Raw genomic sequence first — 120,774 nt, 5'->3', positions numbered from 1 at the left:
TCTCAAGTAACATGTTGTTAGTCAAGTCGCCCAAATATTTATTGTGCTTACACTTTGGCACATTGCAGGACAAAAAAAATAATTAGCTAAAATATTTAGGTCCAATTGTTGAAGGTGACCCTGGACTGCTATAATGACTTTCTAGAGGTCCAGATAAGACAGCAAACTAAACTAAGGATTTTTCCAGACTTGTGAGAAGATGTAGTGTGGTGCTGATCGCAGATACTTCCCAAAGTCGACAAGAATATTTGTAAAAGATTTAAAGACTAAGGTTTAAATTGTTTGAGGATAAATAATTAAAAGAAGTCCTTGTATTTTTTAATAATATCTAGAGACCCTGCCATCTGAATGAAGTCTTTAACTGTCACAATTGTAATATGTCTGTGCCTAAATTCACTAGTGCTGTGCTGCTCTTAGTAGCTTGCATGGGAAACTTAATGTGACTTTTAAATGGTAAATGTTAGTTATGTAGTCTTTGGACCAATCATAGCCAGTAAATCCATCATTGTGGTCAATTTGATAATCGAATCGACGATAATGAGGGATTGTTTCAGTAGCCTAATTATCAACATATGTGTTTGGATTTTCGTCTGTTTTGTTTTGTTTTGATTTAATTCATTTTTGTTATAACATTGGATTCAACATACTGGGCATGTGTATAAATAGTTACAACATGTTTCTGTGCTTATGTCAAACCTACATTTCGATGAACGCTGTCATATTGTTCCAAAATATTTGTACAAGTGAATACATGAGAAAAAGTTATGCAAATTATAATACCATTTGATATATAATGTCATCACACTGTCATTCTATTAATGCAACATACCCTTAGGCCTATAGGAAGCAGTTATATATCTCAAAGCAGTTAGTAGAATTCCATAATGTGAACTAGTTCCTAGTGTCTATAGTAACTTCTCATGTGTGTATATCAACAGATAGTGTGATGTATTGAAATGTGAGTTTATACTCATCTCATCATTTTAATTATGCAATATCTTAATACAATGCAGATTTAAAAGGTTTACCATTGTATTAAAACACTATTTCTGACCCAAGATAGAGGGCATTCCTAAAAATATAATACATTGCTCAAACATACTTTGAGCAAACTTTGTTATCGAGATATAAGGTGACTTGCACATGCATCTGAAATCTGGGGCTACAAACGAACACTGAAAAGTCATGATATATAACTGATAACAATTGGCTTATAGAGACAATAGAGATGATTATTAGTTGGCTTTTTCTAAATGGTAGTGTCAGAATGTTATAAATGTTGTGACTTATATTTTCAGTTGATTTGGTTATGAGTATTTTCTGATTTTAATGACATCCTTTTATTTATAAATTGTTTTCTATAAGTACAGTTTTATGTCTTCTTTTGGAATAAAGACTATACAAAGACGTAACAGCAATAACAGGGGAATTATGATGAGAAAGACATTATGCATTTTAATGTTTACCAATACAGAAAATTCTCTGCCTTTTTCACAGCTTTTCACCATATATTTATTGGTACCTGAAGAAATGTTATGGTGAATGACTATATGAATATATTTATGTGTAAAAGCAAATATAGATCACTGTGTAACCCTTTCAATGATGTTTTTGGTGTTGAAAAACAATTATAAAGGTAGTTGATGCATTCATCATGGTGTGTGTCCTGATTGGTTGAATTTGCTTGTCTTGAACCTACGAGCTATCGTGTCTCTCGGCATAATTACGGAGCATCCCCAGTGTTTGTAACACATCGCAAAAAGCAGACAGTAAACACCGAAGCATCTGCTACGTTGGGCCCGCAGAAATCTCTTGTTTACATCCGTTTATCACACACAGAGGCTGACAGTGCTGGCACTCTCGGCTGCACTTCTCACAGGGCTCGCTCTCTCCCTTTCTCTCTTTCTGAGCTGGAGGGTATGGCAGTGCTCCAAGCTGTCTGACGGATATCAGTGCAGACTGGAGAAATGTGGTGAAATGTGAAATGTAGGGCAGGCTCTTTCGAAGATCGCTGCATACTAATGAATTTCAAACTGAATTTGGGCAGCAGATTTGTCTAATGGTCTAGGAGTTGGCCCTACAGCCCAAACATGTATAAGGTCAAGGCCTTGGTGAAAATATAAAATTATATACGTAAAATTAACCTGTCAAAAGGGTTCGAGTGCCTACTGGGAAACAATAAAATGTCCCAAAAAGCTCTGGGGCTTTCAATGTAATCTTCCTGTGTGCAACCAACAGCATATAAAATATCCTAAATAAATTAAACTGATTAGATTCTGTACATCCTACCTCCTATAACTACATTTGAAACTCCATCCTGCTTCCCTCTTTGATGCCCTTTATGAATTTATGACTGCAACAATGTCATTTATTTATTATACCACAAAACAACACAGTGTGACATCACAGGTGGTTAATGACTAGGCTGATGGACCCGAGATGATGAAATTCAGAGAAATGTCTAAGAAATCTTTCCATGTCTCCAAAGGTGTGTTTTTTCCTGCGTGTGTGTGAAAGAGAGATTGAGAGAGAAAGCTGATGAGTCACAAAGGCTTGGTGAATGCAAGTGCAGTCTCATGGCTTGCCGTGAAGGACGGAATATTTATCAGCAGTGCGATTCAGCACCCATTAGCGATGCCTTCAGAAATTATTCACAGCCAACGGATAATTGTCAACACCAAGAAAAGGAGAATCCCTAAAAAGCTCATCACAAGTTCAGTAGGGAATATGCTGTTTTCCTCCAGGCCCTGAAACTTAATTTGGATGGTAAATGCTGCTTATTTAATTGCTATACCAGTCTGTGTTCATTTGAATTTTATCTTATTTTCTTTTGGACAGCAAGAGGGCCTTCGAGTGTGTAAAAAGCTATTCATTGCAGGGCGCTATTTCAACAGTGGTAATCACAAAGTCTTTTTTTTCCTGAAAACAGATTATATTTATCTGCCAGATCAATATACTGAACGCATAAGAGCCTCTCAGGGCTCCTCTTGGTGCCTCTGGCGTAGAGCCCTGCCACTCTCTCTCTCTCTCTCTCTGGGCTGTCAGGCTGCCTAGACTAGAGAGCTTTGGGACTTGGCTACTCTCTCCCCGAAGTGGATAGATTCACAATAAACCTGCATGTCATTCAGTGCAGGATTTAGGCCAAGTCTACAATTACCTCAACACTCCATCTTACACCACATCACAAATAAATTAAATAAATTAAATGAATAAATAAATACATACATTAAGAGTCGCTGTTCAAATGTGTGCAAGTATGTGAGCAAAACAGCCTTTTTCTCGGATCAGTAACATAGGGCAGAAACAAACTGTTGTTCCTTTCTCTGAGCAGTTCCTTTTAGTCTCAGTGGGAATTATGGTCCCGCTGGGAGGCCTTATATCTCTTTGAAACTTCGGAGCGGCATCGTTAAGGAAGCCTAAATATTCAGCATGCCATCCTGGATGGAGTAGAAAGGGGAAGACACACTCTTTTTGAAATGACTGAGGCTTGCTGCCGTGACTTTAGGCTAATTGGTTGTTGGTGCCCATAGAAGAAATAAAAAAGCACAGTGCGCTCCACATCGACTGAATAAATCACTTTAAATCAGACAGACGTGCTTTCGGAATAAACAGAGAAAGGGGATGGATCGCTGCAGCCTGTAGCTTTTCCTCCAACTAATAAAAGCAGTCTCTGCATCACTAAACAGGGGAACAGAGCAACCAGAAAAACGCAAGACGAATTTATACTCCCCTGTTCCCTGTTGGGTGAAGGAAGTGGGCTGTGAGGCCATATTTTCTCTCCAGCTGTGAAGAGGGGGGAAATAGTCTTCCTCTTTCTGTGGACATTTTCAATTGCTTAACTGAACTCAGAGAGTGGGCAATAAAGTCCATCTCCACTGCCGGCTGGCTGGCTGATATTATCATATGTCAGACGTGTGGGTGTGTGTGGGGGGGGGGGGGGGGGGGATGAGGGAAATCTGACGTGATGGTACAAGACAGATACGGAGGCAGCTGACCCTCGCCCCCTGGCAGAGCTGTCAATCATCGGAGGAGCATCCAGCTTTCCCCACGGGGGTGTATCAATCAACGCGGGAGCCTGGCAGACTGTCTCGAGTTCACACCTACTGCTTCAGCCCCGCCATCCCGAAGGAAACGGTGCCGTGCAGGTCGGGAGAGTGCGCATGCACGCATCAGAGGGCCCGGTGAGGTTTCTTTCTGAGAGCGTGTCGAAGCACAAACGCTGGCCCTTCCCTGGAGGAGCCAACAAGTCAGAGGCAGAATAAAGAGTCCGGCTGCCACAGGGTAGAACTGTCTATGCCCAGGTTATTTTGGGAGGCTCCTTTACAGCACCTACGCAACAGTATTTTGGGCTCCATCTAGACAAACCTAAATATGGATTGATTATGTCTGGATATATCGTTGCGAAACAATTCAACTACACTCCCAACTGCAGTATCTATTATGTAGTGGCACTAACTGATGGTCTAAGGCTGAAACACACCACGGCAAAGGCACACAAACTCATTTATTTCCTCCATAGTCATTTAATCACAATATACAGAGGAGACATAAGGTACAAAACTTATAAAACAGAATAATTAATCAAAAGTAGAACATATTTTCTGCCAAAATGTCTAACCTAGTCAATAAAATGTTATGTAATCAAAATGCTAATGTGACACAGATCCTCAAGACGTGAGAGTTATCTAGATAAGCATCTGTAAAAACTCACAGCCGGTCGTGTCTACGAGGCTGTTCCACAGAAAATTTTAGAAATCCATACGTCTCCACTACCACCAATATAGATGATGGCAGCTGGCAGAAGTCATTTAATGAACCACAGGGACCAAATCCTCGGTCAGCTCACATTTGCCTGGGTATCAGGCAGAGCAGACATGCTTCAGATGGTTCTCAAAGGTTTGCCGTGCCAAGACACCCCACTCTGAATGTCTAAATATAGGACAACTGACACAGCCAGAACGCAGACGTTTCCTCAAGAACCATGGAGACTGGTCAGCAATCATCCTTTTCTGCCCAGTGAGGAGATGAAATGGCATTATGAGTCATTCATGAGTGCACTTTGGGGAAAAGCCGGTGGTCCAGGCAATCCTAGCTCCACCGACCACACTCTGCATATGCCAGCACCTAAGGGCATGAATGTGTTGATTGAAGTGGAGTTGAGTGGAGCTCATCCCCATTGGGACTGCAGTGTGGTGGTCCATCCACTAGGGGGCGGAGGCATCAAAGAGGGAGGGAGGTCTGGGATGGAGAGGAAGTGATGTGGAAGGTCCAGACCCAGGGGCTTCTCATCTTCCTCGTCACTGAGGACACTAAGACAAGATTCCCAAGTTGACAGGTGAACATGACTAATAAACAAACAAATCTCTAAAATAAACCACAGTCCTGTTGATGACATCACTACATTCCCTCAAAGCCCTGTTTTTTCTAGGTGATGATTCATTCAGCTATTCAGTGGCCAGCTTTTGTCAAGCTGTCTTGTGTCTAATGTGTTTGGAAAAATTGGAATTCCACGCTCAACACCTTAATCTCAGTTAGACTGGGTGCTGAATCCTTCAGGTAATGAATATATAATTTTAAATCAAGAACAGCCCTGAACAGTACTTTTAAAACGTTTTTAAATCAACCCACTGATATTTCAGGCCAGATATTTCAGGCCATCCTTCTTCAGACTACACTGATGATTTCCACATCTGTCGCTGAAAAAGGGCGACTGGCCGAAATGTCCTTGGGGCCATTAAAAGGTCAACATTTGTGTGTGTGTGTGTGTGTTTGTAACAGTTAGTTCCTGGGCAAGACAGCCTGCAAGCATTAGTATGTGTTCTTTGTCTACATGAACTTTCTGACTGCCTGACAAACATTATTGTTTTGTGATGAACAGGTTTTGATACCATTGACATATTCAGAGCAATATTTGTTTTGTTTGCCTTTGGACATGTCATGACATGTCAGCATGTTGCCTTCATAGTTTTACTTTGAATCCTACCATATGCAAGCCAGCCACTGCCTTGCTGTTGATTTGATGAGTTTAGGCGACTGCATAATTATGTGCAACAATGCATGAAGGAGGAGGAGGACAACGGATATTAATGTTGCCCCACGTGCTGATTATAAGTGCCTGCAAAACTTTTCAGCAAAATACCCTAATCTGATCACATAACACAGGAACCAACGTGATTTCACACAAGACAGCTTGGAGAAGATGGTCAAATGCACCATTGTTGCAGTAACAACAGAGATGGTACGCAAAGATTTAAAGAAATTGCTCAACCACATTCAATACTACGGAGCTTTGAAAATGCAACAAGGTATGCTATGGAAACTGACATAAGACATATTGTCCTGTTCATGAACCTGCCGATTTCAATTTGGATGAAAACCTACAAACACCACTTTGGTAAAAAAAATTTTTTTTTAGAAACTCATGTCAAAGTGACCAGTGCTCTTTAAAGGAATAATCAGGAGTAAGAATACCCTAGAGCAGGTTTCCCCAACCTTTTATGTACCGTGGACCGGTTTGATTCCCATTTTTTTTTCACGGGGGTTCGTGGGGTTCCATGTTCCGTGTTGTGCATGCATTACTTGAAAAGAACTAGCTCCAGTTATGTATGAACAGTGAAGGTATTAACAAACTCTTAAAAATGTGTTAACAAAATATGGTAACAAAACATGGGAACTAAACGTGCATTACGAATATAATCAGTGGGAGCCCTGTGCTTGTTTCCCTGCAACAAGAAGGTTCCATCTGGGGGTGATGGAAGACAGGGACACCCTCAGTGTGTTTGAAATGTCCAGTCGATTGCGCAATTTGGTCTTGCAGTCATTGCTGAAAACCTGGCCTCGCATAGATACGTGGTGGGAAATGGTAGCAACGTTTTCAGCACTTTTCTCGGGATATTCTGCTTTGGTTTTCATCCAAAAACCCGCCAGAGAGGTTTCCTCATAGCCTACACACTCTTAAGACCACCGTCACCGTCGGGATATTGACAAATGGGTTGCGGACCCACTCATTGGTTTGCCGTGGATCTTTGGAGGATGGGAAGTAACGCTCACTCATTTGAAAGCGCAACAAGAGCCTCAGTCTCTCCCAAAACCCCCACTACTGTTTGGAACATATCAAATACACCCCGATCCACTCGTCATACCCACAAATCAAGCTTGGCTTTAAATGCAGAGACTTTATCTGCCAGTTTAAAGACAGTCGTCATTCTCCCCTGCAGTGACAGGTTGAGGTCATTAAGCAACCCGAATATGTCACACAGGTAAGCGAGTTTTGACACCCAGCCCTCATCACTAAAATATGCAGCTAACGGTGACTTTTTTACAACTGTGCCTCAATATCCTCTGACATATCATCAATTCGCCTATGGACAGTGCTTGCAGAAAGCAGTACCTGAGCTATTTTTTTAGCGGCAGCCTCCCCAAGGAGTTCATTGCACATGCCTTTACCAGCAGGCAGAATTAACTCTTCCCCAATAGTAAAGGGCTTCTTAGATTTAGCAATCCGACTAGCCACTATAAGACTTTTAGCGCAGCCACGTTCACCGATGTGGTTGCTTTACGCACTAGTTTTTTGTCCTTCTTGCTCGCGTTTCTTACGCTCAAAGAACTCAAGGGGTTTGTCTTTAAGTGTAGGATGCTTGGACTCTAGATTAGTTTTGATGGTTTCATTGCTTCGTTTGACAACTTATCGCCAAATACCACACATGAAGGACTTGGTGCATGCGAGTCACCAGTCTCTGCGAAACCATATTTTAAATATGACTCGTCATATTTCGTATTGAATGACCCCTTCTTTTTCTTTGAGGTATCTGGCTCACCATCGTCAGTGGGTATTATTGCGAATGTGACATTATTGCGAATTAAATTGAGTTTATTTAGTTTGCATGCATTTTTTTTTTAACTCTTGTCGTAGGCTACGGCCCGGTTAGGCCCGGTGGTTGGGGACCGCTGCCCTAGAGTATATTTGTGGATAGTGACAGTGTTCCCAAGTGAAAGTTCAAACTCATTATCATCCATAAATAGACCCTCGGCTGTTTTTACTCCGGATTTTTCCTTTAAATGGACCACCACTGTCCGCGTCTGACACCAACCTTCCGCTGCCCAGAGCAGCCCTCCTCTTCTCCCTCCGGGCCAGCCATTCGCCCACTGAAGGCTCAGACACGGCCCCTCTCCGTCCAGACGCAGCCTTGGGGTACCTGCCATCTGAACCTGGGCCAACGTGAAAAGATCTGCGATCATGACAGTGTTTTACTCTGAGGAGCTCTATTAAGGAACAGTGCACAGGTGACTCATCCACTAATGATAATGTTGAGCGAGCACTCAACTAAGCGCAATCGGAAGAACTGTATCTGTGCATCTGGCATGGCATCATTCTTGAACTCTTGAACTCAAACGTGATTAGTAAACTTAATCCATTTAACCAGTATTATATTCAATGGAATAGGCCCATGTTGTGAGTATAGAGGCAATCTAAGATGATTGGCTGGCTACCACTTGAGGGCAGTATTGAGCATCGTCAATCATGTACCTGCTGCCAATCTCTTCAAATGTTCAATTTCTCGCTCAGTCATGTGAGAAAAACGGCAGTTTGTGCCAAACACACACTGGCCTGAAACAAAGCAGAAGACCACAACGTGAGTACATTTAAAGCACCGAAAACATTCAAAAAACATCCAAAATAATTAATTTTATATATGTTGTGTAAAATACATTGGGTGAACAACAGTTGAAACCACAAAACAAATGTATGTGCCATTCAGCACTGATTTACTTCATAAATTCCTATTTTACTTAAAATTACTATGGGTTTTTTTTCATGACTTTGGTGACAATCTTCTCTTTGTGATGATAAAACATATTCCATCTAAATCAGCCAACCGTGAAAGCACATTCCTTACATCATACAACCGATACACATCAACGAGTTAATCATTTTGCTAATAGGATCAACCAACATAAAAATGCTTTGTGTGTCTCCACTGTTGCTAAGTAACTGATCCCTTCCTTATATTGGCAGGTGACAAATAGAATAAAATAGCATAATGTGTCTTAGTAAGAATTTGGGACAACACAAGCTGCCAGAACAACTTCAATGCACCTCAGCACAGTTTCTACAAATCTCTGGAACAGCAGACCCTCCAGATCACCTCACTGTCAGTGAGACAATATCATGTATAGGTTAGGAAGCTACTCCTGAAAAAATGTGTCAAGAGACTGCAAACGGTGTGGTGCTAACTTGTGGAGTAAGACCACTAAACAGGACTTCATCATTTTTAGTCATCCATTTCTTCCCAGTGTTGTACTCTTGGTCCTAAAGGCCTCAAGGAAGATTTTGATATCTAAATTTTCTGTGATGTGCATACAATGTCAGTGTATCAATGTTTTTACACATTATTTGTTCTACGTTAATGGACTATTTTTTTAAGGTGTTCACTGAGCCCAAGGTCAGGCCCTTAATCTGTTATCTTTACATAGATAGAAATATATTGCATGAATGTGAAAAATACTATCCACTTCTATGTATAGGCTAATCCTGTACACTGTGTTATCACTGTACATATTTGTCTGAGCTTAAAATGAGCTTTAATTATATAAATCGAGAATAGGCGCATTGTGCGTCATGTCATATGCATTTAAAATGGCATAGCAAAAGCAGTCTGAAACATTACACACATAAGTATAGATGGGAGCTTTGTTTTTTTTTTTTTTTTTTTACACTTGCTTTGACTCTGCACCCAACACATAGTGTTTGGGGATGTGTGTGTCCTCCCTTCATTTTTCATCTACTCATGATGTACACCACAGATGCACTTGCCCACTTCTTGAAGAGTTTTGTGAAGGATGCCTCATCCAACTTTATCGCTTTTCCACATCTCTTTGTAGAGCACTGAATATGTTTTTTGCGCCAGTGAGCTCTCAAATGTGCATTCATCTTTGTTGTAAGAGATAAATGCACTTAAACCCTACTCTGATATCCTTTTGTATGCATTAGGGGTAAATAAGTAGGCCTACTGATTGTCAGTCACCCAAGGGTTGCCTAAGACTCATGCAAAAACATTACCGTCATTGAACGAAAGTCGCGGACCACAATTTCTAACCCTATTTAGTGATATATTTCCCAAAGATCTAAATGCACCAAGTAATGTTTACACAGACGCTCAAAAATCTTGTGGAAAGCCTTCCCAGATTAGTGGAAGCTGTTATGGGACCAGTTCCACATTAATGCCTATGGATTTAGAATGGGATGTCACTGATGGGTGCACGGCCTCTCACCTGTCTGAAGGAATTTCCTACAAGGTTTCTTTGTCTGTTCATCTGTAAGAATGGCTGCAGCGTCTGTGGACAGGCAACAAAAAAAAAATCACCCAAACTTAACATCCACTTCTGTTCATGTGCAAGCTGTTACACACCGTCATAATAATATCTCGTGTTCGAGGCTGAAGTGGACACGTGTGTTTATGTTCTGTGAATAAGAAAGAATGGGTTACTATGAACACAGAAAATGAGTAATGGTACCTCGGAAATTGTCAAACCATGCCTTCTTTGCTCTGTGATGTTGAACACCGTTTAAATGTTTTTTCCTGTTATGCATGTTGTCCTGAAAACTTCGGTCACAGTAATCACAGTAGTAACGCTTCCCCATGGTCACTTCTCGTTAGCCAATGTTAATTAGGCTAACTTACTTACACTAACGAATAACGGACGTTAGGCTCAACCAACACGTGATCTACATCAAACGTTAAAAGTCCTTCTATGACATATGGCAAGTTGAATGAAAAGCATTTTACACAATTTCCTTAGAATCTAGCGCTTATTTTCTTTCTGTTGACCACGGCGTTAGACACAAACCATTTTCCGACATGAGCTCATATAACTTCCAGGTCACTACAGCTATGTCATCAAATTAAAAGTCGCGTCAATATTGCATTTTGAATAACATGAACTGAAGCTGTCACTTACCAATTTTGATTGTTAGTTATTTTGTTGTAAACATTTCACATGCCAAACTATGCAGAGAAGGAGAATTTCTCTGATTGCAGAAAGCAGAGCAGCTTGGGTATTTATTGATGAGTATTCAAATCTAACCACACCCAAAGGTCGACAATGTTAGGATATCAACAATGGTAATTATCAAAACTCCCATCGATGTCTACTAATTGAAAGCATTCTCTCCTTGCGTAAACCCCAGACTAATGGTAAAACCATGGCTAAAACCAGAGAATGTCTGGACGGGTTAAGAGAAGTATCAAACTTTTATTTTGAAAGACAATAATGGTCTCGACTTTTTTTCCCCTACTTATCCAGGCTGATTTCCTTAACGTCATTCTTTCTACCAACATGGCGCTAGCAAAGAGTGTCTACAACTTGATCTTCAGGAGGACGTCAACCTTCGCCATAACCATTATGGTTGGAGCTATCGTCTTTGAGCGAGTGTTTGACCAAGGTGGAGACGCGATATTTGAGCAGATAAATCGCGGGGTGAGTCTTGAATATATAAAAATTAGATGACCGGGGTTTCGGCCTGACCTTTCGTAAGAGAGGACGTCTGACGTTAGCTTATAAACCCAGCGTTAGCTGCTAGCTGACAGTCTCATCAGATATTGCAGCATTCTAGCGGTATGGTTAGCAAACGCGCTGTAGCTAGTTGATAGAGAGCTAGTTTAACATTGATATTCAATGTTGACAAATTTGAGTATATAGTATTGTTTGTCGATTTTGTTGACAGAAACTGTGGAAACACATCAAACACAACTACGAAGAGAAAGACGAAGAATAACTTCGAGAAACAGCGTTCAGTGGGTCTGAGGCCGGCTGCATTCCCAGTCCCAGAGTTGACCCTGACAACACCAGCACCATGGACTGTGTCCTCATCTGCCACAACCATCGTCATCTGGCACAAAGCCCAAGTGTGTGGGAATATAACGTTTATGTTAAAGACTTTGAAGGATTCAAAAGTCCTGGATTGTTGGTGTCGCCTCCTCTTCCTCCTTCGTCATACTTTAATGCAGCCTCCCATGTCGTCGTCATGTCTATTACTTTGTGTGGAAATGGCTAATTTTATGTTAACGTTAATAAATCTAACAGTTACCTACACTTAGACATGTGTTTTGTTGTGTTACTGACATTTTGCAGATAGAAATGGATAGGCTATGTGCCTCCTCCACAACTGACTGCTGCCTACAGTGGTTCAGTAAAGAGTTCAGATGGGCACTCATAAATAAATCATTGTACCATCCTTCTTGACTGGGGTAAATATGGCACTTCAGTCTTTGTGCTACTACTTAAACCAGACCTTTCACTTGTATGTGTAGATCAAGTATAGGGAAATGTAATTTCTATCCATTAGATTTGGCCTGTCCTGTAAGGCAAATGCGCTAAAGATTTGGCATATTTGGTGTCCTCATACCTGAAGTTTGCGTAATCCACAGGCTTTAAATCTTGCCCTGTGATTTTGAAGAGTCTTTAAAGGACACCAGCAGAGCATAATTCAAGTTTCTTGGTGTTGTATGCCCCCAACGTCTTCAAGGCAGCGCTGCCTGGAAGGCACTAGGGTTAGGGTTGAGGTTTGCTTTAGGATTAGGTGCCTTTAAGTCAGTGGTGAGAGCGCTGCCAGGAAGACGACATTGGGGGCATAAAACACCATCGAGCATAATTCAAATAAGACTTTTTAGATTTGGTTTTATGAAGCTAGGCTGAAAAGACTGGTTAGATTCAGTTTTATGAAGCTAGGTTGACAAAAGTATTTGCCACTTGGTGGACCAAGTGTTAAGTTTAGAAACAAGAAGTGTGGTATTGCATAATTTTAACTTGCCCTTTTACACCTTTAAGGCAAGACTGGACATATAAGATTAAGTTATGAAAGGCAAGCATGAGTATATAGTATATAAGTATATAGTAAGTATAAGTTTACTCCAGTGCGGGAAATTTGGTCTCTGCATTTATCCCAATCCATGAATGAGTGAAACACACACAGCACACAGTGAGGTAAAGCACACACTAACCCAGAGCAGTGAGCTGCCTGCTACAGCGGCACTCGGAGAGCAGTGAGGGGTTAGGTGCCTTGCTCAAGGGCACTTCAGCCATGGATGTGGCCATAGGAGAGCAGTGCTCAACCACTTCCCCGTTATATTGTTCAGATTTTACTGATAATCTCTTGCTGTTGTGGATATTATATTAGATTTAGCAGACACATACCCATCCTTAGGTGCTATATCAGTATTATATTGTAGGCCTACATTGATAATAGTCATCACTCAAAACTCAAATTCTGGCTTCATGTGGACCTACAGCAGTTGCAGCTTAATTGGTGTTCAGGCAACTACAAGGTAAGAACTACAAGGTCACTCGGAGTGCAGACCTCTGCCAAGGCCATGTAGGTTATCTCTGGTCTGTGCAAGTCAAACTTAAGAAATCATTGTTTAATTGGCTTTTATATATAAGTATATATACTCTTTTGATCCCGTGAGGGAAATTTGGTCTCTTTATCCCAATTATGAAACACACTCAGCACACAGTGAGGTGAAGCACACACAAATCCCAGCACAGTGAGCTGCCTGCAACAACAGCGGCGCTCGGGGAGCAGTGAGGGGTTAGGTGCCTTGCTCAAGGGCACTTCAGCCGTGCCTACTGGTCGGGGTTTGAACCGGCAACCCTCCGGTTACAAGTCTGAAGCACTAACCAGTAGGCCCCATATGTAGATTTTAACACTATAGCAGATGTGCATCAACTTTAAGGAAATTAATTTGATGAAAATGCTGCCTTGTCGCCGATTGTGCCATTAATTGATCAATTCTGTCATGAAAACACCTACACACAATTTCATGAACCCCAAAGTTACTGTTTTGGGTGAGATTGTCTGTAAAGAAATGCATTTCCTTGCTTTGAACGGTGGAGGGCAAACTAGTGAATGCCATATGGCACAACGGTAACAAGAGCGTTGTAGTTGGCCCATGAGTCAGATCTGCTCCAAAATATTATGGGTTTGTTCTTTTACCATCTCTGGACAAATCACTCAATCCAGCGCACCAAGCCCAACCCATGTCACTTCTTATCTGTAAACCCCTTTAAAGGGAAACTTGGAAGGATTTCCCCTGCTGGAGAAATTGTGCATTATGCTATTTCAAACTGTGGGAAAAGGTAACGATAAAGCACATGGATTTGTTTACAAGCTAGCGAACTGTTAGCATAAGTTTAGCAGAACTATGTGGATCTTACAAGATAAGAAACACGATTTAAAACGAGTTTCTTGTTTCTCACTTCTCTTTCCGGGACGATAAGTCTCAATGTTGCAAGGTTGGTTTTCCGCCTGGGGACGCTAGGCGCAGCGGGGAAAGTCACCATTTTCACCGGAACAGGTCATTTAACCATCCGAAGGATTTCTAAACGGGTTTATTACGTTGAAATAGTTGGCAAGTGTCCCTTTAAAAGGACATCTACATTTTAGTGGATAGCCTACACTCTGCAAACAAAAATTGGCCACAAGGTGTCACTATTCACTAGTACTTTAACTACCTGAGGTTTTGTCAGCCAAGGTCCTTAAAAACAAAGTTGTGTCACACATCCCATAATTAATTAAATAAGGGAACAGTATTACATTATAGTCTAGATGGGGGGGTTGCATGAGACTATGTGTGTGTTGCCTTGTTTTATGAAGCATTCAGGGCTAGCCTTAATCCATGTACATGGGGAACAGGCCCTGTCATGAGGAACAGGTCCTAGTCTTGTAGATGGTTTCATCTTAATAAGTATTCAGCCAACAAAAGCTATGTAAAACTATCTATGATCGGCCTATCTCAAACTACACTGTATTGATTTTCTTCTCCCTCTAGTAAAAGCCCATTATGAGCAGCATCTAAATTTGAGGCTGGTCCATATCCCTCTTTCAATAAAGTGCCCACAAGGTGTCACTATAGTACTTTAATCAAGTTAAAACAGATAACAGTTGGAACATCAAAGTCAAACCACCAGGTTTGCCAGCTAAGCATAAATATGCATATTTTTGCGTTCAGAAACAAGCATGTTACATATACAGTGATGAAAAATATGATTGACCCCCTTGGAGTCAACACATTTTCAATACATAATAGGTCTGGAGACAGACAATCAATGGTTCTCATAGAGTTGTGTGCAAAATTCTGGACTTTCTCAGTCTCATTAAAATACGTCACATAGGCCTTTATAACAGTCAGTGTATAATTTATACACTGTACGAATCAAAAGATTTACCCATTAGTAAGTTTAGAGATTTAATGCATGGATACATTTACCTTGTAGTCACTATTCAAACCATCATGAAACAGGCTTTGCTTTCTTCTGTTAAAATAATAAATGTATTCATGACTGCTTTGTGCATCATTATAACCAGCTTCATGAAATAGTCACCTAGAATGCTTGATTAAAGCAGCTAAGAAGTACTCATCATGTATCCAACCGTTCAGGTAGGAAAACCAATCCCAGTGTGTAACTTTAGGTGACTGAGATAGCCAAGAGTGTGAAATGCTGTCATCAAAAAATTGTCCACTTTGAAGGTCTAAAATATTTTGCTATTTTAACATTTACATTATTTTGTTTAGGCACCCCAGTTATTTCAGAGTTCTGAGTGTTCAGTTTTATTCTACAATGTAAAAAAAGACATATAAACTTTCAGGAGTCAAGAGTGCAAGAAGGTTTTAGGTTGTTGTTTACCATCAACTGCCAAATACATCATTTGTCACAGTATTGTTTTTGTTTCTAATTTTGTAGTCGAAACTCGTAAATTGTGTGTATATAACCTATTTTATGACTGCATTTTAATCTTCAGTGTTGTGTTCAATGTACTCATGTCAGGGTCTCTAACAATATTGATGAATATTTAGGGTATGCTCTCCAATAAAGCAACCAAACTGTGCCACTTAACACTGAACAGCTTTCAGATAGAATCAGTTATCATCTCATTTTTATTATAGGCCTACACACACACACACACAGAGAGAGAGAGAGAGAGAAAAAGAGAGAGAGACATGAAATGCATTCATAGAAGATTTTATATGCACACAATTTGTTGAATAATTAGAGACAAAAACAAGTCTGTGACAAATTATGTATCTGACAGTTGATGGTAAACAACAACCTAAACCTAACCTAACAAAAACTAAAAGAACTGACCACATTACTCCAATTCTTAAGTCCTTGCACTGGCTTCCAGTAAGTCACATAATTGACTTTAAAGCACTATTGCTTGTTTATAAATTAGTAAATGGAGCAGGACCTAAATACTTGTCAGACATGCTTCAGCAGTACACACCTTCTCGTCCTCTCAGGTCCCAGGTGAAAAACCTGCTAGTAAAACCTACAGTTAGAACTAAACATGGTGAAGCAGCTTTTAGCTGCTATGCGGCTCAGTTGTGGAACCAACTTTCGGATGAAATCAAAAAGGCCCCAACTGTAGCCAGTTTTAAATCTAGACTTAAGACCAAACTGTTCTCAGATGCTTTCTGCTAACTGTGCCGAGTTACAAATTCTGAATCTGCCTTGATAATTATTCTACCTTGTCTTTTAGGCAGCCGTGGCCCACTGGTTAGCACTCTGGACTTGTAACCGGAGGGTTGCTGGTTCGAGCCCCGACCAGTGGGCCGCGGCTGAAGTGCCCTTGAGCAAGGCACCTAACCCCTCACTGCTCCCCAAGCGCCGCCGTTGAAGCAGGCAGCTCACTGCGCCGGGATTAGTGTGTGCTTCACCTCACTGTGTGTTCACTGTGTGCTGTTTGTGTTTCACTAATTCACCAATTGGGTTAAATGCAGAGACCAAATTTCCCTCACGGGATCAAAAAAGTATATATACTTATACTTTATTACTTTTTTTTACTACTTTTGCCTTTGTTTTTGCTTACTAATTATTCTTTATTTTTAAATTATTTTACCTTGTGTTTTATGTTTTCTTTTTATTATGATCTTTACCTTTTAACTATTCTTTGACTATATTGCCCTTCTATGCTTTTATTTGTTATTATTGTTTGGTTTTGTTTATGTAAAGCACATTGAATGACCTCTGTGTATGAAATGCGCTATATAAATAAACTTGACTAAACAGGTTGGACGAAACACCATGACTGTTTTTCATGCTTCCTGTTTCTAACAGCAGCTCAGTGGCTGTTTATCTTGTATTTACTCTATCTTCAGGTGCTTTAGGAGACGTTAAGACCTGCAAAGGACAAACCTTTTCAGTGCACAAATTATGTAACCTGACTCTCGCCAGATGAATTTCGTTCCGCCTAGCTCCACTCATCCATCTGGGACCAATCCATTGGAGTGTTGCTTCAGAAGGCTGGGCCTAATCAAAAAAATGTTTGCATATGATTGAATAAGCCACTTGTCCGTCATCCATTGACGTGCTACTTCAACCACTCACATCGAAGCCAACCCGTGACGCTGATAACAGTCTCACAGTCGCTTCTACGCTATGTCACATCTATGAAACACCCGCCCTGTGTCCTCATTGGCTGTACCATACAATCTGGTGCAGAAATCACTCTCAATGGAAGAGGTCCCAGATGGATGTGAGTGAAGCTAGGCGGAGCTAAGCGGAGGTTTGTGATAATGTCAAAAGTGATTTTGTAGAATAGCCCATCCCTCCAGCATAAGCCTTTGGCTTCCAGTATCCTTGCCTCTTTTGAAAAGGCTTTGAAAGAGCCAAATTATAATCTTGTTTTTTATAGTTTGTTTTATAACAGTGGAAAGAGAACCTCTATGGATGTGTGTGTGTGTGTGTGTGTGTGTGTGTGTGTGTGTGTGTGTGTGTGTGTGTGTGCTTTCCTTTCAGAAACAGTTGTGAGCAACACAACACTCATCTCAATACTGGGAACAGAAATAACTGAAATGCTTTTGATACTTCATAAATTGTCAGATTCAGGCAAACTGATATGATCTCAGCATACATGAACAGACATGTTTGGCAAAAATATGACAGTGGCAGGACAAAGTGTGCAACATGAAATGCATCAAGCTACAGTACAACATTTATCCAGTTTTTGCAATTAACCCGGTATAGTTATGGTAATGTGATTTAGCATGCTTTTTGTCCAAAGTGACTTTCAAATAAAGCAAAACAATAGTTAAAAAGTAACAGTGAACAGTTTTAAAATGTTGGTAAAACTACTATATTAAGGAAATACCAATAAGATAGCAGGCCTTTGTCAATGGTCAGTTATTACATTATGTTGATTCATCTAGTGAGGGGAGTTATGCAACTACTCATTTCAGCATTTCCTTTTTTCTGGTCAATACAACTTGATGTTTATTATATTGATGAACAAAAGTGAAAATCCATCATTTTCACAAAGACCATCTTGACATCTGGTAGCTTTTTATCTTAGAAACAGTTATCACTTGTTTAACAAAGTAAGAAAGAGAAGCAGCTTTTGTTGACTGCTCATTGAGTTCAGTGTCAAGTTTCTCCATTTGCTTGCTTGCCATGCATGTATATCACACAAGAACATCCTGTACTATGAAACAGAGAGCACCTGCAGTTTGACTATTACTGACGTGGTATTTGCCTCCATTCTCAGCTAGCCTACCAGAGGCAGTACTGATAAAAAGGCTCTGGCTGTGGATATGGACGTCTCCTACATTTGGATCTACTGCACTAAATTAGTACGATCAAGTATGTGTGAATGTGTTGCACCTTTTTATGCCCAACTTCAATAAAGTGCTTTGGCTATTAAAAGACTTTGGTGTGGTTTAAGTACAAAATTAACAACAATATCAGACTGAGAGAACATAAATCACTGTAAAGGTGCAGTGACAGTGGTTTATAAAGGTGCTTTAGTTTCTCTGATATAGCTGAAATTGATCATTATTGTTATCAGTAGGCTGGTAGCAGGCTAGCAGTATAGTAGTAGTAGTAGTAGTAGTAGTCGTACTACAATTCTTTCAAAGCCTAGAAACACTGACTTTTTCCTCAAACATTATTACTTTTAATCAGCAAGCTAACTGAACAGATAGGGGACAGGGGTGTCAGATTCAATTAGTTGGCTAATCCCCAGGAGCAAACCCCTCACATAGTGATCATTGATTTAGACGAGCTCTGTTTCTGCTTGTTAGTATTTATTTTCGCAGTGCCTCCACATCATCTGGCTAAAGGTCATGTCCAGCAGACAAGACATGTATGCATGGATTCAATGGCTCGAGAGATGGAGGATGTGGAAGATGAGACTTGTTGTTGGGGGCCAACTGGAAGCTGATGGCGCACTTTGATGCTATATTGCTGCCTCTAGTGTAGGTCTAGTCTAAATTAACTCATTTAAGATCCAATTTTGATCTGATCAGACAGACAGACCAGTTTTCAAACAATCAGTCTTCATTCTTTTTACATTCTGTCTGACCGGTGGCTAGGCTATATGACTCAAGAAATACAGAAGATGACGAGATTTGAGAGAATATTTAAATATATCCAGTTGGTCAGTCGTGTACATGTGGTTATATTTACATAGTAGGCTACATGTGGATAACGCCAGCGCCATACATGGATTTCTATGCAACGTCGTGAAAACATGCGTGAGCAACCAAGAGGCAGAAAGCACCATAGAACAGCATAGAGCAAAAAAAGAGCAAAAGAATAAAATGAGTTTTTGTGCTGAAAACTGCACCAATTCGAAATCACGATGGTTAGAGAACGTAAATATGTTCAATATCCCGAACGGAATGCATGTCTTCGACAAAAATGACAAAATACGATGTTATATTAATAATGCAAATTAACGTCAAACTTTGAAATATAGTCTGAAATGAGATGTTATTATCATTGAGACAACAGGGGTATACAAAAAAATCCGATTGTAGCTTACAGCAGCTGACTATTTAAGTTTATAACGTTGTGGACGGCCACCAAGCGTCTTCTGCCTCACGGCTGCGCGCGCATCTAGTTTTGTTGATAAACGGGAAACCCGTGTATACAGAAACGAGAGGATAAGGTTGACGTCAGAATATTGCAGCCAATCCGTGCTCAGAATGCTGAATATATTTTGCCAACATGCATTTTTCCAACATGCGCGCTCTGTTATATAGCCCCCATCCATCCGTGATCTTTCAGGGGAAGGAAGCCGAGACTTGTGGTTGATTTTGTACTTTTAAAAAGAAGATTTACTTGGAGGGAAAACCATGTCTTACGCAAAGATTGCCCCGGCTTTTGCTAGAGCCAGTTCCGACAAGTTAGTGCGAATGAGGTTTGCTCAAGAAAGGCTCCGATCAACAGTAGCATCAACTCAGCGCCAAGAGCTGAAAGCGGATGATTCTGTCGACCAAACATGCACTATGGTCGAGAGACCAGTCGATGTGGACCTCATCAGTCAGACCAAAAATGTAGATAATCGCAAGGCAAAAATTTCAATTGACTTTGAAAATACTCAAGAAGCATACAAGAGCAAAAACACTCTAGAACTCATGAGAAGTTTACTAGTCTTTAAGCTGTGCGCAATTGACTTCCTGGTGGACAAAAATAAGGAGGTAAGTGAATTGTGAAATTATGGTGCGACTAAAGTAAAATGACGTAGGCCTATCTTAATGAAATTATGATGCAGCTCATTTTAAAATGCATATAGTGTATGGACAGAATATAATATATAATTTAGCATAAGTAGGCTACTACGTTTCTTCATGACCAAAATAATGACAAGCACACCTAAGATGGCAGCTAAGTTCTTGTATGCAAGTCCCATGTGGTTTCGAGTACTTAATGTCATTCATGTAACGAGGACATTGTTTGATGTGTTGTAGAGACAGGAAGGACTCATGATAGACTATCGATGCTCTGTTTAAAGGCACACCAGGCAACGTTTTCGTGTTAATTACGCATCTTCGTAAGTCGGTATATGGTTAAATGACTCATTACAGGGCGAATGAAAACTCTCAAGTTCAGTGTATCGTACCCGCCGAAGGGCTGGAAACGTCACTAAATAAAAAGAACTTTCCGGTGTGCGGATCCTCACTTTTCTTTGATCTGTCTAGCTCATGGACCTCAGCAAGAAAGTTCTGGGCCAACGACTGTTTGAGAAGATGATGAAGATGACTTTCTATGGCCAGTTTGTGGCGGGGGAAGACCACCATGCCATCAAGCCTCTGATCAGCAAGAACCAGGCTTTTGGCGTTGGCTCAGTACTTGACTACAGTGTGGAGGAAGACCTCACTCAGGAAGAGGCAGAGAAAAAGGAAATGGAGTAAGTTGGCGCCACAACATGGGTTCGTTTATGTACCGTAAAACTCCAAATAATAGCCCGGGCTTTTATTTTCCCAAATCGCCAAACTGCACGGGCTAGTATTAGAGACAGGCGTCTATATGAGACAGGCCTTTAATTCCCTTTACACGAAACTTTTCCTCTGCAAAGACGGAAAATATTATCGAATTAATTATTTTAAACACACTGAATGTCTACCTATATGACTAGGCTATCTGATGACAATTACAGATCATCATTCATTTAGTGTTGAGATACAGTAAGATCCAAATAGCATAGCCAGAACAGATGAAACACATTTTAATTAAAGTAATCTACAAAGAGATCGTATCACACTGAAAGCTCATATTTTGTCACTAGCAAATAGCCTATATCGGTCCTTTGTCAAATACAGTTGCATTTAATTCCATCTAATCATAACGTGCGCCATACTTAAGCCCAAATCACACCCAAGATTCGCAACGTGATGAGCAGCAACTTGATGCAACATTGTAAAACCTTGCAACTGTGACCAGACATGCTTTGCGACGGCTTGTAACGACATGCAACATCTAATTCACACTGCTGTAACCTCCTTTCTGTAACGGTTTTGTGTCATTGCGAATCTTTAAACAGACGATCTGACTGGTTTTAGAAGATTAAATACAACCCGAAACTAAAAAACAGACCAGGCCTCTACTGGAGACCGGCCTTTAACCCAAACCTGTAGCCAAGCCAGGCGTTTAAAAGAGACAGGCGTCTCTTAGGGACTCTGCGATTATTTGAAGTTTTACGGTATATCCTTCATGAGTCAAGAAGAGTAGGCTAACCACAGCAGGAACCCATTTCCGATCTATACACTTTCATTCTAATGCCTTTTTAATCTAATAAAATCACACTAGCACACAGAAAGTCAATGACCATCTGATAAAAAAAAATAAAAAAAATCCCAACATCAGATCATAGGGTAGTTTTGTCCTGACTAATTCAAAAAGATGGGTGCCTGGCTGGCTCTTATCAGTTCCAGTGAATGTTGTGCAAACACTTGAGTCATGCGCACCAAACCAGAGGATTTGCAGAACACAGACGGCACAGCCTTTACAACAGAATGGTCATTCAGGTTTTGCAAGTGCCCCACCCCCTTTGGAAGGACTCAAATGTCTTTAGCTAACTATGCAGTAGCACATGGATCTTATGTGATCCAGACTTATACTGTACACACTACTCAAACAGAAACACAGAAATATTGTCCTGAGTGTAGGAATTGACGACCACAGATTGCACAAGCCTATGCCCAGAAGTGTTGCTTAAATGTTATAGCTGTACATACAGTAGACCTAACCGTATTTAATCTACTTGTATTGTGTGTGTGTGAGAGAGTGAGTGATACTTGGTGTTTGGTTACTTGGCGTTCTTGCTCGTCAGATGTAAACATTTAAGCTTTCCAAACCTTCCAGTCAAAATAGATCATCGATTTGTGTTAAACTGCAGGCCTTAAAGGCCAAACACTTTATTATTATTATTATTACTATATCTATATAATTACTTACTATATACTTACTTATTATTACTTATAATCTTATTGTGATTAGATATTGTTTTTAACAGCTAGTATGTATCCCTCAGTATCACCAATAGCTCTGTTTACATTTTTCGTTGAGCAGTTTTCTGGGAAAGTTGCCAAATAATGATTTCATTGTTCAGCCATGGCTGTTCTGTTCTGTCCCATTCTGTTGGGTGTGTCCCTGTTCAATACCATCTCTTTAAACCATGTACTGCTCTAGAGATGCCATGCCATATGTGGTGGCTGCTGTTAATGTCACGTGTCCATAACAACCACCTTTTACTAACGTGAATGTTAAACAGGACATGAGGGAGCTGCAGTTTGAGCTTTAGTACCATTTAAATCAAACGTGTTGTTAAACTGCCTGTTATTTACGTCACGTTGTCATGGTAATTTGGTTGGAAAAACCTCCAGGGCACTATTATGTAAAATACTTAAACAATTATTATAGTTAATGAATGTGGTTTTAAACCAGATTTTTAAACCCCCAAATGGGAATTGTGGGGTGTCCCTCTTCTACACAAAACATGTGAATCTTGAATTTCCCCTCGGGGATCAATAAAGTATCTATCTCTATCTATCTATCTATCTATCTATCTATCTATCTGTCTACATGCTCCGGCTTCCACCCAGGAGTAATCTAGCAACGCACTCTCTCCGCTGCCTGCCTGTCCGTGGCATGCTGAGCACTTACCAAACCATGCTGTATTTTTAGTCTCAGCCTTTGCTCGCTCCTGATTGGTCAGTTTGGCCAAGGCCTCCTTTGTCTTGATAGGTGGATGGACAACTGTCCCCCTTCCTTGGCCGGCCCCCTGGTACTCACATGAGCTGGAGCGAAAGAGCCAGCCTGTTGGGTAACACCGCGCATGTGTGAGTGTTGCATAAGGTGTTTTGGGAAAAAGGAGAGTTGCTATGTTTGTTTAGGATCTCCTCCACGCTCTTTCAAGCTAAGTCCTGACCTTAGTGGCCCAAGTCAAAGCTGCACGCAGGGTGATCTTTGCAGAGAGTTCACTGTGAATAGCCTTATAATAGTTTTTTTCCAGTGTAGCGTGGTAGATTTCTCTTAAATTTTGGTTAACTGCAGGCTACTGTTTCTGTTAACAGCTCAGTCCCTCTCACATCGCTCCAGGAAGGATCCAGTTTAATTTAGAGACAGAAACATTAAAGGGACTTTCTGTGCAAAGTAGTCTATTACAGACTAAAATATTTTTGTTTGTTAAATGCCATGTAGGCATAATGTTTTTTTTTCTTAAGCATGTGTTAATTTGATGATCATATTAGCCGCCAGCCTCTGCTGATGTATCCAAGTATTTAACACTCCGGCTTTGGTCATTTAACTAAGCAACTGATAGTTTGTGCTTTAATTTCTCTGGTAGCACGGAGCTGCGATAATTACGCTTATCTGGTGTTAAAGACAATATAACTGACGGAGGTTATCTTTGTCTTGATGGTTTTCAGTGTGTATTCAGGACTTTAGCATTTTCCCAAATATTCTGTTGCTGTGTAATGTTTCATTCCAGTCTGTAATTTTGGGCATAAACAGAAAATTAGTTTATGACTTGTTTGATTGAATGGTAGAAGATTGTGGGCGGTGGTAGTGTAGTGGTTAAGGAGCTGGGCTAGCGTGCAGTAGCCTGAAAGTTGTCGGTTCAATTCCCGGCTTCCACCGTTGTGCCCTTGAGCAAGGCACTTAACCCCAAGTTGCTCCGGGGACAATGTAATCCCTTGTAATATAGCTGACATATGTAAGTCACTTTGGTCAAGAAGTGTCTGCTAAATGTAATGTAAAGATTGTGACATACTGGAATAACAGTGTGGATTTAGGTGGGTTTGATACAAGCTTATGACTTAGGCCTTGATGTTATGGCGGAACATATGGTATGAGTTATGGGGACCCTCTCACACGAACCCAAACCAATGGTTGCATAAGAAACTGACTCAAGAATGTTGAAAAGTGAAGCCTTTGAAAAGTGAAGAGGAGAAAATCATCCAAGGCATTCTGGACTATTACCATGTGGTAGGTCATGTAATGACTTATCACTGTACAGTGAGCAGTATGTTATTGAAGAAAAGGCGTAGGCTGCATGATTATTATTAGTATAGAAAGCAGCAGTCTGTGATGATACTGCTGAACTGTTAGTTTTGTTCGCCGAGGAGCTTCCCCATCCATGCTCAGGTTTCTGTGACTTCTAATTCCCTGAAGTGTTCCAGTAATTGAAGTCGAGTTCATCTAGCACCCTGTACATACTCACGCACCCCTACACCATGTGCTCATCAACTCCAAATAAGGGGCCCACGCTTTGTGCAAACGAAATGACTAATGCAAAAAATAAATAATGTCTACTCCAGGCTCAAGTTCTGTGGTCACACAAATAAATAAAAATATGTTTCCTTTTACTTAACTCATTGAATGCCAAGCTGTTTTTGGGAGCTTTGTCCTAGAATGCCAGCAATCTAGACCATTGTTGATTTTTGTACAGCCACAGCATATTCTGTGTTATAGCTATGAACACATACAATAGCTCGATTAAAAGGTGAGACTTTAAGCTCTCGGTGGGTGCAAACCGTGTATTTCTACACGCCTCTGTTCCTGAGAAATCCCAAGCTAAACAGTGGCTAGTTTTCATCAAAATCGCTGTTTTTTTTTTTTGTTTTTTTTAGAAATGGAGATATAACGTCTTTCATGAAATATGAAGTGTTGCCTGTTACTTACTTGTGTAAACTTTCCGGGAAGTGATCAGCGAGACCTGGCGAGACTGCCACCTAGTGATAGACCCACGGAAATGGCCTGGTTTTGACCTGACGTGCATGCGTCACTGATTCGACCCAAAGCGGCAACCGAGTTATGATAAAATGTCCAGATTGTGCGTTTTCATGAGTTTTCGATCGCCGTATATTTCATTTCCATTCATCAGAGTTCCCAAAATCAAATATAAGGTGTGTTAGAGTGTCTAGTTTCGTAATTAAAAAAAAAAAGCTAAAAACTTAATATTACGTTTTTGGCACTCAATGAGTTAAGCGGCAGATAAGAAATTGGGAATGGATATTTATTACCTTATTTAATTGTTTGAATGAGCTTCAATAATATTGAACAACAAAATGCAGACCATAGCTCCTGGGAACTAAGATAACCAATCACAGATCTCTAAACTATGAGCTCTAAATTCAGGAGCTTTGGCCTACTTTCACAATCAACGATTCCCATCACGCCCTAAACTTTAATTTAGCATGCAACACACAACCACAGGTCTTGGTCTTCATCACAGGTCTTGGTCTTCATCACCCTTACCATGAGACATGTGTCAACCCCACGTGAATCTGAAAAGGCCACTGTGACCAGACGCAACCAGAATGCCTGTGTGCACACATTGAGTTTGTGCAACGTGCATGCTTGCCAAGCATCTCGGGTGACTTGGGTGTTATTTACGTCACAGAGGGGTCATCGTGGCGGGACTTGCTCACCCTGACCACATACTGCAGCATTTCATCACATTGTGATTCACAGTGGTGATCATTACACATTTAAAACAAATGTTGGTGTTAAAGATAATAATTAGTAATGAGTTAATAATTCAACATAAACATTTTTATTTAATAACATGTAGGACTTTAATGCTTTCTGTTGTTTGTCTTAAAGTTTAAAAATGTTTCTTCTTCTATGAGACATTATTCTTTGATTTTCTAAAATAAGAATCATAATATGGCCATTTTTTTATCCTTTCAGTGCCTGTGTGTCTGCAGCAGAGAAAGAGAGTCCAGGTATGTCTTCTTTTAGAAGATAGATGGATGGATAGATAGATAGATAGATAGATAGATAGATACTTTATTGATCCCCAAGGGATCAGCCCTATTACCAGAAGCACAGCACCACAGTACAGATTTCAGCCTGAAAACTTCCCTGACCCACTTAGTTTTGACATATCATCCAATCATTTTCTTTGTAGCAGCATCATCTCCTCTGCACACAGTGACCCTCAACGATGACTGTAATGTAATTTTCATGAATCTTTTGCTATATCTTTGGTGAAGGGAAAAGTCTGTGTGTGACCTCATTGTGTCAGTCAATCCAGGATGGCTGCTACAGGTGTTGAATGTAGCAGGGGTCCATTGCTTATTCATGAGACGTATAGGCAGCCATCCAGGGATTGAAATAGATGCATTTAGGTTTCGGCACTTTGGCAGGGGTGTGGGGGATGGGGTTGGGGGTGAAGGGCTGTTGGATCTGGTTAGATCTGGATTGAGGTTTTGTACCATGGTGTGAGGGCTCCGCATTCCCTTCTTCTTTCCACTGGTGTCGTGTTGGCTGTTGGACACTTTTACCTTGATTAACCTTGTTTCCCATCTGAACTTTTAACTCGCCTGGTATTGAAGTTCTTATGCTCGTTAAGTAGCTATGTGCTTGTGGAAAGTTCAGTGTCACTAAAGGTTATTGTATACATGGCATTTGAAGGTCTGTGTTCTTTTAAATGCACTTTTCAAAAAATAAATAAAATGTATATAAAGTCATTTAGTCCCCCAGTTAAAGCAAACTCAAGGAAGGGCAAACTGCTACAAGTAATTTTACTTCTTATTATCTACCAGATTTGGTCCAATATATTTTAGGCTTATCATTTTTTTTACAGGTAAAACATGTGTCCAGGGTATTTTTCGGTATGAGGTATATGTTTTAAGGTCAACTATTGTTTTTCAGGTAGTTTATGTCAGATGATTTGTAACCAAGCGATGTACCATTTTTCAGGCAAAGATCACAGGGAGAAGAAGTACAAAGCTCACCGCCGGTTTGGGGACCGCCGTGGAGGGGTGATCAGCGCCCGCACATACTTCTACGCTGACGAGGCCAAGTGTGACCAGCACATGGAGACCTTCCTAAACTGCATCAGAGCCTCTGGTGGGTCTGTCTGCTGCTCTGCTGCTGAGAGAAAGCACAGACCAAGCCTTAATAGTTGATTGCTATTGTTGGATCATATTTACAGAGTTGTAAAGTATCCAACCAACAGAGGGTTCTGCCTCTTCTTAAGGCCAATTTACACCAAAGATTCACGACGACACGAGCTGCAACACTCTATAAACCAGCAACTTGCTGCAACATACATTTAAAAAAATGGGGATTCATATCAGTGCAACAACTCGCAACATCACCAACATTTTTAGAACACCTTTGTTACACCACTCGTTTTAGCCAGATATGAACTAGCCGTAAATTTGTGTTTGTTTTTGTAGCTTTATTAGCATAGCATGTTGTGCAGACAACAGTCTTTTTCAACACCGGGTTAATACGTTTTTCTCTGCCTCTCTGTTGACAAAAACGTTGAAACGTTTCTGCTGGACCGACTGAATGACAACACGTCATACTCGCTCTGAGGTAAACGCATTCTAAAACCTTAAAACTGCGATCTGACATGATGAATCTTTTGCAACGACTTGCAACAGCTGGCAGCAATGTCTGTTTAATTCAAACCGCTACAACAGTTTCGTCTTGTCGCGAATCTTTGGTGTGAATTGGCCTTTAGAGTTTAATGAGTGGTAAAACTGTTGAGGTAATAACGCCGAGGTGATCATTTGCAGTTTCCTCACAGTTTCCTGTTAATTTCTTGTCTATTGTGTGGGCTCTTCCTCTGTAGCAGACATCTCCATGTAACTGTTTCACTAAACTCCTGACTGTGCTCATAGGGGGTGCTGCAGTGGACGGATTCTCTGCGATCAAGATGACTGCCCTGGGCCGTCCACAGTTTCTGGTGTGTGTGTGCCACGCCTCCTTGTAGTCATTCAGAGATGATCGCTGTTCCATTAAGAACTGGCCCCAGACATTGTTAATGATTAAAATACTACCGTGCCACCAAATGTTTCACACCACTCCGTCCCTGACACAGGGGCACCAGGGTTTGGTTCTCTGAGGTCGATTGATTTGTCAACACTGAGTTTGTGTTCATGTTTATGTTTCATCGACGCTTTTGTCCAAAGTGACTTAAAGGGACATCAATAGACATTACATTAACAGAATAATGAATCATTTATATTATAGTCATATGGCCTAAATTAATAAAGAAAAAATAATAAATAAATAATAACCTTTAAATAAATAAATATATTATATTACATTACATTACATTTAACAGACACTTCTTGACCAAAGTGACCTAAATATGTCAGCTATATTACAAGGGATAACATTGTCCCCGGAGCAACTTCGGGTTAAGTGCCTTGCTCAAGGGCAGAACGGTTGAAGCTGGGAATTGATCCGATAACTTTCAGGCTACTGCACGCCAGCCCAGCTCCTTAACCACTACACTACCACCAACCACCCACCGCCCAAATATATTATATATATATATATATCTTTACAAACTGCAACTCTGTAAGGAGTACTAAGAGTTCTCTGGCTGTGTTTCCCCTCCATCAGCTCCAGTTCTCCGAGGTTCTGGTGAAATGGCGGCGTTTCTTCAACTTCCTGGCTGCGCAGCAGGGGAAGGACGGCATGGCTGCTCTGGAGCAGAAACTCGAGCTGGAGCAACTGCAGGTATGCTGTGAAGTCTATTCAGACATTGTAATTACTGGGTGTTAGATGTTACAGAAAGTGAAAAAATGAGCATACTGTACAAACTGTACTTTATACAAGAGTCAAATGTCTTTTGAACAACATTTTGCCAAGCTCAAATGTTAGCTTTGGACGCAATCTGTGAAACCAAAGAGCGATTAAATAAAAAAGATATGTTTATTATTGGTGGAATGTTCTGTAACTAACATACCGGTATATAAAATTATATTTCATTTGTCAATTCTGACTTTCCCCCACAGGACAGTTTGACTCAGCTTGGTGTTGGGACAAAGTCTGACATTGAGTCTTGGCTGACTGGAGAAAAGCTTGGATCATCAGGGTATTACTCTTGAACTTTTAGTATAATTTTGACACCCAGCATGTCTTCAGTTGGCATAACATATTTTAAATATTTTGTATAGGCTATTGTATGAAGATGTGTACAGGTGTGCATGGAAAAGGATGCCATGTTAATTTTATTCTCTTTCCTAAAGAACTATTGACCTCCTTGATTGGAACAGTCTGATCAATGACAGGACCAAGATCTCAAATCTGCTTGTGATTCCAAATATTGAGGTAAGTTTCACAAGTAAAAAAACATCTGCATATCATATCCACCCCATACTGATCAACAGAAAACTTGTAAATACTGTATATACACATAAACAATTGCAACTGACTTTTGTGTGTCTTGTATGAGCAATAGATATGTAAAATAAGTATAGTATAAGTATATATACTCTTGATCCCGTGAGGGAAATTTGGTCTCTGCATTTATCCAAATCTGTGAATTAGTGAAACCCATTCAGCACACAGTGAACACACAGTGAGGTAAAGCACACACTAATCCCGGCGCAGTGAGCTGCCTGCAACAACAGCGGCGCTCGGGGAGCAGTGAGGGGTTAGGTGCTTTGCACAAGGGGGTTCGAACCACCAACCCTCCGGCACGAAGTCCGAAGCGCTAACCAGTAGGCCACGGCTGCCCCCTAATATGAGAAAACTATTAAGATTTCTTTTTTCTAGAACGGTCACCTGGAACCCCTGCTGGACAAATTCACTGAGGAGGAGGAGAAACAGATGAAGAGGATGTTGCAGAGGATGGACGTGCTGGCCAAGGTAAACCACTAGACCACTTACCCACTCATGCACCCTCAGGCAGGGCTCGAAATTAACGATGTCCCGACGTCCCGGGGACCTTAAAAAATGCTTCCGGGACACAATAGAATGATGTCTGGGACAACTCTGGGACAGTAGAAAAAATGGCAAAGCAAATTTCAAAATAGGTACTTTTTGTCTAAACTGTTCACATGATAATCTAAAGGTATCTTTCTCGTCTTTATAAAATTATACAAAATTTGATCTGGCGTGACGGGCAGCTGGCAAAAGCAGCGTTAGCCAGCTGATCTGTAAAGACGCGGTTTTGTACACGCAGCCTTACAACACTGTTTAGGCTACTGCTCTTCAAATCACTGTTGGCTACAATGTCATTTTTGGTATGGGGCGGTGGTAGTGTAGTGGTTAAGGAGCTGGGCTAGCGTGCAGTAGCCTGAAAGTTGTTGGTTCAATTCCCGGCTTCCACCGTTGTGCCCTTGAGCAAGGCACTTAACCCCAAGTTGCTCCGGGGACAATGTGATCCCTTGTAATATAGCTGACATATGTAAGTCACTTTGGTCAAGAAGTGTCTGCTAAATGTAATGTAATGGTACAAATATAGTAAGATACCCAAATGGGCTGGGTGCTTGCGTTTCCTTAGGAATCCGCCGTATTGGTTAAATGAATATTAAGTGACTCATAGGCCGACACAAAAATAGGGCACGGGCGGTAGGCCTAATGGGTCACTTTCCGATATAGAGGTTAACTTACCTAACTAGCAGGCAGGTAAATGGCATTTGTTTTCATGACATTGTGAACATTTTTACTGATAGTGCAGGCCTAAGGTTACACTGGTGTTCTAAAAAAACGAGGTGACAGCCCTCTGACTACGTGTTTTCTGTCAGTGACGTCACCAATATCATGCTGAGCTAAATAGCCTAGGCCTACCGCAACTGCGATTTGACAAAAAGATAGTGTTGCAAGGTAGCCTATAACAATGAAAACAGTTATTTAAGTTAGCATTTGACATTTCGCTGTGGCAGTTCTAAGGCTAGGGGTGTCCAAACTACGGCCCGCAACGCACTTTAATCCGGCCCGCCGAGCATTTATTAGTTTATCATAGATCCGGCCCGCCACTAGACCAGGCCGCTCGCTATTTTTTCCAGCAATAGACAACGTTGTGGTTAACTTTAGGCTACTGCAAACTGCTTTACACTCTTCTTAGAGAACGTTTACAATGTCAAAACAGCTTGTTACATCGAGATGCATAGTTGCAGCAGATCTAACTACGCTTTGCTACTTAATTTAATTGGGAACGCATTTGAGTGTGCACAAGAGGGCGAGAGCGTGGCAGGAGAGTAGCATATCTGACAGCTTTGTGGTAATTTCCCACGCTGCTTATTGTTTTCACTGAGATCTGTGGCCATGACCTCACACCAAACTGACATTGAAATTAAAGACACGTGAAAATAGATTATTGACGGAATGTTTTACAACCCTGTCCGTCAAAACGATGGACAATGAATGTCTAGTGCAACCTCAAAAAAGAGCCAAAAGCGCAATCTCTGAAAATAAGTGTTGCGTGAAACAGCAGATGATTAATGTTAATAAAAATGGTCTTTAATAAATTGTTCAGAACTGACATGGTGGACCAGAACGAGCTAATTAAGTTTATTATGTAGAATGGGGAAAAAACAAGAACTTGAATTTGGGACACTGGTGTTTAAGTCCGGGACAGTGCCAAGTAGAATTCGGGACAGCTGCGGTACCCTGAGAAAAAAAGTTAATTTCGAGCCCTGCCCTCAGGGACATGCATGGCAGGTTCTCACTTGGTGAGGCTGTTCTTTGCTAATCTTGCAAACCTGCAGGCTCCGTTCCGAGTGAACAAGACGATACAAGAACAAGATTCTTCTAGTTTCCACTTACAAAACACATACTGTACATACAGTACACCCAACAGTAGTCACATTGTCATTGTCAACGTGATGTCACTTTTTTCTTATTTGGGCTGTTCATCTCATCACACGCCAAACATATGTGCACATCTCAGACTTCGAAAAGATTTTTATTTTTATTTTTTTGCCTGAAGAAGACCCAGCAGGGTCGAAACGTTGATCTTTGTATTTTAAATATATGGGAGTCATAAGCAGTGTTGCGGACATTATATCTTTTCATTTGAGTTCATTTAAGTTTTTCTTTTGTCCTGCACCTGCCAGAAGGTGGGATGTGCACACAATAACTCTTTTGCTGCACATCTCAGACTTTAAAGGGACACCAGGCAACGTTTTCGTGTTAATTTATCATCTTCGTAAGTCGGTATATGGTTAAATGACTCATTACAGGGCGAATGAAGACTCTCTCGCCCGTCCCTACTGCCTGTAGGAAGAATATCCCCCTTGCAAGTGTAGTGTATCGTACCCGCCGACCTTCAGTCTCACAAAGTCTCAGACATCGTGAGAACAGGATCAGTTTACATCCTGCATCCACAGCACAGAGGCAGGCTAACGAAATGCTAGCGATTGTTGCAAACGTGTGTATAATGGCAAAGCCGGCGAAGAAGTAGTTGAAAACCCTTGACGGAAGATACAAAGAAAAGGAAAAAGAGCTTCAGACCGAGCGAGGGCTCGCGCACGTATCGACACGTACAGACGCTAGGGGGAGTTTCATAGAGGAAAAAGCATCAGGCTTGCCTGGTATCCCTTTAACATTAGCTGTCATGTTTTAATCTCTTATGTTTACATCATGTCAATGTTAGTGGGAAAAAAAAATTGAACTGAGATCAGCAGTACTGTATGTGTGTGTTTATAGTTTGTGTCACTAGCAACGCATTTGCCATGAATCAGTGAGTTTGTTAGCCTTTTATCTCTAAAGCAAGCCTTTTTAGCTTGGCACTGCATGGCAACCCCAAACAGTGCTGCAGTGTTGGGCACATTGAGTGCCTTCGGAACAGATTGCTTTGTGATCTGGAAGGGTGGCATCAATCCAGAATGCTCTACCCCTCAACCCCTCCAGCCATTAGGCCAACAAACAACATAATATCTACTGGTCAGGAACATTCTGGTCTAGGAATTAGTGGAAAGAGGTAAACAGTCAGGGAAAGAATGTTGAGCAGCACATTTTTCTACCATATTGAGTGAGATGTTTCAGGCACTTCCAGTATTTTAATTATGGCTGAAAAGGGAGATCATGAAATGCGTAAACATCTGTTGTGCAACATCTTTGGAAATCCACTGGCATGTGGGAATGAACTTGTAATTTGTAATGATGCAAAAACTAGAACATGGTCAGCTTTGAGGAAACTCAATTTTATTCATGGATTATCTCCAGTGTTCTGGTTTAGCAATGAGTCAAATTAGTAGACTTTATACGTGTGATGTTGGCAGAGCTTTGTAGCAGTAGAGCAGTATAGGGTCTAAATAATCTACATTTGAAGATTGGTTGGTGTGGAGATCTGAAGGTGGTAGAAGTTTTGTCAAGTTCCCTTACAGTACAAATCTTAAAGTTAATGTTAGGATTCTCTGGAATTTAAAAAATATATATTTGTGCAGTTACTCATTCGTCTATAAAACAAATGTACACAGATTATGTGTTTCTGTTGGTGAAGAGTACCATAATTAGTATGTCTATCATGAATATTACAGTATACCAGGCATGTGCAGACACGCACATTACTTCCTGTGTGTCTTCCTTCCCAGCATGCAATGGAACATGGCGTGAGACTCATGGTGGACGCCGAGCAAACCTATTTCCAGCCTGCCATCAGCCGCCTGACCCTGGAGATGCAGAGGAAATTTAACCGGGAGAAGCCCATCATCTTCAACACCTATCAGTGCTACCTGAAGGCGAGTCCAGTTTGCCTCTCTTATGGCAGGTTGTTTACCCCAGAGTGAGGTTGTTTACCCCACAGTTATCCCGGCTTTCATTATTTCATGCTCACGTGATAAGTTAGTTTAGAGTTGACCTTAGTGTAAAATAAAATGAGCCCTATTAAAATGGTCATGCTTGTTTTGCATCAGGTTTGGGAGGTCATTGACTTATTTTGATAAAGAATTACCATTGTATTCATTTCATGTCATGTGTTGCATGACTTGAAACTTTCCAAAGTGAATGAATGACTCCCTCTTTAAACCTAGTGGAAGGTTTACCTTATCATTCGGTTGTATATTACATACTGTAAAAGCGCCACATAAACTTGCTTGACTCCATAGCAATTGGGCAACTGTGTAATACCATGATATATGCAGTTATATGCACTAGAGTCTAGACAATTATGAGGTGATTTGGTCAGGTGAAGTAAAACAAACAAGGAAAATAGGAAAAAAAGTCTTGTGATAAGCCTTGTAAAATTGTTTCTTATCAGGGGTAGGCAAAGTTCCTGCGGCTAAGTCGCTGGCTGACAGGCTGTCCTCTTTTCCCCCCGACACAGGAGGCCTATGATAACGTATCGGTGGACGTGGAGCTCTCCCGCCGTGAAGGCTGGTACTTTGGGGCCAAGCTTGTGCGTGGGGCCTACATGTACCAGGAGCGGACCAGAGCTGCTGAAATTGGCTACGAGGACCCCATAAACCCAGACTATGAAGCCACCAACAGGATGTACCACAAGTAAGGGTTTCCACTACCTGCACTCGGCTTGTGTGGTTATAAGCCAGTATATTAAAGGTTTGATAATGGGCAGCCGTGTACAGTTTTCTTTGATTGCAACAGCCATAAAGTCATAAAAAGCAGACATTAGTTTATATTTAGACTGATGTGGAATACAGTTAAACCGTAAAAATTGATATAAATGAATAATGGTGTAGGGAATGTGCTTGTAACGGTTTTTAGCTTGTGATAGGTTGGTGAAACCACTGGACTAAACAGGTTCTATCTCCTCTTACGTCAGGTGCCTGGAGTTCTTGCTGGAAGAGATTGATCTCTACAGGAATGCCAACATCATGGTTGCATCACACAACGAAGACACCGTGAAGTTTACTCTTGAAAAGTATGCACCTCTTATTGCCTAATACGAAACACATACCCCCTTTCATCAGTACTGTGCTTTTCCACTGTCTGTGGTCCTCTCCCGCAACGGGTCACTGCATGGACCTGTATGTCTCTGATGCACTCTAACTCTCTCTCTCTCTCTCTGTAACTCTTGTAATCTCGAAGCTCCTCTGTTTTCCCACCCCCATAGGATGAACCAGATGGGCCTCTTGCCACAGGAAAACAAAGTGTACTTTGGCCAGCTGCTGGGGATGTGTGACCAAGTCAGCTTCCCCCTGGGTGAGTGGTGTGGGCTGGGATGGACTGGTTATTGCTGGGAACTTCCAGTCACTGAAGCTGATGTAAATGACAGGCGATACCATGTCCCACTTATAATAATTTGTCCCAGATCACATTCAGATATTGCTAATCACATGGCCCTTGCCAAAATGAAATGCCTAACTGTGTGTGTCTGTGTCGGTGAGCATGTGTTTTGATTTTGTTTTTCTGTCTGGCCCCTTTGTGACTACAGGTCAGGCTGGATTCCCCGTGTACAAATATGTGCCTTACGGACCGGTGAACGAGGTCATCCCCTACCTGTCGCGGCGTGCGCTGGAGAACCGCGGCTTCATGAAGGGCTCCCAGCGCGAGCGCAACCTGCTGTGGAAAGAACTCAAGCGGCGATTGGTCAGCGGTCAGATCCGCTACCAGCCCACCTACTGAAGAGGAAACCCTGGTTCTTTAGAAGGACTTGAGGCACAAAGCACAGAGATGGAGAAGGAGGGACAAAGGAATGCAGAAAGAAGTGAAGTTGATGATGCACAAGAAAGTAGAGGGAGGAGGAGTAGAAAAATGGAGGTGTAAATAACTACAGTAATAGACGGCTGTAGACAGTAGACAGGGTAGGTTGTTTGGACATAAACGTATGTAACCTGCGTTGTGTTGAACCAGCGAGGTTCAGTCCTGCACACGGCCAGACTTGAACCCGCGAAACGGCAGCACCGCGGATCAGGAGTCGAGCATACTCACTGTCGAGCCAAAAGCCCTGGCTACTAGCTTTCATGTCAGCAATAGTCTTGAGACGTCGGGGAATGAGGTTTACCAATGTTCCACACGCACAGCTAAGCTAGATGGCATCCGTTAAACTTACATGCTTTTATATCCATGCGACAACTGTTATGAACTGTAACTGTTATGATTTGAAAAACCACAAATGACCTTATTGGTGTAAACTACTTTCCTCGTGTATATGCACAAGATCATGTGTTATGCTTTAGTGGGTTTCTAAGGGAATGGACCTAACAGTCTCCCAAACATTCCTTAAAAAAACCTTTGCTACTGTAGCATTCATTTTTGTATATATTGCCTTCTGATCATTTCTAGTGTAGAATGTGTGTCGTACTTGATCACACATAAATATTATTTTTGGATTGTATTTAATATTTAAATAATAGTTTCTTTGCTGGTTTAACAGGTCAGAGAATCTGGTACCATGAATGTGTGTTGTGGTATGATTTTTGTTTTCATGGGTGTGAATGATCCATAAAGAATTATGGAGCAAATAGTGTAAAATACACTAGTACCAGAGAGGGTTAAAGCGGAGCTAGTAATCAAGGATCTTTGCTAGTACTGTATAGTGTAAACCAAAGATTCTAGAACAGAGCTCTGTTCTAGAATCTTTGGTGTAAACTGCACAACATTGAGCTTGTTCCTGGATTCTCTACTTCAACGGTTGTGTAGTGCTACAGGGTTTAGCCATTTTATAAATCATGGGATTTTCTGATTGCTGCTGTTTCTGCTTGTGAATATTGCATTTTAATGTCAATTTTTGTCTGCTTGTGTTTTTTCTGTACTTGTGAAAAGGTTATAGTAATTGGGCTTTTAGAGACGGTCTAGTGCCTAATTTACATTTCATTTCATTTTAAATGTTCAAAGAAATGTAAGGGTACAGCTGTGAACTGTGTAATAGTTATAAAGATAATCATTTTGTTGTTTTGCCAATCTTACAGAACACAAATAAATGAAAAATATTAAACATTTTGTTTGTCCTGTCTGCTGTACTTTAGTGTTTTTTTTTAAATTATTATTTTAAATTTAAAATAACTTAATGATAGGCCTACCTGTAGTATAGTGTTTTGTAGCCAATGTGTACGTTACGCATGTGTAATGTCAGCCAACGTGGGAAACAACTCCTGCCACACCGAAGTCACATCTGCTACCTATTGCACCCAGAGATGTGGGGCAATTAAATTAAATGCACTAAACATAAGGGAAGCTGTACATCACAGAGTGGGGAAATTAAGAGGAGCATACAGTCCTGGGTGTGTGGCAGTATCGTCAAATTAGGTTTGTTTGTGGAGTGACATTTTAAAAACAATTTTTCAGCTCATTAGTTGTATATTTTCAAGTCAAATGGAAAAAAAAAAATATTATTATAATGTTATGTGTAACTAGTCACACCCTTGATTGAATGGCAGGGCATCACCATCATTATGGCAATACCACACATGACAATCACATGACTTTCACTATACCGGCATCAATACCATCAAGAAGACACCTCATCATAATGTTTCCCTTCGCATAAATACAATTCACTCATATTTCCAATACACACTTTATTTTCTAACACTTATATACATACATGGTAAAAAATAGGCTTTGGTGCAAAAGAAGGCTAACGGGCAAAATATTTCCAATACACACATTATTTTCTAACACTTATATACATACATGGTAAAAAATAGGCTTTGGTGCAAAAGAAGGCTAACAGGGACAAAAAACTGTTACACAGGGGTCACAGCTCTGGTTTGAAATGGCTGCAATGTGTGTTGAATGCTGAAGCAGTGATTACAAACAGCATGACATGCTGGAGAGAACACTTCTCTAGGTCTCAATAATTGCTGTCATAAGAAAAAGGCACATCACAAAATGAGAAGACATTCCATATGAGAACAAGAATAACTGCCATTGCATTCCAGAGCCAGGCAAACGTATAATGGAAAAGGGCCCTGGTAGCTCTTGGCCGTTTGACATTACAGGGCTTTTCTGCCAGAAACATAATCTGCACACACTGCACGTGAACATCGCAAAGTGCCCTCTGGAAAAACATGCAGGCACTTGTAAGGTATTGATGGATGTTACACTTTGACCTGTCATGTTGCATAATGATTTGTTCCTACTTTGTTAGGACTGAGGTCCCTCTTATAGACCATTGTATTTCTGACACAGACCGTTTAGCTTGTCACTATGAACAGTCACTATGGCTTGGTCAGGCCCAAAATCTCGGAGATGATAGTTCTCATGGCCGATTGGACCAGAAGATAATGAGGAAGATTGGTTCCTCTTCCTGTGTTTTCAACTCTGAAATGGCCTGAAACCTACAGGGCATTAGACTGTATAGAGTCTGTTATGTGCTGCTGACAGATATGTGCATGTAACCTGACCCTAGCCAAATGAATGTCGTTCCGCTTAGCTCCGCCTAGCTTCACTCACATCCATCTGGGACCTCTTCCATTGAGACTGATTTCTCCAACCAACTTTATGGTTTAGCCAATCAGGACGCAGGGCGGGAGTTTCATAGATGTGACATAGCGTAGAAGCGACTGTGAGTCTGTTATTAGCGTCACGGGTTGGCTTCGATGTGAGTGGTTGAAGTAGCACGTCAATAGATGACGGACAAGTGGCTTATTCAATCATATGCAAGCATTTTTTGATTAGGCCCAGCCTTCTGAAGCAACACTTCAATGGATCGGTTCCAGATGGATGAGTGGAGTTAGGCGGAGCGAAAATCATCTGGCTATTGCCAGGTTAATGTGCATGTGCAGTCTGAGATGAAACACAATGTAAATGTAGTGTAAATCAGGTTTATAGTCCAAGTACACTTGCATATACAAGGAATTTGGTCTCTACATTTAGAATTAGTGAAGGTGAAGCACACACTAACCCGGAACAGTGAGCTGCCTTGCTGCAGTGCCACATGGGGTTCAAGGGCACTTCAGCCGTGGATGTGGGCATGGGGGAGCAGTGCTCAACCAATTACCCTGACCACATTTTTCCACCCACTGGTGGGTAATTGAACCGGCAACCGTTCAGTTTTAAGTCCAAAGCCCTAACCAGTAGGCCCCAGCTGCCCAAATGTTGAATCAATAATGGCCCAGCTAAAATCAGTCCCTTTTGACAACATGGTTACAGTCCCAACACAGACAGTTTAGCCTGTAGGCTACTGGACAGTCACTGTGGTTTGGTCAGACTGACACCATTATCTCTGTTTGTGTTTTAAGCCCCCAACAGCATCTTCCAGGCAGCGCTGCATAAGGTTAGGCAAGGGTTAGGGTTAGAGTTAAGGTTAAGGTTAGGGTTAGGGTTAGGTGCCTTGAAGTCGACGATCACAGCACTGCCTTGAAGTCCTCCAACCAGCGATGGGAATGCAATTTCCAGGGTGTTCATATTGCCTTTGAGTTTGTTGACTTTGAAGCAAGTTCAGAAATTGATTCTATGCAACTTTTTCACAAGGTATTTGTTTTGGAAATCTGCGGTTGATGAAACTCCAAAGTTGCCGGAAAAGTTTTTGCATGTCATTCCTTGTGTGCTTTCCATTTTCCCCTCTGTTCTATAACAATAATTTATGTTGTGGGAATTTGCATCATGCCATCCTATGCCTGAAAGGTACTCCCTCCGTCATGGTCCGTGAAGCTTTTTTTGGGGGGGAAAAGATCATGTAAAGATCCAGGTGTCCTCTTCTTGCTTTACACAATCTTGTTATTTACAAAATCTTATCTCCTCCCACTATTGTTTTTTCATTTCCTCCCACTCGGTTAGATTGTGCAAGTAGCACCCTGAATGTGGCGTCACTTTAGGACAGCCGCTGTGTCATACTGTCATACTGTGTCTCAATGTACCTAGTGAACAATGCCATGATTGTTGAACCAATTTTGTTTAAGTTGGTCATCACTGATCTTCCTCTGTATTCCATCTTTGAAAAGTCTCACAATCAGATGTTTACATTCTTATCGATGTAGAGCCATGATGCAGACATGACCACAGACATGGTCAATGGTCAACTCTGAAAAAGTTCTAGTGTTTACAGGTCATGATATAACCATCACAAGTGTCTATATTGAGCAGCACATATACTTATTACATTTGTTTCTACATTGAGGCCCACATTTACAATATCTTACTAAAGTATTTTGTTTATTGGAAGAAATATTAGACTTGTCAACTAAAAATAATTAAATTATTACAATAAATTTCACTCCATTGGTGGAATGACATAATAGTCAAAGTGCATTTTTGTGTGGTAGAAAATATACATCCCCAAACATACGTTAGACCGGCACATCCGGGAACTTGACTCGTGACAAACGTTCCCGCCCCTTTCGGGGGGAAAACAAACAACCCCTCTCATTAACTCCAACGCAAATTAGGGTCAATAAACGTAATTCGTACAGAAATCGCAGGAGTAAATCATAACAAAAAATACCACAAATCAATATGACCACTCAATACATAACCACTTTGCCGGTCGTTGACCGTGAAAGATACCTACAAAAGCTTAATTCAATTAATATAAAAACATGTCCCTTCAGTCTCCCGAGTACGAAGTGGTGCAACAACCCCACTCAGTGACCAGAAGTGTCATACGGTCTTCTCTTCTTATGGCTTGTAGCCATAATTTTCTTCTGTCAGGATTTTTTTTGAGGACATGGTAGGCAAAAGAAACTCAGGGAGGGGTTCTTAGCTGTGTGGTTGGTACATGTCTACCGGTTCACTCTGGCTTGTTCTGAGGGAATGTTTTCCCCTCAAAAGGGGCATGGCGCAAACAACCTGCTCTGTGTGACGCGGGTCCGGTTGTAAGTATAGTCAACATTATGTGATCTCTATGATACAATTAATTACAGGACTATAACAGCACAACGACTCCATCTGCAGGTTCCAAACTAACACTACAAAAATGTTAAGCGAGGGTCACCATCACGGACAATCAAAATCATGCATTTGTCCATAAGTGCTGAAGCACCACTAAACAGTTTGTAGTGTAGGTAAACTGTTATGATCAAGTATATATATATCCTTCAGTGATTAGGCATGCTTGTTACCCAGTCAGCCACTGCTGACTGACGTCAATTAGACTTCTAATTGAACAGCAGCTGAAACAATAAAGACACTTCATTAGAAGTTGTCCCCAGTTGACGCAAACGAGGCTAGCCTGTAGGTAGGCCATGGAGCTACGGCCACTTTTGTGTATGGTAGCCCTCTCCTGTGTGACAATTATATCAGGTATGTAAAAGTTTTACACGAAAACATTTGTAAAGTCATGCTACTGACTGCAAACTGATCAGTTTAACAAAAATGCTACTAGCTGTGGGCAGACATGGGCAGTTGTTTTTTAATTCGATGTAGGCTACTATGTAGTTTAATTACCTTAGCTTTGGCCTATGTTGTCATTTGTATTTTGCAGGCTTAAAAAAAAATAGTTTGTAACAAAATCATTTGAGGGGTTGTATTTACAGTATGCTATTTCAAATAATAAATCTTGTCATTTAAGCCAAATTTCATCACTCAGTTAAATATAACTGGCAATAGGCTATGTTTATCACTAGGCTACAATAAATAGATTTCGCCATATTTTCTGATTGCAATGCAACACGAAATTCATGTGACGCACCCTGTAGCCTAGTAGACCGGGCTCCTTCTAAGCGAATCAGCTTTGAACACAGGAGAAGAAGACCAGCCATGTTACATTTGTTTGAAAGGCAGTTTTGATTCAAATACCTTAAGTAAGGTCTGCATATTGCCTTTATTTTGCATCTTGCTTTTCAAGAAATGCACTTTTTTATTTTAAGTGTATGGCATCAAAGGTTGATTCAAATACCTAGTGTAAGGTCTTCATAACAATCTTCCATCCTTTTGCTTTTATTTTGCATCTTACTTTTAAAAAATGTGCCTTTGCGTCATAGAAATTTACAGCAGACCAATCTATCCACATTATATATCTGGTGTATGTCACTGATGCTCTAAGAAGAACCTCTGGTGTTTTTTACTTTTCAATAATAATAATAATAATAATAAAGACGTTTTGTTATTTATTGTGTGGGTATTTTTGTATTTTCAAATTACTAATTAATTGTATTTTAATGAAATACATTTTTCACATCAGTATTTTGTATTTTATTTTATTAAATTTCATGAGCCAGTATTTGTAGTTTGTAACAAAATAGTTTTTGATGTATTTGTGCCCACCTCTGGCTCTAGGTAAGGAATGGGTGGTTTGGACCAACATAAAACACTTAGTTTTGCAGAAAGATCTAGACACTGTAACTCTTTCCAGGATACAATCAGACTTGCACAGAGGAGCAGTGGCAGTGTGACGATGGCACTTGTATTCGTCGTTCATGGCGATGTGATGGTGGCAGTGACTGCATCGACGGCTCCGATGAATTGAAGTGCTGTGAGTAGAGATGTATTAAAATCCGGACCACTGCCTTCTTAGATGCCCTACTTGACTAAACATTTAGCCTACTTTGCTCCTCTAATATCACTAATGTAATACATTGCCTCAGACATATTTTAATATTGACAAGCTAATGTAGTTTCTCTCTCTGCATGATTAACATTAGGCTAAAACCACTTTAATGTTGTCGTGATTATATCTCTCTCAGTGTGTGGTCCAGGTGAGACTGAATGCGCGGACGGTTCCAGCTGTGTGAAAATGTCTTTAGTGTGTAATGGTCAGGCCCACTGCCCGGATGGTTCGGATAAATGGATGTGCACACAGAACTCGGGGTGTTTGCCTGGTGACTGGACTTGCCGTAACAAGCTCTGCATCCCGATAGAACTAAGATGTAATGGACGCAACGACTGTGGTGACGACTCCGATGAGGAGGCTTGTGGTAAGTAGGGTACAGGCCAGAGCGTTCAGCCATCACTCATTTAGATTATTAAAAAAAAAAAATAGTGCAATTAATGACCTGTGTGTGAAGGTCTGAGCCCTACAGCAAACCGAAGTGAGGAATAGGAAATCCTTAAACCCAGCTCAGAAGCCCTGATGGGGTTTTATTGACCTTTTACCCGTTGTTGTGACATTCTGTTACAGGTCCTTGTGGGGACCCCAGACTCCGCTGTCCTGATGGAGTTTGTCTGACGGCCTCAGAGAGATGTGATGGTATCACTCAGTGTTCTGATGCCAGAGATGAGCCTGCCTCATGTGGTGAGTCAAAACTGACAGGCATCTGATTCAAAGCCATACGTGCTGCTCACACTAGAGAGTACCCCAAGAGAAATTATCCTGGGTTGAGTTCAAAATGGACGAAACGTTGCAAAGTGTTTGATTCAAAACAGTGGTGTGTTGAATGTTCTGTTTGTGCAAGGGCAGCTGAATAGAGCATTGTTTGCTTTCTTTTTGGGAGGAAAAATCCAAGGCTGATTTCAGTACACGTTTCATTTTCTTTTCAACTTTACATTCTTCTCTTTCATCTCCTAAATGACTGTAGGTAGATGCACTGTGCACATTGCCTTTTCATAATACAGGGGTTTTGCATGCACTCCTTCAGGTAAGAAATGCTCAGAGAGGAATGGAGGTTGCAGTCATGCCTGTGTGGATCAGTCAGCGGGGGCCGAGTGCCACTGTCCTGCTGGCATGGTTCTCTCTACCGATGGAGTTAACTGTGAAGGTACAGATCTGGTGACTGTGTGTGCGGTTTTTTTTAATTAATTTTTTATAATATAAACGGGCTGTAGTATTTCCACTGAATAATGTGGTAAATATTGTAAGGTAACACAGGACAGCATAGCACAAGAATGTTTGTTTTTTCTCTGGTATTAAAATACTTTGGATTTATTCCATCTGGATATTGCAGATTTTAATGAATGCTCCCAACCTTATGGACCATGCCAGCAATTATGTTTCAACACACCAGGCTCTTTTGCCTGTCACTGTCGTGATGGTTTTAAGGAGCGTGCGAATACCTGTCAGGCACAAGGTATGATCTATCACTGTAACTGGATAGTGCAGCAATGCTTTAAAGACTGCTAAAAACCCATCCAATGTTTTAAAGATTGTTGAAACCTCTCCTTGTTGTGTTGTCTTTCTAATCAGGGAATGCAACAAAGCTTTTGATCACCAGAAAGAGCGCCATTGGATTGCTGAACTTGAAAACTAGACAAATTGAGAATCTGTATACAGCTGACCGGGACCCAGTAGCCATCACGTATGATCTGGCGCGTGGCAGTATTTACTGGGCTGACGACCAGGGCCGCATCTTTAAGGCTGAAGGGCAGAGGATTACTACCCTCTATGAAGGCGAGTTTGTCTCGGTTGTGGCTGTAGTTGAACTGATCGGGTATGAAACTAATGCAGTCGAGCCTTTTCTGATTATTGTGTGACTGGAAAGTGCCTTCATGTGAATAATAATACATATATATATATATAGCTAGCGCCTTTCTCAGACTCAAGTTCACTTTACAAAGTCAACACAAACAGAGCAAGACAACAACAAAAAAAAAGGCACTCATGTATGCAATTCAGCTTCATTTGAATATGAAACATCTGGGGGAGGGGGGGGGGGGGGATAGCCAAGTATCTCATTTCAATTATCTATTCTAATCTGTTGCACCAAAAAATATTATAATATAGATATATGATTATTTTGTTCTTTCTTTCACAGGACAAATGGGGATTGGGAGTCTTGCATGTGATTGGCTGAATGGGCATGTCTACTGGACCAGCGCCAAAACACAGACTGTGTATGCTGGGAGCTCTGATGGCAATGGTGTTGCCGTGGTAATGGCCAAGGGTGGCACCCCTCTGGACCTGGTTTTACTGCCCACCGAGAGGTGAGAAACACTACAGAACATGCTCTGCTGCTGTGTCTGAATCTGCTAGTTTAGTTTGGCTTGAGCCAGAAAAGCTAAAGATAAGATGCACAAAATCCATGTGCTGAAAATGTATATTTTAGTTTTGTTGTAATAAACCACTTACTAGTCTTTCCCCCTTTTTTTGTATAGAAACATGTTTTGGATAAACAAAGGCCAGAATGGAGAGTTGAGCATTGAGAAGGCAAGCATGGATGGCTACAGAAGGTCGTCCCTGGCTATCATCACATCAGAATTGCCAAGAGGTCTCACTCTGGATGTAGCTTCTCGTCGCCTCTACTGGATTAGTGATTTCAAAATGGTATTTTTTTTATGCTATTCACACGCTATTTTTTTTTTTTTTTTTGAGGCACCATGTAATATTGGTTCTCTAATAGCAATGCACCATGACGTGTCTGGGCTTGTTCTCAGTCAATAGCACATAGTGTGTAACTAAAATTTTAATACAATTTAGCAACAAAATTACGCATGTATTTTATGCTTTCTCTGGCTTTATCTGAGTTCTGCCAAAACGTTCCTCTGGTTGTTCAGTCGATAGAGACGGTGAAGTGCGATGGCAGTGGGCGCTATACATTTTGGGACGTCTTCAAAGGCCGTGCTGCACGTGCTTTATCTGTGTTTGAGGGTTTGTTCTACTGGGCAGACGACAAGTTCCTTTGGCAAATCGACCCAAAGGACCCTAAACAGAGCAACTTTATAGTCAAAGCCACCTCGCCCCATATGACTGTCTATCACAGCCTTCAGCAGCCTCATGGTAAGTGCTCACCAGATTATTATTTCTAGGTTACATTATTTTCACTGGTGCTCTTGACCCAAGTTTGAGGTTTGAAAAAAATGTATGTATGTAGGGGTAAAAACTTTAGATGAAGTGCATTCTAGGCATTCTGGTTTTCCAAATGATCATTTAAAAGTGATTGGACATACAGTAGACGCTGTAAGTCGTCTGTTTTTGAATTCCACAGATGCACCAGCTGCCTGTGTTGCATCACGATGCCCCCTGTGTCTGCTCTCCAAAGTAGAGCCTGTTGGCTACACGTGTGCTTGCCCCAAAGGACTTCTCTCTCTATCGGATGGATCATGCTCATGTATGTTTGCCACACAAGTTTACACAATTTGCACATTGTTTCATGTCCACCACTTACTAGCATTCTCAAATGTAGCCATTATAATCATCACTTTGGCTCGATTTTATTCTGTTTTGTAAATATCAATCAGTGTATGCTATGCATTTTCTTTTCCTTCTGCACTCAGATTTTAAGCTTGTGTATGCTACACCGACCAATATATACATGCTGGAGTTTGCTAAGAATCCACCTGTGAAGACGTCGCTGTTGACCACCACGGAGGACATCGAGTCTTTTGACATCAGCTGGAGAGCTGGCTCCATCATCTGGATTAATGGGACAGGACATCTGAAGGGCCAGTGGCTGAGTGGAGGAGAGTCTGTGTATATTCCAACCCCTGGTCCTGGTAAGTAGAATGAAAAGACGACTGCATGTGGACACACATAAGCACTCTGCACTGCTCTGTGTGCCCATCCCCTCACCCCACCCCCAATCTCTACTTTTTCTCTGACATGTCTTCCAATCGGAAGTCTTATGTTCAAACTCCTATATTTATGCTATACATATACTTTGTACTATATCAATATCAGTATTTTGTGTCTTACTTTAACTTTGTATTAAACAGCAATCTTTTATCTCTTTGTACATGACTGCAGTGTGCTTGGTGCGTGTGGACCAACAGACGGGAAACCTGATCTGGCGCTCATGTGACGGGTTCACCGTTGGCGTCACCGCGGTGAGCCTCAGCCTGCCTGACCACAGCTACACCAAAACCTTATACGAGAGCTGGAGAGGGGTCAAGGACCTGTATGTGGACTGGAAAAGGGGCCGTCTCTATTGGCTGGAGACCGCTTGTGTGCACAGTATGGCGCTTGGTTTCTCTGGAGGGGACGCCCAGAACGTTTTCTGTATGGATGGGCAATCCTCTGGATACCTGGCGTTCGACAGGAATTCTAACGCTTTTCTGTGGAACTCCATGTCAGGTCAGTCTGTGTACAGTAGGTAATTAATGTGTATGTCCCAGTTGTAAAGAGAATGTTGATCAGATGCTCTTAAAAATGAAATTTTCAGCTCTGAGTAAGTGCAGTGTGTCTGGGGAAAAATGTGCTTGAATGGACTCCATCTTTTCTACCAGTCTGTTTATGAATTATATAATGAATGTAACTAATCTGCCATGTTTTCTCACAGGACTACAGATAGTGAGTCTGTTGAAGATGAAGAAATATTCCCTGGGCAAGAGCTGGAGCGTCCAGGGGGATATCGAGGCGGTCTCGGAGCCATTCATAGTGTCCTATGCCAGGAACATCATTACGCTGTGGGGGCGGAAGGATGGAGCATGGGTCACTGAAACCCCTGTAGAGAAAGGCATCGTTGGTGTGGTGGTTGCAGAATTGGAGCTAATGTCAGGTTTGTGACCGAAACCGATCTGGGGATCTGCTTTTACAAGCTTCTGCCCACTGGCAGAAAATAAGCCAATTACACTGACCTTTTTGATGTATGCATTGGTTACTGAAATGAAGAACTATCTGTAATGGCCAGGTTGAACTAATGTGAAGTTATTCAAGTTTGTAAGAGAATGGATGGATGACTATAATTAGCATTACAGTAGGCTTGCTTTAGTCTTCTAAAGGCCTTTGAATTTTCATAGGTCAAACTTCCATCAAGGTCAGTCAAGAGCAAAGCTGCAGATTCCCCTCGGTACTGTGTGAGGGCACGTCCCTGTGTATCTCCCAGACCCAGCTGTGTGATGGGAGGAGAGACTGCCCTGATGGAGCAGATGAGCAGGGCTGTGTCAAGTTGTGCTTTAATACAGGTATGACTAATACATTTCAGCATCTTGAACCTAATAAACAAACTTGGGCTAATAAACTTAAACTTCTACTAGATCTATTATGGGTCTGGTTGTCATTGAAAGATAGTATAGACTGATAGCAAATGTTCAAGGAAAGATGGAGGGTATGAGATTAGGAAATGTCATAGTTACCATGAAATTTAAATGATGACCATGAATGAATCTATCAACAATGAATGAAACACTTTCAGATGAAAGATCTGTTTTGACTGAGTAATGATTGCTGTATTGTCCCACCTCCTCAGCTCATTTCCTGTGCAAGGACAGGCGGAAGTGTATTGAGAGGAACCTGGTTTGTGACGGGCGCTCCCACTGCTTTGATGGATCTGATGAGGTTGGGTGTCCCACCGTTGCTACCAAGATCTCCAAGACAACCCCTCTGAAGTGTCGCTTGGGCTCTAAAGCGTGCCGGGACGGCAGTGAGTGCGTCCTCCACAGTCACGTGTGTGATGGCGAGAAGGATTGTAGAGACGGATCGGATGAGGACGGGTGTGATCTGTGTCAGGAAGGTGAATGCTACTCTAGTCTTCACCCTTATCATAGACTCCACTAGTGCAGTTCATCTTGGACTCATTTTAGTTAATTTCGGACTCCCTTAGCTTGAAGGATTGGAAGGGTGCCTGAAGTTTGTCCTGATTTTGTCTTGTTTAAACCTTGCTGTAGTCTTCAAAGTATTAACAAATGGTGAAATAAATGGCAAAGTTGAAAAAAACGATTTTATTAATCCCGCTGCCCACATAGGCCAGTTCCAGTGTGCTAATGGGAGGAAGTGTATTGACCAGAAGCAGGTGTGCGACGGGACGCCACAGTGTCAGGACCGCTCAGACGAGCTGGACTGCTGGGTGCCCACCAAGAGCTGCGCTCTGCGCTGTGATGGCCAGAGCCGCTGCATACCCCAGGTGTTCATCTGCAACGGTGTCCAGGATTGCTGGGACTCCTCGGACGAGGCTGGCTGTGGTGAGCACTAGCATTTTACACAGGACCAAAGTCATCTGCCAAGATCTCCATTTTAGGGTTTCCTCTTGCCTCATGTAAATTACAACAATATAGAACTGCTGATCAGGTCACTGTCAGTGATGAATATAAACCAATGATGAGCCATAATTAGCCATGTTGCCCCTATACAATACAGGTGCTCACCATGATTTCTGTGCTGTAGCCTTCTCCTTTTAGATGCCTAAAATACATTTTGATTTGCATTTTCACCTTCAAAAATGTTCAGTCTTTTTTTTTTTTTTTTTTTTTTTTTTCCCCCCAATTATAAAAGGTGTTTGAAACGTGTGGACATGTACAAGTTAAGCCTTTTTGTCTGTCTTTTTGTTGTTGTTCTGGACTGTTGCAGCCATTCCCCCTCCGGCTCCGAGATGTGATGGCCCCTCAGTGCTGTGTGAGGGGACGTCCCTCTGCATCGCTCCTGACCAGCTCTGTGATGGAAGGAAAGACTGCCCTGATGGCTGGGATGAAAAGGGTTGCCTCAGCAACTGTCCAAAAAGAGGTATTAAACGAGAGAAAACAAAAAAAGCGCTATAAGCGCAAACACTCGCTCTTTTGTAGTGGGTGTGTGCAAAGGTAAAAAAGGAAGGTAACAAAGGCACTCCATTTAGAACAATAATTGAAAAAAGCCTTTAATTCAACATGTTTAAAAGCACAAGATCCTATACGTGCTGTGGCCATATTGGCCGTCTTCAGGGCACCCAGATGTATTAAATTACATTACATTTGGCTGACGCATTTTTTTTAACCAAAGCCCATAAATAATCAGTGTGAGTCACAATGGGTCCAAGTGTGGACTGTATAACAGATCTTAAGTCCATAGTTCACAGAGGCGGTCAACAAAATGTGACCTCTGCCATTCTTCTCACCAGGCCAGTATCTGTGCAAGGACAGGCGGAAATGTATTGAGAAGAGGCTGATTTGTGACGGCCGCGCCCACTGCTTTGATGGATCTGATGAGGTTGGTTGTCTCAACGTTGCTACCAAGACCTCCAAGACCACCCCTCTGAAGTGTCATTTGGGCTCTAAAGCGTGCCGGGACGGGACTGAGTGTGTTCTCCACAGCCACGTGTGTGATGGAGAGAAAGACTGTAGAGATGGATCAGATGAAGAGGGGTGTGATCTCCGCTGCAAACCAGGTAAATATATACATACATGCATACATACATACTTTTTTGTAATATTTTTGTTTCAAATGGATTCATGTGCAGATTAGGGGTCATCAGCTAGCCGAATAGTTGACTATTAAAATTGCCTGTCAGTGCTATAGGCTGCAGTCAACAAGTTGTGGACAAAATTGGTGGAGCAGCGGTAACGTCCGACTGACTGACAATTGGTCATCCTGGTTTTGACTCCCACCGTTGCGAGTCCATGTCATTTTGCATAAAATCTGCCAAATACTAGTCAACTTTAACTTTAAAATTGCTAAATGATAAACAGGCTTTACTATGGATGGAAGTGCTTCACCTAAAATAAGACCTGTAGCAAGAAGTAAAGCCTTTTGATTATGAAACTCTTCCATATCTGACAAGATACAATGTTTAAACCTCCAGTGCTGTTAAGTCTTGAAATGACTAATTTTAAAATAGGTTTTTGGTTAATGGTTCTGTGTGTTTTCTGCAGGTCAGTTTCAGTGTGCCCATGGCAGCATGTGTATTGACCAGAAGCAGGTGTGTGATGGAACACCTCAGTGTCAGGACCGCTCCGATGAGCTGGACTGCTTCAAGGCCACTAAGGGCTGCAGCCATCGCTGTGATGACAAGACTCGCTGCATCCCCGAAGGCTTCTTATGTGATGGAGAAAAAGACTGTACAGATGGCACTGACGAGGCTAATTGTGGTGAGTCACTTCTGCTCATTTATATGTTTAGGGAATATTGATCATTTTGCCAATGATCTGCCATCTTATCTGGAAGGGCTATGAATGCTTTGGCTCACTGATATCCATAGCAATACATATTTCATGTCTAATCACCACCTTTCTGTCAGTCCTTTTTACAGCTGAGCTTATCCAAGTTTCATTTGTGATTGTAGAGATTGACTTATCGTATACTATACGTAAATTAAATTGCAGTGAGTTTCTTTTGTCATGAGATCGACAAAGGAGAGTAAGAGTTGAGGAATGACCAAAACAAGTCATGCTTTGGGGTTTGTAGAACCAGAGGAAATGTTCCATAAATACATGAAATGGTAGCAAAACATAATCTTGTTCATAAACCGCAGATGCTAATAAATAAGTAGTTCCACTGTTTTCCACATAACTGAATTCTATTTGTGGTGGTAGGTTTGCAGAATGAACTTGAATGCAACAGTTTTTTACAAATTAGCGCAGTGTGGTTGTTATGATGCTAACCAGATTTAAAGCACAATTTAGTACAACCTGAAAAATCATTGTGTGGTGTTCAATGTTGATATTGTGGTGGGCCACCACAAATAAGTCAATGTATGGGAAACACTGAATCCTCTCTGTGTCAACAGGTTTCCCCACTCCTGCACCAATCCCGTCCCCCTGCAGGTTCCCCTCGGTACTGTGTGAGGGCACGTCCCTGTGTATCTCCCAGACCCAGCTGTGTGATGGGAGGAGAGACTGCCCTGATGGAGCAGATGAGCAGGGCTGCGTGGATGCATGCTCAGATCCAGGTATTTATACTGTAGCTTATACATTGGGCTTAAAATTATGCCTATTTTCCACTTGTGTTAGGAGTACATTTTAAATGTTAAAGGTTGTTCATGTTTGGCCAATTTTGAGGGTGTTGACTTATTTTTCCCAATTCTATAGCACACTTCCTGTGCAAGGACAGGCGGAAGTGTGTCGAGAGGAACCTGGTTTGTGACGGACGCTCCCACTGCTTTGATGGATCTGATGAGGTTGGGTGTCCCACCGTTGCTACCAAGATCTCCAAGACAACCCCTCTGAAGTGTCGCTTGGGTTCTAAAGCGTGTCGGGACGGGAGTGAGTGTGTCCTCCACAGCCACGTGTGTGATGGAGAGAAGGATTGTAGAGACGGATCGGATGAAGAGGGGTGTGATCCTGTCTGCAAACCAGGTGAGGGTGAACCATAAATCCTGTAATGTGGTAATTGTTGTACTAAAAATATTGAAACTTGATCAGTAACGTGAGTATAAGCAATGAAATAATTGTGATTGTGTTGTGGCCTGTTTGCTCTGTGTGCGTATGTTATGTGCATTCATGTTTGTTTGATGGCCTAGAGTACATTTAGAATGTAGTGTCTGTCAGGGTTGGACTCTAGTGAAGGCTCGGTCTGCATATGCGGGTGCCTTCACAGTAACTTCAATGATCTCTGAAACATAGTAACTTATAAAGTCTCTGTCTCTAGGCCAGTTCCAGTGTTTCCATGGCAGCATGTGTATTGACCAAAAGCAGGTGTGTGATGGAACACCTCAGTGTCAGGACCGCTCAGATGAGCTGGACTGCTTCAAGGCCATGAAGAGCTGCAGCCATCGCTGTGATAAGACCCGCTGCATCCCTGAACACTTCCTGTGTGATGGAGAGAGAGACTGTCAGGATGGCACTGACGAGGCTAACTGCCGTGAGTAGCTCTGTATATGTGGGAGCACCAAACGCTTGACTAACACAACACAATGTAGTTCTTTTACCTTAATATAATGGCTTCAAACGCAACACAATGTAGTTCTTTACCTTAAAGAAGCACTATGCAGGTCTGATTATTCCTTCGCTGTTTCTGGGTTTTCGCAGGATTTGGGTTTGCATTTTTCACTACACAGCTCCCCCTGCAGCTTCGGTAGCAAGTGACTGCTACGCTAACCCCCCACTAGCTAGCGAGCTAGCCATCAAGAAACCAAGCTAAACACATACAGGGCTCACAATAAAACAGTCGAGCAAACATATTGTTCAAGAGACTATCAAACCACATTGCAAAGACGAAGTTCACCCAAGGGTAGGCTACTTACAACTTCAACAGCAACAACTTCGTTTTTTCCGTGGAGAAGCGATAGGGGGAGACTAAGCATCCACCAAACGACCCAGAAAGTGTTGTAGAACCATCAGAACGACTCTTAACCTGCATAATTAAGATCATTTTTGCTAAAATTGTTGCATAGTGCTTCTTTAATATAATGGCTTCAAGCTCATTTTGAGGCTACTCTGACTTACAACACGAGGAGTAAAATTTGACATTGCCAATGTGCTCCTGGAACATTTCATATTGCACTATGTAGCAATTTTGAATGGGTAGGATCATGACTTTCTTCTTCGTCGTCTTCTGTAAATGGCATTGAATATTGACCCAAAGGTCATAAATATTGATTCTTCCATCGTGTTGCTTTAACACTGTCTGCTCTCTAGAGTCTAGATCTGCAAGATCAGAGTTGAGCAAACTGTTGCATATACGGTCATATATTTCATATATTTAGCAACTGGGGTGTTCCACTGGACTTGCCATTGTTCCTCAATCCACATCACAGGGGTCTACAGTACTGCATCTGTCCACTTTGTGAATAACTGGGTAAACCTGCTTGCACTTAAGACTAAGGAGATGCTGATGTAGCTAGCGGTAGCTGTTGCTTTGCTGAAACATAAATACGACTAAAAAACTATGATCTCAAACCAGTGGCCTTCTGAGAACATTCACTTCAAAGTCCTTTTGTCAACAGAGTTGACTGCTGGTGTTGCCATGGCGATGCCAACCCCGCCCCCCTGCAGGTTCCCCTCGGTACTGTGTGAGGGCACGTCCCTGTGTATCTCCCAGACCCAGCTGTGTGATGGGAGGAGAGACTGCCCTGATGGAGCAGATGAGCAGGGCTGTGTGGATGCATGCTCAGATCCAGGTGGGCTTTGGATGATTCTGCATAGATAACTTGATAAATATGCTGCCACATATGCATTTGTGTTGTAGTATCAAAGCTAACAGTCTGGCTTTGTCACCTCTGCAGGACACTTCCTGTGCAAGGACAGGCGGAAGTGTGTCGAGAGGAATCTGGTTTGTGACGGGCGCTCCCACTGCTTTGATGGATCTGATGAGATTGGGTGTCCCACCGTTGCTACCAAGATCTCCAAGACAACCCCTCTGAAGTGTCGCTTGGGCTCTAAAGCGTGCCGGGACGGCAGTGAGTGCGTCCTCCACAGTCACGTGTGTGATGGAGAGAAGGATTGTAGAGACGGATCGGATGAGGACGGGTGTGATGCCGCCTGCAAACCAGGTGAGGTTGATGCTGAGCAACTCGTGCTGTTATCAAGTGTGTAATGAATCGGCCTGTGTTTGTTCAAAAGGCTAAGAAGGTTGTAGTAGTGTTGTCAGGTGATGGAGCACTTTTGCTGTGACACAACTGGCTTTGTATTAGGTTGTCTGATTTTTTTTATTTATATATAAACATAATATATGTATATTGCAATTGCACCACCTGCAGGCCAGTTCCAGTGTTTCCATGGCAGCATGTGTATCAACCAGAAGCAGGTGTGTGATGGCACACCTCAGTGTCAGGACCGCTCAGATGAGCTGGACTGCTTCAAGGCCTCTAAGAGCTGCAGCCATCGCTGTGATGAGAAGACCCGCTGCATCCCACAAAACTTTGTGTGTGATGGAGAGAGAGACTGCCTGGATGGCACTGATGAAGCTAATTGTGGGGAGTCCACTGGGCCTCCAGGTATGTGTTTGTTTGTTTGTTTGTTTGTTTGTTTGTTTGTTTGTTTTGCTTTTATGCCTTTTAATCAGACAGGACAGTTAAGAGTGACCGGAAGCGAGGGAGGGAGAGATGGGATGTGGTCAGAAAATGACCCAGGTTGGACTTCGAACCCAAATGTGGTATGGATGCTGTGCCACAGTGTCCCCCATATCTTGGTGAACATTTCTGTTGATTTTTGGAGAGCAAATTGGCTGTGGAATGTTTAATTCCATTCTAATCCCGTATTGTTAGTTGACACCTGTGGTGGTGCACTTAGCACGCTGACATTCTGTTATCCAGTCCCCTTACACTCGAAGTGTTGCAACTATTTTTCTTTTTCTATGTGAATAGCTAAACACACCGGTCACACTTAAGAATAAGTTGTTTAGACAGGTAGCCAGTGTCGGATATTTAACTGGAATCAGATATTAATGGTGTACTTGCTTTGTTTTATTAACTGCTGTAAATGTACTATATAGGTTCTTAGCTACGAATCATTTGAATTATTTTGTCACCAACAGGTTCTACTACCCTGGCACCAGCCTCCACCACCACCATCACCTCCCCCTGCAAGTTCCCCTCAGTACTGTGTGAGGGCACGTCCCTGTGTATCTCCCAGACCCAGCTGTGTGATGGGAGGAGAGACTGCCCTGATGGAGCAGATGAGCAGGGCTGTGTGGATGCATGCTCAGATCCAGGTATATATAGCTATAGCAGGTTCAGTAGGCTTCATGGAGTTGTGCATTTTGAGCTATAATACACATGCATGCACAATACAGCTCCAAAGGCAGTCAAGCGTCCCCATATGTTATTGTTGCTGTAATGAAATGGGTGTTATGCTAGTATGATTAGAGATTTATCAGTTGTCCTCTCCATCCTCCTCAGGACACTTCCTGTGCAAGGACAGGCGGAAGTGTGTCGAGAGGAATTTGGTTTGTGACGGGCGCTCCCACTGCTTTGATGGATCTGATGAGGTTGGGTGTCCCACTGTTGCTACCAAGATCTCCAAGACAACCCCTCTGAAGTGTCGCTTGGGCTCTAAAGCGTGCCGGGACGGGAGTGAGTGCGTCCTCCACAGCCACGTGTGTGATGGAGAGAAGGATTGTAGAGACGGGTCAGATGAGGAGGGGTGTGATCTCACCTGCAAACCAGGTGATTTCAGACATACAACGGAAATGTTTTTAATTCATTGTGCTATAGGTGGGGGATTTCCCACAGTGCCTGATCAACAACAAAGCCGATTTGCATTACAAAGCATGAGCCATTTGTTGTACCCGGGATCCGTAAAAATGCTCCTTCACAGTACAACATGTATTGCCATAGAGGCCAATCGACAACCAAGCATATCTAAAACTACAAAGGAACAGGACACGAGGTGCAACATTTATACAAAATACATTGTACCCAGGATCTGTAATGGCTCTCCCTTCATAATGCATATTGCGCTAGCAGTAGTCTGACTGCCTAACCAAAGAAAGAAAAGAATCATGGCCTAACCAAAGGGGAAAAAACATCAACAGAGCAACTTTATCAAGCAGGAACTCAGAAAGAGGAATTGGTTCTAAGAGTCCTGTACTGAACAAATATACCCTTTTCATGCCTTCATGCAGCAGCTGGAATCGCAATAAAGAAATCACCAATTCTTGTCACTATTGATGGAATGCTAGTCACTCATCATGCTTGTCTGTGTTTAATTCATCTGCAGGTCAGTTTCAGTGTGCCCATGGGAGCATGTGTATCGACCAGAAGCAGGTGTGTGATGGAACACCTCAGTGTCAGGACCGCTCAGATGAGCTGGACTGCTTCAAGGCCACTAAGAGCTGCAGCCATCGCTGTGATGAGAAGACTCACTGCATCCCACAAAACTTTGTGTGTGATGGAGAGAGAGACTGCCTGGATGGCACTGATGAGGCTAATTGCAGTGAGTTTAAAGTAACATAACATATCTCGGAGATTTTCTTTGTACTTAATGTGACCTGTTGCCTTTTCAAAGTCATTTGACTTTGAGGAGCTAGCTCATCTTGTTCATACAATAGAAACTTTGTAATGTTCAGATGAGGTGAACTGCTGTAGTTTTCTTTGACCATATGGGGGTGCCAAAACTTCATTCTAGATTCTTTGCTCTTTGGACATGCTTTTTGGCCCATCAAAGCCACATTTTTAGCCAGCACTAAAACACACTTAACATGTCCACATTCTGCAACTCAGAACCAGCAATGCATGCTCCATGAAGAGAACCAACAATGTCTAAATGTTCTATAAACCGTTCCGCACCCTCTGTCCCTGCGTGTAAACAGCTGAAGGCACCTTGGAATGCTGAGCTTTGATTTGACTGACTAATCCAGGTTTAGTCAATGGTTGACATACATGTATGGATGCCATTGTACACGTACTGACAAAGGTTCAGTACACTGTGATTGAAATGCCTTTCTATTATTAGGATACAGCTTGTTGGCCCTATTTACATAAAATTGGAACAGCATATCTGAAAGGGGGTACTGCAAACATGCATGATGAACAACACCAGGAAGGATTACAAAAACACTCTGTATTGATTTATGTTGGGATGCACTGATATCAGCCAAACATTGGTATCAGCCAATACTTGCCTAGTTGACTGGAATCATCCTATCAGTAAATAATTTTGGCAGTGGCTAATGTTCATCTGTTATGTCGCATCAATTCTGCACTAGCTAAATGGTATAAGTGAACATAAAAGATCTACAAAAATAATAATTGAAAAATAACTGAATCATTTTCATTTCCCGGCCATTGTAGGGTAATTAACAGTAAAACAAAACGACAAATAAATAAAAAATATAGTTATTAGCATTAACTGTTATTGTAAACCTAGGTGTCAGTCACAATCGGTGCATCCCTATAGATGTATGCCTATAGTGGCCTGTATGAAATGTTAATGTTGTGGTCGCTGGTTCCAAATCGTTTTGTAAATGAATTCATCCGATATTCATCAGAGTTAATTACAGCAGTCTTTTTTAGAGGGAAAAACTCCTGTCCAGGAACCATTCATTTTCTGCTCACATTTGATCCCTTCAAGGGAGCCATTCCCCTCATGTATACCTGTTTTAGAGTTTCACGCTGCACTCTTAAATGCATTTTATGACCTTTTATGTTTTACGTCATTTCTGTATTTTATGTTCACGTAAGTATTTATTTTTATATTTTCCTTCTTTATTTTTATTTATTATTATCTGCCATTCTAAGATGTAAAGCACGTTGAGTTTTCTTGTGTATGAAATGCGCTATACAAACTGTCTTGTCTTGCCTCTCTGTCCGTCACCAACAGGTCTCACTATGCCTGGTCCAACCCCGTCCCCCTGCAGGTTCCCCTCGGTACTGTGTGAGGGTACGTCCCTGTGCATCTCCCAGACCCAGCTGTGTGATGGGAGGAGAGACTGCCCTGATGGAGGCGATGAAAGAGACTGTGTGGATGCATGCTCAGATCCAGGTAAAAAACAAACGTGTGCTATATGGATCAGGTCTTACAATATAGGGAATGTTTAGAGATTTATTTACAAATCATACAAAGCCTCTCTAGAGTCAAACCAGATTAGGTTATTCAGGTGTGAACCCTACGGCCGCTATGTCGGTACTGAAATCTGACATGCATACTCAAATTATTAAATAAATAGTATTTTTCATATGGTCACGTCACACTAATCTCTCCCAATTTGGCTTCTGTAGCCCACTTCCTCTGTGAGGACCGACGCAAGTGTATCGAGAGAAAGCTGGTATGTGACGGACGCAACCACTGTCCCGACGGCTCGGACGAGAGGAAGTGTCCAAAGCAACCCTCCTCCTGTGACCGCACGTGTGACGGCGGCACCAAGTGTCTGACCCAGCCGCAGATCTGTGATGGGACACACCACTGCCAGGACGGACAGGACGAGAGCAACTGCTGTGAGTTTGGGAGCATACTGGTTGTGATTGAGATCATTGTGTGGATAAATGTAAACAATGAACAAAGTAGATGCACTTAAGTCTGTTGGGTCTCTAAGGAGATGGGTTGGTATGTTTGTTGGGTAAGTCTATGTCTGGTCTCTGACTGAAGTGTTATATGAAGGCAGAAGGGATTATGAGCAGATGTTAATGTAAGAGAAATATGATGTTATTGTTGCTGACAGGTGATGCCCATTTCCATACTTTGACATTGAAGAATGCTAATAAAATTGTCTCCTTGATTCCAAATGGAGACACAGTTGACCGAGTAGATTCCAGTGTAGTTAAGAGCAGGTAGAACTTGAGGCTGGCTTGCAAAAGAATAGTTCTTTATTCTGGATGTAACAACAGAGTTCTGGTAACTCTGTTATACGCACAGCACAGTGCACAAGGTGAAGCCAAGGTAATGAACTGAAGCCAAGATCTGGGAAACTCCTGGATAATTATAATACCAGAATATACATTCACGTCTGGGGTCAAATTGGAGGGGGGGGGAGGACAGGCAGTGATATAGCCTTATTCAATTAAGACGTCTTGTGGGGGAACAATTAGTTGGGTACACCATTTGCTATTGTAAGGTGACAACATTCTGTCTGCTTACAATAAACATCCTGTTTCTGCAGTATTAAACAAAGAACCAAAAGAATGACATACAGAAAACCACTAAAATCTAACAACATGGACATGGTATGCGGGTTATTATGACGGCCAAACAGAACCCATTTTCTCCTGTGATCACCTCTCAAAGCTGGATACAAATCCCGTTGGACCACGGCTTCCCCTCTGAAGTGTCGTTTGGGCTCTAAAGCGTGCCGGGATGGGACAGAGTGCGTTCTGTACAGCCACGTGTGTGATGGAGAGAAGGACTGTCGAGATGGCTCGGATGAGGACGGGTGTGACCTCGCCTGCAAACCAGGTGAGGAGGTGTTTTAACTTGTCCATACAGGCATGGTGGGTGTTTATGACTGTTATTCTTTAGGTGAAGGTTTTTGGAGAATGGCAGCGGCTGGCATGGAAGCATTACCTGATGAAACTTTACTTTTCTTTACTTTGTCTACGTAGTTTTTCATCTTAAAATAGAAGTATGTTCTAGACTAGAGTCTGCTACATTTAAAAAGTGTGCACATAAGTCATTTTCATCCACAGGTCAGTTTCAGTGTGCCCACGGAAGGATGTGTATTGACCAAAAGCAGGTGTGTGATGGAACGCCTCATTGTCAGGACCGCTCAGATGAGCTGGACTGCTTCAAGGCCACTAAAAGCTGCAGCCATCGCTGTGATAACAAGACCCGCTGCATCCCTGAAGGTTTCTTATGTGATGGAGAAAAAGATTGTACAGATGGTTCTGACGAGGCTAATTGTGGTGAGTCACTGGACCTTTGCAAATGTTTGAGGTGTCATAACCAGCACTGCCCTCCATATTGTGCTTGTACTGAGCAGCGGCTCTTGTTGATCTTGTTTAGTATTTTTTTTTTTTTAAGTGGATATTATAGTGGATATCCTATAGGGAAAGTATACATATTCTTATTTCCATAGTATATCTTTTTGCCTTCCACAATACTTGTCCATACATATATAGTGAGCTGTTTGTTTCATGTGTTTATCTATACAAGGACGGGAACAAAAAACGCCACATCGTAACACAGACCAAAACATTATTAACGAGGTGCTGACCTCTGATTTTACACCTAGAAATTAGATGTCACACACTCTGGCTCTAAATGTATATATTGGGTAACATTTTGCCTGTAAGACCAGATCCAGAGTGTGACAAACCACACACACACACACACACACACGCACACACACACACACACACACACACACACACACACATAATTTTTTTTTGGTTTCTTTTTTTTCCTGTCCTTATCTTTCATCCAGTGGTGGAGGCGTGCGGGAGTCCTCAGTTCCAGTGTGGTAACGGCCAGTGTGTGGACCAGCCCCTGCGCTGCGACGGCTACGCTGACTGCCGGGACCACTCGGACGAGAAGGGGTGCAGCCAGCCACCCACATGCCCCCCGCAGCTGCGCTGCCCAGGGAGTGATGAGTGCCTGCTGCAGGAGTGGCTCTGTGATGGGGACGAGGACTGCAGCGACGGCTCCGATGAGCGGGTGAGAGGGGGCAGCTGGAGGTGGGCAGAGGGTGGCATGGTGGTTGGGTGTAGGTGGCATGGTGGTTGGGTGTAGGTGGCATGGTGGTTGGGTGTAGGTGGCATGGTGGTTGGGTCTAGGTGGCATGGTGGTTGGGTGTAGGTGGCATGGTGGTTGGGTGTAGGTGGCATGGTGGTTGGGTGTAGGTGGCATGGTGGTTGGGTGTAGGTGGCATGGTGGTTGGGTGTAGGTGGCATGGTGGTTGGGTGTAGGTGGCATGGTGGTTGGGTCTAGGTGGCATGGTGGTTGGGTCTAGGTGGCATGGTGGTTGGGTGTAGGTGGCATGGTGGTTGGGTCTAGGTGGCATGGTGGTTGGGTGTAGGTGGCATGGTGGTTGGGTCTAGGTGGCATGGTGGTTGGGTGTAGGTGGCATGGTGGTTGGGTGTAGGTGGCATGGTGGTTGGGTTTACGTCTCGTGGCATGGTGGTTGGGTTTACGTCTCGTGGCATGGTGGTTGGGTTTACGTCTCGTGGCATGGTGGTTGGGTCTAGGTGGCATGGCGGTTGGGTCTAGGTGGCATGGCGGTTGGGTGTAGGTGGCATGGCGGTTGGGTGTAGGTGGCATGGTGGTTGGGTCTACGTCTCGTGGCATGGTGGTTGGGTCTACGTCTCGTGGCCGTTGGGTCTAGGTGGCATGGTGGTTGGGTGTAGGTGGCATGGTGGTTGGGTCTACGTCTCGTGGCAGTTGGGTCTAGGTGGCATGGTGGTTGGGTAGTGTTAATATTGTCACCTATTTTTAATTTAGTCGTAGTCTTAGTCTTGTGACAAAATGTCCTTTTTAGTCTGTCATATTTAGTCATTTAAATATATTTTTTGTTAGTCAAGTTTTAGTCGACTAAGTCTCGTCGTTTTAGTCAAAAGAAAACTAAAGGTATCTTAGTCTTAGTCAGTTTTAGTCAAAACATTTTAGTCTTCTTTTTTTATAACAAATTATTTCTGATTACTAGGTAGGCTATCTAGCATTGTGGCATAAAGCTTAGGTAGTTGGCTTTCTAACTCGGGCAAAAATACCCGGTGTTGTTGTTCCATGTAGTTTCATGTTGCAGCCACAGGGTTGCAGCAACAGCACGTAGACTAGCCTACAGGAAAGCTGTTGCGCATGAACTCATTCGGAATATTTTGAAAATGTAACAGGTAGATATTCTGTCTTCTCATTTTGTTGAAGAAAATGAAGAGAGATTTTATCTTAGTTTTTATTTCATGCAAAACATTTTAGTCGTCTTTTTTCGTCAACAATGATGGATATTAAGATAGTCTTAGTCAGTGTTACAGTACATTAGTGCCGTCTCGTCTTAGTCATCAAAAAAAAGGTCGTTGACAAACATATTTCCTCTCGTCTTGTCTGACGAAATTAACACTATGGTTGGGTCTAGGTGGCATGGTGGTTGGGTCTAGGTCACGTGGTGGTTGGGTCTAGGTCACGTGGTGGTTGGGTCTACGTCTCATGCCACCAAGGACGTCAGTGATGGCTCAGGTTAGGGTGAGGTTGGGGAATGCTGTGGTGAATTACAGTGATTCATCAGTGATTCATGCACAGCCAGTGGAATTATTTGATTAGTTTGAGTCATTCAGTGTGTAAGCCATCTTATCAGATGCTGCAACAGTTAGCAATGTACAGTATGTGAACCTGAGATTTTGTGAAGTTATGTGATGAGGTTTCAATCTTACTATAGCAAAAGAAATGTTTTAACCACAAATGCAATCATGAGGAATATGAGTGTGGTATTCAGGAATGTTGCACCTAGACAGATATGTTGCATCTAAGAACTGTTGAAGAGCCCTCTGAACACTTCTAACAACCCAGCACACTGAACATTCACTTACCAATCTGTATATACCCATGCACTTCCCTCCTACCTCCTTTTGCTACTACACTTGGACTAGAACTTAAACCTTCTCATCCTCTGGTAGTAATATTTATTGTAATATTATTGTTAAACTCCCATTTACAAGGGAGCTTGAATGTTGAGCCTCATTTTGTAAATTGCTTTGGATGAAACACATTTATTAATTTAACAGATGTTATGTAACCGCATGATTTGTGGTGTATTTACCCTTTCCATATTCCTCCCTGGGGAATCTTCTAGAACTGTAAGACTTCACTGCTGAAGTGCGGAGAGATGCAGTGGGCATGCTCCTCTAAGGACCAGTGTATCCCCCAGTCCTGGAGGTGCGACGGCACCAACGACTGCCATGACCACAGCGATGAGACTGGATGTGAGTGCTGTTGCATGCCTAATGTGCGGCTTTATTTTGATGGTCATAACTTGATCAACCGGTTAGGGCAGTGTTTTGGGTGCAGTTTTAAATGGGTCATTGTAAATGGCCCTGTACTCAGATTTCCCTGTCTCTTTCGCTGAATTGACATACAATAAACCTAAAACGACATAAAGTTATAACATAAAACATAATTTTCAATTTGTTTAATCAAAATCTCATTTTGAACTCATGCAATTGGCTAATCACAAAGGCTGCAATTAATTGTGCAGCTCACAACTCTGTCCCAGTGGTTTAATGACGTCGTATCTCTAGTCATGTCGTCTAACTTGAGTGCTGCACTAGCATGATAGCCAAGCCCAAGTAGGCTTACTTCAACGAAGTTGGAATATTGAGCTGAAGCTTGACTTTATTTATTTATTTATTTATTTATTTATTTATTTATTTATTTAATCACAAATCAAATCACTATCACCGTATCTGTCAGAAAAAATGTTGTTAGATATTTCCCCCAAATGGTGCAGCCCCATCACTGGCAGTGATTCCATGCAGTGTGTTTGTAAACGTGATTGTTATTCTGCGGTGACGTAGGTGGCCAGGTGAAGTGCCTGACTGGGAAGTTCCCGTGCAGAAGTGGCGAGTGTGTGGACCTGGCGCTAGTGTGTAACGGAGCCACTAACTGTCTGGACAGCTCGGACGAAGGCCCAGGGTGTGCTAAAAGCAACTGCACATCCTCCGGCAGCCCCCGTTGTGACCACACATGCGTCCAGACTCCTCACGGAGCGGTAGGCTGCACGTCTCCCCAAGTCCCCCATGCACCCTTGGTCTATTCATATAGACCCTTTCAAGAGTTCCATTATCAGCATCATAGTTGGCCCCACAAGGCTTCTGTTTTAACATTCCATATGTTATCTTAATGCAGAGGAAGTAGATTGGGAACCAAATAGAATGTTCAAGCATTGTTTTTGTTTTTATTGTTGAAAGGGTCTATAGACCAGATACAAATGGGTACAAAATCATGAATGGGTTTTCAAGCTATAAACAGAGAGCATAGTTTGGCATGTAAGTCAGACATTGACTTCATAGGATGTGCATACAGTTATGACTGTTTGAAATATGTTTTGTCATTTTGTAGCCATGCAAAAGGATGTACACATTTGTTCTTTTAATTTTGCTGTAAAAGTACTGTTCTGCTAACAGGCCAAAATATCAGTTGGTCTTTAAACTGAGATCTGTTCTCCATGTTGGTGGGCAGAGGTGCATGTGTAAGGCAGGCTTCAGGCTGCAGGCGGACGGGCTGACCTGTAAGGATGTGGACGAGTGTAAGGAGAGTGGCCCGCCTGCATGCTCACACATCTGCCTCAACTCCCGCGGATCCTTCCTCTGCCAGTGCAGCCCTGGCTTCCTGTTGGAGCCTGACGGGAGAACCTGTAAAACACCAGGTGTGTGCGTGTGTTTGTTTGAGAGAGGGGGAGGGAGATTGTTTCTCTTTCTCCAAATTCAATATATTTTCTTTTCGTTCTGTATTAGTGGAAGGTCACATTTCCGCTTTGCTGGAATACTGTTTTTGATCTTTTGAGTTTTGAGGTTCTGTAACCAAATATGATGGTTAGCACACCAGTTATATTTCCATATCCAGTGACGCATGTCTACAGTATCTTTGTTGGCATGGAGGTTCCCTGAGGCCAATGTAGTTTCCTCTGTAGCCCTTATCAAGTACAATTTGTCTCTTTGTTGTTTTAAGTCCCCAACGTAGTCTTCCAGACAGCGTTGCATGGAAGGCACTAGGGGTAGTGTTAGGGTTGGGTGCCTTAAAGTCGACGGTGGGGGCTTAAAACAAGCATTGAGTGTAAGCTTGACACTAGCTTCTGTGCTAGTCAACAATCAAAATGCCCCATTTCTGCTGTGGTGAGAAGTGCAGTCGATGGTCATTGCCAATCAGTTCAAGAAATAGAAATCAAACGATTGATACTGGACCATAGCTTCAGTCAAGTTCGATTTACAGAGGAGCAAATATGACCGCAATGCAATGATCCTCAGTGCAGCCCTGTGACACAAACAGTGCCTATTTGTCTTGTGAATAGTGCATCCTGTTCATCCATTTGTCACTGCAGAGTTTGAACTCTGCTGTGACAAATGGAGTTTCAGAACTTTTGAAGATGTCACCTCCCTCACTTGCATGTATGGAATGCAAGGTGTGGTGTCCCAAAGGTGAAGGACAGACCTAGCAGAAATGACAGTTGGGTTTTTCAAAACAAAATGTTTTCCACCTGAATGGATAAGATCTGAATATTTCAGTTTCACAGTGGAGGCATGTTTACCCTCATCTGAGGGTAGGAAAGCAACACATGGTAATGAGCGCCAATGTGTTATGGCCACCTTACACCAAACAACTTTGAGAAGATTTGGTAAAGAGTCTTGAAAGATTGGAGTCTTGAGTAAAGCTTGAATGGGGGCATTTGTTAAAAGACTACAGTCTTTCAAGAATCTTTCCCAATTCTTGTCAAAGTTGTTTGGTGTAAGGAGGCCATTAGTCATTTTCAGAGATTCACATCTTCAAAGGCTGCCTTCAGCATATAGAAATATTAATAGATCTGTTCACGTCCACAAGAGCACGAGATGACACTGAATGGTGCGTGCCACAGCTGACACAAAATGCCTGCAGCTGTGACGAAAGATTGGTGCAACACAGGCTGCAACAACGAGTGCTGATAACACATGGGCCTACGGATAACTTTAGGAACCAAAGTTGTAAAGTACAGAACTGTTCAAGGCAACGTGCCATTGTTTTCTCATGTCAAGTTGTCATGTGATGTTTTTAAACCTCAGGGCTTGTGTTTCCAGTTGACTGAAAGGAAAACAAATAACATGGCTCTGGTTCAGTATGACTTGTGCCATTTGGTCATGTATGAATCAGAAATTAAAATGGATCTGTTTTACCTGTATACCCCACGATAACATGATTTGTCCATCACTTTTACATGCCTGGTTAATCCTCAGATTGAGAAAGTTCCTGATCCATGCAGATGGAAGCTCTAATTAAGTCATTTAGTACATTGTGTGAAAATATTTATGTATCTATTCATATCCACTGGAGTGTGTGATGGCACGGAATGGTGTTTTAAAAAAACACTGCAGGCGGTGCCACACATTGGTACAATACTAGGTGCAGATAACTAGGGCAGATAACGCATGGCTTACCCTTTAGCTAACTTTAGATATCTGACTGTGTAGGCTGATGTCAGATGGAGAATTGTTCCAGGCAATGTGCCATTGTTTGTCAGGTTACTTTGGTGTTTATTGCCCCTCAGACCTTCAACTGCCAGTTGAATTACAGGAACATAAAAAAACCATGACTTTGGTTCCCAGGGAGCATACTAATAACCTATGAATGCGTAACATAATGAATCAGAAACAGAAATGGATCTTAGTCTACCAGCATCTTTAAAAATGGTGGGTGCTACACATCAGTGATGGTTAGTGAGGTTCCCCCTTCGCTGTAAAGCTCTTTGGGTGTCTTGAAAAGCACTATATAAATGCAGTGTGATATTGTTGTAAAATGCTTTGCCAAGCACTAGTGGTTAGTTTTCAGTGTCTGACTCGGAGCCTGTGTCCGTACAGATGAGCCCAGTCTGCTGGCCTCTATGCAGTCAGAGCTGGTTCTGCTGGGCCTCAGGAGTGGGGACAAGAATGTTCTGATGACGCCGGGCAAGAAGCCCATCTTCTCCGTGGACTATGACTGGTTGGAGCAGCGAGTCTACTGGGTCAGTCTGGACGAGGCCAGCATCAAGTGGGCAGCCCACGAACAAAAGTACTTGGGCACTCTTGTCACAGGTAAATGGACTTTTTTTTTTTTACCCTAATTTTTGAAAGATTTCTGTACAGTCTTTCACACTATACACATTTATATCCTATGCATCTGTAGTGGTGATGTTATACAAGTGTGTGTGTGTGTGTGTGCAATTCCGTGCAAAACTGTCACACTGTAATGGCAAAACAATGCCATGGTATTTAGTTGGCGTTATGGACGTGACAGTTTTGTGTGGAATTGCCCTATAGGTCATAAAGGACAAAGTATTATTTGTTAGCCATTTCACTTTCAGGTTTAGAGCCTCACCTCAGAGCATGGTACAGTGCAGTTGAAGAGTTCAGATGCAAAACCCTCTAAATCCATCTGACCACATTTCTTTTAAATGAGCATTTAAAATCCGGTTCCTATAGGTTTTTGCATAGAAATCGATATTTCAGACCAGGAAGAGAGTGTTATTTGTGTTTTGAAGTTAAATTATTTGATTAACGTATACTATGTGAGGAGAGCCTTCACTCACCATCTTTATCTCATTTTTGACGTAGGTGGCATTTAGAGGCTTTTGCATCTGAACCCTTCAGTTGTAAAATGTTGCTGTGGTCTTTGTATGTGCAAATATAGCAGTGGTACACTGTCCCCTCAGGTGTGAAATCTGACTCCATCGCTCTGGACTGGGTGGGAAGGAACCTGTATTGGGTGGATGGTGTGGCTGGGCAGATTCTGGCCGTCAGACTGAGCCCCACGGTGGTCAAGCCCGAGAACTACACAGTGATCCTGGATGAAGATCTGGAGCAGCCCCACTCCCTGGCTCTACTGCCTCAGAGGGGGTAAAAACCTACCTTTTTAGGGGGGAGGTGGGGGCTTTTGTATATACTCGTGTGTGTGTGTGTATGTATTAAAATGTAGGGTCTGGGCACTCACCGTTCGCAATGCTCAGTCTGAGGGGCGGGATAATCAGTTGTCTTTCAAATTCCCTCTGCACGCAATAGGACGCAATAGGATATTTGTTTTCAAGTAGCAGGGAATTCAAGCCAAACCGTTGCAACTCTGCCATCAATCATTATGTTAAGCCCACCAAACGACTCTATACACTATTTCGATTTCTGGAGCTCACAAGCCAACGGAGAGTTGCTAGACTAGCCCTAGCAGCAAATGTAGTGCTGCCGCTAGGGGCGCGTCTAGATTTCTGGGCTACTCAAGAGGTGTTCTCATCAGTGGAATTGAACACTTTGCTCGTCAAACATTGATTGTGCTTTAGTCTTTGATCCTGTAATGTGATGTCCATTAGGGCCAGTCTAGAGTCATATAGAGTGAAAAGTTAAAGTAGACTTGGTATTTAGCAGACCTTTTTAACCCAAAGCACCATGGTGGGTGTGGTGGAACAGCAATAACGTCACTGCCTGACAATGCGTCCAAATCCACCACTGAGAGTCCAGGTGACCTTTGGAGGAAAAGCATCTGCTAAATACCAATCAACTTTTACTTTATATGACTAGTACTGGTAGAAGAGATTTGTTAAAGTTGAACAAAAAGTTAGAATTGTAGACAGGCCTCAAGGCTAATGTTTTGTGGTCTCCTCAGGTTGATGTTCTGGTCAGAGATTGGCTCGGAGCCTCAGATAGAGCGGTCGGGCATGGACGGCTCTGACAGGCGTTTGGTGGTGAGCGAGAGCCTCAGCTGGCCGGTCAGTGTCACCATAGACCTGTTGGAGGAGAGAGTCTACTGGACAGACGAGAGGCTCAAATGCATCGGATCTGCCTCACTGACTGGAGAGAACATCAAGGTACCGCAGCACCTTAATGTAACATTTACCAGTGCATCCTGCCAAAATGTTCTCTGACTGGAGAGAACATTATTGCCTCATTTATTAAGTATTAAAAAGAATTATAATTATATATTTTAGATATAGGCTTATTTACATAAACAACCCATTTATAACTGTGTACAAGGGGCAGTCGTGGCCTACTGGTTAGGGCTTCGGGCTTGTAACCAAAGGGTTGCCGGTTCGATCCCCAACCAGTAGGACAAATGTGGGTGGGGGAAGTGGTTGAGCACTGCTCTCCCATGCCCACATCCATGGCTGAAGTGTCCTTGAGCAAGGCACCTAACCCCCCACTGCTCCCCGAGCGGCGCTGTAGCAGGCAGCTCACTGCTCTAGGTTAGTGTGTGCTTCACCTCACTGTGTGTTCGCTGTGTGTTTCACTAATTCACAGATATATCCGTCTGTACAGTCCATATATATGTATATACAGTATAGAAATATACTTATACACTTATAATATATATGTGTGTGTGTGTGTGTGTGTGTGTGTGTGTGTGTATGTATATGTATATGTATGTATATGTATATGTATATGTATATGTATATGTATATATATATATACACACACACGCTTTAATTAATGCTTTACAAATTAGGAAAAAAGCATTTAGTAATAGTTTACAAATGCTTAATGTATAGTTATTATAAAGTGTTACCGATAATTTTTGTATTGCAAAAACTGCCATGTTAAAAGTCCAGTGAGTTCTTATTGACACCTATAGATTACGTTTTTCATGAAGGTTGTTTGAATTATGGGATACATATGAAATACTTCCCAAACTAGACCATCTTGAGTGTAGTTAAGTCTTTTGGTCCCTCATGGCCACCATCCCTCTCCTCAGCTGCTTCAGCTGCCGGAGACGCCCAGTCCCTTTTCGGTGGCTGTGTTTAACGACATGGTCTACTGGTCTGATACCAAGAGAAGAACCATTCAAGGAGCCAGCAAAGTCAATGGCAAGAATCGCAAAGTCATCCTCAAGAGACCTAGCCAACCTTTTGGACTTAAGGTAAGGAGTCTTAAACTTGGTCAGATTACTTGCATGTCTTGATGCCACTGGGCCAAGTACGTACATGATGCTGGTGGCATATGGTTGGATTGTCAGTTCTAATTTGTGTCATTACATATTGTGAGTCTCTTTGGACGAAAGGGTCCGCCAAGTGCAATAAACACTACATTATTAGTTAAAAGAACAATAGTTTCAAATAAAGTTGAAAAGCCTCATTTAAACACCAGTAGTTTCAAAAAGTGATGACTGTATTGGTATAATATATCTAGAATATAAAAATGGATCATACTGCATGTTCATCTCATTTGTGTTTTTGACTTCACCCCCCCATCGGTCCAGGCCGTCCACCCCCTCCTGCAGTCTGTGACCTCTAACCCCTGTGAGCGTCTGCACTGCTCCCATCTGTGCCTCCTGGCTCCAGGGCCCCAGGCCGTGTGCCGCTGCCCAGCAGGGCTGCTCCTGGCTGGGGATGGACTCTCCTGCTCCCCCCCGACTGATTCCTCTTCATCCTTTCTTCTCATGCTGTCTCCCACCACAGTCACTCAGGTGGGTCTTTCTCAACACGACCCCCTCCCCAACTGAAGGCAAATAACAAAGCAAATGGATGTGTATTAACCCTTTATTTACACTGCATGTAGCAACTGCCATAGCTAAACTGGTTCAGCAAGGCTTGGTATTGCTGTGATGTACTATTTCCCTAGTGCCCCTTCATGCTTATATTTACTATTATTCTTTCCACATTAATTTAACCCCGTGTATGACATGTGCTGTATAAATAAACTTGCCTTGCCTTGGCTTGCATTTTGTTCCTCTCGGTCTTGTGTAGATTTATCTGCGTGGCTTGCGAGGTGCCAAAGATCTGAAGAAGTGGCCAGAGCATCGGGCCCTGCTTCTGCCCAGGATGAACGAGGCCATGGCGATGGACATGGTGATGAAGGAGCGCCTGCTGTACTTGTCGGACGCGGGCCTGGCCTCCGTGAGCACTCTGAAGCTGAGCGGGTCGTCTCTGACCCAGACCCGGCACCTGCTCCAGCTGCCCGGTGACGTGGTGACCGCGCTGGCCGTGGACTGGGTCACACAGAACCTCTACTGGAGCTCACGGGCCCAACCGGCTGTGCACGTGACCACCGCTGACGGGCGCTATACCACCGAGCTCCTAGTGGCTAGTGGGCACACCATTTCCATCGCCCTCCACCCGCCCACCGGGCGGATGTGCTTCACCGCCACAGGAAGGGCAGGAGGGAGAGGCAAGGACGTTCTGCAGGTGGACTGTGCCTTCATGGACGGGGCCAACCGCACGGTTCTGTGGGCGGACGCAGCCATTGCCACCTCTCTGACCTTCTCCAACAAGGGCTCACAGCTCTACTGGGCAGATATTGGTGCGATTTCAGTTTGTCATATTTTTCTATGTATCAGTATGTTAAGTTTGTGATACTTACTTCCAAACAATCTGCATAGACAAAATTATTACACTTCTATGTATGTAAGAGTGTATTGACAAAGCTTGCCAACCTGTTGAGTTTGAAAACTTTTTTTTTTTTTAAGAGCTCTACATACACAGAACTCCCTTTTTACAGTAATGACCCTTTTTCTCTGCCACTCAGGTAAAGGAGTGATCGCTTCCGTAGGCATTGATGGCTCCAAGTACAGAGAATATAAGACTGGCCCAGACCTCATTGTGTCCTTCACATGCACTGACAATATCCTCCTCTGGGTCACCCTGGACAACGGTATTGCGGTCTTTCTTGATTTGCCTGAAGGAGAATGTTATGGTGTTTGGTGTCACACATTTATAAGTCTGTTTAAACAGCACATAGGTTTTCTGTCCGTCCAGCTCAAGGCCCTATGACCACATGACCGTTTTGCTAGAGGAGAATTGGTCTAGTGGTGTCAATACGGAATCTGAAGTCATGTTGGTAATCAGAAATGCGGATACGAGCGCTGATAAACAGGTGTAGCATCTTAAGTGGAAATTGTGTCTAGTAGACTGCATCTTAACTTCCTGCATTTTTTAACAGGGACCTTGTTCTCTCTGCTGAGTTATTGAGCATGCATGTTACGTGACTGTGTATTGTTCTCTCAGGTATCTTACTGTATGTTTTTGCTCAATGACTTGGCAGTTATTCCTGTGCCACAAACATTTTAGTGTTCTTGTAGTCTTCTTTGTGTGCATATACATTTATTTTGTTTACAGGTTTTGGTAGATAGTGTGCAACAGTGTGTGCTGTTTAGAACTTTTGTCTCAGTTTCGTCAATGGCCATTATTCTGTAAAGTTAGTGATCTCTAGTGTGCTGGGCCACCTAATCACATGTCATTTAATCACCGACACCTTGAATGCAACATTTTTTTGAACCAAACCATGGTGGAACAGAACCTCTGGAGACGTCACTTGTGACCTTGTTGATCGTTTCTCCACAGATGTGACCAAGATGTGGTACAGCGATGGTTTCCAACCAAAACAGCTGTGGTTTGAGGTGAAGACCAATGTCGTTGAAGTGAAGGCTTACAGCAGGTCCAGTCAAAAAGGTAAAGAGGTCAAGCGCTTGTAGCCTGCTCCCTTTCCCTCCCCCTGTAGGGCCTTCCAGCTCATTCACAAGTTATTTTCCATTTCTACTGTGTGAGTGTGAGTGTGAGTGTGAGTGTGAGTGTGAGTGTGAGTGTGAGTGTGAGTGTGAGTGTGAGTGTGAGTGTGAGTGTGAGTGTGAGTGTGAGTGTGAGTGTGAGTGTGCTTTTGTCCAAAGCGACTTGGTGACCTCAATAACCATTATATAAACATTTAATATGAACAGTTTATAGTAAAATCAAAACCATAAAATACCAATGTTATTGATAGACTAAGTATAATTTAACATAATAACCATAAATACATACAAATATCTACTTTTGTCCCTATCGGAGTAAGGGAAGGTGAATTTAAGTGCATTTTCCAGCACAAGCGCTACTCAAAGTATGTGTAAGCAGGCGAGTAGGACTCTTTGTCAGAGAGTGATCGGGCCGTGTTGTGAACAGAACAGTCATTCTTTCAGAGATCCTCTTTCAAGCAGCCTTTCAGCTTTCAGCAATCCCCATGTGGTCAATTCTTTTTCTCCTTTTTTTTTTTTTTTTCTTTTCTTCCCCCCCCCCCCCCCCATGACCCTACCTCTCCTCGGCTCACAAATCTTGTTTAGTAGAAGACTGTCTCATGCACCCTCTCTCCTGGCCCCAGTCGGTCACCTCTTGGTTTCTAACAAATCTCTCATGCAAAAAACTGGTATCAGGACTTGTTGGTTGACTTGTTTTTTTTTTTTAATACTGAAAGAAGTGAGAGCAGAGGTGTGGTTGACTTAGGAATGGTAATTTTGTGCCTGACGCACTCTCTCTCTCTCTCTCTCTCTCTCTCTCTCTCTCTCTCTCTCTCTCTCTCTCTCTCTCTCTCTCTCTCTCTCTCTCTCTCTCTCTCTCTCTCTCTCTCTCTCTCTCTCTCTCTCTCTCTCTCAGGAGGGAATGCGTGTTCCGTGAAGAACGGCGGCTGTGTTCACCTGTGCCTGGCGCACCCAAGTGGGCGCACTTGTATGTGTTCCCATGGCCACCTGACCAATGGTTCAGAGTGCATGCCGCAGCAGCGGTGCACGGACGGCAGCAAGGCATGCTGGGATGGAACATGCCTGCCCAGCGCCAAGTTCTGTGACCGGGTGCTGGACTGTCCAGATGGCTCAGATGAGAAAAACTGTGAGTGTTTGAAATGGCATACTGTCGAACACACTGACAATTTTATTATACATGTCTAAAAGTAGTGCTATACAACTTCAAACTGCTCTACAGCACCTCTGCTGCGGTTGCCATTTGCTTCATGTAGGTCAGGTGCCCTCAGGCTCCCTGGAGCAGAGCAACGCAGATAACTGCAGTGCTACATTTTACTAATCCTATCTGTATTCCTGCTTTGACCCATAACAAACATGTAGCCCATTTTACTGATACTATCTGTATTCCTGTTTTAACCCATAACAAACATGTAGCCCATTTTACCTATATTCCTGTTTAGGCACACTATGCAAGATTTTCACTTTTACGAAGCCGATTTGATGGGTAAAGGAACTTGTAATAGGCGAATCGTTCACCTAGCATAGCTATACAGCATAGCGAGTCCCTACAGAGAAAACCAGCCATGCAACTTCCAAGAGCGGCGCCCTGCCAAATAAGTATAAGTGTATATATACTCTTTTGAGTCCCGTGAGGGAAATTTGTTCTCTGCATTTATCCCAATCCGTGACTTGAAACACAGTGAACACACAGTGAGGTGAAGCACTCGTTAATCCCGGCGCAGTGAGCTGCCTGCAACAACAGTGGCGCTCGGGGAGCAGTGAGGGGTTAGGTGCCTTGCTCAAGGGCACTTCAGCCGTGCCTACTGGTCGGGTTCTAACCCTCCGGTTACAAGTCCGAAGCGCTAACCAGTAGGCCACGGCTGCCCCAAATCTCGTGAGAATAGTGAAACATTACCTTGTGTAACAGAGGCAGTTTTCCCTCTACCACGTTCTTTGTGTTGTGTATAATGAGACGCCACAACCGACCTGGTCTTTGACTCTTTTACTGAAATATAAGACAAGACAAACACATCAGACAGGGAGCGAGCCAGTCGCATCACAGCTCCTCTGCCTCAGGACAGTAGCAAAAGCGAGCGCGCGGCAAGACTACAAGACACGCAGTTAACAGCGTCCCCACAAAAGTACATGTGAATAGACAATAACAAAAGTACATTAAACAAACATGGCATACCTGAAATATAAGACAAAACAAACACATCAGACAGAGAGCGAGCCAGTCGCATCACAGCTCCTGCCAAACAAACAGGTAAACCACGTTTAAATGCATTCAGTCAATTCACCAGTATGAAAGTCTGTAAGCTAACTAGTTAACGTCGCTACACCTGCAGCCACGTTAGCAGACTGTAGCATGTAGAACTGAGGTAATGTGCATTGTGTAACGAGCTAACATAAAAACAGTGATTTAAATAAACATAACTCGTATATAAGGTGTGCAACACCAGAAAACAGTTCTATGTGAACAATGCACCATACAAGTAACCATAAAAGATATGATGTATTGTATGCAAGACTCCACATACCTCTGCCTCAGGACAGTCGCAAAAGAGGCAGAGGAGGGGGCTACATGAACACTTAAGGGGTCTTCAGCGTGGGAACCGACCCCTGCTACACCCAAGCCACACCCCCCTACAACCTACTGTACCTAAGAGGCGTGGGAAACTACAATATAACTTGTAGAAACGATGGGGGAATTCAGGGAAGCATAATTAACCCTGCTACACTTGTCAGAAGATATAGCTCTTTGGAGATGTTTTTTATTGTTATCCTTCACCTCCACCTCCACAACAAAAGCATTTGCATTGTGAACAGGGGGAAGTCGTGAAGTTTGCTATTTACAATAGCAGAGTATAGAATAGCAGAGTAATGGATTGCGACTCTAGAAGGAGCTCTACACTGCATAGTATACCTTTAAAACAGGAATATAGGATCAGTAAAATGGGCTACATGTTTGAATGCCAAGCTGTTTTCGGAAGCTTTGTCCTAGAGTGCCAGCAATCTAGACCATTGTTGATCATTTTTGTATAGCCACAGCATATTCTTTGTTATAGCTATGAACACATACAATGGCTAGTTTGAAATGTGAGACTTTAAGCTCTCAGTGGGTGCAACCTGTGTATTTCTACACGCCTCTGTTCCTGAGAAATCCCAGTTTCAGGCTAGTTTTCATCAAAATCCCTGTTTTTTTTTTTTCTAGAAATGAAGATATTGCGTCTTTTATGAGACACTATCACCGACATATTCGGCACTCTGGTAAGGGCGTGCCCACTTGCAAGAGCGACTCGGCCTACCACCCACTCCGCTAGGCCCGTCTCGTGGTGGAGATGGAACTCCCTCCTCAGCACGGTGTTCAGTCACTCCTTGTAATGTTTTTGACCTGTCGTGGTCAGTCATCTTGTCTTAGTAGAAAGGTGGACTCATCCAGCGTTGTCTGGCAAAAACGCACCTGCTGCAATATCTTTCTTCGACTTTTTCATTTCTCCCTTAAGCACCTGAGAAGTGTTGTATGCAAAGTTTCTGGGAAGAGATCTAACGAGACCTGCCACCTAGTGATAAACCCACGAAGATAAATGACCTGATTTTGACCTGGCGTGCATGTCACTGATGGGCTAATCAGTGACTGATTCGAAACAAAGCGGCAACCATCAAAAGCCGAGTTAAGATCAAACGTCCAGATAAAATGTCCAGATCTTGTGTTTTCATTAGTTTTCTATCGTCATATATTTCATTTCCATTCATCAGAGTTCCCAAAATCACATATGTGTTAGTGTCTAGTTTCGTAATTAAAAAAAAAAGCTAAAAACGTAATATTACGTTTTTGCCACTCAATGAGTTAAAGGCACACTATGCAAGATTTTCACTTTTATGAAGCCAAACATGTAGCCCATTTTACTGATCCTCTCTGTATTCCTGTTTTAACCCTAACAAACATGAAGCCCATTTTACTGATCATATCTGTATTCCTGTTTTAACCCTTAACAAACATGTAGCCCATTTTGGTTAATGTGTGCTTCATTTTCAAATGTGTTCCAGGCCTTTATGACAAGCCTGCAATCCAGCCTAAAGTGGGCATTGAGAAGCCCCGACGGCCTCGTCCCCTCGGCAACACCCACCCCAAGGCCATGGGGATGGATAACCAGCGTCTGGAGGTGGGCACCTGTGCGGAGGAGCACTGCAGCGGGCACGGCACGTGCGTGAGTCGGGATGGGGAGGTGGCGTGCAAGTGCTCGGCGGGCTACAGCGGAGACTCGTGTCAGGACGCGGGGTCCACTAACGTCGGGGTCATCCTGGCTCTGCTGCTGGTCGTTGCCTGCGTCATCATCGCCGTCTTAGTCATAAGAAAGAGGTAATGGCACCCTGAAACGTAAGAGCCTCGGTCATCACTCAAGTGGTGTTCTGACCAGTTTGACTGAAGTCATAGACTAGTGATTGTCTTTAACAACAAATGTTTATTCAGGGAAGATTGAACAGAACAACAACAATAAAATAACAAACAACAAAAAAAAGTACATGATACAAAAGCTAAATAAAAAAAAAACTCTATCTCTATCTACATATATATCGGTAGTCATAAAATAAGTAATGTTATGTAAGCGAATTAACTTTTCAAAAAAATGGCATGCTGTTACCATGCACATACAGTACTGGATTGTGGTAACTTTGTTGCTTTGTACCATTTATGCGGTCATGTGCATCTTTCTGTTATTACTCGCCATAGACGTCAATCTGCGAGGACTCCAGAGAAAGCCACACTCATGACCAACATGGAGGGCCGCAACGTCCACATGGAAGGCTTCGCCAACAACCTCTACAATGCAGACGAGGTAGTATGTGGTATTTAATACGCTCACAGATTTGAAGTTTCTGTTATTTCAGAGAACTTGCAATGGGGTCGGAGAGGGGTCTGCGGGGGTACGCCGTCGATTTCACGCAGAAGCATAAAATAGGCTTAAAGGGGTGGTTCAGGATTTTGGACATAAGACCTCATTTCCAAGTAAGCAAGTGTGATATTTATCAGTGGAGACCGTTTTCAACACGTTTTTCAACACGTCCTTTAAGGTCTCCTCTGTGATGTATGGTCTTTTGGGCCCCTGGAAGGCACTAGGGTAGGGCAATGGTTAAGCGGGGATCACATTAGCCAGTGAAAAGCGGCAGGTTTCCTATTTTCTATTAGCCTGACGAGCCAGACCCACATTAAAATGTAGGGTCTGGGCACTCACCGTTCGCAGTGCTCAGTCTGAGGGGTGGGATAATCGGTTGTCTTTCAAATTCCCTACGAGTCCCATGCGTTTCCCACCAGCGGAGTTAGTTGGCTAGTTCAAACTTTTGGCAACTTAATAAAAGCTTAACTCGTGTCACACTGTACGCCAACAGCAACATCCATCTTATTTGTTTTCAAGTAGCAGGGAATTTAAGCCGAACTGTTACAACTCTGCCATCAATCATTATGTTAAGCCCACCTAACGACTCTATACACGATTTGATTAGCCTGATAGAAGTTTAATTTTTCGAGCTCACAAGCCAACGGAGAGTTGCTAGACTAGCCCTGGCAGCAAATGTAATTTGCTGCCGCTAGGGTGCGTCTAGATTTCTAGGCTAATTCTCTATGGTTTGGCAGCGGAACGGCGGCAACGCTGGCGTAAAGCTAAGCTGAGCGTTGAACTTGGTTCAGCTTTCAAAAGTGCAACGCGAGCATATTCAATTGTCAGTTAAGGCAAACCCTTTGTGTTACCTTAGGAACGAGATGGAACTTATTATGGTCTGTGCGTTGCGTTACGCTTGCCGCTGGCTAATGTGATCCCGCCTTAGGGTTAGGCATGGCAGCGCTGCCTTAAGGGCCACGGTGAGAGTCCAAAAGACCATCAAGCCTCCTCTGCACTGTAGCTTGAAAGTTGTTCCTATTTTTTCTAAGTCCCTTTGGAGAAAATCGTCTGCCAAATGAATACATGTGATGTAAATGAAAATGAGGAGCAGGTTAGGCCCTGTCTGGTGTCTGTTCGTTATGTCTGTAAGCAGGGAAGAGATTCGCATTGAATGTCACTAATGCAGGTTCTCATTCTCTTCCCCCCCCAACAGGAAGAAGTGACTCCTGCAGACGTCCCATCTTTGTGACGTGTTTTTATAATCTAATGACTAAACTGACTGAATAACAATAAAATGGAACATTAAAAGTAAACTTTTTCTTTTGTTATTGTTTGTTTGCTGTGCACATAATACAGTAATGTACAGTAACGGTATATCCAAAATGTAACTGGACTTGACACGTTTATGGGTTGAGTTTTTATTCCTTAGCTTTTTTTTTTCATAAAAACCTTTTGAACTGTAAATGTGTCGTTCCATACATTTCTAAAGCCAACTTGAAATTTGTATTGAACATTTTTGATAGAACAGTGTATTTGTGTAGCCTGGCTAGCGCCACCACTTCTCAATGAGAAGTGGTCTGGGAACCAAACGTTCATTTTCTCGTATTTGAAAAAAATGCCCAGATCTGTTTATTGGGTGCCACGGATGTCTATCAAATGGGTCTGTGCATAGCTCAACATCGTCTTGCTTTCCCCCCTGTTCTGTGATCGGGAACCAATCTCAGGCGAAAATTTGCTCCATGGTCTCCAGGCTGCCTTAGCAGCGTGAATCAAATCGCGCGCAAGGCAGCATGGGAACACCCAGGCTAGTATTTGTGCTTTGATTAGTTGGGAAACGGTGAAACAGGAAACATCTGCTGTCTGAAGGGAACTAAACCTGTTGAGCTACTTTGAACACTGGGTTAAAGGAGGGTGTGAGGTGGCCGTCTGGGGAGTTGCTGGCTGCTCAGACTGGCTTAATTTCTTACGGCTGAATTACATTTATTTATTTATTTTTTTATTTAGCTATCCAAATTCAACTCAGAAAATAAAGAATAATATTGATGGTCATTTTGATGCCACAGATGAAGAGACCCAGTCAGACCAATACATGTAGTATGTTAATTCAGGAACAGAGTTTTATTTACAATGATTCACATCAAGGGAGAGACAGCATGACTGCATGTCCTCCCAGGCTGACGGGAGATGGCATTGGTCATCCCATTTCACATAGACTTCACTGAATCAGACTTGATTAGAGGCAACCTGGCAATCCGGAGCAGATAGCTACTGACGCAGCCATGCAGAACAGTGAAACACTGCAAAGTCATAATATTCCTGCTTATCTCTAAATACGGTCACACACAGAGATACACAGGGACAGTACAGATATTGTACAGTCATTGCATAGAATCTTACTTTTAGTGTCAAGGTGATCCACTAATAAGAAATGCAGAACATCAAACCACATATTGGAATATTGGGCATAATGCAGAACATTTAAACCACATATTGGAGTATTGGACATAATGTTCTATTCCACTTTCTCAACATTCAAGCTGCAATGCAGAGGAGATCTTAGATGGTTATGGTTATTGTATTTTATCAAAAGTGACATACAAATAACAAGGCCTATAACCACCCCCTCTCCCACTTGCTTCTTACCACTCTATAATGTCCATAATGTGCAACACAATTTCCCATTTAACCCCAAGCAGAGGTGTGTGATTGTCATTGGCCATTTCTTTTCTTTATGCTGGTGAGCAAGTTATCTTCCAGATAGATAGATAGATAGATAGATAGATAGATAGATAGATAGATAGATAGATACTTTATTGATCCCTAGGGGAAATTCATGGTCACAGTAGCATACAGACAACATACACACACACACACATTCACTAACAGCAGAAAAGGTAATTAAAAGTATATAATATAAAAACACAACTAAGCAATAAGGACTGTAGAAGATAAAGAATATACAAATTATACTAAATAAAACTTAATCTAAATCAATTCTAAAAAACAGTATCCACATAGTGGGTGATTAATCAATCAGATGCGCTTGCAATGACTGAAGCAGGGACTGAGCCGATGGTCCTCTGTGCGTAAGGTAAGGTGTTCTTTGTAAATGAGTGTCATGGTGATGGTGCAAATGAGTAAGTCAAACAGTGCAAGAATAAAGTCAATATAGTTATTTATACATAGATATATAAAGAAAGGTGTAAGTGTGGTCACAGTTCGGCTGTGGCATGGAGGGAGGGGTTGTGCATATGTGCTAATAAAGCACGCAAACAGTGAGGCAGAAGACAATGGTAAAGTGGCTAATGGACAGACAGTTCAAGACATGGAGATGGTGAAGAGGCAGACGGACTATGCGGAGAAGTCTATTTCTCTCCTTTAGTGATGCATTGAACAGTTCAGTGGCCCTGGGGATGAATGACTTCCTCAGTCTGTCTGTTGTGCAAGGCAGTGAGCAAAGTCTCCAGCTGATCAGGCTCTTCTGCTTAACAATAGTGCTGTGGGGTAGATGACACTCATTGTCCAGGATGTTGATCAGTTTGTTCAGGGTCCTTTTGTCAGATATTGAACTGATGCACTCCAGTTCAGCTCCCACTACAGAGCCAGCTTTTCTTACCAGCCTGTCAAATCGCCTCGCATCCTTCTTCATTGTGCTTCCTCCCCAACATACCACTGCATAGAAGAGGACGCTGGCAACAACAGACTGCTAGAACATCCTGAGGAGCTTGCTGCACACATTGAAGGAGCGCAGCCTCCTCAGGAAGTACAGTCTGCTCTGCCCTTTCTTGTAGAGTGTGTCAGTGTTGGCTGACCAGTCCAGTTTATTGTCCAAGGACCCAGGTACTTGTAGGTGCTTACCACCTCGACATTGACCCCATCAATGGAGACCTGCGGAAATCCACCACCATCTCCTTGGTCTTTGAAGTGTTGAGTTGGAGATGATTGAGTTTGCACCATTGCACAAAGTCCTCCACCAGGCTCCTATACTCCTCCTGCCCGTTGCTGATACATCCCACAATTGCAGTATCATCAGAAAACTTCTGCATGACTCAGTGTTGTAGCAGAAGTCAGATGTGTACAAGGTGAACAGGACTGGAGAGAGCACAGTTCCCTGTGGCGCTCCGGTGCTGCTGATCACAGTGTCAGAGAGACAGTTCTTCAGTCTGACGAACTGTGGTCACTCCGTCAGGTAATCTGTGATCCAGGTTACCAGGTGATCATCCACACCCATCTGCAAGAGCTTGTCTCCCAGTCTGAGGGGTTGGATGGTGTTAAAAGCACTTGAGAAATCAAAGAACATGATTCTCACAGCACTTTTCCCCTTGTCCAGGTGAGAATGTGTCCTGTGTAGAAGATAAGTGATGGCATCGTCCACGCCACTTTCTCCTGGTATGCAAACTGTAACGGGTCTAGTGCATAGCGTACCTGGGGTCTGAGCATACCTAAGACGAGTCGCTCCATTGTCTTCATCACATGTGATGTTAGAGCAACAGGTCTGTAGTCATTAAGCTAGGATGTGGCTTTTTAGGGACAGGGGTGAGACATTATGTCTTCCACAGTGTTGGAACTTGTCCAAGGCGTAGACTCAGATTAGACCCAAAAATGGCCGCCTGCACTACTCCACTTGCACACTTGTACACTTTACAACTTAGTGTTGTTGTCCTGAAAACACAACACTTCTGCTGCTCTTACATAACTTGCACCACTATGCCACTTTCTTTCTTACTTAGGTCAAACAGAACTACCCAAGCCTTTTATTGGCCTGACTTTGCACTAGTATTTTATTGACTGTCTATGCACAATTTCAACCAAATTTTGCTGCTTTTATTTTTTCATTATTATATGTGCCCTCTTATTTACTTACTTTTTTGTTTACTTGAATGTTATGTTTGTCTGTGGACCTAAATTGGTAAAATATGTCTTGTCTTCACCGTGGGATAGTGAGAAACGTAATTTCGATCTCTTTGTATGTCTGGAACATGTGAAGAAATTGACAATAAAGCTGACTTTGACTTTGACTTTGACTTTGAGATTAAAGATGTGCTTCAGTGGCTCCCCCAGCTCAGCAGCACAGGCCTTGAGTAGCCTTGGACACAGTCTGTCAGGCCCCGCTGCCTTTCTCGTGTTCAGTTTCTTTAGTTTAGCGCTCACTTGTTTTCCTGTGATGATGGGGGGTGTAAGGGGAGGGGAGGGGAGGGGAGGGGGAGGGGTGCATCTGAGATCTGTGTGTCTGATGGCTGTTGACTGAGGTCGTTGTCGCCTCATTGTTCGTGATCGCCGTGTGGGGAAGGGGTGCAATATCCAGTGACGGTGGGGGTACGATAGCCTGTGATGGTGGAGGTGAGTAAGGGTGTCACGATTTCGATTTTATATCGAAATCGTTCGAAATTACATCTCAATCTCGAACTTCGAATTTAAAAGTAGAATCGACGATGCAGCCACAACCCCAATGTCACATCCAGCATGTATGCCAAGACGCACAAACGCACGTGCTGAACTGCAGCATCAACACTCCTCTAATTTTAGGCTCCAGCCAGTTAAAATATACACATCAACCTACCGAAATCAAAGCCCATCTTGCTACTTTGAAATCACCGGTGTGTAAGTACTTGTTCATTCACGTCAATTAAAACTAACTTACCCTACTCAACTTAGCAAGTGAAAAGATGATCTAGTTACAGTCCGAAGTTACTTTAAGGCTTAAAATGCACATTGATAAGTATCCATGAACACTAACCTTGGGTCTCTTCGAAGTGTGCTGAAACGATCAAGTTATAATTCTGTGTTGTTTCATTTTACTATGTTCACGTCTAATGCCTACGCCTAATGTTGGTTCTGTTTACATTACAACCTCATGGTTGGAACAGTTTCAAAATAAAAAGCGGTTTTAAAATAAAAGCCCCCCGAAACAGAAAAGGAAAAGGCCAAAAAGAGTAAATAACAAGGAATGGATTAATAGTAATGTTGAAAAAAAGATCGAGAATCGAATCATGGATTTGGAGAATCGTGACACCCCTAGAGGTGAGTGTTGCACTGGTATTGAGGGGGTGGGGGCTTGGGGATGACCACCTCCTTGATGTCCCTGTCAAGGCTGCCAGAGTCGTGGATGCCTCAGCAGGCACAGGCAAGGAGGCATCAGGCGGGGGCAGGGCGTGAGGTGATGATGGTTTAGGTCGTTGGGCGTGAGGTGGTGATGGTTTAGGTCGTTGGGTCTCACCAGGTTGGAGAGACTGGGAGGTGGGGATAGGGCAGGCACGCAAACAAGAGCAGTGCCTGAGTCTGCAGGGGGTGGTGGACAGACCACTCCCATTGGAGCTGGAGCAGGGTTGTAGATTATGTTTATAAACTCCTGGTATGTCCTACTGTAATCAATTGACGACATTGTATTAAATGTGCAGTATACGTAGATAAGTGTATATATACTCTTTTGATCCAGTGAGTGGTCTCTGCATTTAACCCAATCTGTGAATTAGTGAAACACACTCAGCACACAGTGAGGTGAAGCACACACTAATCCCGGCGCAGTGAGCTGCCTGCAACAACAGCGGCGCTCAGGGAGCAGTGAAGGGTTAGGTGCCTTGCTCAAGGGCACTTCAGCCATGCCTACTGGTCGGGGTTCGAACCGGCAACCCTTTGGTTACAAGTCCAAAGCGCTAACCAGTAGGCCACGGCTGCCCACCAGAAACACAACAAAACAAAAAGTGCAAATATGTCAACATATTTTCCTTCCAAAGAAATGTGACGCCTTGTTGGCATGCTCTGTTGGTATGCTTATCTAAGGTGGCCATCTTGTTTCACTCTAAACTAGACATGTCTGCTCATGCAGTGAGTCATCATACTACCACACCCCCTCTAAAGTGACAACAGTCTAGGCGGGTCTGCATTCTCCCAGGTCCTCTCCAGTTGTCTCATAGTATGTATAGTATGTAAAGAGACCTTGGGTTTTAGAAAGGCGCTTTATAAAATAAACATATTATTATAAGTGGAACTTCAGGATGCCTCAAGCTTGATAATAAAAACATGCAAAGCTATACTTAACTGATTTAACTTGTATCTGTTTGAGACCCACATTACTTTATGCCTCAGAAATGCTGTTTGCGTGCTGAAACTTGTACGATCTCGTGGCACATGCATGACCTGGAGGACTAGTGAGTAATGGTGTTATGGATGACTACATGGAAATGTATTTTCTGTGTGAAGGCTGGTTAGAGGGGCAAATTAATTAAATTCCCCTGAGGTTATGTTAAAGATGCTTTGTGTTGGACAAACATAAATGGCCCGTAAAAAGTATAGCAAGTGGTCCAATAAAATCCTCAACTATCCCAGGAGCTGCACTGCCACAGTAACATTGGAACATGGTTACATTCAAAAGGTTACAGGAACCGTTAATCAACAAACAAGTATAAGCTCAGAAAAATCTATAGTCTGTGAGCTTTATTATGTTTTGGACCAGACTTTTAAGCATCATGCATCATCTTGCATATCTCAGTCTTGGCTGTGATATTAGTTAATGAATACAGATAACAGTAGCTCATGTATTGTACTCATGTGTACACCGTGTGCAAAATTATTAGGCAAGTTGTATTCCTGAGGATTTATTGTATCGTTGAACAAACAGTTTTCCCAGTCAATCAAAAATGTTAATACACCTCAAATCTGAATATTTAACAAAGGAAAAGTGAGTTTTGTCTTCATCAGGAAAATATCTATGTGTGCAGAATTATTACGTAACTATTAGTGTGCAGAATTGTTATGCAACGAAATGAAAAGCTAAAATGTTCCCATCTCACTTGTTTATTTTCATTTCTAAGAATAATACATAAACAACTCAATGTACAAATACACACTTCTGACATTTCAAAAAATATTCAGTGACCAATATAGCCACCGTTCTTTTCAATAACAGTCATGAGCCTTCCATCCATGGAGTCTGTTAGTTTTCTTATCTGTTGATGATCAACTTTTTGCGCAGCATCAACCACAGCCTCCCAAATGCTGTTCAGAGAGGTGTATCGTCTTCCCTCACTGTAAATCTCACATTTAAGGGCGGCCCACAAGTTGAAGGTCAGGTGAAGGGGGGTCACATCATTATTCTGTCATCTTCAAGGCCTTTGCTGGCTAGCCATGCAGTGGAGTACTTGGATGTATGTGATGGAGCATTGCCCTGCATAAAAATCATGGCTTTCTTGAAGGATGTAGATTTTTTCCTGTACCACTGCTTGAAGAAAGTATCTTCTAAAAACTGGCAGTAGTTTTGAGAGTTGATTTTAAGTCCATTTTCAACCCTAAAAGGTCCAACTAGCTCATCCTTAATAATAGCAGCCCCACCTCCACCTTGCTGGCGTCTGACTCGAAGTGGAGCTCTGTGCCCATTAGTGATCCAGCCAGGGGCCCATCCATCTGGTCCATCAAGAGTCACTCTCATTTCATCTGTCCATAAAACCTTTGAAAAATCTGTCTTCAGATATTTCTTGGCCCAGGCTTGACGTTTCAACTTATGAGTCTTGTTAAGTGGTGATCGTGTTTTAGCCTTTCTTACCTGGGCCATGTCTCTGAGCACTGAACACCTTGTACTTCTGGACACTCCAGGTAGGTTGCATTTCTGGAATATGGCAGCACTGGAGGTTAATGGGTTCCTGGTAACTTCACGTTTAATTCTTCTCAAGTCTCTAGCAGTTAATCTGCATCTTTTTTTCTCCACACGTTTCTTGCGACCCTGTTGACTATTTGCAATGAAACGTTTGATTGTTCAGTGATCACGCCTCAATATCTTTGCTACTTCAAGAGTGCTGCGTCCCTCGGAAAGGCATTTTACTATTTTTGACTTTTCAGAGTCAGTTAACTCTCTTTTTTGGCCCATTTTGTCTAAGGTAAAGAAGCTGCCTAATAATAATGCACACCTTGATATAGGGTGTTGATCACTATAGGCCACTCCCTCCCTCATTACACAAATACACATCACCTGATAATGCTTAAATCCAATTAGCATTCAAGTTTATATAGCTTGGAGTTGGAAAATGTCCATGAAAATGGCAATAAGGTCAAAATACTCACTTGCCTAATAAAATCTGCACACACAGTGTAATCATGCATGTCAAACTCTAGACTTCTCAGACAGGTCATGTGCTGCTTTCATCCTTGTGATTCCTTTGTCCTGAGAGTGTAGGTGAGTGGAGAGTTTGAGAAGCGGGTGTGGCTTTACTCCATTCCCATTCTACGTGGCTTATTTGAGTTAACATGCTACTACCATGCAGTGTCAATAAAGTATGGAAGTGGTACTAGGATTGTTTTCTATACCTTTTGCACATTCCTATGTCAAAAAAGTGTGGAAGAGTGAGTCAGAGTGGCCACCTTGAGTGCATCTCTGATGAGACCCTGTATGCACATGGCTGTCTTGACTTTAACCTGTGATTCGTCTGTGTCTGTGAAATTGGGGGGGGGGGGAGAGAGAGAGGAGAGAGAGAGAGGAGAGAGAGAGAGAGAAGCAGAGAGTGTTTTAGAGGTGGCTCCCTGCTCAGGTGTGGATTAAGGCGGGGCTGGTAAAAACTAATCGTTCCTGTCTGCTGCTATTCAGGCTGACCCTCGCTCCATTCTTGCTTGTTTCTCTTTTGTTCTGGTGCTCATTTCGTAAGATACAATCACGTATTCCCTTCACCTGGACGCCGTCCCCTCCAATTCCAAGAAGTCTCTCTCTCGATCTTTCTGAGATATCTGCTGCTATACAACTGCGGGTAAGTACAGTACATATTTGTGAGAGATGTCTGTCCATCTGAATGCGTACCAGCCCTTTGTGGATATTCCTGTCCATCGGTGACTATAGCAGAACCAGATGGGCCACATATTTATCAGTTATAAAAGTTGTATGTATTGGCTGCCAGTCAGTCAGGCGTTGCACTGTGGGAATATTCTCAGCCTTTTCATTTGGGATTTTAACAGATGGCATTTGCTTTGCTCTATCGACAAGCGTGTTTATGCTTAGTGACACGTTTGCTCTTTTGATAATCCACACTGTTCCTCATATAATACCGAAAATAAATATGGACATTGAAAAGGATCTTTACCTGTTCATAATGAAATCTAGATGCTTTGTACAGTATAATTGTTATTTGTTCAGTAGACTGCCCATTTTCCTTTGAACTTGGAAGCACTTCTACATTAATTCCAGCATACATATACAGTTGGTTGAATACATCACTAAGTCATCTATTTCAGATATTGATTTTATCCTTTCCTTAGTGGAACAGTACTAAATCTGTATTGTGTTAACAAAAGAGGAACATATTTGAATTTCACTTCACGGGGAAATGCTGTTGCCATCAGGTTATATGAGACTTCTCATTTGCTTCTCATGCTTTGTCCTGGTATTTTCCCTTCTTCTACCCCACATGACTTCCTGCCTGTCTGGTCTTGCCCTGTTGCGTTTGTCTAGATCTCCGCACCAGCTCTGCATGACCATGTCCACGACCCTGCCCCCGTCCAGCTTCACCACAGCCTCTCTGCAGAGAGAGGGTCGGTTTTGGTTGGACGTCACGCTTCCGACTTGCGGGAACCTCAGGTGTAACGGAAACGGGGTGTGCGTGACCCGCGACGCGGCCGAGGGCTGCGATTGTCGCCTGGGCTACACGGGCCAGTTCTGCCGGGACACGGTGAACGAGGCCGTCTCAGTATCGCTCTTGCTCGGGGTCCTGGCTGTCATCTTTGGGATCATCGCTGCCGCCTTCATCTTCGCCAAACTCCGGCAGAAAAGAAAAGCACAGCTCAGGTAACGTGTCTGACGTCACAGTAGAATATATGAAGCTGTGAAGTTCCTTTGGGCGACAAGTGGGGTGTCGGAGGTGTTTTCTTTTTTTTTTTGGGGGGGGGGGGGGGGTTATGCCTTTAATCTGACGGGACAGTGAAGAGGCTGACAGGAAGTGGGTGGGAGTAAGAGATGGGGTGGGATCGGGAAATGACCCGGGCCGGACTCAAACCCAGGTCCCAGTGGGCACGAGGACCCAAATATACACCCCTTAAACAATAAAAACAAAAACAATGCTTGAACGTTCTATTTGGGTCCCAATCTACTTCCTCTGCATTAAGATAACTTATGGAATATTAAAAAGGAAGTCTTGTGGGGCCAACTATGATGCTGATAATGGAACTCTTGAAAGGGTCTATATGGTATGGGTGCTGTAACCAGTTGCACCACAGCGTCCCCCCTGAAGTGCTTTCTGTTTGGCAGCCAGCTGAAATGAGACATTTTGGCTTCAACATGATGGCTGCTGTCCATGTGATGTAAATCCATGAAGCAAAACATAGTTTACGCAAGCCATATACTGTTTCACAACAACGGCAGGAGTAAGACTGAACTACCCTTCTTAAACCTGTTCAACATGTTTTCTGTGGTAAGACCATAAAGGCTTGGGATTGCATTCAGTATAATATTCAAGAAATGCCAGAGCTGCCTTGATGACCAATTCATTGCCAGAAGTTGTTTATTACTTCCACAACTCAAAATCATTGTTGGTGACTTGTTTTCTCAGCTTATAACATATTCAGAATAATGATTTGGAAAATAATTATTTCAACCCAGAGGTTTGCAGGCAAGTGTAGATAATTAACTGTGTGTGTGTGTGCAGGTTACTCTGTTCAAACTGCCTTTATTTGACATGTCTGACAGTGTGCATCCTTTGTGCAGAAAGGCCACTGATCAAGAAAGAGAACGAATGAAGTTGGAGGGGGAGTGGGCCTAAAGTGACCCCATCTTTCAAAAGGCCATATTGGCATCGAACAAACTAGAGATGCGGAAACGAATGGCAGTAATAAAAAAAAGGGTCATGTGTCGTGCAATGAACATTTGTCATTTCAGTTATTTTTTGGATGCTATCTAGAAATGTTTGTGTAACTGTTACATCCATTATTACCTTGTACAGTGAAATTAGTTTAAACTGTACCTAAATCTAGGCTTTCTTTGTCTTTGCGATTGTATCTGCACTAAACTAAACTTTTTGATATTTACTTGGAGACATATTTTGTATGTAACTGACCTCTGTTCAAAAAAAAATTACTGAAATGGCCCACGAACAAAGTCCTTTGAGGAAACTATTATAATTTGATTTCAACTTGAAAGTAATGATTGCACATAACAAGAGCTAGAGTAACTCACAAGCAAGACATGGTAACTTGGTTTCATGAAAAATCACAAGAACATTGTTTTTCCTGCACGCCCACACATAATGATCACACAGACAGCCACTCTGACCGGTCTAGTTGGATGCACCACTTCCTCTATATGGTTTAAAAGCGTAGTTGTCATGTGCAATGTGCCTTCGTTTCAGTTCAGTGGATTGCATATGTTTCAATTTGCTTAAAAAGGTCCATTGGTTTTTAAAACTAGTGGAAATGTTTGGAAGTAAAATACTTATTTCTTGTGAAGATTTGACTTTCATCACTGTTTGACAGACCCTTCAGATTTAAGTCATCAAGGATTAGTCCAGAAATTAAGCTGCTGCTTTTTCTATGCCCTGTCATCTATTGTTAGTTTATATCAACATATTGTATGCGTAGATTATCAAGCTTTTATCCAACTTGTAAATAAAACAACTGTTTTCAAAGTTTTGGTCCTTGTGTGTTCATTTTTCATCATCAATCATTATTCAAACTTAATTGTAAACAAAGGGAATACAAGTTTATACTGTAAGTTTATACCTTTTCAACAGCAATATTTTCTCCCAATAATACAGCATGTACACTGTAGTAATCCACGGTTGCTCCACAGACAGTTAGCCAGCCAACACAAATTGGAATAATTGATTGATGAGTATCTAATAATTGAAGTTATAAGTTTACATGGAATAATCTTATCCTGTCCAGCAACAGTTCTGCAGTGCTTTTGTGAATATGACTCCTCTGCACCCATAGCAGAGAGACACACTTTTGTTTGCTAAACTAGGCTAAACTATATGAAGGCAACATGAATGTTGAGTATATATAAGGTCTGGCAGCAGTCACCATTGGTAAGCCATAGCTTCTTGAAAAACTTTGTCTGATTTTTTTTTGTTTAGGATTCATCCCTTCAAAGTTCAGAAGCTTAACAATAAAAAAAAGTTTCTCTTAAGTTCTTAGACATTTATTTGTTTCGTACAAGAAAGTACAACAAAGTGTTTAAACGACTCAGAGTTAAGCTTACTAGCAGTCACTCCACCTTCAAAGACCACAGTTGAATAAGGCTCACATCTTCAACCACACAAGTAAAATGTGACAACTGTATTCCTTACTAAATAAGATGTAGAAATTGCAGTGCATAAAACTGCACAGTTCAAGTTGGAAACAACTGATTTTCACTAAATATATGTTATGTCCACATTCACAACGTCAGTTATTTGCACCACAATTTATAGCTCAATGTCCAAATCATATACATATTGCACGTCTTCTCTTCCTATAGGACCTTCATAACCCTGGGGAAATTTAAAGCAAATTTCATGCGGATCAATAAGAAGCAAGGTGTTAAGTTGGCTATGCTTCTTATCTAGGCTACTTACAGTATATGTATCTTACATGTCAATGCCAATCATTCTTAACTACACCTATGTAAACCTTTGGCCCATTATTTTACAAATATATCAAAATAGCCTACAATCTTCATGTAATCTTTAGCATATTTCAGACCCCAGGTGGGTTGTCACAGAGACATCTCTTCAATTACCGGTAGTGTTGTAGTACACCTAAAGAAAGCATATTAGTGTCACTGCAGAACTCGTCAGCCTTTATAAACTGTTCACAAATCCGCGTCGTAGGGTTGAGCAGCATATGAGCTTGCTTTGCTGCTTGCCCGAGGAGCAGGCCGGGGAAAGTCGGGCTGGTCAAAGGAGTCTTTTGAGTATGGGACACTGCTGGCGCTGCTCGGCGCCCTGCTTGGCATGCTCGGGACCGTGATCCTGCGTGGGGGAGAAGTGTTGCGGTTAGACCTCCCAGTGTCTTTGATAACCCTCTCGCTGCGGTTCTTTCCACCGCAGCAACGGCATATTCCGATGAACATGACGATTCCGCCAAGAACTTCCATGATGCCTCCAATGTACCCAAGCACGATGCAGTAGCCCACCCGGATGTCTGTAGATTTAGCTGTGATGTTGGTCAAAATGTGTGTGTACCAAGCAATGGGAATGATGGTCAGGACACCAGAACAGAAAATCAACAAACCACCCAGACCAGCTACAGTCCAGTTGGGTCTTTCCCTCCAGCACCGGACACCGGGAATTGCAACCGCCAGGCCTATCAAGGTGACGATAAGAGATGCCACCATCATGCCCTGGGCAATCTCAATGATCTGCTCATTGAAGTAAGGTTCGTCTTGTTGGTTACACTGAATATCTCTAGAGGTGGTAGATGCGCGGCAGATGTCCCATATCCCCTGCTGAAGGAAAACATCTTGGGCTTCAGTCGGTATGTTATTAACAGTTCTCCAGTTTGGCGCCACCGTGGCGGTAAGATCGAGAACAAACCCACACGGAGCCATCACCATCCCGAAGATCAGGATGCCCGGTGTCCGAAAGTGGATGAACGTAGGCATACTCGTAGGCATCTTGGACTGTATACCCACGTGCTGTCAGTCGAGAAGCACTTGGAACATTAACTGCGTTCTGTTGACAGCGCACGTATAAACGTTGCCTGACTGAAACCTGAAGGGGCTGAATTGTCGGTCCAAATATATGGGTGTGGTTTACAGTTTCACCTGCTCAGAGAAACATCCTGCACAAGTTTCGGCTGTAACCAATCAGAAGTGTGATACGCTGCAGGTTCCTCTATGGCAGGTATCATATCCTTGTCTTTTACCAGAATATTAGTTGTGCTAACCTATATAACAGACAAAGAGGGAAAATGGCTTGTAAACTATGCTCGAGACTTCCCTTAATTTATATCCAATAGGCTATAAATGCCTTGATAAGTTGCCGTTCTAAACTGAGCTGCACCTGTGCTCGATATACATGTCACCAAGTGTTTCTTTTAGCCTATCCCTATAGCCTACATTTCTACATTCATCGAAATTAGCTTGAACATGCAAAGTGAATGGTGCATAGCAGGAGTTATTTACACATAGTTTACCTTGATAAGATGTTTCCCAAGCGTGCGCCAAAGATGACGGGTGCAGTTAGTTATGATGGTATGACGGGAATGTAGATGAAATGGACGCACTAATTTCAGTCAGAGAACAGATGAGAACACGAATTTGTCAAGTCATTCTTTAAGGCTAGACTGCCGACCATTAGTTTGATTTTTATCCGTCGACACTGTGGCTAGTTTTAAATGTTTATGTTTTGTTGCCATTGCGAATTTCCATCTATTTCTTTTTCGGAAAATATGTAGGCCTACTTGTTTGTTTAATATAATGTTATTTAATTGCATTATAATGTATGTTTAATGCAAGGATGTCTTTTCATACTTTGTCAGAGACATGGTTTCATACAGCATCCCATGGCAACCGCCAGGTGAGCTATCATTTGCTATAGGCCAGTGTTTTTCAACCACTGCGCCGGGGCACACATAGTGTGCCGTGAGAGATCATCAGGTGTGCCGCAGAAAATTATCCAAATGTCACTCACTGGTCCAGAAAAGCAACTGTTGCATCAAAGAATTTATAACCACATGCTCTCATAGCCTGGCTAGCGCCACCACTTCTCAATCGCGCGCAAGGCAGCATGGGAACAGCCAGGCTAATGCTCTCATTGATTGTATGATTGCACTATTTGTGGTATGCAGGCATTGTACAACGGGGGCCCCATATCCAGTATTCACAGAATCATCACATATCCAGTTCATAATAACAATTGAATTAGATATAGTCACCTACAAATGAAACAGAAACAGATGCGCTTGTTTTATTGCGCAGGTCTTGCTTGCATAGAAGCCATAATAAGGCCATATCTGTGTATTATTTGAAATTTTAGGCTATGGTATGTTTATTTTTTCTTCACACAGGATGTTAGTGTGCCGTGGGATATTTTAAGTGTCAAAAGTGTGCCGTGGCACAAAAAAGGTTGAAAAACACTGCTAGGCTACTGATGAACGATACTCTAGCTCCCTCTTCCGTCCAGGTTTAGGACACTTCACAGTCTTTCACTTCAACGCTTGGGGTTTCTGAGGATTTTCCTGGCGATCAATTTGTTAGACATGCATATTCGGGCTAAATTAAGGCTCATCTATCTATCTATAAAGCAAGAAGCGTGTGTCCTAATGTCTTTGGCACGCATATCTCGCTGACCGTTTGTCAGACTGACCTAAGATTTCGTATGTGGCTCACGCGTGGCACAAGGTGTGCAATCTCGATTTTGAAGATTTTTGAATGCATATTTCAAAATATGCTTATTTACGTAGAACGTTTATCGCTGCACCGTTCTAAGGGGACCAGTTTCAGGGGAGCTCCACCCCATATCTATTGTGTGGCTAGGTCTCACTTTGATGTCAGTCACCGAGAAACACGCTTTGGATTCCAGCGGCTGAGTAATCTCACTTCATCTCCGAATTTCCGAATATTTGTGAAGAACACACTATCAGTAACCCAATTAAGCTTAACAATTAACATCTATAAGACCCTTTCAACAATAAAAACAAAAACAATGCTTGAACGTTCTATTTGGGCCCCAATCTACTTCCTCTGCATTAAGATAACATATGGAATGTTCAAAAGGAAGTCTAGTGGGGCCAACTATGATGCTGATAATGGAACTCTCTTGAAAGGGTCCATAGCCTTAACTCAAAACAGCTGTTAGGCTTATGTCATTCTGATCTGTATAAATGTCACATGCAGCCATGACTAAATTCTGCTTAGGCTACTGCACAGTAATTATAGGCTAATATATTATAATATTCAGTAGGCCCTATTCATTATTGAATGCTTAGCTGGAACGATGTTTTTCCCTATCCAGCCTGATCCCTATCATCCTATTTTAAAGCAGGGATACCTGCCAGCATGTGATTTGGCTACGGGTTTTCTACAGGAATGACATGTTTTAACGGGCACTGCACTAGTTTCATTAATGTTATGGTTGCTGATGACAATTTGTTAACATATCATTTCAGTAGCATAACATTACATAAATGCTTAAAAGTCCATTGAGTATGTGTTTGGAATTAGAGTAAATTAGGCTACTGGTACTGTGCTGTGTGGTGGATAGGCCTATAGGCCTCACATAATCACATTTATTATGATACTCCAGTCTAAACCTAATGCCTCTGTTGTTGTTTTTTTTTTGCTTAACAAACTTTTTTATTTTTTATTATTAGTTAAGAATTACATCATTTTAAATGAAAGCAGTACTTGACATGATGCATCCTCTATGCTTGCAGCATGCAGAGCTTCAGCTGCATTCTTTTCATTGTCTTATTTTGTGCACAGTCCACATGATAAACTAGTCATATAGGCCTACACCATATTCAAAAGGGTAGCCTACTTGCAGCTGTGCTGTTCCATCACTAGATGCCACAAATCAACTTTGATAATCTTCTGATTGAGACAGATATAATCCCTCATAGAAATCAATCACGTCTCCACAAATCTCTGCTAAGATTCAAGATGTAAAGTTTATTATTTGTTTTTTGAAGAACATACTTTTCTCTTTGTCTCACCTTTTATAAAATGTGAGAAATGTTTACTCTTGACTGTTGGCATACAGTACACCCTCCCAGCATTTACATGGGGTTCAGGTGGTCAGGCACCCCTAGTGGCCTGTTGCTTGGGTAAGGTGATGATGATAGGTGGGTAGGAGTAGCCGGAATAGAGGCGGCTGTTGCCATAGGGATTGTAAAGGGAACCATAGGGGTTACCATAACCATAGTTGCCATAACCAGGGTAACCAAAACCAGAATAACCGTAGCCATACGGCAGACCATAGCCATATGGGTTGGTGAGGCCGTTCAGGCTCTGGAAGCTGTTCATGCCCTGGAAGCTGTTCATGCCCAGAAGTGCATCTGCTGGGGGGACAGGGTAGTAGATGCTGTTGCCATATGCGGCCTGTGCCTGGGGCTGGAGCATCTCAGGGGCCTCTAGGTGCTGGGGCGTTAGAAGAGATATTGTCACTCACTCACATACTTTAGCACCGAAATATAGTCACTCACTCGCATATTTTAAGGAGTACAGGTACCACTATCCATAGCTATGATGGTACTTTTAACGTGTAAAATATTCTGATGACCTTAAAATTTATTTTTAAAAGCCATTAGGTCTATACAGCCAAAAATCATGGGATATTTCGAAATCATAAATTAAATATGTTGCAATGCTAATTATTGGCTTAGGAGCCTCCCGTGTTTACCTCTGGAGTTGGTTGTTCGTTAGCCCTCTCCTCTGGGTGCACCTGAGGGAAGGAAATCAGATCCTACTCAATCATCTACCTTCATCTGGCATTCCTCCAGAGATGTGATTTATGGGATAACCCCCCCAGTAATCAAAACCAGCCAATACCCCCCCCCCCCCCGACACACACAATAATTATAAATATTAACTGTTTAATACAACCCCCGACCACCACCACCATAATTTGACATAATACACACAATTTGGAGGAGGAGAATTTATAATAGGGAAACTGTCAGAAATACATGCTTCAGTTGAACTTGAGTTAAATGTGATAATACAAAATATTATGCTGATGGAAATGAGATATGACGTTTTAAACTTACAGGAACTGCATGAGAAGTGGCCAGCAGAAAAGCCACTAGAATCAGTACCCTCTTCATTTTTAAAGAAGCTGTAAGAGTACACACATTCTTTATTCATTAATATTTTATTATTTTTTACACTAATTAAAAAACAATACAGTATATGAGGAATTCCGTGCAAAACTGTCACATCCATAACGCCAACACAATGCCATGGTATTTAGTTGCCGTAATGGATGTGACAGTTTTGCGTGGAATTTCCCATATGGCAAAAAAAAGTATGTGAACCCATGCTAAAGTTGACTAAAAAGAGGGGAAAAAATCATCTTTTGGAAATTGAATAATGTATTGTAAATAAATAAATGTTCTTCTTTAAAATACAGGAGGCATATGAACCCCTATATTAAATTCCAGGCAGGCTGATTTTCCCATAAAGGCAGGTATATTTTTTTATTTTTTAACTGCCAGTTATTTCATGGATCCAGGATATTATGCATCCTGATAAAGTTCCCTTGGCCTTTAGAATCACATACCCTTCACCATACCTAGATTGGCATGGTTTTATTTCAGTTAGCCTATTAGCTGGTTTGATTTGCTTTGAGCTCAACATTTATTTATTTACGACATTTATTTACAAAGAAAATTGGTGTCCTTAAAGGTTGGATTTTTCTTGATTTTTTAAATTAAGGCATTAAGAAAAGATGTTTTTTTTATTCTTCTTTTCAGTCAACTTTAGCATGGGTTCACATACTTTCTCTTGCCACTGAATAATAATAATAATAGTAATAATAACCTTTATTTGTATATAGCACCTTTCATACACAGAATGCAGCTCAAAGTGCTTTACATTTGGAGCATTTAACACAACACTCAGGCTAATATAGAATAAATTAATAAATATAATTAAGTAAAGTTCAATTACTGTTAACTTGTGTGTTCTATACAGATCAAGCAATCGATCTGCTATTTAGCCAAATTTGTTTCTTCACATTTTGGTTTACACTTTGACCACAGAGGGCACATGGACAAGAACTACACCCAGAATTGACTGCAACAATGATGACTGTTCCTTACCTTCAGTCTGTTTGGTCCAAAATGTTGTCCCAAGTTGTTATACAGTATATTTATCCATACATCTGTCCTTTTATATCTGTGCAAAGTGTTCTTGGCCAATCAAATTGCCCTTTCCTGTCAGACATCCATTTAGTAGTGGGTTGTTGAACAGTTTGGTGAAGTTGTTTTGTTGGACTCTTTGGGTTAATTTGCCAAGCCAGCTGATGTAAACATTACCCCTCTAATGACTGCTGCTTGAAAAACAAAACAAAATTTTAAAATACCACAGCCATTTTGCATGTGCCTACAGTCAAGTAGCTGTGGTTTACTATGTTGCAATATGATATATTTCACTTTTGGTGAATAGCATAACATGATTGGAGGTGAGAGGCCTTGCCCAAGTCAGTATTGCAAAACTCAAAAAACATCTTAGGCTGTAAATTCAGAATAGCTTTTTTTCTTTTGAATTTTAATGTGCTGTTGAGATTACATTGATCTTTTTTATTATTGACACCCCGTTTCACAGGGATGTTGTGTAAAATATAAATGAAAGCAGGAAATGTTTGATATAATGTTGATGTAATGTTAAAATAATCGATATCTGCTATCTGCATTTCATGAACCCATATTTAGTTGCAGAAATCAAATATTGAAACTGACAAATTTGAGTATTTCATGAAAGTAATAAAGAAAAACTACCGGTATTCATCACTCTGTGAAAGCTCTGTGTGGGCAAATAATGCAATAATACACACACACACACACACGTTGAATTATGTAAATCTCTAGGATTAAAATTAAAGGCTATAATCTAAAGAAGAAAAGGCTTGTTAACCTTCATTACCGGCTGAAGTGTCAACTAAGGCATTTTTATTTTTGTATGTGGTTTTCAAATCTGAAATCTTGAAATTGTTTACATAACATACATTTCTTCTTGAGACATAGGACAAAACATGATGCAACACTGGAAAAGGAACATTTTGAAATAATGTAATGATAAATTAAAATGTATGTATATATTTAAGATGTTCTTATCTACAGAGATATGATTGATATACAACAGGTGTATCTGACTCCTTGCTTTTTTAGTGATACAACCTTCCAATCTTTATTTAGTTTATATCTATTTTAATCTCATTGTTGAATGGTGTTGAATGGTGCAGTTGGTGGGACCCAATTGCAAAACCTTATAAAAACACGTGTCATTTAGACCAGTGTTTCTTAACTGGTGGGTCAGGGCCCAAAAGTGGATTGCGAAACCATTCTGTATGGGTCATGGAGCTTGTGGTAAAAAGCAATAAAGAATCGCCCATTTAAAATGATTTAATATCAGATCTAATGCCAGACCTTTATTTGATAGACTTTATTCATATGCAAGTCATTGCCAAGGATATAGGCAATGTTTATGTGACAGGTCATGTTAGACAGTGGTGGCAAATACGGTAAAACAACCCTGCGTATTTGAAGTATGGATTCACTTATGTTGAGGACAAAAAGGGACAGAAACCCCAGTGTGTGGTGTGCCTTAAATTGCTGGCACATGAGAGCATGAAACCATCAAAACTAAAACGCCACATGGACACAAAGCACCCTATCAAAGACAATCCTGTTGAGTACTTTGAAAGGCGACATAGGAGTTGAGGACTTCGCAAATGTGCAAATGTTCCAAACAAGTACAGCCACTTTGTGCATCTCTCCATGTAGCTCGCCATATCAGTTGGCTTGAATGCTAAAAAATATAGTTCACAACATAATGACCATGGGAAATTCAAGGTCCCAAGGTCAGACCAGTTAAGAAACACTGTTTTAGGCCATCTGTTTCATATGAGATAATGTTAAAGTATAATTTTTAAAACACTTTCATAAAAATACATTTCATTACTTACCTAACTTCTTAACTGAAATAACATTATAGCCAGTGATATTTGTTGCCATGTCTTTGGGGGTTTTGAAAAGGTTCATTTTGATTGCCCACAAAGACTGGATCAGCATTTTGTCATATCAGGTCTAGACAGTGGCCTGGAGAGAACCTCACCTGTGTGTGTGTGTGTGTGTGTGTGTGTTCACCTGCTCCGGGTTGCCTTCCATATCCCAACCACAGGCATGATGAGGCTTCACAATTAACTCAGGGGATTAACGCAGAAGAAAACATTTCTGTTGGTTAAGGACTTGTTCTCTGCTTGATTTATTTGGATATTTATGCACTAAAGTGCATATTCTGGAGTGGGAGATATTGTGGGCAAGCGATTTTCATTATGCTCACCACAAAGTTTGGAACCTCAATGAAAACTGTTTTAAATCAATGTTATTTATGCTCTTCAACATCCTATTCTGCATACGTTTTAAATCCTCACCACATCAAAGCATTTACTCTTACCATTAGATAGTGTATATTTATTAACAATAATGAATCATTAATCCTTAAATTGTTTCAGTGTGGCACAACAGTACACTCATTCTTTTATCTGTGGCCTACCAAATAGGTTTCAAGAGAAATGAGGAAGACCTTTTTTGATTGGTTGACTAGAGACAGACTGATCCTTTATATACATAATCTAGAGTTTTCTCTGCGACAATCCTGTCACTGACACGTTTTTGTTCGGCTCGGAATATACTTTTGCTGTAAGTTTCTGTGTTACATAATTAATATTATATACTATATTGTATTATATTAATATATAAACTATATAATATAAATTGTATTATATTAGCCTATATTAATAATATATTCTATCTATAATTACACATTTTTTGTCTTTAAGCACTATATACTGTACTGTACTTCATATATGTTTTCATTCTGCAGTCATGAGATGATGAGGCTGATTCTGTGGATGATGATGATAATGATGATGATGATGATGTTTTTCTCAACAGCACCCTGATGAAGGCTTTCATTGGAATGATGAGTCTCATATGTTTGAGTCTCTCTGCTCCAGTAAGTAGATGAGCAAGCTTCTGCTCAGAGCTCAGTATTTCTTTCATTGAGTGCAAGCATGTAGCTGAATAAGATGTTTCAGCAGCAGCATCCTCATGTGGATGATTTCAGCAGCATCATTCTCATATGTGTACCATTTCAGCAGCATCATTCTCATATGTGTACCATTTCAGCAGCATCATTCTCATATGTGTATCATTTCAGCAGCATCGTATGATACACATATGATATGAGGATGATGCTGCTGAAATGGTACACATATGAGAAGGATGCTGCTGAAATGATACATGTGTATCATTTCAGCATCATCCTCATATCATATGTGTATCATTTCAGCAGCATCATTCTCATATGTGTACCATTTCAGCAGCATCATTCTCATATGTGTATCATTTCAGCAGCATCATTCTCATATGTGTATCATTTCAGCAGCATCATTCTCATATGTGTACCATTTCAGCAGCATCATTCTCATATGTGTATCATTTCAGCAGCATCATTCTCATATGTGTATCATTTCAGCTTGATCTAAGAGCTCCAGGCGGAGTGGAACAGATCCAGGCTCAAGTGAGCATCTCAAGTTGTGCATGTTGTTATGATTTCAGCATTACTGTGAAACCAGAAGTAGCCTATCATGCCTTATGAAATATTTGCTTTCATGGTTTGTTTGAAAAAAATATCCCACAACAAAAGAATGTAATGGCAATATTTTGAAAATATATTTTGCATGGTCTGTTTATAGCCTATGACATTTCCTGGACAACCTTTGGCGCAACAATCTCGAAGAAATATCACCTCCCACACATACACCTACCCAATCTTTCCGAGACTGGATAATTTCTACTATACGTATCCATCTGGCTCAATGACCCCGGTCTTCAACCTCTACCGGTTCTTCTCACCACAGGTCTACTTACCACTAGGCTACACACCACCCATTTACACCCAGTACCCGTCTCTGAACAGAGACATGACCCCTTACACTGTTTATCTGAGACAGGGAATGTGATCAGTTTGTCGTTTTGTAGTAGTACTATGAGAGATCACATTTTTTATTATTTTTATTATTTGTGTCGTTAGCTGTTTGCAAGATTAGGTTAAATGATGATATTGCAAGGGACATGCATTTTGTTTTTGGTGTAAATTGTTTACTTAATCAAACATTAAAGAAACTTCTTGAAAACATTTGACAAAAAAATAGGTTATTTTCTAATTGCTAGATAATTATTCACTGTGGTCACCTCAAAGCAGTGAGTATACTGTGTTGTGTATTTTGAGTAACGCAAACTTGAGTACTTGAGTGACACAAACAATCTCAAGCTGGGTGGCAGTAGGAAGTTAGGGAAGTTGGGGGAGTAATGTGGCATTTTTACTAAACATTGGTAAACATGTATCTGTATCCGTAATGTCATGCTTCAGAAAGATTTATTATCAAAGGGAGAAGATAATAAATTATCATTTTACCTTCAGATTAAATCAGCTGAGTCACTAAATCGGATTAAATTCCTGATTCTTCACACTCTAAAAGATGGACACCAAGTTGTGATTTGGGGACCTCTCTCAAAAAAAAGCACTTGCACTTTGGATTGCTGGAATACATCACTCCTAAGACTCAAGACTGGTTGATGTCTTAAAAGCTTCTACTTGGCTTCTCCACTTTACTCAGTGAGCAAGATAGAAGCAGAAAGATCTTTTCAGGTATACAGAATAGATGTTTATCCAAACATGCTCAGAACCAACAGCCTGAGTGTTCAGACTCCATGACCCTCTCCACCACCACCCTCTCAAATTTCAGATTAGCCAATCAGAAAACAGTCTGAAACACATACATAGACCACATAATGTTGATATTTGAACCAAACCCTGATCTCCAGCCTCAATGCCAAGCAAAAAATACATGTAGCATGTCAAAACATGTGGTCTCCGACCGACTGGGCTTGTGTTAGAGAGATTGTTCTGACCACCATCCTAAATATACCAGGCCTGCAGCTGTGCTGACAGCACTGAGGAAGGCTAAGTGAGGTTCTAACCAGCGGCACCCGGAATGACTCGCCCTCGAGGAACAGGACAGCTGAGGACAGAGAAAGTCTATACTGAGGCACTCAAACAAGTTAGTCCTTCTCCAGAGGTCTGGTGTAATTAATACATTGATTGAGCCGCAGAAATACAGTGTAACTGTTTTATTATTCAGCTGCTGTGACCACAGTGAAACTGGGACAGTCAGTCTGTGTACTGTACGTGCATGAGTGATGCAAAGAGAAGAGGATCCTCCAGGGGATGGATAGTTGAATATTAATCTATAGCATGACCTCCTTCCCCATCGTGTCCTTCCCTTGAACTGTCATTCTATTCTATCGTAACGCCTCCAATTATATGTGAGTTGGACTTAATGCTGCACTAACGTCCTACTCCTAATTGCATTGCTCCTTGATTGTTGCCTGTTTTGTAAGTCGTTTATGTAAAAGTGTCAGCTAAATGACTAAATGTAAATGTTAAATGTTGCATAATGCCTGTTGAGAGTTATCTGGTTTGGCATAGAATAGATCATTCCCTCTGAGGCACTTGGATCCAGATCTACGATCGTCTGGTAATCAGTCCTCTGAGATCAATCATATTCGCACCATCGTCATGAAACCTGTAAAGATTCCAGAATGGTTGACTCCTCCAAGTTTCGTCTCAAGCTAATGATACATCAGGTGTCTATGAAATAGTGGCCATATAAAACTTGCATAATCAATGTTTTCTGTTGCTGTTGCGGGCCAAACTCTTGTACTATGAGTAGTAGCTGCCTTATGATTCATATTGCTATTCCCATAGACATTTATTTTGAAAAAATATTTATACTATACACAAAGGCTAACCTTTGCACATTTGGGGCAATTTCTATGATGATTTCCCTTTTGATTAAAATGCAATTTTTTGCTTCGCAATGTACTTCAATGCTGAAGACAATAGTCATGCCATAAAAATGATAATGCATTTCTATGTAATACTTGGGTAATCAAATTGTGAAATATTTCATTTGATTTATGTAATTACTGCTAAGTATGAGATGATTACAAAAGTCTTATTAAAGGGGTAGGGTTTTGGGACGTAAACCAAACCTCATGCCTCAACTGGAATGCCTGACATCATCAGCACACACCCATTTCTATGGAAACCGTACTGCACTCATTGTCTTGACTGTGGGGCGGTCTGGGACCACAAACCATATCAGCTCTGAGCATACAAACAAGCCCCGTTTGGATTGAAGCGACTGAAGCTAGATCACCGAGGCACTCTGCTGATAAAAAGTCCTTTATTGAGCGGACACTGATGGCCAGGTGGGGGCAATAGATTACATGGAAACCCACGACTGTCATAATACCACCTGTCCTGGGTCAGCTAACTGTGCTTTTGAAAAGCACCTGAGATATCGGTCAGACTGTGACACAGCCATAGTTGCGAAGGTAGTAGTTTCCTTTGAATGAATATACTTCTCTAACAGTTTTATGTGTCTCGCATATAGTACTGAAGTGCTGGAGCAGACACCAAATTGTACTCTTGTACATCAGGACTCCCAGGAGGAAGATATACTGTATCTCAGTGGGACCTTCCTGGTAAAACAAATGATAAATAAAAAAAATGTCATTGTCATTTTGTTTTCTACCATTTATTCAGAAAATACTCACATATTGTTGTCCTTCCTGGCTGAGAGAGTTAATGCCACATATATCATGTATGGCCGTCAGAGTGGTGTTGCAATAGCAATAGCCCATTGCTAGAGAGTGGATCTGCTGAGGGAGGACCGAGAGTACCCCTGTTTCACCACCACAGCCAGAGAATGTCACATATGTGCCCCAAAACAGCCAGAGCATGTCAAATATGTGCCCCAAAACAGCCAGAGCATGTGCCCCAAAGTAGTTCCCCTGAATGAACAGAAAACAAAAAACACGTGCCTATTGGCACAGTACTCACCAGAGCTTTGTTGCGGTAACACAGCCAAATATGTACTCCAAGATGCCTTCCATGGACTGCCCAGATGTTAGGTTTGTCTTTAACAATCTGTTAGAGTGACCACATCTGCTTTCACGAATTTGCCAATGGTTAGAGGGGGACAGTATTTACAGTTATAACGGCCACACAACTTACCCATTCAAACAGCTCACCAATACCATAGACACAGACAGCTCAAAAGCGACATATTGTTCTGTTGCAAATTATAATGCAGTATTTGCACCACCAAGGAAAATAACTCCATCTCAGATCTGTCTATTCGTACCATAATATACTTACAGTAACTATGTACCGCTTTACTGCCACTTACTCCTGGACATTCTCTCCACAAAAATAAAGCACGCAATTTGTCTCCATCTCCTACTCCAGCCCCTACGCTTGCAACTTTTGTGTATGTAAATGAGTGTGCATAGTGTGTGTTTGTTTTTGTGTATACTGTATGTGTGCTTCTCTGTATGTGTGTGTGTGTGCGGGTAATGGTGTGTGTGTGTGTGTGTGTGTGTGTGTGTGTGTGTGTGTGTGTGTGTGTGTGTGTGTGTGTGTGTGTGTGTGTTTACTGTATTTGTGTATGTGTGTGTGCGTGTGCGTGTGTATGTGTGTATGTGTGTATGTGTGTGTGTGTGTGTGTGTATGTGTGTATGTGTGTATGTGTGTGTGTGTGTGTGTGTGTGTGTGTGTGCGTGTGTGTGTGTGTGTGTGTGTGTGTGTGTGTGTGTGTGTGCGTGTGTGTGTGTGTATGTGTGTATGTGTGTATGTGTGTGTGCGTGTATGTGTGTGTATGTGTGTGTGCGTGTGTGTATGTGTGTGTGTGTATTCCCGGCTATTTCCATACTTTTGTGCTACCTCGGTAAAGAAATTACCTATTTGATTCTATCAGGAGAAGGAAAACTGTTATTTTTGTTGTGGTTATTGATACAATGTAGAAGGAAATTCATAAAAAATGCAAATACAAATATGAACAAAGATTGAGTTTAGAGTATGGTTCGCTGTGACATTCTATGTTTTTTGTTATTGTTTCCCTGAAAGTATTTAATTGTTGCTAATGGATGTTGAACAGTTTTATTCCATGACTCAAGTTGGGTTAGGATAGATAGGATGAGGTTTACCAAAGACAACAATGGTCATTTAGCAGCAGACTTCACTTGCATCAGGTGGGAAAATACCCAAGGTCATAGAGACCCACCCATGGCGTTACTCATCACCTCTTAATGCTGTATATTAACCCTGGCTCATGCAAGAGGATCCTCAGTTGTTGAAGGATTTTAAAAGACTAGTCCATCCACGAAAGCAGCGAAGACCCAAAGAAGGTAATGCAAAATCTAAACTTCAAATACCTGCTCACATATAAGATGCCAACTTCATTGTTGTGTACACTAATATCTAACCAGCATTGTTGCTTAGTAATGAAATTATCTGACTGTTGCTGCATGTCAGACATGTGTTAAGCACAAGTTTGTTCATTCTTTCTTTTGGTTCAGGAAACACAGCACTAGAAACTGAACAATGGCGATTTTGAGGATCACTCTCTTTGTGATGTTTGTGACCGCAGCATTGTCAAGACCAGTAAGATTTGTAATTCTTTGACTTACTTAACATTTACATTCTTTGACTTCAGAGCATGGTGCTCTGTGCTTTGATCAACAAAGCGTATGGTGTTGTGATAGTATGCTCTTGAACATTCAATTATTGTAGTATAAGATCTTCCGATGTCACTCATAATCACTGTAGGGTGGATTGTAATGGGTACAACACTGACCAAGCTGTGTATCTTTTCTTATAGTTTGGTTTGCGCAGTCAAGAATCCTCTGAATCAGTTGAATCTACCGAGGCCATTTACGGGAGACATTACAACCCCAGACATGACGCATCTGAGGGCAGCATGGATTCCAGTTTTGAGGACAGTTCAAACTCGGATTCAGATTCCAATTCAGATTCTCATTCTGATTCTGATTCAGACTCTGATTCAGATTCCTCAGAGGAGGACATGACGTCCACAAGATCACCAATCACCATAGGAACAGTGAAGACCACAAGATCATCGCTGACTACAGAAATAGTGAAGTCCACAAGATCACCGCTCACCACAGAATTCGTAACCACAGAACCAGCTGCAACCACCACTGTGCCAGGCACCATGGTTCCTGTGCCACCAACAACGGCAAAGGATACTACAGGCTGTGTCACTCTGGATATTACAACAACAAAACGAGGAGACAATTAAGTTATAAAACAGTAAAAAACAGTACGCAGATGATTCTACTCTATATTGCGTTTTGTAGCATATTTGAGGATATATTAGATACTGTTTGTGATCTCAGTAAATTGTATGTTGCATGTTATTTATTCTGCACGCTTTTAGATAAATGCATTGTTTGCTTGACTTGATTTATATATATATATATGTGTGTGTGTGTATATATATATTTATATATATTTAGAGGCAGTATTAGAGGCATAATAAAGCCATCTTATGAAATAGAGCCTGTCTTTATCTGTTTCATGCACTCTCTGTTACCCCCTCCCTTGGTGTTTGCCACCATGGAGAGGTCATCTCCAGCCACATTTAGATTCAGTCCTAATTTAACTGACTGATATCTTAGCTAAGGTGTGTAAAGATCTGGTTATAACTGCAAAAGACAGTACCTCCGAGTAAAGCTGAGGAGGGATTTATGTACAAAAAGTAAATTTATTTTTAAAAACAGTCGCTGTCACTAAAAGATCATGCCATGCAAGGTTGCATTCATGCATGCAAGGTTGTAAATCCTGTGAGGAACTAACCAGAAGGGGGCAGTATTGAGGTATTTCCACCTACTGAGAACATAGTAACACACAGCAGGGCACCGGCCTTGATGCCAGGTACAGCATGCCAGGTGCAGCATTGATGTATCCCTTCAAAATTGCAAGTAAATGTTGGTTGAACTCAAATGTATTAAATTTTACTCAAAATTGTTAGCAGTCTGTTGAGATTTTATAACACCAGAGGTCTGATCCCAACTCCCTTTTCAGGGGGGCCAGCATGGATTCTGATCTTTTCAGGGGGCTGGCGAGTCTTTGGACCTTCATAATGTACCCAACAGGAGCAAACATCAGACACTGGCATCTGAGAGCAGAGTAATTACAGCCCTTGCCATTCCACTGCACATTAGGGATCCTGGTTTAGCTTGAGGTCTTCCTGATTTGCATGATTTAGTGAACAATAAAAACTCAGTGTTGAATGGGATAGGGTGAGTGTGCTGACTTTGACTGAGGAATGCTACTTTTTATTAATAGTCTAAAGACACTAAACTCATCCAGTGTACATATAGACCCTTTCAAGAGTTCCATTATCAGCATCATAGTTGGCCCCACAAGGCTTCCGTTTTAACATTCCATAATAATACATATTATGTTATCTTAATGCAGAGGAATTAGATTGGGAACCAAATAGAACGTTCAAGCATTATTTTTGTTTTTATAAACAGTATGGTTGATACAACGGTTGAAATACAATACAAGTAAATGATGGTGAGAGTTTTGCTAAATAAGGTGACCAGATTTCTGAAACACAATCCAGACAATTTTGAGTTCAGAAGCGTAAATATCTCCAAAATGTTTTATCTTTGTAAACTTAAGTAAATGTACTCCATTACTGTCCAGAGCCGGACAGTAATGGAGTACATTTACTTGAGTACAGTACTTGAGTACAATTTTGAGGGATCTGTACTTTACTCGAGTATCATTTTTGGGGAGTACTCATGACTTTACTCAAGTACATTTGAGAGGCAAATATTGTACTCTTTACTCCACTACATTTCTATCTATAACCGTGAGTACCCGTTACTACTTCTAAAAAGAAAAATCTCGGAATCCCTCAATTTGTTGTTTAGATAAGAGACGAAACCATGGACGAAACAATGGATGAAGACGCAGCAGGTCCATCCCAGGAATGTGCCAATCTTAATCTCGCCAGACTATTTCAATTTTCTGAACAAGTTAATGACAGTTTTCGCTTTGAGTGTTTCAATTACAAAATAGTATTTTGTATTTGAAATACGTATTTTAAATACATGTATTAGAAATACTGCCCATCCCTGGCAACATGGTAAAAAGACTTGATTTTAATTTCAATTCCTTTTACATTCTCCAAGGTATTAACATCAACATTTTTCATAACTACATGTAGGACGTATCTGTACATAAATGTAAGCACTGTGGCAGTAGTAATGCAATATTTAGAAAATGTAGGCTACTCTTGTACTCTTGATACTCAAGTACTTTTAAAAACAAGTACTTCAGTACTTTTACTTAAGTAGACATCTGACTGTTGTACTTTTACTTGTACTTGAGTAAAATTTAGCAAAGGGTAAAAGGGTGTACTCTGTCCGCCTCTGCCTATACTCTCATATACAGAGCAGCACAACCAAATTCAAAGGTAATCCTGCCTAATTTGACTAACTGTGTTTGCAAGCAGCCTTCTGTGTTTTTCTCTTATCACAGAGCGGTCTCAGTCGCCATTGTGCATCTAAATGAGATGGATAGACTTTTCAGGCTAGCATACATTACAACAGATACAGTTGTAGCCAATACAGCAAATACATCTCTTTAGTTTTTGTAAGGTCTATAGTAATCATTTATGTGGACTTTCTTCTTGGGACGTCCCTCCTCCTCTTTATTTTCATGAAATCAGTGAAGCTATGCATTAGCATAAGCGGTAACACTTTACTTGACAGTATCGACATAAGGGTGACATGACACTGTCATGAACACATGACACTGTAATGACACATGAACCCTAACCCTAACCCTAACCCTAACCTCTAACCCTAACCCTAACTCTAACCCTAAACCTACCTAATAATTACCTACTAATCCTAACCCTCATTTGTTATGACAAAAACCGAATGAGACATAGGGCCCTATCATGACAGTCAAAAGCACATCGTCACTCGTCAAAAACTTATTAAAATTTAGTAGGATGTCCAGTCCACATTGGGAGGGTTTTCGTTATCAAACATCGAGCACATGGCGCAACAAGGTGTTCCTGGGTTTTTTAATAAGTCATGGATGTGTTTGGGGCGTAACATCATTTAAACCAATGAGAATGACATCTGTCATTCCCTTTAATAGCGCAAAGCGTGATGTCAAATAAATGCATCGGTATTTTGACATTCAACGGCGCACTTGAAGCACAGTTTTTCTCGATTGCTTTTACCTGCTTAAGTAAACTAGAACCCACTTGGTCTTCATGACTACTTTCTTTGCACAGCAGAAGTCATCTCTTGCGAATGTGTTCACACATTTTCATTGGGTTCACACATTTCTCACACCCTTTTGCAAAACAGTTAACACAGGTGTCATTCAAAAGCCCCAAACTCTATTGGTTTTCCCATGCTAAACAAAAGGAAAACATCTTTTCACAGGTGGTATAGATTCCTTGCATAAGTCTGAATCTCTGATACACCTGTGTGAAACTCCTTTGCACAATTCTTCATCAGCAATCATTCATTATACATAAGAGATGTCTGTTCTGTGTTGCTATTTGCAAGTATGGATCTAATGCACATTTAGACAAAGTACTGTATTGCCTATTTGGTGGAGAAAACAGTACAAAAGGTGTTTACTGTATGTCTATTTCGATGAAAGTTGTAGTTCATTGAAATTTGCTGTATCTTGCTAGGTATTTGCTGTATGTCTTACATGTCAATGACAGTTACATCTTGGGAGGAATGAATAATTTGTTTTTTTATTCAGTACATTTTGTCTTTTCAGAGTTTTTTTTCTGATACCAGAAAAATGAGAAAGTATTGAAACAGACATAGCAAAAATGCTCATTTTGAGAAGTAGATTTTGCATTTTGTTGCCCAGTGTGTAATGATTGATTAAAGAGTGTTTTTGAATTGGCAACAAGTTGTAGTGTTTGAAGGCAAGATTTGCTGCATGTTTTAAGTGTTTTGAGAGAGTAACAGCCTTTTGCAAGCAAAATGTGTCATTTTGTCCAGAGTGCTTTTGTTCAGACACAGGTGTTAACTGTTTTGAGAACGTGATGTCAGAGTTGACACAGGTATCAAAACGATCGAGAAAAACTGTATTTGAACTCATTGGCAAAGTGAAACTAACTTTACCATGGGGTCAGTCAACGACAAGACAGTTATATGCTGTTACTTTCACTATTGACTGACAATGGGTTACCATCGAAAACATGTGCTGGAAAAAGCAACACTTACCCTAATATTGCTCAAATGACTGAATAAAAAACATTTATCCTGCAGAGGAGTTGCTTATATCTTGTGACAGTGTGTCTTTAGCTGTGCTCCATACGTGTCTCTCGCCTCTCCCCTAATCACTTTTAACCATCATGACCAATTTGCAAATAATGGTGAATAACTACTCATCATGAGATGTACAGTATTTTGTAATATCTTTATTCTAATTATGTTTCCCATTGTAATCGTGCAATTTGTAATGTTTTGCATGGACGTGGCTGGTGTGCGTTCATGGATGATAGGTGCACCCGCCAATATGACTGTTGACAATGCGCTCTTAAAATAATATATAAACAACTCGCCATAGACTTCTGACCAGGTGTACAATAGCGATTTTTAGACAATGCGCTAAGCCACTCCCTAAGTTGTTAATTGCCACACCCCTGGGCGCATTGTTTAAAAAATAAACGTGCAAAATAAGGAATTAAACTTTGCGCCGGGTGGAAAACGAGTTTTACACCATGCGCCAGGGTGCAAAATACAGCCCTTAATATTAACTGAAATGTCTCTCTTGTTAAAGCAACATAGTGTAATTCTTTTACCTTAAAATACTGGCTTCAAACTCATGTAGATGCCACTCTGACTTACAATACGGAGAATGGACTCTAACATTGCTGATGTGGCCCGGATTGTATGTACAATGTATGTCAAGTTTTTGTCATATGTAGGAGCATGACTTTTTTGTTGGTTTTTAACAAATTGGGCACCCGATTGTGATGATTGGTTCACAATCGTCACGTGAACCAAATTAGACATTACAGTCAATGGCTAGTAACTGCAATAGACTGTAATGCCCTTTACCAACAACAAATATTTGAAGGCCATATAAATGTCTTACAATGCATTAGTTTTTTTGGTGGTTTTTACAGGGGTCAAGGAAAGGCAACAAGCTAAAAGGTACTGAAAAAGAGCATTTTTATTAATAAATTTAGATACATTATACCATTATACATAGTAGTAAAAATATATATTAACGTAAACATATATGGTAAATGTGCAATGAACAATAAATGCCTGTGCTTCTCCGAGACACCCATGGACATTTTATTGCTCTTTACAAATGCTGCAAGTACAGACCTTCAAAGGGCCACAATGTCTCTGAATGTTCGCTACTATGCCCCCTAGCTGAGCTTATCAGTTCTCTCAGGCCTCACAGTGTTTAGCTGTGCACACCACAGAAGTTCCCCTTGCAAACTCATCACCGCAGCCAGCCGAGCATGGGGACATTGAACCAGCGATTGGTTTTACTTGGCAGTGATGACGATGGTGGGGGCTTCGCTGGTGGGCTCTGGGCCCAGCTCTTCCGAGGTCGAGTCGGACTGGCTCTCGTTGCTCTCGTCGCTCTCGTCGCTGTCGGCGGCCCCAGGTGTGGCGGTGGCGGCGCTCTCCTCGCTGCTCTGGCTGCTTTCGGACTCCTCCTCCTGGCTGGTGCTGGCGCTCTCGCTCTCGCTGGTGCCGTCGCTGTCGGCACTCGCGCTCGTCCCCTCGGCCCCCGCGGCCCCAGCCGTCGCCTCTTCCTCGCTCTGGCTCTGGCTGTCGCTCTCGCTCTGGGAGGAGGCCGGGCCCTCGGCGGCGGAAGCACTGCTGTCCAGGCCGGCCTCGGCCTGCTTGGGGACGACGGCCTCGTCTTGGACGCCGCTGGAGGTGTCCAGGCTCTGGCTCTCCACGTCGGGGGTGCTGGTGTCCTCCTCCAGAATCTCCTCGTGCACCTGGAGGGCCTTGGGCCGAGACAGAGCAGTGGGTTTACTAGCTAGACTGTGCTTACTTACGGGCAGTGCAGACGAGGCGGGCAAGCGGGCGTTGTGTACATGCCGCAGGACGGTGTATACCTTGTAAACCTTCAGGGTCTTCTCAACGTTGTTTGCACCATCATCAAAGGTCGCGCCGGACTTCTTGCTCACCATGTTCAGTCCCATCTTGTCGTCGGCGTAGGACTTGTAAGGTGAGGGCTCCTTCTCCACAACGTTGCTCTCCAGGTAGCCGGATTTCTTATAGTCGCTGTAGCCCATGCTGTCGCCCCGACCACTGTCAGTGAACGGAGGGAATGTGGGGACCACTACCGATATGGGAAAAGCGGTGGTAGCAGCAGTAGTGGGTGCCTCTCCAGACTCCGTACTTTCGCTAATGCTCTCCTCCGTTTCCTGCAAAACATACATACCGCCTTTAGTCTAGAGGTCCTCTATCATTACCATACCCATATTCTCCATAAATCCCTCTACTCTCGACTATAAGCCAAGCAAGGCTATGTATATCTTAGTTTTTACCATAATCCTATATATGGTGCAAACCTCTTCCATCTACAGTAGTGGTCCTTTCAGAGTCAGACACATTCATTAGTTAGATAATAATAATAACTCTGGAGTCTACAAGAGTCAAGACTTTTCTTTTTTTCAACATCACAGCAGCTTCACTGCAGTGTTGCAGTAATTCCCAGCATGATCACTGGCAGGCCCTGTCTCCTTTACATTAACATATCTCTGCATATTTGAATGGGGCACACTTGAAGAACTCTCATAGTGCATATTTTGGCTTGTGTGCCAAACCATATGAAATGGTTGGAGTGAAAATGGAGTATGAAAAAGAGGTATGACATGGGTGACTTCTCTGGGACTGTGCTGTATTTTTTCCCACCCCTCTTGGTATGGCTGCATGCTTATGCACGGTATATAGCCCTGAAGATTCACATCACATGTGTGTCTGTCTGGGGATGGCATAAATGGAGTGACTCACGCTCTCCTGTGTGTCCACGCTGTCGGCACTGTCGGCACTGTCCGTACTGTCTGTGCTGTCTGTGCTGTCGTCGGATGCCGTGTTAGATTCCTGAGGACAGAGGAATATCGGTCATCAGTCAGTCAGTCGCTTAGATATTCCAGTCCACTTCCATGGAAGTGACTCAAAATCGCATTAGTCAAGTCTGTGTCTGTATATTTGATGTTAATGGATAACTTTCCACTAACTTTCCAGTGAATGTGACAAATCCCTTTTTTTTAATTGTGTGCGTGTGTGTGTGTGTGTGTGTGCAGTCACTGAGAAAATCTAAAAATGTAGCAGATGTGGTATGCTCGAGGGTTTGTTTACAAACAGATCGCTCTACATACCTCAGTTTCCTCTGATGTTTCCGTGCTCTCATCCGAATCAGCAGGAGCAGCCTGGAACAACAACAGCCCAGGGTGAGAAAACACTTCCACTAGTCAAGCAAGTAGCAATTACCCCATGCCTACATGTGTGTGTGTGTGTGTGTGTGTGTGTGTGTGTGTGTGTGTGTGTGTGTGTGTGTGCGCTTGTGCATTTGTGTGCATGTGTTTATATTAAACATTTGTGTGACAGGGTTTAATCTAAACACATAGACATGACAGTTCTCAGCAGAACAGTCGGTTCTTACAGCAGGTTCTGCAGCCTTCATGGTCAGAGTTACAGGAGCTTTCCGAAGTACCGGAGCTGGCCTCACCTGAGAACATGACAATTCCACGGTCCATTAACGGAGCATTGTTCACACAGAGAGACTAATAAAAGACAAGTAGCTTGTAATAAACATACTTATAAATTCAGACTTCTAACAGGTGAAATTATTTTGACCTCATAAACTATTTCAGTACTTGATGACACATCTGAAATGCACATTAAATGATTTGGTCTGTTTTGAAGGCCTACATATTTGGACAGGCAGATGACTCAAAGTTATATTTGTGAATATTAATATTGTCCAGATAAAAAAAAACTGTGGGTGTTTTTAAAATGAAACATACCACTTCTTCTGAGCTCTCTGAACTGCTTGCAGAGCGTTTCACCTAAGAAGCAGAATTAAGTTATGTGAGATGGTCAGTTACGTTTCAGTCGGAAATGTACTTATTTATGGAATAGCTTTCTGTTTTACATACTGGGTGGCAGAAGACGCTTGCAAAAAGAAGCACAAAAACAATGACGGCCTTCATGGTCTTGATGTCTGGAGAGGAACAGAAAGGAAACTCATTTCAGTGATTCATTACTTCCATCTTTTCCATCACAGTAAAACTTTAAACACTTTAAACAGTACTTTTCATCATTGTGTCACATTTTTGCACAGTGAGCCTTAAAATACACTGCACTCCCTTTTTAGACCTCTAAATCCTAGTGAAAGCTTTATGAATTGTTCTTCATCATGTCCCAAAGCTAAGTGCACTACAATTAAAGGGCAATTACTGCCACTTTTATTGTCAGGTCCATCTGAAGTGAGACCTCACAGCTTAACAAAGGTTGGAGGAGAGAGAGTTCCGCAGGGAGAACACATGCCCACAGCTTGTTGGATATCCAGGCCCTTGCTGCCTAGTACCGCCAACTAACTTCCGGCCCAAAACATCCTCCATGTTTTCCATTTCAGCGACCTTGCGCAAAATATACGTTGAAAAACCTCCCTCTCGTTGACTCCACCTATAATGATCTTGACAAGTGTATAATTCTCCGAGTTAAATGCGGAGGCTCTGAGAAAACCACAGCCACAAGATGGAGGGGGTCGGGTGTACGTTGGGTGCTGAGAAACGCCTCAAAGTTTATTTTGGAAGCTGGAGCCAGTTTCTCATTAGCTCGTCTATTACAGCGAGGCGAGCCCTGAAATTTGTGTCGCTAGTGGAAAGTGCAGAGCGTAACGCTAACGCCACGTGAAACATGGCCACTATAGGAAAGGGGGATGCTGAGGCCCCAGTGCAGGGGCCGAGACAAGTCTGTGTATCCGCTTTAATTGTAGTGCCTGTTATTATTACTGTTTATCTAATGAGGCTTTGATATTGTGGCTTCGCCGCTGGAACATGTGAGTCGGTGACAAACCCAGGATGGGGTGACTACAGACTGCCCACAGCTTCCGCCCCCTTTCCCTTGGTCGTGTTTGTGTTAATTGCTCCGGATCCCAAAATGTGGATTGTGGTTTCATTTCATCTTTTCCAAAAACCGGCTCTCTCTGACTGTGTGCATTTGTCAATCATGCAGCTCTTTGTTTTGGAGTGCCTGGATCAAAGAAATACTGCGCTCAGTAATTTCAATTCTTTCTCATCCAGTGCCTCATACTAATCAGCTGTCACCACACTGTCTTTAATCCATACTGCATAGCATAATATCTCTGAATGCCTGAAGTGTAAATAAAGGTCTTCAATTTCAGACAGAAAAGCTCTAAAAACCTTAAGTAGGTATCCCTTGCTATAATCACTCTAAAACACTCTTCTACAAAGACGAGAAACTAAGGCTGCATGTCTACAAGTTGTTCTCAGCCTTTTGCATTCAACAAGATGTGAGGCAACCACTCTTAACATTTACCCTTAACATGGTTGCAAGACTTACATGAAACAGACTGAATATATCAAGAATACATTGAAAGCTGTTTTTACCTGTGGTTGTCTCTTCAGGGAACTGAAAGATTCACTTCAGGTTGAATTCAGAGTGTTGCTCAGTATGCTCCTGGTTGCCAGTGAAGTGACTGAGGATTGTGATGCTGCTTTGGAGGATGCTGCTAGTTGGCTTATAAACCCTTCAGCCTCCGGTGTCAGCCAATGGCAGCGCAGCCTGTGATGTCATGAGGTTTACCACGGCTGTCCCACCTCCCATCTCCCACTCTTCCTGTGGTTGCTGCGGTCGGCCAATGCAAACATACACCAATGGGCATGGCATGTCGGGCACAACAAAAGCTCACATATCTTATATTATTCTTGTGATCCTACCAAAGTAAAAAAAACACCATGGAGGTGGACTGGTTGCATGACCATGGCAGATTTGACCATTTTCTTTACAGATTGTGAGGGTATCATCTTTTATTTCATATGTCTCAAGCACCTAGTTTCCATGAATGGAGAATGCACTGAAACATTCTATGAGCATTCCAACTAAGCAAGAAAGCGATTGGATTTACGAAAAGAAATTAGGCTGTAGACTAAAATATCAGGACCTCACCGGTAGCATATTGGATTAAAGCATTATCTTCACTGAAAAATAGTCATTACAGGAAAAGAAAATTGATTCTAAAATTTGCATTACTTCTGACAAGGACCTTAGTCCTTGTCGGAGAGCAAGGTCTTCTCTCTTTGCATGTCTTTCTTAAATTTGTGTGAGCAACTGATCGGCATTGTTTACTCTAGGCAGCTGTTGCACAGTTCCAAGTAACGGAGAAGATGATATGGCTGGTCAACAATAGAGATCCCTACCGAGAGGAACAAGTGTGTGAATGCAGCTTAAACATTATTCTGTTGCTGTAGCTCTGTATCTTAAATGTCATTCGCTTTGGACAAACGTGTAAATGAATGAGCAAGCGAGCGAGTGAGTGAGTGAGTCGAGTCCTCTCACCCTCCCCGTGCATTCCAGTTCTCCTTGTGGGTACCACGAACACAATGGAACTGAGGCAGACTATCTAGCTCTAAGGTCATGTCCTCCATCAAAGATAGCTCTGAGAGACCACCCTTTTGTCTGTACCTGGATGGAAACAAGGCAACTAATACATTTACACCTTAAACCCTCTCTCCGTTGAGGATATCTCATTTCTCAACTATCAACTTAGTGCAGATCAACACAAGATGAAGATAACTACAAAGTAAAATCCTACGCTAAGTACCATATTGCTATTATTCCAAAACTTTATTTGGATACACTCCTACATACCATACATTTTCAAGGAAGCATGCCGACTATCTGCTAATCAGCATTGGTCCTTGGGGAGCAAAGAACAGACTCAAGGCATCAGGGGACAGATGAGGCGCAATGACTTGCATAATGAAGTTATTTAAACTAAAGTATTAGACTTTATTCACCAAGGTAAGTTGTGATCTACTTTTAGAAGTAGGCTTAGGAATACAGATTTGGCCTATAGTCCAGGGGAGGGCCGGGCCATCACTCCTATGTGGGTGTAAAGGCTGTCTGTTTTATGATCCCATCCCCCTGACACATCCAGACAACTGTGCATTCCCTGAATGCTACGATATGATTATTTGCTATAAAGTTGGGAGCACATTAAAGTCAACAATCCTCCCTAAGTGGTAGTTAGCGTCAAACGCCCTGATGATTTGCTTCTTCGTCACAGACTCTACCTCAGGCTTGCAATTAGCGAGTCTGGATCAGGGGAACTCATTTGACAGGTAGTCGTCCTGCCTCTATCTGCTCGGTCACCTTCACTCGAGGCTATAGAAGCCGTTTTTTCCCCCTTCACAGTGATGTAGACACGAGGGGAGGGAAGCACCACATTACGTTTCAGAATGCGCCTGAATTCCAGACTTGTCTGAAAAGTTTGCATTGAATGCGCCAGGACTTGTCACATAAAGCAAGAGGTTTGAGGGAAGAAAAGTTGTGTGTTTTTACCCCACAGTGTTCCATCTTGGGTGTCTGTCACCGCGACATGTTTCCTCAGTGGCCTTTGTCTGGAAGTTTTTCAAGAACGTCCAAATGAGCGTCTCGCTTTCCGCTGTCTTGCGCCGTGGCTGCGGTCCGCGGGCGAGATCGACACAAAAGACACCACCACCGAGACCGCCACGGGATGACTGCTGTTTTCCCCACGCCACTCTGAAATAAGCCACCAAATAAACTCCACCAAAGTCTGTGGATCAAAGTGTCTCTTCAAATTCATCTCTTTGTCTCTTTATTTGTTCTTAATCACATAAACAGACATATTGATAGTCTGAAAATATCGTTAAATGGAATGGAATTAGGCCTATATTCCAATAACTATGAAGAGACAGCATTTCCTTTGGGGTCTACAATGTGTCCAAAATGGTTTATTGATAATGTACAAGAAACAGTTGTAGTCAGCAGTATAACAGTTGGATAGTTCCATCTTGCGCCGTGAGCAGAAAGATAAGGCTTGATACTATGAGCTCAACTCAGATATTAATTAGGAGATAGGTCTATGGATCATATTTTATGACATATTGTAAGATTATAATAATGATGAATTGTATCCCAAATGTTTGCTTTAAGGTGTATTTAGATTTGTAAATTTTTTAGATTTTGTAAAGTAGATTTGGTGTAAAACAACTACTAATCCTGGCCAAACAAATGCAAATGAGAGGCCTGTTAATGAAGTTTGATTTACGTCTACAAACGATAGTCTGCAAATGATTTTGTTAGTCTGACATAGAAGCAAGTACTAAATTAAGTATTTACACAGAAAGAAACAATGATATTGAGACACTATTTAATATCTGACAAACTCCTTGTCTGGCAATCTGAACGATAACACTGGATGGCTCTTCTCCACAGAGTGTGTTAAATATCTTAATCGCCGTCGGGTCAGTTTGGTGCCGTGGTTTGGATGTGTGCAAGATCTAGAAAATACATGTGGCACCAATTGAGACGGATCCACACAGCATTAGTTTATGATGCTGATGTCATTCCCTGAGACGCTTAACCCATGAACAATACAGCTCCATTGTGGTTAAACTGAGACCAGGCCATCGTTGTGGTGCATCTTTGTTTGGAAATAACCCATAAATTCCACATTACAGTACGTGGATTTGCTATTCATATCCATAATTCCGTCTTGGAATGCTGAACTGAGCCATGAGCTTTTGTCCAGTAGAAGATGTATATGAATGCTGAAGCACAATGGGAATAATCTGATGTGGCCTTTATTGGGTCACTTTATGAGGGGTGAATGAGTTGTTTAAGACCCAGGAGTCATAAAGTGTGGTGTAACACTAACTATTATACAATCCCAGCTAACAACCCTCAAAGCATTGAAAGAACAGTATATAGAATGCCTTTACTATTGTCCAGCGTTCTTGAAGCCGAGAGACCATTGTCAGCATTGTGCAAATGACCAGTTTGAGTGTGGTTTCCATGATTTTTGTATGTTGTCCATTAATATTCTGCCCACTGTACATTAAGAGTTTCAGCTATGTTAATGGACCCTGGATTCCAAGGAAAGGGAGGAGAGTATTTAGAAATTTAGCACAAGCAGCTGAGTGATGTCTCTCTACAACCGGCAGTTAAAGCTTTTTGAAGGTTATAGTAAAAATAATTGTATTTTGAAGATTATGCCAAATTTATACAGCACAAGTTAGGGAGTGGGTCCTTAAGAGAGGCATTTCCATTGTGTTTAGCTAATACAAATGCTCAGCACAAGCCTATATATGTTATAAAAAAAAAGACAGTTATGGGTATTTTCCCCTTTGGCTTTTTACTCTTTTGTTTTGAATTTAGAGAAAGAAGCTGAAGAGAGGGAGAGGGGGGCGTGTAGAGAGTAACCACAGGGGAAAACCCTTATCACATCTCAACCACTAAGTACATGATAGTACACAACAGTAATACATATGTCAAAATGGCAGGTGATTCACACATCAACTAGACAGATATACTCAGCCTACACATTTCAGGTGATTAAGACATCAGACAGGTAAACATTACATTAAGCCTTCCAGACAGCATTGACTTAGGTTTCTTATATGTCTATGGCAGAGCATTTGTTGGGAAATAATCATCGTTCTCAATCATGCATCCGATCTTGCTGAACTGAGAAATCAGTGGAGCAGTTTTCCCATCTGATCCACTTGCATGCAGAAACATTGTGCTTACAGCTACCCATTCCCACACTAATGTCACACACAATGTCTGTATGTGCTGGCCTATTTGGCTGTAATATAAAGGAATGCCATCATCAGCATGGTGTATACATACAATTTAATTGAGTTAACTTGATATTACTATCACATAGTGTAAATAAATAAATAAATAAACAAACAAACAAATCAGTGAACATGAATTTAAATTGCATATACTAGTCATTAAAGATCAAAGCTACCTGTGATCTGAATTGAACATCCACTGAAACCATGCAGGATCAGGGCTGGCTCCATGCCAGGGTGTAATTTCATCAGCAGACCCCAGAAGACGAGATTTGACAGGAGGTTCATGTCGTTCATACTTCAGACTTCATGTCAGGTTCAGACTTCATGTCGGGTTTAATGTGACCTGAAGTAAACTCTGAGAAGTGTCTTTTGATGTCGTCCCTGTGGAATGGTTATTGGATTTTACTCATGCATTACAGAATACGTGAATCAACCTGGAGGTGCAAGTCTGTCTGTGCCTTGAGAATGTTTTGAACCTAGTTAAAACAATGTAAGACTGTTGTGTTTTTAAGCAAAAGTGGAAAAATATTTTGTTGAATTTTATGACTGGGTTCCTGTCTCAGATACAGAGGGGAAAGAACATATTTTATTGTTCAAATACAAATAGCGACCCGATACAAATTATAAAACTAATCTTTTCGACACCTCTTAAAACCAAGGGATTGGCCCACTATTCAGAAACAACCGGTTTCAAGAGGACTGGAAACCATGAATTTCCCCATTATTATTTGTTATGTCAAACCACCATCTGCAACAACAGTTTTGATGAGTGTAAATATGAATGTGGCCGATGCATATAAAATGCCGAAATGAGTGTGGCACTAGACATAAAACAGAGTGTCAGGGCATAAAAACAAACACTGTGGAACCCGGTGCAAGATTGTTCCAAATCCCTCTTGTAGTGAGGATATGCAATACAGTTCTCTGGTACTGAATCAACAAGGAGCCACTTACAAGCCCGGATCAACAGCCATCAATACAATTTACAACTCAGAGCTGCGTCCCTGCCAGAAAGAGTGGCTTTCATTTTTATTATTTTTGTTTGTTTGTTTGTGTGTTTTTGCCTTTATCATATAGGACAGTGAAATGACCCGGGTCAGACTCGAACCGGGTCCCCTTCGGCATTTGGACACGTACATGGCATGGGCACTGTAGCCAGTTGCATC

At 41.9% G+C, this 120,774-nt stretch overlaps 9 protein-coding genes and 1 long non-coding RNA gene across 19 annotated transcripts; 6 read left to right on the top strand and 4 right to left on the bottom strand.

The window, feature by feature from the left end:
* Nucleotides 1-4,503: 4,503 nt before the first annotated feature.
* zmat5 (zinc finger, matrin-type 5) lies at nucleotides 4,504-10,886 on the bottom strand. 2 transcript variants are annotated; one of them, XM_042081207.1, is made up of 5 exons: nucleotides 10,516-10,886; nucleotides 10,273-10,335; nucleotides 8,528-8,608; nucleotides 8,091-8,228; nucleotides 4,504-5,309 (listed from the first exon to the last, which is right to left on the bottom strand). In XM_042081207.1, exons 1-5 carry the CDS (start codon nucleotides 10,640-10,642, stop codon nucleotides 5,221-5,223), a joined length of 498 nt encoding a protein of 165 aa, XP_041937141.1. In that variant the 5' UTR covers nucleotides 10,643-10,886; the 3' UTR covers nucleotides 4,504-5,220. The 2 variants fall into 2 exon arrangements, with proteins under 2 accessions (XP_041937141.1, XP_041937140.1); XM_042081206.1 differs by having other exon boundaries at nucleotides 8,091-8,208; nucleotides 10,516-10,882.
* A 427-nt stretch (nucleotides 10,887-11,313) lies between these two features.
* Nucleotides 11,314-12,097, top strand: LOC121698805 (cytochrome b-c1 complex subunit 9). The gene is made up of 2 exons (XM_042081208.1): nucleotides 11,314-11,478; nucleotides 11,726-12,097. The coding sequence occupies exons 1-2, from the start codon at nucleotides 11,338-11,340 to the stop codon at nucleotides 11,774-11,776; spliced, it is 192 nt and encodes a 63-aa protein (XP_041937142.1). The 5' UTR covers nucleotides 11,314-11,337; the 3' UTR covers nucleotides 11,777-12,097.
* Nucleotides 12,098-20,027: 7,930 nt separating this feature from the next.
* On the top strand, nucleotides 20,028-37,374 carry prodha (proline dehydrogenase (oxidase) 1a). Of its 2 annotated transcripts, XM_042080939.1 has the most exons (15): nucleotides 20,028-20,477; nucleotides 20,979-21,187; nucleotides 26,473-26,507; nucleotides 26,693-26,734; nucleotides 27,487-27,636; nucleotides 28,419-28,483; nucleotides 29,149-29,265; nucleotides 29,544-29,623; nucleotides 29,778-29,859; nucleotides 30,307-30,399; nucleotides 34,071-34,217; nucleotides 34,802-34,977; nucleotides 35,258-35,356; nucleotides 35,549-35,637; nucleotides 35,870-37,374. In XM_042080939.1, the coding sequence occupies exons 1-15, from the start codon at nucleotides 20,133-20,135 to the stop codon at nucleotides 36,058-36,060; spliced, it is 1,920 nt and encodes a 639-aa protein (XP_041936873.1). In that variant the 5' UTR covers nucleotides 20,028-20,132; the 3' UTR covers nucleotides 36,061-37,374. The 2 variants fall into 2 exon arrangements, with proteins under 2 accessions (XP_041936873.1, XP_041936874.1); XM_042080940.1 differs by lacking the exon at nucleotides 26,693-26,734.
* Nucleotides 37,375-41,506: 4,132 nt separating this feature from the next.
* si:dkey-88l16.3 (low-density lipoprotein receptor-related protein 2) lies at nucleotides 41,507-78,484 on the top strand. Of its 4 annotated transcripts, XM_042081142.1 has the most exons (49): nucleotides 41,507-41,619; nucleotides 42,671-42,790; nucleotides 43,002-43,232; nucleotides 43,436-43,549; nucleotides 43,893-44,012; nucleotides 44,199-44,321; nucleotides 44,438-44,641; nucleotides 45,006-45,174; nucleotides 45,346-45,514; nucleotides 45,745-45,967; nucleotides 46,176-46,298; nucleotides 46,465-46,683; nucleotides 46,934-47,260; nucleotides 47,466-47,684; nucleotides 47,926-48,090; nucleotides 48,375-48,638; nucleotides 48,871-49,086; nucleotides 49,472-49,624; nucleotides 49,995-50,261; nucleotides 50,746-50,961; nucleotides 51,600-51,761; nucleotides 51,901-52,167; nucleotides 52,460-52,672; nucleotides 53,757-53,930; nucleotides 54,036-54,302; nucleotides 54,510-54,746; nucleotides 55,286-55,462; nucleotides 55,650-55,916; nucleotides 56,470-56,685; nucleotides 58,072-58,233; nucleotides 58,470-58,685; nucleotides 59,473-59,640; nucleotides 59,871-60,086; nucleotides 60,608-60,837; nucleotides 62,963-63,092; nucleotides 63,684-63,877; nucleotides 64,348-64,534; nucleotides 66,714-66,926; nucleotides 67,544-67,727; nucleotides 68,482-68,683; nucleotides 69,565-69,729; nucleotides 70,069-70,275; nucleotides 70,556-71,108; nucleotides 71,334-71,459; nucleotides 72,149-72,256; nucleotides 73,208-73,438; nucleotides 76,342-76,654; nucleotides 77,027-77,132; nucleotides 78,385-78,484. In XM_042081142.1, the coding sequence occupies exons 1-49, from the start codon at nucleotides 41,562-41,564 to the stop codon at nucleotides 78,418-78,420; spliced, it is 9,627 nt and encodes a 3,208-aa protein (XP_041937076.1). In that variant the 5' UTR covers nucleotides 41,507-41,561; the 3' UTR covers nucleotides 78,421-78,484. The 4 variants fall into 4 exon arrangements, with proteins under 4 accessions (XP_041937076.1, XP_041937077.1, XP_041937078.1 ...); XM_042081143.1 differs by lacking the exons at nucleotides 51,901-52,167; nucleotides 52,460-52,672 and having other exon boundaries at nucleotides 51,600-51,636; nucleotides 53,806-53,930; XM_042081144.1 differs by lacking the exons at nucleotides 54,036-54,302; nucleotides 54,510-54,746 and having other exon boundaries at nucleotides 53,757-53,806; nucleotides 55,339-55,462.
* A 7,711-nt stretch (nucleotides 78,485-86,195) lies between these two features.
* LOC121698911 (neurogenic locus notch homolog protein 3-like) lies at nucleotides 86,196-89,285 on the top strand. Of its 3 annotated transcripts, none has more exons than XM_042081422.1 (4): nucleotides 86,196-86,337; nucleotides 86,804-86,902; nucleotides 87,601-87,933; nucleotides 88,849-89,285. In XM_042081422.1, the coding sequence occupies exons 3-4, from the start codon at nucleotides 87,620-87,622 to the stop codon at nucleotides 88,901-88,903; spliced, it is 369 nt and encodes a 122-aa protein (XP_041937356.1). In that variant the 5' UTR covers nucleotides 86,196-86,337; nucleotides 86,804-86,902; nucleotides 87,601-87,619; the 3' UTR covers nucleotides 88,904-89,285. The 3 variants fall into 3 exon arrangements, with proteins under 3 accessions (XP_041937356.1, XP_041937355.1, XP_041937354.1); XM_042081421.1 differs by having other exon boundaries at nucleotides 86,216-86,337; nucleotides 86,746-86,902; nucleotides 87,560-87,933; XM_042081420.1 differs by lacking the exons at nucleotides 86,196-86,337; nucleotides 86,804-86,902 and adding an exon at nucleotides 86,928-87,142 and having other exon boundaries at nucleotides 87,557-87,933.
* A 978-nt stretch (nucleotides 89,286-90,263) lies between these two features.
* Nucleotides 90,264-91,864, bottom strand: cldn23.1 (claudin 23.1). The gene has a single exon (XM_042081156.1). It carries the CDS (start codon nucleotides 91,732-91,734, stop codon nucleotides 90,931-90,933), a length of 804 nt encoding a protein of 267 aa, XP_041937090.1. The 5' UTR covers nucleotides 91,735-91,864; the 3' UTR covers nucleotides 90,264-90,930.
* A 242-nt stretch (nucleotides 91,865-92,106) lies between these two features.
* On the top strand, nucleotides 92,107-102,002 carry LOC121698784. 2 transcript variants are annotated; one of them, XR_006026861.1, is made up of 4 exons: nucleotides 92,107-92,222; nucleotides 99,738-99,798; nucleotides 100,321-100,365; nucleotides 100,541-102,002. It is a non-coding gene; the product is annotated as an uncharacterized LOC121698784 (long non-coding RNA). The 2 variants fall into 2 exon arrangements; XR_006026860.1 differs by lacking the exon at nucleotides 92,107-92,222 and adding an exon at nucleotides 98,790-99,482.
* wu:fk95d07 (transcriptional regulatory protein LGE1) lies at nucleotides 94,769-96,964 on the bottom strand. 2 transcript variants are annotated; one of them, XM_042081157.1, is made up of 4 exons: nucleotides 96,882-96,964; nucleotides 95,829-95,896; nucleotides 95,462-95,503; nucleotides 94,769-95,199 (listed from the first exon to the last, which is right to left on the bottom strand). In XM_042081157.1, exons 2-4 carry the CDS (start codon nucleotides 95,883-95,885, stop codon nucleotides 94,858-94,860), a joined length of 441 nt encoding a protein of 146 aa, XP_041937091.1. In that variant the 5' UTR covers nucleotides 95,886-95,896; nucleotides 96,882-96,964; the 3' UTR covers nucleotides 94,769-94,857. The 2 variants fall into 2 exon arrangements, with proteins under 2 accessions (XP_041937091.1, XP_041937092.1); XM_042081158.1 differs by lacking the exon at nucleotides 96,882-96,964 and having other exon boundaries at nucleotides 95,829-95,979.
* A 3,057-nt stretch (nucleotides 102,003-105,059) lies between the features above and the next one.
* Nucleotides 105,060-106,127, top strand: LOC121698809 (suppressor protein SRP40-like). Its single transcript, XM_042081214.1, has 3 exons — nucleotides 105,060-105,101; nucleotides 105,273-105,357; nucleotides 105,575-106,127. Exons 2-3 carry the CDS (start codon nucleotides 105,298-105,300, stop codon nucleotides 106,013-106,015), a joined length of 501 nt encoding a protein of 166 aa, XP_041937148.1. The 5' UTR covers nucleotides 105,060-105,101; nucleotides 105,273-105,297; the 3' UTR covers nucleotides 106,016-106,127.
* Nucleotides 106,128-111,018: 4,891 nt separating this feature from the next.
* spp1 (secreted phosphoprotein 1) lies at nucleotides 111,019-115,478 on the bottom strand. The gene is made up of 8 exons (XM_042080958.1): nucleotides 115,391-115,478; nucleotides 113,915-113,979; nucleotides 113,783-113,824; nucleotides 113,419-113,484; nucleotides 113,135-113,185; nucleotides 112,767-112,856; nucleotides 111,866-112,177; nucleotides 111,019-111,754 (listed from the first exon to the last, which is right to left on the bottom strand). The coding sequence occupies exons 2-8, from the start codon at nucleotides 113,966-113,968 to the stop codon at nucleotides 111,281-111,283; spliced, it is 1,089 nt and encodes a 362-aa protein (XP_041936892.1). The 5' UTR covers nucleotides 113,969-113,979; nucleotides 115,391-115,478; the 3' UTR covers nucleotides 111,019-111,280.
* Nucleotides 115,479-120,774: the final 5,296 nt, after the last annotated feature.

The sequence above is a fragment of the Alosa sapidissima genome, chromosome 23 (assembly GCF_018492685.1).
Source record: "Alosa sapidissima isolate fAloSap1 chromosome 23, fAloSap1.pri, whole genome shotgun sequence".
Classification (NCBI taxonomy): domain Eukaryota; kingdom Metazoa; phylum Chordata; class Actinopteri; order Clupeiformes; family Clupeidae; genus Alosa; species Alosa sapidissima.
Note: the sequence above shows the minus strand (reverse complement) of the source record. Positions and strands in the feature narration are given on the sequence as shown.

What these genes read in the sequence shown, in the direction of transcription:
- zmat5 (XM_042081206.1), bottom strand. Translation starts at nt 10,642, where the DNA reads ATGGGGAAGCGTTACTACTGTGATTACTGTGACCGAAGTTTTCAGGAC. An exon ending in TAGGAAATTCCTTCAGACAG is followed by an intron (nt 8,609 to 10,272) that starts GTGAGAGGCCGT and finishes GCTTTGTTTCAG; the next exon opens with GCCAGTGTGTGTTTGGCACA. An exon ending in TTTGAAGAGATTGGCAGCAG is followed by an intron (nt 8,209 to 8,527) that starts GTACATGATTGA and finishes ACGTTGGCCCAG; the next exon opens with GTTCAGATGGCAGGTACCCC.
- LOC121698805 (XM_042081208.1), top strand. Translation starts at nt 11,338, where the DNA reads ATGGCGCTAGCAAAGAGTGTCTACAACTTGATCTTCAGGAGGACGTCA. An exon ending in TTGAGCAGATAAATCGCGGG is followed by an intron (nt 11,479 to 11,725) that starts GTGAGTCTTGAA and finishes TTTTGTTGACAG; the next exon opens with AAACTGTGGAAACACATCAA.
- prodha (XM_042080939.1), top strand. Translation starts at nt 20,133, where the DNA reads ATGTCTTACGCAAAGATTGCCCCGGCTTTTGCTAGAGCCAGTTCCGAC. An exon ending in GCAGAGAAAAAGGAAATGGA is followed by an intron (nt 21,188 to 26,472) that starts GTAAGTTGGCGC and finishes TTATCCTTTCAG; the next exon opens with TGCCTGTGTGTCTGCAGCAG. An exon ending in GGATGGACGTGCTGGCCAAG is followed by an intron (nt 30,400 to 34,070) that starts GTAAACCACTAG and finishes CTTCCTTCCCAG; the next exon opens with CATGCAATGGAACATGGCGT.
- si:dkey-88l16.3 (XM_042081142.1), top strand. Translation starts at nt 41,562, where the DNA reads ATGGAGCTACGGCCACTTTTGTGTATGGTAGCCCTCTCCTGTGTGACA. An exon ending in TGATGCCGCCTGCAAACCAG is followed by an intron (nt 54,303 to 54,509) that starts GTGAGGTTGATG and finishes CACCACCTGCAG; the next exon opens with GCCAGTTCCAGTGTTTCCAT. An exon ending in TGATCTCACCTGCAAACCAG is followed by an intron (nt 55,917 to 56,469) that starts GTGATTTCAGAC and finishes ATTCATCTGCAG; the next exon opens with GTCAGTTTCAGTGTGCCCAT.
- LOC121698911 (XM_042081420.1), top strand. Translation starts at nt 86,945, where the DNA reads ATGCGTACCAGCCCTTTGTGGATATTCCTGTCCATCGGTGACTATAGC. An exon ending in CTCTATCGACAAGCGTGTTT is followed by an intron (nt 87,143 to 87,556) that starts ATGCTTAGTGAC and finishes CTTCTACCCCAC; the next exon opens with ATGACTTCCTGCCTGTCTGG. An exon ending in AAAAGAAAAGCACAGCTCAG is followed by an intron (nt 87,934 to 88,848) that starts GTAACGTGTCTG and finishes TCCTTTGTGCAG; the next exon opens with AAAGGCCACTGATCAAGAAA.
- cldn23.1 (XM_042081156.1), bottom strand. Translation starts at nt 91,734, where the DNA reads ATGCCTACGAGTATGCCTACGTTCATCCACTTTCGGACACCGGGCATC.
- wu:fk95d07 (XM_042081157.1), bottom strand. Translation starts at nt 95,885, where the DNA reads ATGAAGAGGGTACTGATTCTAGTGGCTTTTCTGCTGGCCACTTCTCAT. An exon ending in CCACTTCTCATGCAGTTCCT is followed by an intron (nt 95,504 to 95,828) that starts GTAAGTTTAAAA and finishes TCCTTCCCTCAG; the next exon opens with GTGCACCCAGAGGAGAGGGC. An exon ending in ACGAACAACCAACTCCAGAG is followed by an intron (nt 95,200 to 95,461) that starts GTAAACACGGGA and finishes CTAACGCCCCAG; the next exon opens with CACCTAGAGGCCCCTGAGAT.
- LOC121698809 (XM_042081214.1), top strand. Translation starts at nt 105,298, where the DNA reads ATGGCGATTTTGAGGATCACTCTCTTTGTGATGTTTGTGACCGCAGCA. An exon ending in CCGCAGCATTGTCAAGACCA is followed by an intron (nt 105,358 to 105,574) that starts GTAAGATTTGTA and finishes CTTTTCTTATAG; the next exon opens with TTTGGTTTGCGCAGTCAAGA.
- spp1 (XM_042080958.1), bottom strand. Translation starts at nt 113,968, where the DNA reads ATGAAGGCCGTCATTGTTTTTGTGCTTCTTTTTGCAAGCGTCTTCTGC. An exon ending in AAACATCAGAGGAAACTGAG is followed by an intron (nt 112,857 to 113,134) that starts GTATGTAGAGCG and finishes CTCTGTCCTCAG; the next exon opens with GAATCTAACACGGCATCCGA. An exon ending in AGACCCTGAAGGTTTACAAG is followed by an intron (nt 111,755 to 111,865) that starts GTATACACCGTC and finishes TCTCGGCCCAAG; the next exon opens with GCCCTCCAGGTGCACGAGGA.